This window comes from Callithrix jacchus, chromosome 1 (assembly GCF_049354715.1).
Source record: "Callithrix jacchus isolate 240 chromosome 1, calJac240_pri, whole genome shotgun sequence".
NCBI classification, from domain to species: Eukaryota; Metazoa; Chordata; class Mammalia; order Primates; family Cebidae; genus Callithrix; species Callithrix jacchus.
In genome coordinates, this window is record NC_133502.1 from 97,623,824 (window position 1) to 97,768,002 (window position 144,179).

At 40.9% G+C, this 144,179-nt stretch overlaps 1 protein-coding gene and 2 pseudogenes across 2 annotated transcripts; 1 reads left to right on the plus strand and 2 right to left on the minus strand.

Annotated features, from left to right (window-relative positions):
• Window positions 1–10,886: 10,886 nt before the first annotated feature.
• LOC144579255 (WW domain-binding protein 2 pseudogene) lies at window positions 10,887–11,752 on the minus strand (annotated as a pseudogene). The gene has a single exon (XR_013526456.1). The product of XR_013526456.1 is annotated as a WW domain-binding protein 2 pseudogene (transcript).
• Window positions 11,753–20,390: 8,638 nt separating this feature from the next.
• Window positions 20,391–21,372, plus strand: LOC100405190 (stomatin-like protein 2, mitochondrial). Its single transcript, XM_054255229.2, is given in 5 exon segments — window positions 20,391–20,573; window positions 20,576–20,700; window positions 20,702–20,809; window positions 20,811–20,857; window positions 20,859–21,372. Coding segments are annotated over 5 exon segments (975 nt in total). The 5' UTR covers window positions 20,391–20,392.
• A 7,176-nt stretch (window positions 21,373–28,548) lies between these two features.
• LOC100405548 (SNW domain-containing protein 1 pseudogene) lies at window positions 28,549–74,262 on the minus strand (annotated as a pseudogene).
• Window positions 74,263–144,179: the final 69,917 nt, after the last annotated feature.

Consider the following 144,179-nt stretch of genomic DNA (forward strand, 5'->3'; position numbering starts at 1 on the left):
AGTCGAGGCAGCAATTAAGAGCCTACCACACAAAAAAAGCCCACGTCCAGACGGGTTCACAGCCAAATTCTACCAGACACACAAGGAGGAGCTGGTACCATTCCTTCTAAAACTATTTCAAACAATCCAAAAAGAGGGAATCCTTCCCAAATCATTTTATGAGACCTACATCATTCTGATACCAAAACCCGGCAGAGACCCAACGAGAAAGGAAAACTTCAGGCCAATATCCATGATGAACATAGATGCAAAAATCTTCAATAAAATATTGGCAAGCCAATTGCAACAGCAAATCAAAAAACTTATTCATCATGATCAAGTAGGATTCATCCCAGGGATGCAAGGCTGGTTCAACATACGCAAGTCTATCAACGTAATTCACCACATAAACAGAACCAAAAACAAAAACCACATGATTATCTCAATTGATGCAGAGAAGGCATTTGACAAAATTCAACAGCCCTTTATGCTAAAAACCCTCAATAAACTCGGTATCGATGGAACGTATCTCAAAGTAATAAAAGCTATTTATGACAAACCAACAGCCAATATCATACTGAATGGGCAAAAACTGGAAGCATTCCCTTTGAAATCTGGCACTAGACAAGGATGCCCTCTTTCACCACTCCTATTCAATATAGTACTGGAAGTTCTAGCCAGAGCAATCAGGCAAGAAAAAGAAATAAAGGGTATTCAAATAGGAAAGGTGGAAGCCAAATTGTCTCTATTTGCAGACGACATGATAGTATACTTAGAAGACCCCATTGCCTCAGCCCAAAAACTCCTGAAACTGATAAGCAACTTTAGCAAAGTCTCAGGATATAAAATCAATGTGCAAAAATCACAGGCATTCGTCTACACCAATAACAGACTTAAAGAAAGCCAAATCAAGAACGAACTGCCATTTGCAATTGCTACAAAAAGAATAAAATACCTTGGAATACAACTCACAAGGAACGTAAGAGACCTCTTCAAGGAGAACTACAAACCACTGCTCAATGAAATCAGAGAGGACACAAACAGATGGAGAAACATTCCATGTTCATGGTTAGGAAGAATTAATATCGTGAAAATGGCTATACTGCCCAAAGTAATTTACAGAATCAACACTATCCCCATCAAGCTACCATTGACTTTCTTCACAGAACTGGAAAAAACCACCATGAACTTCATATGGAACCAAAAGAGAGCCCGCGTAGCCAAGTCAATTCTAAGCAAAAAGAACACAGCAGGGGGCATCACACTACCGGATTTCAAACTATACTACAAGGCTACAGTAATCAAAACAGCATGGTACTGGTACCAAAACAGAGATATAGACCAATGGAACAAAACAGAGGCACCGGAGGCAACACAACATACATACAACTATACAATCTTTGATAAACCTGGCAAAAACAACCAATGGGGAAAGGATTCCATGTTTAACAAATGGTGTTGGGAAAACTGGCTAGCCATGTGCAGAAAGCAGAAACTGGACCCCTTCCTGACACCTTACACTAAAATTAACTCCAGATGGATTAAAGACTTAAACATAAGACCTGGCACCATAAAAACCCTAGAAGGAAATCTAGGCAAAACTATCCAGGACATAGGAGTAGGCAAGGACTTCATGAACAAAACACCAAAAGCATTGGCAACAAAAGCCAAAATAGACAAATGGGACCTAATTAAACTCCACAGCTTCTGCACGGCAAAGGAAACAGTAACTAGAGTGGATCGGCAACCAACAGAATGGGAAAAAATTTTCGCAGTCTACCCATCAGACAAAGGGCTGATATCCAGAATTTACAAAGAACTCAAACAGATTTACAGGAAAAAAACAAACAAGCCCATTCTAAAGTGGGCAAAGGATATGAACAGATACTTTACGAAAGAAGACATATATGAGGCCAACAATCATATGAAAAAATGCTCATCGTCACTGGTCATCAGAGAGATGCAAATCAAAACCACATTGAGATACCATCTCACGCCAGTTAGAATGGCGATCATTAAAAAATCTGGAGACAACAGATGCTGGAGAGGATGTGGAGAAAAAGGAACACTTTTACACTGTTGGTGGGAGTGTAAATTAGTTCAACCATTGTGGAAGACGGTGTGGCGATTCCTCAAGGCCTTAGAAATAGAAATTCCATTTGACCCAGCAATCCCATTACTGGGTATATATCCAAAAGACTATAAATCGTTCTACTATAAGGACACATGTACACGAATGTTCATTGCAGCACTGTTTACAATAGCAAAGACCTGGAATCAACCCAAATGCCCATTGATAATAGACTGGATTGGAAAAATGTGGTACATATACACCATGGAATATTATGCAGCAATCAGAAATGATGAGTTTGTGTCGTTTGTAGGGACATGGATGAATCTGGAGAACATCATCCTCAGCAAACTGACACAAGAACAGAAAATGAAACACCGCATATTCTCACTCATAGGTGGGTGATGAAAAATGAGAACACATGGACACAGAAAGGGGAGTACTAAACACTGGGGTCTATTTGGGGGAAAAGGGGAGGGCCAGCGGGGGGGTGGGGGAGCTGGGGAGGGATAGCCTGGGGAGAAATACCAAATGTGGGTGAAGGGGAGAAGAAAAACAAAGCACACTGCCATGTGTGTACCTACGCAACTGTCTTGCATGCTCTGCTCATGTACCCCAAAACCTAAAATCCAATAAGAAATTCAAAAAAAAAATAATAGCAATGGTAATAGCAATAACAACCATTCCTTTCACACCTACACCCGCTGTGATAAGCATTTTACAGGTTCTATTTAGTAGCCACAGCAATCCTGCCATGAAGATATTCGTGTGCTTTTGTTACTGACGAGTAAACTTCCCCTCGGAGCAGACCATGTTCTCTGTGAGGGTCAGTGGTCATGCCTGGATGCTAAGCTGGTTTGGTTGTGCCTTTAAAAGCATGATGGGTAGTGAGGAAGGTCTCGAAAAACACTCTACAAACTGAACTTTCTCCACTCTTGGCCTCAATGAGGTTATAGTAAGTTTCAAAGCAAAGAGTTATTTGCTGATTGTTCTCTTGTTCATCACCCACAGGTAAATGGTTTAGCATAGTATTGCACCTCAACAGGCCAATAGAAAAAGTGTCTTCAGATTGGTAAGGTGAATCATCTGCTTCCAAGGTGACATTTCTTCTCCTTGGAGCTTTTTAGTATATGTGCTGCCAAAGTGAGCACCTCCTTGAGGCTTTTTGAGCCCTTGTTTTATAGTCAGTCAATTCTGTTGAGAATTTTCAGTAAAGATTTCTTCCTTTATTTATTCTAAAAACGTTGTGTCAGTCTCTTCCCTCAAGCAATTCTGAACTCACCAGGGACTGACAAAAATTAAACTTCTTGAAGGCAAAAGTTAATTAAGTTTCTCCTTTAATGCCAAAAATGTATTTGAGGATTTTAGACAGTTACTTACAGATTTCTTTTTGGTCTACCGATCTACCTACAGTGTCTATATGAATATATCTTGTTTTAATTAGATTATCACATGTCAGCCTTCACTTCTAATACTTTAATAGGAAAACTTCATAAATTAATGTAAGATTGTCCGCTATCCTGGCATTTACTGAAGGATGCATTGGCAGAATAAATGTGTAAGTCAACAGCATCCGTCAGAAGTAAGAAACAGTAATTTGTAAAAATCTAATGAAGTTTTATGGTTTGAATGTTTGTGTCCCTCTAAAATTTATCTGTTGAAACCTAACCATGTAGGTGATGGTATTAAGAGGGGAGGTCTCTGGGAAGTGATTAGTTCACCCTTATATCCCATAAGTCACTATGGGATTAGTGCCCTTGTGAAAGAGGCTTGAGGCCAGGTGCATGCCTGTAATCCCAGCACTTTGGGAGGCCAGGGTAGGCAGATCACTTGAGGTCAGGAGTTTGACTCCAGCCTGGCCAACATGGTGATACCTCGTCTTTACTAAAAATGCAAGAGTTAGCTGGGTGTGGTGGTGCATGCTTGTAATCCCAGCTACTTGGAGGCTTAATCACTTGAACCTGGGAGGTGGAGGTTGTAGTGAGTCAAGATCACGTCACTGCACTCTAGCCTGGGTGACAGTGAGACTCTTGTCTCAAAACAAAACAAAACAACACAACAACAACAAAGAGGCTTGAGAGAGCTTGTTTGTTCCTTCTGCCATGTGAGAACACATAGAAGCCACCATCTATGAAAAATGGGCTCTCACCAGACACGAAATCTGCTGGAAACTTGACCTTGGATGCCCAGCCTCCAGAACTGTGAGCAATACATTCTGTTGTTTATAAATTACCTAGGCTAAGGTATTTTGTGTGGCAGCCCTGAATGGACTAAGACATGGGGCTGTTATGCATTTGTCAGACATTGGAACAGGGACCTCAGGAAGGAGCTCTCAAAATTACTTAAAATCAGTCTTCTGTCACTAATCTAAATCAAAATGTGATAGAGAAAGTTGAGTTCAAGTATAATCCAATTCCTTATAACATTCTGAGCCCGTAAAAGGAGACACTTTTTTTTTTGCATGATAAAAAGAGGAAACTGGGGACACAGCAAAGATGAGCAATGTGACCTCAGTAAATCAATGAGGTAAGAGACCAGGAGCAGAGACAAGGCATGAATTTTCCTGAGTTAGTCAGCGAGCACTGGAATGAGCTAATGTTATGCACTGACACGCTTGTAGTGCACCCCGGGAATCTCTGTTTCTTTGGTCCATCCCTTAAGTCCCGACAAAGATGGTAATGCAAGTTATTTTGTTGGTTTAAATTTGAAGCTGTAGTCTTCCTTTGTGTCTTCTTGCCCTAGGAGGGTAAAAGTAGTTCTTATGGACAAAGAAAAGCCTATAAGTAACCCTTCAAAAGCTCAGAATTTATGTCATCCATTCTCTTTTCAGACTGAATTAGACTTCTACTGCTCTTCTTCCGTGGGTCTTTTTTGGTGTTTATGACGGCAAACAGTGCACATCGCATTCTAGACTTCCTCACTAGAACTGAGATGTATATGGCAGTACAGGCAGGAAGATAAAATACGTTTTATGGTGGCAATATGGTGCCCTTTTGGTCTGGCTTTGGGGACAAATCAGGACACATACATGTGGCTTTATCTCTGAAAGACACCTTAAATTAGTTATATGAATTGATAAATTGTTATTTAACTGACTGCATGAACCAACTACTATCAATTTTTATGGCTAAATGAGAAGCTCTGGAGTGACATATGTCTCGGATCTGAAAAACTGGAAGTCATTAGCTGGCAACCTGAAGACTGTAAACTCGAGTTCTCGGCCCCAAGAGAGCCTGAATGAAGCATAAGCTGCAACATTACTTTGCTCTCCTCGACATTCGGTGTGGCAAAGGAAAATGACACACGTAATTCAGGCTGCATTGTCAAAACTTCCGCCTTATTGTTTATGATTTTTATTTTTTTAAAAAAGCATACTTCAAGTCAGTTTTCTCAGGGACTGAAAAAAGTTGATCACCAGAGCAATTCTCCTTTATAACCTAGAAAATAGATCAAGATTTGGTCTTCCACAAGTGACACGATAGCATAATGGTTAAGAATGGATTCTGGAATCAGCCAGCTGGGGTTAAATTCCAGCTCTGCCATTTTCTAGCTCTGTGACTTCGGGCAATTTAGTTTGCTTCTCTGTGTCTCAGGTTGAATGAGTTAATATATAGATACACTTAAAACAAAATTTGGTGCATGGTGGCGTCTAGGTGTTTGCTATTTATTTCAGAAGCAGAAGTAAAATTTTGCATATTTACCCAGGCATTTAGAGACTAGCTTTCAATCACTGTAAAGAAATTTTTGAGAAATATTAATGATTATAAGTTAAACACAAATGACTACTTACTCAGAAACTAAACAATCATTGGAGATAGACTTTTATTGTCTTATTTAAGTTACTAATTCACTTGTGATCCCTTAAGAAATTTGTTTATTCAAGATACATTTATCTTTAAAAGGAGTTAGATCTTTTCTAATTGTGGATTCATTGAAATACATTATAAATTGTACACATTTTGCTATAATAAGCAAATTTACCCTCCTCTTCCAATTGCTGTTCATATTTTCCCCCACTTCAGCAAATTAGCAGATGTTAAATTTCATCTTGTCACTCTAACTTTGCAAACCAATAATCACTAAAAAATAAAACTATAAAACAAAAACGAAAAAAAGATCTTTTTTCCTAGTCACAAAACTAATTTTTTTTCTTTCTCCATTCACTGCCTTTATTATGTTGAATACCTAGTATATTGCAATGTTGACCAAAAGCCATTACAAATGTTCCTTGTGAGGCTTCTAATTTAGCTCTTGAACTATGAGATCACCTTACGAAAAGAAATATGGAATTTGATTTCCTCAAGAAGCCACCATTTCTGGAATATAGTGTGAGACACAAAATAGCCAAATGCAAAGCTTCTGGAGAGGCAAGACGCTGGCCACGAAAGAGTTCTTTGTTTCTTCTTATAACACAGCACACAACATCCAGTGCTGTTAGTGCAACAGGAACTCAGGATTGATGAAAGGTCTATGAAAACAGGCGATGGATCTATTCTAGAGAGTTTTTAGTATTACTGTCAAGCATAGGTCCAAACCGACTTACTAAGTATTGACAGTTTAGTGGGATTCCACAGGGGACTGAGGTTTGGAATCTCATCACCTGAGAAAGGGTGGTAGGAAGTATACACATTTGGAGGAGGGAGTTGTCAAAGCTCTCACCCTATATTTGGAATGATGATTTGTAAAAGAGGAAGCTGTTTGGTTACCTGAGAGAGTGTAATTATCATATAGGTGAAAGTTACAGCAAATTACATTTCAACCGAGTGTAAGAAAGAACCAAGTAATAATTGGAAGCATCCAGGAAGTGGATTAGGTTGCTTTAGGATTTGGTTGATGTTTTTGTCAAATTAGCCATTCTGACATTTCATCATCTATCAGGGATACTTTAGAAGATCACACTGAACGGAAAGTGGGTCTTGCTAATCTCTCAAGTTCCTTGAAACTGTAACATTCTGAATGGACTTTAAAAATCACACTTTAAAAATCAGCCTTCTATATCAGGAACAAATGGATTGCAGCACAAGTTCCATAAAGGAAAAAAAATGAATATGACTGTCCGAAAACAAAATAGAAAGAAATAAATGACGTACATTCTCCCAGTCTTCAATGGGATATGTAGACTTCCTCCATGAGCATTTATTAGGCACCTATTACATGCACAGTGCTATGCTAGACTATGTACACAAAACACCATGCAGTGGACAAGTGTTATATTTTTTGGGCTACTCAACCTTTGAGCTCTCTTCCTCTGTTTTTAGAAGTTCCATCACATTCAAGCCTTGAAGAGAGATAGGTTCCATCTCCTTTAATAGAAACTGTTTTTAAGTAGTCAAGGCTTATCTGCAACAAATTCATGGGAATATAATCTGGAATCTACAAATGAGAGCCATCCATTGGAGACCTGCTAAGGTTGTGAGGCTTCTTTCAAAGGGAGTGATGGTTTTCAGAAGAGTTCCAGGAACAGCAACAGCTGTGGTGCTCAGGGTGGCATTGAAGACCCAGGCTGGAGATCTCTGTGGGAGATGCTGTAGCATCAAATCTTGGTGACTTTGGCCAAAGGCATCCTCATCAACAGTTCTGCAACATGGTTTTAGGGACTGCTTCTAATTATACATCCCTAAACTTTGTTCTCCAGCCTTTTAAAAAATTCTGTGAGATATGCAGCATCTTTTAATAGTTTTCTTTTCTACCCATATCAGTTAGAGTTGACACTGTCACTGTCTTATCAGAATTCTGAGTGATACCTAAACTGACACCAGGAATGGTTGCAAGCAACTGGCTTTCAATGATATAGGGGAATCTAGAATTTTTAGATGCCCTGGTTGGGGCTGAAGATCTTGCAGCTAATGATGCATAGTTGCAAAATGGCTGCAAATCACCAAGTATCTATGAAAGGCATTGAAAGACTTTGCCAAATTATAGGTCTTCAAAGTCTGAAAATTTGTGTGGGAATGGATTCTAAGGTAGCTAGATTTTGGAAGAAATAATACAATACTAAATGAAATTAAATGTATTAATATAGGTGCTCTTAGTAAGAATTCTGGATTTAATGTGCTAGCTTAAGTGACAAGGAAGTGGTTCCAATTGGTTGCTTGCTTTAGTGTTTGAAATCTGAATTAAATGGTGCCCATATTAAGTGAAGTTAAGACACTAGGATTCCCTAGGATTCTATAGAGGAAGAAATCCAAAGTCTTTGAAGGTGAGAGTGTTGGAGTAGATTTATCATGTGTAACCTGCATATACCAACTATATCCTATTAATAAATAGATTGTTACAAGAAGCAGCAACACAGTGAAGTCTTATGTGTCTGCTCTCCATAGGCTGAGGATTTAGTGCAACATGTTGAAGTGTAAATGGGTTCTCTATTTTTAATGTAGAAAGCAGAATGTGGTTATGCAGCTACCACACTAGACAACAAATCTGGCATCAGAAACAGAATTTTCTGGTCCACAGGAATCTTCGTTGATGGTTAATTGGTCATGGGGCCTTAGGATGGAAATGAATGAACAATCCCTTAAGATATTATTTAATTTGTATTACTGTCAAAGCAGTGAACTTGGCTAACAGAGACCTGATTTGAGTTTCTAGAATAGAAGCACAGCTCTGTTTTGTGCCAAGGCCTTAATTGATATAGGTGACATTAGAGAGGCCAGTGGTATTGAAAGCAGGTTTTTTATTACTTGTATTAATACTCCTTGAGAGATGGGGGCATGCTATTCCTCTCAGGACACAAGGGAAACAGTGGGTTAGTCAAGAGGCAAAAGCAGGAGAAAGGGGAGAGCCCAGACGAAAGCCATCACTGGAGTTTCCTTGGGAAATGTAAGGTAGGAGAAACAGTTTAAATAATATCAGCAGGCTCTGGGTTGCAGGGGTGGGCCCAGTTGTCTGGAACTTGGTCCTGATTTAGGGCAGTGGGAATACTGGTCTGGTGTGTGAAAGGTGGATTGACTGGGTGACTGGGGGGCAGAGACTGCCCAGATTATTGATTTGCATATGAAAGGCATATCAAAGGACTGAGCCCTTGGCAATTTCTGAGGGTTGGCTAATCCTGAGAAGGGCAGTCTTTCCTAGCCAGTAGGATTTTTAAGACATCAAAATATTATAAAATATAGGAAATAAGAAACATGATTAATACATATCTTCCATCCTTGTGCAGACACAGAACCAGCTGAGTAAAGGGAGGTTAGCTCTTGAGGAAGATAGTTCCAAGATTCTTTCCCCTATACTTCGCCAAAGGACGGAAAGATATGTATCAGGGTAAACAGATGGTGGAAAAGAAAATACCCAAACATTCTGAGTATTTTCTGGATAAAGGCAATACTAATTATTGGAACTCAGAATGCCATTGTCAGATTGCAGCTTGCGGTGGTTGAAAATTAAGTACAGTTTTAACTACAGGCTCATTGAAACCTTAAATACATTCTGTGGTTATTTCCACAGTTTGTAAGGGCATACTTTTGATAGATACATGTATTAGTTGGCAGAATCCCTACAAAGACCTTCTATGTTGGAGTAGTGGCTGTTTATGATAGGAAGGACTAAATGGAAATCCTCAGGACTCTCTCTCTCTCTCTGTGCCAAAATGGTAAATACTCCACCACTAGGAGAAATACAGAGTGAAAGGCATCATCAAAAACTCTAAAACATGCAGGGATGCTGATCCTTCTACACACTCATCTAACTCACTAGTTTTGCTGATGCTGGAGATGGTTTGCTTGATCAGGAAGAATATCTACTTGCAGCCACTGTTTCTGACACGCTATTCTCACTGAAGGAAATCAATGCATTCTTTAGCAAAAGGTATAAAACTATTAACACAATGAAATCCCTTTTCTCCCAGGAGTCAGCAAATTTTTCTTTTCTTTTCTTTTCTTTTCCAGTTATTTCACTTTTACTATTTCACATTTTCAGCAAACAAGTCAAGGTGCAAACAGGGTTTTTTTGTCACATTAATATGTTAACTGGATTTTTTTGTCAAATAAATAGGGAATTCTCTTTAAATAACCATCTCCTCACTTCATGGCTGGCCCAGTAACAAACCTAGTGTTAGCGCGTCCAGGGGCACGAACAAAGCTTACGGGGAGACGCGGGCTGGGGGGCTGGCGGCAGGTCCCGGGTGGCTCGCAGGGTCGGGGGCCCTTGTTCCCCGCCCACCCAGCAGCCCCCAAGTGGACAGACATGCATTCTTCAGTTCCAGTCAGGAAGCGCCTTCTAGAGGGATGTGACAGGGGAGGGAATGCAGATTCCAGAAACACCAGCAGAAGGCAGAAGGGCTTCCTTCCAGCCTCAACCGCCCGGCCCCAACGCCACCCAAGCCCTGGGAGCTCATTTTACAGCTTCAAAAGTCACACAGGTGACAACAGCATGACGCAGGACAGGGAAGGGAAGGGAGGGTGGCTGAATGGAATGCAGACATGGTGGCCTTCTGAGACCAGCACAGACCAGCGGAGGGAATGTGAGCCGGGCCTGGCAGCCCGGGGAAGATGCCTGGCTGGTCTAAAGTGGCTCATGAAGCTGAGTGTAGCAGTGGCTGACAGACTGAGGGAGCTGGACTGCAGCGGAGGAGGTGGCCAGAGAGTCCCTTTGAGGGGAGAAGCTATGAGAGTGAAATAGGAACAGGGGATGCTCCGTGCTCCCAGGAGAACCCCAGATGGTGAGGGGGCACGCTGGGCAGCGTCATGGGCCCCGGGCTGGCATGGGAAGCTGGGCGGCGCCTCTCCCGAGGCCAGGGGCATTAATGTCCCACAGTAGTTCCTGGTAATTGTTTATGATCAGACCTGGAGGGAGAACAAGGCACCCCCCCCCGTCCCCCCAACCCCAGTGCGGCCCTGATAGGAGGGGTAGGATAGAGAGATGAAGGTGGGAGGCAGGGAGGCAGGAGGGCCTACTGGGTCTTCTTATCTTCTGGTGGATAGTAGGGAGGTGGCGGTGGCTGGCTCGTGGGCATGTAGACGTTATGAGGGTTGCCTGGGTTGCAATAGGTGCTGGCGGCGGCTTCGGCGTCCTTGGCTTCGGCTGTAGGAGTGGAGGGGACATCGGGGCTGCTGACCAGAGGCTCCATGGGCCCGGGGTAGGGCGGTGGTGGGGGCTGCACATATCCCATAGCCCCGTCCATCCTGGGAGGTCCTGGATAGAACTCAGGCGGGGGTGGTGGATAGGGGTAGCCAGGAGGGCAGGGGTACATTCCATTGGGGACTGGTGGGGCATAGACATAGGCCCCGCTGGGCATGTAAGTAAGAGTAGCCATAGGCTCCATTGGGGGCTTCACCTCTGGAGGCTTGAGATGCCACCTGGAGCATCCGCTGTCCGAACTCTATGGCGCCCCCTGCCATGAACGTCAGCTTGCAGGAAGCAGAGCCTCCCCAGCCACCTCCCGCTTCGGCCTTCACTGTTCCGTTGATGTAGTTTGCACCAAACACAGGCTGCTTGATCTCAGAGTCTTTCATGAGATAGAATGGCATCATGAAGGACTGCATGGCATCCTGCCCCTTGGACAGAAAGATGACCTGGTAAGGGGTAAGGTAGACGGTGCCTTTCTTGGTCCCTTTGAAGGCTTCTGGCACGTTCTTCATGTCATTGAATGTGAGTTCCACATGATCATAGGACATTAGGATGCTTTCGGTGTTGTTGACGATCACTCCACTGCCCTTCGAGTGATTCTTGTTGAGCGCCATAGTCTCTCCGACAGGGGTTCCGAGACTCCAAAATTTTCTTTAAATGACAAGATTGTAAATATTTTAGGCTTGCGGAGCCACATGATATCAACTGCACTTCTCAACTCAGACACTGTAGTGCAAAAGCAAATATAGTGAGCATGTGAATGCATGAGTAGAACTGTGCTCCCATAAAAGTTTATTTACAAAGAGGGGTGGCCACCGTCTAGAGGGCATTTTTGGAAGAATCTATAAACCGGTAAAGATGCCTTCTGAATCATCCTTCCAGGTCTGTGGAAACCCTCCTGAAAATTCTGGCACAGAGATATATGCACAAAGATAAGCCTAAGTGTGTTAGTAACTGTTAAACTTTTTAAAGTTTGGCTCTAGTATAGGAAAAACCAGTAAGATCAATGGAATAGAAACTGAATCCATAAATGGACCCAAATGTATTTGGGAATTTAGTACATAACAATAATGGTTGAAGTTCAATGGAAAATTCCCTCCCTTAAAAAAAAAAGAGAACACAGAGTTATTTATGTAATGGGAAACAAAGTCAAAAGCAATATAAATAAATAGTGAGGATAATTTTGGTAACTAATGAAAGAAGGGTGAATACATGGCACTGGAAGGAGAGGTGGATCGGAGCAAGTTTGTTTTGTTCTGTCTCTCTTGGTCAGCAAACTCTCTAGGCAAATCCAGCCTGCAACTTGTTTTTCTACTGCCTCATGAGCTAAGATTAGTTTTACATGTTTTTGATGATTGAAAAAGCAAAAGAAGAATAAAATTTCATGAATCGCAAAAATTAGATAAAATTCAAATTTTAATGCCCATAGAGTTTATTGGAACACACACAGACACGAAACAGGTGGCCAGCCCCTAGGTAGAGTTTACCAACCTCTGCTTTATCTCAATAACCAGAAAGCACAAAAATAAATTGCTTTAACCAGGATAGAAGAATCACACATTTTTACTTGTTAGGCTAGCACAAGAATCATTCTGGCAATAGATACATGCCAGGAGCAGAACAAATTTCTTCCAAGATAATTTTGGTCCTGAGATTCCGTGGCTGTCATGCACATATTTTCATGTCTTTTTCATCATATTCCAAGGATACAAAAAGAGATACTATGACACCTGATTTGCCTGTTAGGTCAAAGTCTCAAGCTTCCACAACAAACTATAAAAGTCCAGTTACACTTTTCTCTCAGAATATTGGGTGGAACTTGCATCACATCCATATAATTTAAAGGTTTCATTTTGATGTCTTTCCAAACAAAACATAATCTGATATAATGTGATTCAGCAAATTTACCTTTAGAAACAAATGTCCAGCAACATCTCCCCCTAAAAGTAGAACGATAAAATTCTGCACCACAGAGAACTCTCCCATGTCCACAATTCCGTTTCTGTGTTTTCAGTAGCATAAACTATTTGCTACTAGGGCAATGCCCAGGCTATCACCCCATTCCTAACAACTCTCGTCTTTTGCAATCTGATCTCTCCCTGGTAGAGTGGCACCACAGTTTCTAAGTTACTGTGTGGCAATCGGATCAGTCACTGCAAAGCTGCTAATGTGTCGGCTTTAAACAGGCATATTGGATTTGAGACCAGCGCAGTGATAGAAGGCAGAACTGACAGCTGCTCTGTCAATCGTTTTTCTAGGCAGTGCCCTGCAGCTGTTTCTCATGATCACTTATTTACTGTTTAAAATAGGCATTTTATAACAATAACTAAAAGCCAACTTGACCACAAAGGAGAGAAAACTGGCCCTTGGGGTCTGGGGGAACTTGGTGGTCAGATGTATATTTAAGCTCATGTTGTTTGAATACATCTCATTACTCACTTTGAGCGACCCTATATCCTGCCACATTAAAGTGATCAAGCTCACCGCAAAGTGACTAAATGGAAATACACAGCCCACTTTGTCTTTAAGCCTTCCTCAAGAAACTAAAGTGCTTAAATATCTAGGAGAGATTTCCCTGATTCTGGAACTCAATGGCTATGACTTAACTGGCTTGGCTTTCAGTCTTAGTTTCTATAGTCTAATTAAGTGTGCTGAATGTTGGAAGCTTCCATTAGAAGTGCTGTGTCAGTCCAGTAAATTTTTCTCTTACATCAATTTGTGGCAAAATACACCAAGTAAATTATAACAGAGAGAGGGAGAGGTGAAGACAGAGAAAGAGAGATAGAGTAAGAGCTGAAGATGAAGACAGTGCTGTAGGCTCTGCTTATACACAGGTTGTCTTAGAAAATGTGAGCATTTCTGTCATTGTCATGAATGCTGTAAGTCAATAGGGTTGAACAGGCTTTGGTGAGATCCAGTTTACTTATTTAAATGGCTGGATCCTGAGGTGGCAGGGGTCAAGTGGCAGCACTCAACCATCAAAGGCAAGGTGGGCATAGCTACCATAATGGACAGCAGAGGCAAAGCAGCAATCAGAATACTCTGACTTGTGTAGTGCTCTGGCATTGGCTAATTAATCATGGTATTCCTAGAAGTGAAACTGATAGGAAGCCTACTGCATTTTCACTTAATTTATATAAGCAAAAAAATTCCAGGTCAAAAAAACAAAAGACTAATTTGAATTATAAAAACAGAAAATCACGACCCCTCAATCAATTTCCAGACTTGAGCCAATTTACAGTAGAACCCCTTGAAATGAGGAGAGGCTGGGTACCCTTGAGCTTCCTCCCCACTACACTACTGACAATTTATGCTGTTAATCTTTCTTCTATCCTTCCCCAAGGAGACTGTCAGCCTTTTACCAGGACAGCTGGGCACTGGGGAAAGGGAAATGATCAGCCATTTCAGGGGCTACTGGACACTGGCTCTGAGCTGACGTTGATTCCAGGGGACCCAAAACATCATTGTGATCCTCCAGCTAAAGTAAGGGCTTAGGGAGGTCAGGTAATAAATGGACTTTTAGCTCAGGTCCGACTTACAGTGAGTCCAGTGGGTCCCCGGACTCATCTTGTGGTCGTTTCCCCAGTTGTAGAATGCATAATTGGCATAAACATACTTAGCAGCTGGCAGAATCCCCCACACTGGCTCCCTTATTGGTAAAGTGAAGGCTATGATGGTGGGAAAGGCCAAATGGAAGCCATTAGAGCTGGCCCTACCTAAAAGAAACAGTAAATCAAAAACAATATCGCATCCCTGGAGGGCTGCAGGGATTAGTGCTACCATCAAGGACTTGAAAGATGCAGGGGTGGTGATTCCCATCACATCCCCATTCAACTCTCCCATTTGGCCTGTGCAGAAGACAGATGGATCTTGGAGAATGACGGTGGATTATCACAAGCTTAACCAAGTGCTGACTCCGATTGCAGCTACTGTACCAGATGCGGTTTCACTGCTTGAGCAAATTAACACATTTCCTTGTATGTGGTATGCAGCCATTGACTTGGCAAATGTCTTTTTGCCATTCCTGTCCATAAGGCCCACAAGAAACAACTTGCCTTCAGCTGGCAAGGTCAGCCATATACCTTTACTGTCCTACCTCAGGGGTATATCAACTCTCTGGCTTTGTGTTATAATCTCATTTGGAGAGATCTTGATCACTTTTCACTTCCACAAGATGTCACACTGGTTTGTTACATTGATAACATTATGCTGATTGGATGCAGTGAGCAAGAAATAGCAAACACACTGGACTTATTAGTGAGACATTTGCGTGCCAGAGGATGGAAATAAATCTGACTAAAATGCAGGGACCCTCTACCTCAGTAAAATTTCTAAGGATACAGTGGTGTGGAGTCTGTCGAGATATTCCTTCTAAGGTAAAGGACAACTAGCTGCATTTGGCCGCTCTTACAACCGAGAAAGCAGCACAGCACCTAGTGGGCCTATTTGGATTTTGAAGGAAGCACATTATTCATTTGGGTGTGTTACTCTAGCCCATTTATTGAGTCACCCAAAAGGCAGTAAGTTTTGAGTGGGGTCCAGAACAGGAGAAGGCTTTGCAATAGGTCCAGGCTGCTGCTCAAGCTGCTCTGCCACTTGGGCCATATGACTCGGCAGATCCAATGGTGCTTGAGAGGTGAGTGGCACACAGGGATGCTGTTTAGAGTCTTTGGTAGACCCCCATTGGTGAATCATAGCAGAGGCCTCTAGGATTTTGGAGCAAGGCCCTGCCATCTTCTGCAGATATTTACTCTTCTTTTGAGAGACAGCTCTTGGCCTGTTACTGGGCTTTGGTGGAAACTGAACGTTTGACCTTGGGTCATCAAGTTACCATGTGATCTAAACAGCCTATCATGAGCTGGGTGCTTTCTGACCCATCAAGCCATAAAGTGGGTCATGCACAGCAGCATTTCATCATAAAATGGAAGTGGTATATATATGACTGGGCTTGAGCAGTTCGTGAAGGCACAAGTAAGTTACATGAGGAAGTGGCTCACATGCCCATGGTATCTGCTCCTGCCACCCTGCCTTCTCTTCCCCAGCCTGCACTGATATCTTCATGGGGAGTTCCCTGTGATCAGTTGGCAGAGAAAGAGAAGAGTAGGGTCTGGTTCACAGATGGTTCTGCATGATATGCAGGCACCATTCGAGAGTGTACAGCTGCAGCACTACAGCCCCTTTCTAGGACATCCCTGAAGGGAAGTATGAAGGAAAATCTTCCCAGGGGGCAGAATTTTGAGCAGTGCACCTGGTTGTGCACTTTGCATGGAAGGAGAAATGACCATATGTGGAATTATATACTGATTCACGGGCTGTAGCCAATGGTTTTGCTGGATGGTCAGGGATTTGGAAGAAGCATGATTGGAAAATTGGTGACAAAGGCATTTGGGGAAGAGGTATGTGAATGGACCTCTCTGAGAGGTCAAAAACTGTGAAGATATTTGTATTCCCTGTGAGTGCTCATCAACAGGTGACCTCAGCAGAGGAGGATTTTAATAATCAAGTAGATAGGATGACCTGTTTTGTGGACACCACTCAACCTCTTTCTCCAGCTACTCCTGTCATTGCCCAATGGGCTCATGAACAAATTGGCCATGGTGGCAGGGATGGAGGATGCATGGGCTCACTCACCAAGGCTGACCTAGTGACAGCTACTGCCAAGTGCCAAGTTTTCCAGCAGGAGAGACCAACAGTGAGCATTTGATATGGCACCACTCCTTGCAGTAATCAGTCAGCTACCTGGTAGCAGGTTGATTATATTGGACTTCTTCCATCATTGAAAGGGCAGAAGTTTGTCCTCACTGGAATAGACACTTCCTCCAGATATGCGTTTGCCTATCCTGTACACAGTGCCTCTGCCAAGACTATCATCCATGGACTCATGGAATGTCTTATCCACCAACATGGTGTTCCACACAGCACTGCCTCTGACCAAGGCCCTCACTTTATGGCTAAGGAAGTGCAGCCATGAGCTCATGCTCATGGAAGTCACTAGTCTTACCATGTTCCCCATCATCCTGAAGCAGCTGGATTGATAGAATGGTAGAATGGCCATTTGAAGTCACAATAACAATGCCAACTAGGTGACAATACAGGGCTGGGGCAAAGTTATCCTGAAAGTTGTGTATACTCTGAATTGGCATCCAACATATGGTACTGAATCTTTCATAGTCAGGATTCACAGGTCCAGGAATCAAGGGGTGGAAGTGGAAGTGGCACACCACTCACCATCACCCCCAGTGATGGTGGGTGGTGCCACCCATACAATAGCAAAGTTTTTGCTTCCTGTTCTCCCAACATTATGCTCTGCTGGCCTTCGGGTCTTACTTCGTTTCAGAGGAAGGAATGCTGCCACCAGGAGACACAACAGCAATTCCATTAAACTGGAAGTTAAGATTGCCACCTGAACACTTTGGGCTCCTCCTACCTTTAAATCAACAGGCTTTAATAAGGGAGTTACAGTGTTGGCTGGGGTAATTGACCTGAACTATGAAGATGAAATCAGTCTACTACCCCACAATGGAGGGAAGGAAAAGTACGCATGGAAGACAGGAGATCCATTAGGGCATCTGTTAGTATTACCATGACTGGCGATTATGATCAATGGGAAACTGGCCGGGCGCGGTGGCTCAAGCCTGTAATCCCAGCACTTTGGGAGGCCGAGGTGGGTGGATCACGAGGTCAAGAGATCGAGGCCATCCTGGTCAATATGGTGAAACCCTGTCTCTACCAAAAATACAAAAAAAATTAGCTGGGCATGGTGGCGCGTGCCTGTAATCCCAGCCACTCAGGAGGCTGAGGCAGGAGGATTGCCTGAACCCAGGAGGCGGAGGTTGTGGTGAGCCGAGATCTCGCCATTGCACTCCAGCCTGGGTAACAAGAGCAAAACTCCGTCTCAAAAAAAAAAAAAAAAAAAACAAAATCAGTGGGAAACTATAACAGCCCAATTCAGGCAGGACCACAAATAGCCCAGACCCTTCAGAACTGCTGGTTTGGGTCATTCCACCAGAAAAAAGACTATAATATGCTGAGGTGCTTGCTGAAGGCAAAGGGAATACAGAATGTGTAGTAGAAGAAGGTAGTCGTTAATACCAGCTACAACCAGGGGACCAGTTGCAGAAATGAGTACTGTAATTGTCATGAGTATTTCCTCCTTCTTTTGTTAAAAACATGTTTATGCATGTTTACATATACACTTGTACTAAGAAAACATCTTCATTTTATTTCCTTTGTCCTTTTTCATGTGCCATAAAATTCATTGACTTCATATCAGAATTTAAGTATTGTTACCTTTATATAACGGCATCTGGGTTGGGGATTGGTGTGTTTTCGGTTGTATAAAGGATAGTTGTATTATGTTAGGTGTAATTATGACCTTATTATTGTCTTTATTTGAAGATTGTGTTTGATATCAGGAGATGTGTATGGGTTCAAGTTAACAAGGGTGTGGACTTGTGATGGTTAATACTGAGTGTTATCTTGATTGAATTGAAGGATACAAAGTATTGATTCTGGGTGTGTCTGTGAGGGTGTTTCCAAAGGAGATTAACATCTGAGTCAGTGGGCTGGGGAAGGCAGACCCACCCTCAATCTGGGTGGGCACCATCTAATCAGCTGCCAGCGAATACAAAGCAGGTGGAAAAAAGTGAAAAGGCTACGCTGGCTTAGACTCCCAGCCTACCCCTTTCTCCCATGCTGAATGCTTCCTGCCCTCAAACATTGGTCTCCAAGGTCTTCAGCCTTGGGACTTGGACTGGCTTTCTTGCTCCTCAGCTTGCAGATGGCCTATTGTGGGATCTTGTGATTGTGTGAGCTAATACTACTTAATAAATTCCCTTTTAAATGTGTATCTATCCTATTAGTTCTGTCCCTCTAGAGTACTGTGACTAATACAGAGGTAAACAATGCGAACACATGGACACATAAAGGGGAACAAAGGATACTGGGGCATACTTGAGAGCTGAGAGTGGGAGGAGGGAGCAGAGCAGACAGAATACCTGTCAGGTACTTTGTTTATTACCTGGGTGATGAAATAATCTGTACACCAAAGCTCCATGACATGCAGTTTACCAATACAACAATCCTGCACATGTACCCCTGAACCTAAAATAAAAGTTAAAAAAAAATTGCTCCAGGACCAAGAGTTTCCCTGATTTCTCTCAATGTCAGCACGAGAAACTAAAGTGCACAAAAATCAAGAGAAATTCTATTGGCTTTATCAGACAGTCAACTTTGATCAATCTATGTGAACAATAAGATTAAAATAAGAATTTGGGGGTTTTATGTATAAAAATCAGCTGTTTGTTATCTGAAAAAAATTTGTTAGTGGATCAAAGATTTATGGTATCTATTGTCTGTGAAAATGTTTTAAATTGCCTTCTTGAAGGAGATAATATCTTGGTTCCCCCCCACCATACCCCAGTGGATTTAGTTGCTGTCAGATGGTTCTCCTTTTCACTTTGTGAAACTGGAACTTTAAAATAGTCAAAGTTTCTCAAGGAATTTTCCCAAGATTGAGTATGTTTTCAAATTAAATTCATGAAAATTTTCAGAAATGGAAAATAATATTTTGAAAAGCCCCAAATGAAATAGATGTGTTTAAATTATATAGGGTTTGAAAACACAATTTCACATGATGACCATCTAATATACAATTAGATAAATACTCAAGCTCTTTTGAGTGGGGACATTGGGAGACTGGAGGTGAGAGGGGGTCCTAGTAGGTGGGGATGCACCTCAGCTTTCCAAGCCTTGCCAATCTTTTCCTCTCATGCTTCCCATTGTCTCAGGAGTAGAACCATCTGTGGATGAGGAAGAGAATTCGGTTGGCATCCCTGCACTGAACACCAACCTAAAAGTGTGGGTAAGGGTGATTAGAACTCTTGAGGGTGAGGCAGGTGTTGTGTGAGAGGGAGAGAATTGCAAAATGAAAGAGTAGTGGGGTTAGGTAAACAACGGAAGTCTCTGCTCCCAAATTCAGTCCTTCCAGGGATGAAGGCCCTCACACATGAGAAGCATAGCCTTAGTGCTCCAGTTAGCACTGGAGGATCACATCACACATTCAGGATTCATGGACGTCAGAGCTGAGTCAGGTGTGGCCATGTGATCCTGTGGCCACTCTGAATACAGGGCCAAGACTGCTCCAGAGTCTGTCTGTCTGCCTCTTGATGGAGAGACTTTTTGTTAGGGCTGCAAAAACTGGGCCCAGGAACAGTTCTTTGTCCTTGTATACATTTGGAAGGTAGCAGGATTGTCCTCATTCATAGAAATAAGATTTAGAAAATGCTGGCGCCCGTGGCGCGGGGCACTGGGGCCCTTTTGCTGAGGGGCTTTCTACAGGCTTCGGGCCGCGTTCCGCGCTGCGCCTCCTCTGGGTTGCCCCGAAACATCGTGGTACTGTTTGTGCTGCAGCAGGAGGCCTGGGTGGTGGAGCGAATGGGCCGATTCCATCGGATCCTGGAGCCTACAATGTAACTCTGCAAATCGATGGAGTCCTTTACCTGAGCATCATGGACCCTTACAAGGCAAGCTATGGTGTGGAGGACCCCGAGTATGCTGTCACCCAGCTACCTCAGACAACCATGAGATCAGACAGAGCTCAGCAAACTCTCTCTGGACAAAGTCTTCCGGGAACGGGAGTCCCTGAATGCGAGCATTGTGGATGCCATCAACCAGGCTGCTGACTGCTGGGGTATCCAGCTGCCTTCGTTACGAGATCAGGGATATCCATGTGCCATCCCAGGTGAAAGTCTATGCAGATGCAGGTGGAGGCAGAACGGCGGAAAGGGGCCACAGTTCTAGAGTCTGAGGGGCCCCGAGAGTCGGCCATCAACATGGCAGAGGGGAAGAAACAGGCCCAGATCCTGGCCTCTGAAGCAGAAAAGCCTGAACAGATAAATCAAGCAGCAGGAGAAGCCAGTGCAGTTCCCGCCAAGGCCAAGGCGAGGGCTAAAGCTGAAGCTATTCGAATCCTGGCTGCAGCTCTGACACAACATAATGGAGATGCAGCAGCTTCACTGACTGTGGCGGAGCAGTATGTCAGCGCATTCTCCAAACTCGCCAAGGACTCCAACACTATCCTGCTGCCCTCCAATCCTGGTGATGTCCCCAGCATGGTGGCTCAGGCCATGGGTGTATATGGAGCCCTCACCAAAGCCCCAGCACCAGGGGCTCCACACTCGGTCTCCAGCGGGAGTAGCAGAGATGTCCAGAGTACAGATGCGAGTCTTGATGAGGAACTTGAAGGAATCAAGTTGAGTTAGTGGAGCTGGGATTGGTCAGGGAGTCTGGGGACAAGGAAGCAACATTTCCTGATTCTGGCTCCAGCTTCCCTGACAAGATTTTGGTTTTTATTTTTTTTATTTGAACTTTAGTCATGTAATAAACTCACCAGTGGCAAATGAAAAAAAGAAAAAAAAAAAAGAAATTAAGATTCAGCAAAATGCATGCAACTTGGCTTGGATTATGGAGGGGCATGGAGAAGACCATTTGGGGAGCCCAGTTCCCAACCAGAGGTGGATGGTCAGGGTGCAGGGGCACATGGGGTGGCCCAGGCTGCCTGTCACCCCTATATTGGTTTAGATCCTTTCCTTCCATGAACCTCAATTTCCCTCTCTGATGGTTGATGGCCTGGGGGCTTTTCAAGAGCTTGACCTTGCAAGAGGCCCAAAGGAAATAACCTTAGACAAAGCCCTAGGTAAGAATCGAGTCAGCCCAGACCAGGGTTCAAATTGGCTAGCATTTTACCTCCAGATCCAACCCATATCTCTCCCTCCAAGCTTCTGAAAATGACTCTGACTGCAAATGGATCTTCTGAGGTGTGAGGATGTGTGTAGTTTCCTATAGAATGTGCCTTTGGTTTTGGTACTTCCTAATATTCGTGAGGTTCAAGGCAAAAAATGTATGGTGGCACAACAACCAAATGTCTAGATGCTTACAGTGTAAACACCAAGCTCCAACCTGTTAAGGAAAATATGTTCTATCCTCAAATTTAAAGTTAAATAGGGCTGGGAGAAGATTTGGCTTGGTCTGTTGCTCACTGGTGCCGTGCTCCTGAGAAAGACAGATCACCCCTTATACCTGAAGTTTGTATGTTAGTTCTTCTCTACCCTGACTGCAAGTAAGAATTATCTTAAGGTACTTATGCAAAATATACTGTTGCCTGGCCCTCAGTCTAGAAGAATTAAATATAAATATTGTGAGTGGGGTTGATGTAAGGCGTTTAAACAAAAGATTTAGGTGATTCAATGTGCAGCCAGATGTGGTAACATTTTTTAGATGATTATTAATTTTTTTTGAGATGGGGTCTCACTCTGCTACTCAGACTGGAGTGCAGTGGTGTGAGTTCTGCTCACTGCAACCTCCACCTCCCGGATTTAAACAATTCTCCTGCCTCAGCCTCCTGAGTAGCTGGGATTACAGGCATGTGCCACCACGCCTGTCTATTTTTTGTATTCTTCTGTGGAGGCAGGGTTTCACTATGTTAGCCAGGCTGGTCTTGAACTCTGAACCTCAAATGGTCCACCAGCCTCGGCCTTCCAAAGTACTGGGATTACAGGTGGGAATCACCATGCCCAGGCAGGTGACAGCTTTTGGTCTGTAAAAGAATGGACTTATTCTCTTAGAACCCTTTGGCTCTTAGTATGTCTGAATCTAAAAAAAAATTCATTTCAGAGTTCAAAAGCTTTCTTTTTCCAATGTTTTTCCTAAATGCTAAATCATTCTATTTTTATTGGACTATATGACTTTTGGCTGAAAATAAAATATTGAGCTCTTGAGAACCAAAAGTTTCTGATTCATTTTGATATTCTCGAAGGCTGGCACCTGAGTGGCATCTCATTAAGAGCTCAATTCATTCAATATGGTCCAGGTACTGGGTGAGGCACTGAGAATATCGAGAAGCATTCCACCAATTTCATCATGAGGGGAAAAATGTGAATATTTGAAGGCAGCTGTCTTTCTCCAGAGTAACTTGACAGGATTTTCTGCATTTTCCTTGTCTTCTCTAGAATTATTTCAGTACATAAATTTCCCTCTTCTAACATGTGGGACCTGAAGGCCCTTAAAGGCAATAGAATCATTAGGACTTATTAGTTACTTCTAGATTCTAGTGTTCAGAGCATTGCTTAATTTTCATCATTGCCCTAAAATTATGACTTTAAGATTGAGAATAAATAAAACACAAATCTGGTTTTTAGAAGACACAGTTTTATTTGAAATAAAAGGGTTGCAATTCTCCCATGTCCCATTATTCTAACTTTTTGTTAAGCTCTAAGCCCTTCTTAATATATCACAGATGAGAAGAAAATCTTTCTCTTTGGAAGAAAATAGATTTATTATCTTTTATTCTATTTGGTTTTTGACTTCTTCCCTCACTTGGAGTCCTAGCAAATACTCCTAGGGGTGATCGAGGGGGACAGATGCATAAAGGCAGAGATGTATTCTTTTAAGATCTGTTTGCTTCCTCATGTGTCATATTCTATGAAAATTCCTTTTCATTGTTTCAAAGTTTGTTTTGTTTATATTCTTTCCCTTACAGCTAATTCATTTTGTGTTTCCAGGCCACCTTCATACTTGAAAGTCCTACAACTCATTTGGAAGAAATACTGCAGCCTAATGCTCTGTTAGTTTACTTTAGCAGTCTTTGTATATAATTTTCCTGTCAAAATTTACCGCATCTATTGAATGGATGTTAAGCTGCTCTTAAATCAATCAATATAAGTTTTCTTTGCAATGTTATCTCTCATTCTATCATAAAATGCATCTTTCACTCCTGTCTGGCCAGCCTCCTCACTGTTAAACTATTAGTCAATAAAATTAATACATGTTTCCGGTCATTTGTTGAATAGATATTTATATTGGGTCCCCTCTATGTTTGTGTTTGTCTCTGGGGATGGTTCAGATACTTGGTACACATGTGCATACATTTCAAACCTGTCATTGTGACAGCCAAGGATGTTAGTGTACCAACCTCTGTAAGCAGGAAAATGGCCGTTATTGTTATCCCAGAGATATAAAGGAGATGTTTTGGCAAAAGAGTGAGAGTAGAGAAATATTATTCTTCTGGACTCTTCTATGCTTTGGGTTAATGAAAGTTAACTTTACAACTTCCATTCCCCTGGCTGACAATTGGAGGAAACATTTATCACAGGGCCATACAGATTAATAAGTGTGAAGTCCAGGTGTCTTTGGAGGGGCAGTCTTCTGGATCTTCTGAAACCACAAAAACTACTCCTTCCAAAGAAAATGCTTGCAGCCATAAAGGAAAAGGGCAAGTCTCTGAACTCCCCTCTCCATCTCAGCACTCTATGCTGAGATTCTGCTTTGGCTGTGCTCTAAGGGATGGCACCTGGGCTTTTGATGTTTGTACAGCAAACGCAAGATGCAGGAGCTTCAAGAGATCCTGAATCTGCCAAAGCTGCCAGATGCTGGGATCTTACTTTTCCATTGCTTGGTATTTCTGTTGGAATAATTATTTTTATGGTTAAAGGCAATGCATCTCTTCTTGCTAAGGTGTTATTTCATTGGGATTGTTCATTTGGATTTTGGAAAATTTCTAAGAGGAAAAGCAAACCCACATGGTCTGGAGAAAAAAGACTGTGTCAGCCACTCACATTGAGACTCAGTAACCTGGAAGGAACACAGGAAATAGAAGAAAGGCTTTGAACACAACCCCCCAACCCTCAACACAAATAAATGCTAGCAAATGTGTGCAGAGATAATACAAGATGAGAAAGACAGTTTCCAGTGGGAATTAATGCTGACTGAGTTAAAAAAGAAAATGAAAGTATTACTCAATGGTTTCAGGATGTGGGATGGGATAAAATGAGGTACATGGGGTATTTAAGGTCCAAAGAGGTGGGCATGTAGCCTATTGTGAGTCTTAAAGGATTAGGTGGATAGGTGAAATGCTGGGGCTGCATCGGGGAAAAGTGCTCATTGCTACTCAGTGCTCGTTGTTGCTTCTAGAAGCTCTCAGCTGACAGAGCAAGGCAATAAATATGTGAATATGCACCCATCTACACGTATCTATAAATATTTCTATATGTAAACATCTGTATCTATATTACACTAAACTGAGTTCATGATGATGTCTTCAACTCTAATCCGTTGTTGCATGGCTCATCTAGCCTTCTCCATACTTGCAACCTCCCACTCCAACAGGGAGACCCTAGCTTCTGCCATCTGCCAACCATTTCTTTAATTGTTCAGGTCCAATATGCATGTATAGTAGTTTCAGAACTGTTAACCTATAGCTCATGGGAACATGTTACGCCTGATTTTATTTATCTTCCCAAATGGTGTTTGAGAAACTATTTGGCATGTCAGGTCCTAATGCACCAGTGATACATAAGAATTCTTTTTTACATAGCTCTATAGCTTATTCCTCTGTCCTTTTTTTTTTTTTTTTTTTGAGACAGAGTCTTGCTCTGTTGCCCAGGCTGGAGTGCAATGGCGTGATCTTGGCTCACTGCAACCTCTGCCTCCTAGGTTCAAGTTATTCTTCTCCCTCAGCTTCCCAAGTAGCTGGAACTACAGGTGTGCACCACCACACCTGGCTAATTTTTATATTTTTAATAAAGACAGGGTTTCACCATATTGGCCAGGCTGGTCTCAAACTCCCAACGTGTGATCCGCCTGCCCCGGCCTCTCAAAGTGCTGGGATTACAGAGCTTATTCCTTTTTATTGCTAACATTTAGAGTGCTGAGATGGTGAGCTGAGATGGTGCCACTGGATTCCAGCATGGTCAATGAAGCAAGAGCATGCCTCAAAAATAAAAAGGTTAAAATGTTAAGTTTTATGTATGTTTTACTACAATAAAAATTTTTAAGTTAAAAAATTAAAAATTAAATAAAACATAGTTTAAAAGTAAAAACATAATAAAAAGTCAACTAGAACATGTTGCTTGATAGTCCTATTAAGGTCATCTATGTCTTTAATGGCTTTATGCCTGGTTGATCTATCAGTTACTGAAGAGGAAGGATGGAAGTCTCCAACTGTAAGAGTGGATTTGTCTATTTCTCCAGTTTTGCTCGTGTATTTCTCTATTGTTTGGTGCATACATGTTTAAAATTATTGTATATTCTTGGAGAATTAACCTTTGTATTATTATTTAATGCTCTTTCTTTATCTCTGATAATTTTCTTTGTTCTGAAGTCTACCTTGTTTTTTGAAATTGACACAGCCACTCCAGCTTTCTTTTGATTAGCATTAGTATGGTATAGCTTTCTTATCCATTTACTTTAAACCTTTCTGAGTCTTTACATTGAAAGTGGGTTTATTGGAAATAACATATCGTTGGGTCTCAAATATAGACTGGTAATGTTATTTCCAAAGTTGCAGAACTAGCTACTTTTATGGGTTGAAATTTTAAACATGTACTTAACTATCAAATCATATAATCAGAAGTACACCATGAAATATATTCTATAAATCCTATAGTTATGTTGCAACTTTGTCAATTTGACAAATTTCATTGCAATTTTTAGGTTAATAGTGTTAATTTGCTGCATATCAACACATAAAAGGTAACACGGTTTTGTGATAAATGTTAATATATCAAAATATGACACTATATATAAAATATCAATAGTGTTATATTTTGATATATTAACATTTTTCTTAATATAATATAAACTTTAAAAAACTGGAAGCAGCTAGGATGTCTCTTGGCCACTGAGTGAAGTTGCGGTGAAACATTATGTCTCTGATGTCAAGGGATTGGCCACCTGGCTGGATTTTAATTGCTAAGAAACAAGAATTCTTTTGTATCATTGCTGCATTAGGACCTGACATGCCAAATAATTTCTCGAATGCCATTTGGGAACATAAATAAAATCCATGCTTAACACGTTCTCGGGAAAAATAGGAACTTTGTGCTTTATTATGTAATTTTATTTATTTATTTGCCATAACACACTACACTTGTTTTCTAGCAACATTGTTAGGAGAAAAATAAAGACTATTAATTTACCACAATTTGAAGTGAGAAGAGCTAAACTGTGTAGGCCAAAGAAATGGTAGCTGGAGACAATCACATTGTTGGGGACTTGGTTTCTACACTTCTTGCAAAAAAAAACCCTCAAGAGCAGATGCACTTTGGGGATGAAAACTTGTTCTCTCTGTATACACCATGGAATACTATGCAGCCATAAAAAGGAATGAGATCATGTCTTTTTCAGGGACATGGATGCAGCTGTAAGCCATTATCCTCAGCAAACTAACACAGGAACAGAAAACCAAACACTGAACACTGCTCACAGTGGTAGTTCACTTGTAAGTGAAAGTTGCACAATGAGAACACATGGTCATGGGGGGGACCATCACACACCAGGGCCTGTTGGGGGGTAGGGGGATGAGGGAAGGGAACTTACAGGATGGGTCAATAGGTGCAGTAAACCACCACGGCACACGTAAGGTATATGTAACAAACCTGCACATTCTACACGTGTCCTGGAAGTTAAAGTAAAATTTAAAAACAACAACAACAAAACAGTTAGGAAAAAGTGAAAAGAAAACTTGCACTCTCTTGGTTTACAGAGAAAGACGTAAACTTGTAGCTGGGAACTATCAAATCATTTACTCTGGATTACTCTTTCATTTTCTCCTTCATATTTTTCTGTTTTTAAATTTCTATAAAAATGTCAAAAAATATTTTAACATAGGTAAGTAAATATGGATTAGAAGTAGTTTTGCGATTTCACTCAAATCTGAATTTCTTCTGGGTTATATGACAAAAATACACAATGATTTATTATCTAACACATTTGTTACAGTCTGCTGACAACTGATTGATTTTCATTCAGTGTTGCTGAAAACAAAAAAAGGAAAAACCTTCTGATTTGTAAAATGAATTATTAGTCCAGTTATTGAAGTCAATTCACTTTCTCAACACCAATACCAATATTTTGAATTGCTTTGCTTATTGTCTCTGTGGTTTTTCTTCTTTCTTTTTGTAAAATTGAGGTTTAAAAATTTTTTTGTCAAAATGCTTTTATTTGAAACAGATAAGTTGCATCAAGCAACAGCTTACTTTACCCACTCCAAATTAAAACAGAGCACAATAAGGGCAAAATTTATTTGGCAGAACATCCTCCTACTCACTGTGGTTGGGGTATCTTTACACATAGGCAGCTGTTCTCACACAAAATATTAACCCCAAACTACTACTGTCACACAAAAGGAAGTGGTCTTGGTTTGCATGTGGGGCAGCACGTTTTATAAAGGCTGAAAGGTGGGAGAAGCACAAACACAACCCACTCTTTAAAAAAACTAAATAATTCAAAGAAGAATTTTCTATCCCTGCCAATTCTCCAGTAATAAAAAGTAGTGCTGGGACCTGGCACCCAGATTTGGTTTTTATCCTGACCATTTACAAAGTGTTCCCCCATATGACTTGCATCATTAGGGTTATGGATAATAATACTTCATTCACTTTGAAAGAGACCTGTGTCTACTTTTTCCTCCTCTTCTTGCCTTCATGCTCATGTTCCTTGGGGTGGCTGCTATCTGAGGGTCTTTTAGAGCCACCATGCTGTTTGGCTTCTTCCAAAACTTGTCCAAACCAAAAGGATCTTCCTCAAACTGAACTGGTCCTTCTCGGCGTCTCTGCCTATGGTCTGAACCAGAAAACTCCTTGTTGGGAACAAATCTGTTGGTCTTTATTCTGGCTTCTAGGTCATCACCATACATGTCCTTCTCCAGATTTTTACTGGGCTTATAAATACTCTGGGCCATATATTTACCACCTCTCCAGGCTTGATCATAAACATTATAAATGTCATCTTCTCCACCTGCAAATCCACTGTCCATACCCTTGGATTGGTTGAAGAGCCTTTGGTCGTACTGAACTTCATTGGAAGTCCGAGGATTAGGAACACTGAGAGCAATGACCTCACTGATATTCCGATTTTCGTTTCTCTGAAGTTTCGACCTCTTATCAGGAGCTGCCCTGGAAAGATTCTGGTCATGCTGTCTCTCTTTTCACCTGTCATGCCAGATTTCATCCCTTTCACGTGCCTCCCCATCCTCTTTTTCCACAGGAGTTTTGATCCCAGCTCTTCTCTCCCTGGCTTTCTGGGCCATTTCTCTAAGTTTCTCTTCATGTTTTTCCTTTTCTTTTTGAGCCATTTTTCTCTCTACTTGGGCATGCATTTCCACAGCTTCATGAGCCTTCCAATCAGCAATGTAGAGGGCTTTGGCCAGTTTGGCAAAATTTTCATTTATGTGTACTGTCTGTAGTCCTCTTCCATCAGCAGCCAGACGTTTGTCTAATGGAATTGTTTAACCCATTGCATTTTTCCAGTTAGAAATACAAAGAGGAATCTTTCGGCTAGGAGAATGCATGACAGGTGCAGGAGGAGAAGGTGGTCCCCGGGGAATTTTCTTATTAATCTTGAACCTGGGAGGCTCCATTGGATCTTTTTGCATTTCTACCATCCGAATAACCCTCTGTTTGGCTCCAGAGTTGAAAGCCACTCCTTGCTGAGATGGTGTGTATCGGATATATTGAGCAGGAGCCAGTTTGTCAGCTGCCCGAACTGGCATGGCTGCAGCAACCTTCTGTGATACAGATTTTTCTAAGGCTGCTCTTGTCTTTTCTGTTATCTCTGTAATAGCTTCTTCATCGGGCCTTTGCAGGTCTGGGTCATCTGCATTCAGAACCTCCTTTGGAACCAGGTCAGACCTTGTCTTTTGACTGTCCTTGTCGAGCGATTGCATCATATTTAATTTTTCCTTCAGAATCCACCTGAATGGCCAGTGCATTCAACATTTTGTTTTCTTTCGTCCCATATCCAGTGGATACTGAACCACATGGATCTCTGGGAAAGCACCTCCGTCTCCAAAATCCTCTAATAACCGAGGTATCCAGCCTTTCCGATATCCATACGGGGGAGGCTCTCTTCGGGAGGAGACCAATGAGGTCTGCCGTGATCTCTGGGATCTTGCCTTTTATTGAGCCTAGAGCTGGTCCTGAGATAGCCGAGTAGGTGCAGGTAAAAAGCTGGCGACTATTGGGGGGAAAATGGGAGGGCCAGCGTGGGGGGCGGGGAGCTGGGGAGGGATAGCCTGGGGAGAAATGCCAAATGTGGGTGAAGGGGAGAAAGGAAGCAAAACACACTGCCATGTGTGTACCTATGCAACTGTCTTGCATGTTCTGCACAGGTACCCCAAAACCTAAAATGCAAAAAAAAAAAAAAAAAAGCTGGTGAGCGCTGTCTTCTTTTGCTTCTTCCACCGCGAGTGATGAGGTTTAATTTATACACAGTGAAATGTACAGATTTTGAGTGCACTGCTTGATGAGTTTTGACAAGTATAAACACCTTTATAACCCGCACCATGTTAAGTTACAGAATATTTTCATCACCTCAAACTTTCGTTTCGTCCCTTCCCAGTCAATCCCCACATCCTTGATCAGGCAACCATTGTCCTGATTTTTCTGACCATATATTAGTTTTGCCTCTTTTAGAATTTCTATTAGGTTAGTGCGAAAGTAATTGTGGTTTTGCCATAACTTTTGCACCAACCTAATAATAATTGGAGACGTATAATATGTAATCTTTTGTGTCTGGGATCTCTTGCTTAATGTTTCTGAAATTCAACTGTGTTTTAGCTTACATAAATAGCTCATTCTTTTAAGAATATTTTAATTTTTTATTGATATGTAATAGTTGCACATATTTTGGAGTACATGTGATATTTTATACATGTATGAAAGCTGTAATGATCAAACCAGGGTAATTGCAATACCCATCACATCAAACATTTATCTTTTTTTTGTGCTGGAAACATAATTCTCTTCTAGCTATTTTGAAATGTAAAATAAATAGTTCATTCTTTATTGCTGAATAGAATTCCTTTGTAAGAAGAGGCTATAATTTGTTTATTCATGCTCCCATTGCTGGAGATTTGGGTTGTTTTCAGTTAAATAAATCTGCTATGGGAATTCTTGTACATATCTTTAGGGGACATGTGTACATGTTCTTCTTCAATAATAACCTAGGAGCGAAACTGCACAATTATAAAGTAGATGTATATGTAACTATTAACAATAACAAATATATTTTAAATGATTGTATGATTATAGACTCTCAACATAAATGTATGTCAGTTCACAACAAAAATGTCTGAAAGTTCTCTTACTCAACAGAGTAATGCTTTTAATTTTAATCAGTCTAATGAGTATGTAGAGGTATCTTATTATGGATTTCATTTGTATTTATCAGATGACTAATGATGTTGAACATTTTTTCATGTCTATTGACCATTCGTGAATATTCCTTTTGAAGTGTTTAAGCCTTTTGCACATAAAAAAAATCGGGTTGTTTCTGTTTTTGAGTTACAGCAGTTCTTTATACAGTATGTATACATGTTCATGTGTGTGTGTATATAAATTAATGTGTGTGTGTATAAAGATTGCTTGTTGCCTTCAACCTGTGATTTGTCTGATGATTTTATTTATTTTTTATTTTATTTTTTGAAACGGAGTTTCTCTCTGGAGTGCAGTGGTGTAGTCTTTACTCACTCCCACCTTTGCCTCCCAGGTTCAAGCAATTCTCCTGCCTTAACTTTCTGAGTAGCTGGGATTTCAGTTGCAGCCACCATGTCTGGCTAATTTGTTGTATTTTTAGTGCATATGAGGTTTCACCATTTTGGCCAGACTGTTCTCGAACTCCTGGCCTCAAGTGATCCTCCCACTTAGGCCTCCAAAAGTTCTGGGACCACAGATGTGAGCCATTGCACCCAGCAGTCATGTCTGATGATTTTCTTGATAGTGCGTTTTGAAGAGTAAAATACTTTTATTTTGGTGAATTTTAATTCATAATTTTTTTGAATAATTAATACATCATGTGTTCTGCCCAAGAATTCCTTGCCTATCCAAAGATTGAGAAAATATTCTCCATCTTTCTAGAATGATTTGGTGTAAATGTTCACATTTAAGCCAATAATCCCTCTGAAATTAATTTTGTGCACAGAAAGATGCAGGGGGGTTGAAGTTATTTTTTCCCATATGGCTATTTAGTTTTTCAGTACTGTTTTTTGAAAACACACTCCTTTTCCTATCCCATTAAATTGCTTGTGTTGATATCTTTATTGAAAACCAGTTGGCTATATAAGCATGTATTTATTTCTTCATTCTCTATCCTGTTCCATTGCTCTATAAATCTAAACTTACTTCAGTGTCAGAATGTCTTCATTACTGTAGGTTTCATAGTAAGTTTTGAAATCAGCTAGTGTATGTCTTCCAACTATTCCCCCAATAGACCCCAGTGTGTAGTACTGCCTTCCCTGTGTCCATGTGTTCTCATTTTTCCTCACCTGCCTATGAGTGAGAATATGTGGTATTTCATTTTCTGTTCATGTGTCAGTTTGCTGAGAATGATGTTCTCCAGATTCATCCATGTCCCTACAAAGGACATGAACTCATCATTTTTGATTGCTGCATAATATTCCATGGTGTATATGTGCCACATTTTCCCAGTCCAGTCTATCTTTGATGGGCATTTGGGTTGGTTCCAGGTCTTTGCTACTGTAAACAGTGCTGCAACGAACATATGTGTGCATGTGTCCTTATAGTAGAATGATTTATAGTCCTTTGGATATATACCCAGTAATGGGATTGCTGGGTCAAATGGAATTTCTATTTCTAAGGCCTTGAGGAATCGCCACACAGTCTTCCACAATGGTTGAACGAATTTACACTCCCATCAACAGTGTAAAATTGTTCCTATTTCTCCACATCCTCTCCAGCATCTCTTGTCTCCAGATTTTTTAATGATCGCCATTCTAACTGGCGTGGGATGGTATCTCAATGTGGTTTTGATTTGCATCTCTCTAATGACCGGTGATGATGAGCATTTTTTCACATGTTTGTTAGCCTCATGTACGTCTTCTTTTGAAAGTGTCTGTTCATATCCTTTGCCCATTTTTGGATGGGCTTGTTTTTTTCCTGTAAATCTGTTTGAGTTCTTTGTAAATTCTGGATATCAACCCTTTGTCAGATGGGTAAACTGCAAAAATTTTTTCCCATTCTGTTGGTTGCCGATTCACTCTAGTGACTGTTTTTTTTTTTGCCGTGCAGAAGCTGTGGAGTTTGATTAGGTCCCATTTGTCTATTTTGGCTTTTGTTGCCAATGCTTTTGGTGTTTCGTTCATGAAGCACTTGCCTACTCCTATGTCTTGAATGGTTTTGCCTAGATTTTCTTCTAGGGTTTTTATGGTGCCAGATCTTATGCTTATGTCTTTAATCCATCTGGAGTTAATTTTGGTGTAAGGTGTCAGGAAGGGGTCCAGTTTCTGCTTTCTGCACATGGCTAGCCAGTTTTCCCAACACCATTTATTAAACAGGGAATCCTTTCCCCATTGCTTGTTTTTGTCAGGTTTATCAAAGATTGTATGGTTGTAGATATTTTGTGTTGCCTCTGATGCCTCTGTTCTGTTCCATTGGTCTATATCTCTGTTTTGGTACCAGTACCATGCTGTTTTGATTACTGTAGCCTTGTAGTATAGTTTGAAGTCCAGTAGTGTGATGCCTCCCACTGTGTTCTTTTTGCTTAGAATTGACTTGGCTATGCAGGCTCTCTTTTGTTTCCATATGAAGTTCATGGTGGTTTTTTCCAGTTCTGTGAAGAAAGTCAATGGTAGCTTGATGGGGATAGCGTTGATTCTGTAAATTATTTTGGGCAGTATAGCCATTTTCATGATATTGATTCTTCCTAACCACGAACATGGAATGTTTCTCCATCTGTTTGTATCCTCTCTTATTTCGTTGAGCAGTGGTTTGTAGTTTTCCTTGAAGAGGTCCCTTACATTCCTTGTGAGTTGTATTCCTAGGTATTTTATTGTTTTTGTAGCAATTGTGAATGGCAGTTCGTTCTTGATTTGGCTCTCTTTAAGTCTGTTATTGGTGTATAGAAATGCTTGTGATTTTTGCACATTGATTTTATATCCGGAGACTTTGCTGAAGTTGCTTATCAGTTTCAGGAGTTTTTGGGCTGAGATGATGGGGTCTTCTAGGTATACTATCATGTCATCTGCAAATAGAGACAATTTGGCTTTCACCTTTCCTATTTGAATACCCTTTATTTCTTTTTCTTGCCTGATTGGTCTGGCTAGAACTTCCAGTACTATATTGAATAGGAGTGGTGAGAGAGGGCATCCTTGTCTAGTGCCAGATTTCAAAGGGAATGCTTCCAGTTTTTGCCCATTCAGTATGATATTGGCTGTTGGTTTGTCATAAATAGCTTTTATTACTTTGAGATATGTTCCATTGATACCGAGTTTATTGAGGGTTTTTAGTATAAAGGGCTGTTGAATTTTGTCAAATGCCTTCTCTGTGTCAATTGAGATAATCATGTGGTGAATTATGTTTGTAGACTTGCGTATGTTGAACCAGCCTTTTATCCCCGGGATGAATCCTACTTGATCATGATGGATAAGTTTTTTGATGTGCTGTTGCAATCGGTTTGCCAGTATTTTATTGAAGATTTTTGCATTTATGTTCATCATCGATATTGGCCTGAAGTTTTCTTTTCTTGTTGAGTCTCTGCTGGGTTTTGGTATAAGGATGATGTTGGTCTCATAAAATGATTTGGGAAGGATTCCCTCTTTTTGGATTATTTGGAATAGTTTCAGAAGGAATGGTACCAGCTCTTCTTTGTGTGTCTGGTAGAATTTGGCTGTGAACCCATCTCGACCTGGGCTCTTTTTGTGTGGTAGGCTCTTAATTGCTGCCTCGACTTCAGACCTTGTTATTGGTCTATTCATAGTTTTGGCTTTCTCCTGCTTTAGGCTTGGGAGGACGCAGGTGTCCAGAAATTTATCCATTTCTTCCAGGTTTACTAGTTTATGTGGATTACTAGTTTGTAATATTCTCTGATGATGGTTTGAATTTCTGTGGAATCTGTGGTGATTTCCCCTTTATCATTTTTATTGCATCTATTTGGTTGTTCTCTCTTTTCTTTTTTATCAGTCTGGCTAGTGGTCTGTCTATTTTGTTGATCTTTTAAAAAAACCAGCTCTTGGATTTATTGATTTTTTGAAGGGTTTTTCGTGTCTCTATCTCCTTCAGTTCTGCTTTAATCTTCGTTATTTCTTGTCTTCTGCTGGGTTTTGAGTTTTTTTTATCTTGCTCCTCTAGCTCTTTTAATTTTGATGATAGGGTGGTAATTTTGGATCTCTCCGCGCTTCTCATGTGGGCACTTATTGCTATATATTTTCCTCTGGAGACTGCTTTAAATGTGTCCCAGAGATTCTGGCACGTTGTGTCTTCGTTCTCATTGGTTTTGAAGAACTTCTTTATTTTTGCCTTCATTTCATTGTTTATCCAGTCAACATTCAAGAGCCAGTTGTTCAGTTTCCATGAAGCTGTGTGGTTCTGAGTTAGTTCCTGAATTCTGAGTTCTAACTTGATTGCACGATTGTCTGAGAGACTGTTTGTTATGATTTCAGTTGTTTTGCATTTGCTGAGGAGTGCTTTACTTCCAATTATGTGGTCAATTTTGGAGTAGGTGTGATGTGGTGCTGAGAAGAATGTATATTCAGTGGATTTGGGGTGGAGAGTTCTGTAGATGTCTATCAGGTTTGCTTGTTCCAGGTCTGAGTTCAAGCCCTGGATATCCTTGTTAATTTTCTGTCTGGTTGATCTGTCTAATATTGATAGTGGAGTGTTAAAGTCTCCCACTATTATCATGTGGGAGTCTAAGTCTCTTTGTAAGTCGTTAAGAACTTGCCTTATATATCTGGGTGCTCCTGTATTGGGTCCATATATATTTAGGATTGTTAGCTCTTCTTGTTGTATCGATCCTTTTACCATTATGTAATGGCCTTCTTTGTGTCTTTTGATCTTTGTTGCTTTAAAGTCTATTTTATTAAAGACGAGAATTGCAACTCCTGCTTTTTTTTGCTCTCCATTTGCTTGTTAAATCTTCCTCCAACCCTTCATTTTGAGCCTTTGTGTATCCTTGTATGTGAGATGGGTTTCCTGGATACAGCACACTGATGGGTTTTGTTTTTTTATCCAATTTGCCAGTCTGTGTCTTTGATTAGTGCATTTAGCCCATTTACATTTAGGGTTAATATTGTTATATGTGAATTTGATACTGCCATTTTGATGCTAGCTGGCTCTTTTGCCCATTAGTTGATGAAGATTCTTCATTTTATTGATGCTCTTTAGCATTTGGTATGTTTTTAGAATGGCTGGTACTGGTTGTTCCTTTCTGTGTATAGTGCCTCTTTCAGGAGCTCTTGTAAAGCTGGCCTGGTGGTGACAAAAATCTCTGAGTACTTGCTTGTTTGCAAAGGATTTTATTTTTCCTTCACTTATGAAGCTCAGTTTGGCTGGATATGAAATTCTGGGTTGAAAGTTCTTTGCTTTAAGGATGTTGAATTTGGCCCCCACTCTCTTCTGGCTTGTAGAGTTTCTGCTGAGAGATCCGCTGTGAGTCTGATGGGCTTCCCTTTGTGGGTGTCCCAACCTTTCTCTCTGGCTGCCCTTAGTATTTTCTCCTTCATTTCAACCTTGTTGAATCTGGTGATTATGTGCCTTGGGCTTGCTCTTCTTGCGGAATATCTTTGTGGTGTTCTCTGTGTTTCTTGGACTTGAATATTGGCCTGCCTTGCTAGGTTGGGGAAATTTTTCTGGATAATATCCTGAAGAGTATTTTTTAGCTTGGATTCATTCTCTTCGTCACATTCTGGTACACCTATCAAACGTAGATTAGGTCTCTTCACATAGTCCCACATTTCTTTGGAGACTTTGCTCATTTCTTTTTGTGCTTTTTTCTCTCATCTTGATTTCTTGTTTTATTTCATTGAGTTGGTCTTCGACTTCTGATATCCTTTCTTCTGCTTGGTCAATTCGGCTGTTGAAACTTGTGCATGTTTCGCGAAGTTCTCGTATTGTGTTTTTCAGCTCCTTCAATTCATTCATATTCCTCTCTAAGTTGTCCATTCTTGTTATCATTTCCTCAAATCTTTTTTCAAGGTTTTTAGTTTCTTTGCGTTGATTTAGAACATGTTCTTTTAGCTTATGGAAGTTTCTCATTATCCACCTTCTGGAGTCTGATTCCATCATTTTGTCACACTCATTCTCCTTCCAGCTTTGTTCCCTTGTTGGTGAGGAGTTTTGGTCCTTTGTTGGAGGCAAGGTGTTTTGGTTTCCAGTGTTTTCCTCCTTTTTGTGCTGGTTTCTTCCCATCTTTGTGGATTTATCAACTTGTCGTCTGAGTAGTTGCTGACTTTTCGATTGGGTCTCTGAGTGGATGCCCAGGTTGTTGATGATGAAATATTTCTGTTGCTTAGTTTTCCTTCTAACCGTCTAGCTCCTCTGCTGTACACCTGCTGAGGTCCACTCCAGGCCCTGCTTGTCTGGGGTAAACCTGTAGTAGCTGCGGAACAGTGAGGGATGCTACCAGTTTCTTCTTCTGCTATCTTTGTCCCAGAATGATGCCCGCCAAATGTCAGTCTGATCAGTCCTTTTTGAGGTGACTCTTTGGATATATAGGGGTCAGGGAGCTGCTTGAGGAGATGGACTGTACTTTATAGGAGCTCAAGTACTGAGCTGTGAGCTCCGTTGTTCATTCAGGGCTGTTAGGCAGGTGCATTTATGTCTGCTGCAGCAGAACTTATAAATCCCCTTTTTTTCCTCAGTTGCTGTGTCTTGGGGAGTTAGAGCTTTTTTTATGAGTATCTGTTGGGCTGTCCTGCCCAGCTAGGAGGCAGTCTAGTCCCTATTTGCCTGCCGAGGCTCCGCCCTTTTACCATGGGGTCTGCCCTGTTGCCGTGGGCTCTGCCCTGCTGCTGTGGGCTCCGCCCTGCTGTTGTGTGCTCCGCCCTACTGTCCTGTGCTCCGCCCTACTGTTGTGGGCTTTGCCCTGTTGCTGTGGGCTCTGGCCTGTTGTCCATGGGCTCCGCCCGGCTGTCTTAGGCTCCTCCCTGTTGGCGGAGTCTCTCTGTTATGGTGGGTTGCCTCAGCAATGGCAGGCTGCGTCAGCAATGGGAGTGTACCTCAGTAGGAGCGGAATGCCTCGGTAGTGGCGGATGCCCCTCCCCCACCGAGCTGCACTGTCCTGGATTCAGCTGTGCCCGCGGTGAAACTCTCAACCCCGAGTGTTTCGAAGCACCATTTTGTTTGTCCCTGTGGGGGTGGGACCCGCCGAGCCTGATCACCTGGCTCCCTGCCTCAGAGCCCTTTCTCTGTCTCTCTTTTTTTTTAAGTTGAGCGGTTGACTGTCTCCCAGGTGTCTTAGTCACCTGCTGAAAGGGCGCCGGGATGTGTGCGATTTCCCGTGCAGTGACCCACTGCACCGGCTAAAATGTCACTTCCCAGGAATCTCCTGGTCTGGCTCTCTGTCCAAGTCCCGTTTAATCAGATGGATATGCTAATCTGCCCACCCAAATCTCAGATTGTCAGTTTAACAGGGCACCCAGACCAGTGCATTTTGTGCGGGGTGCCGCTGCACTGCAGTGCCGGCCGAAACAGTGGCACAAGCTGAAAGGGCTGTGCTGGCGTCCCATGTCTCTCCTACTCCTGGGAATTTCCCCCTTCTGTGGGCAACAAAGATCCGTCTGGAAATGCGGCTAGGACTCACTCTCTGCACCTTCACTGCGAGCTGCATTCCTGAGTTGTTCCTACTGCACCATCTTGGAAATCCCCCAGTTTTTAGTTTTTAAATGACTTTGTAAGTGTAACAGTCATATACTCTGAAAAGAAACACATCTTTACTTCTTTATTTCCAATTTTTATGGTCTTTGTTATCTATTACTTGCTTTATCTTATTGGTTAAGACTTTTAGTACAAAATTGAATAGAAATGGTGAAGACAGATGCCCTTTCCTTGTTCTTGCATTTAGGAGAAAGTTTCCAGTCTTTTATCATAAATTATCATATTAACTGAAGGTTTTTGGTAGATGGTCTTATCAGAAGAAGAAAAGTCTACTTCCCTTCTTATGTGCAGAAGCTTTTGTTTGTTTTTCATTTGACTTTTTAACAATAATAAATGGGTTTTCAATTTTTGCATCTCTTTAAATGGTCATATATGTCTTCATTTTTTAGTCTTTTTATATGGAGGATTATATTAATTGATTTTTAAAAGTTGGACCACTCTTGCATTCCTGGAATAAATCCTGTCTGGACATGATCTCGTACTTTTTGAAATGCATTGCTAGACTCTAATGGCTAATTATGCTTTTTAGGTTTTGATATGAAAGTTATGTTGGCCACATGAAATGTTGGAAAGTGTCTTTTTTTATCTTCCAAAAAACTTTGTAAAATGTTAGTTGGTGTTATTTCTTCCTTAAATGCTTGTTGGGATTTGCTAATGAAGTCATCTGATTCTGAGGTTTTCTGATTGAAAAATGTTCTTTTAAATTGTAAGTTTAATTTCTTTAACAGATGTAGGGCTATCCAAATTTTATATTTTTCTTATTTTATTTTAGCAAATTGTATCTTTCAAGGAATTTTTTCATTTGAGCTAATTTGTCAAACTTATTGGCATAAAATTGTTCATAATTTTTCTTACTTTTAAAAATGTATAGAAGATTATAATAATGTCATCTCTTTCAAGGGTGAAACTGGCAATGGCTATTTTATCTCTTTTTAAATAACTTTACATAGAGGTTTATTATTTTGTTAATACTTTCAAGAGACCCATTCTCAATTTCATTGATTTTCTCTATTATTTGTTCATTTTCTATTTCACTGATTTCTACTTCACTTCGATTTTCATTGTTCTATTCATTTTCCTTTAATTTCTTCTTCTTTTATTATCTTCTTAGGTGAAAGTTTAAATCACTGCTTTTAAAACTTTCTTTTGTTCCCTTTAGGGATTTCCCTCTAATTGTTGCCTTAGCTGCATTTCACAAAATTTTGATACATTTGTTTTTCTTATCATTCAGTTTGAAATATTTTCGAATTTTCTTTATGATTTATTTTTCAGCCCATAAGTTACTTAGAACATTGTTGCTTAGTTTTCAAATACTTAGAAACTTTTATGATATCTTTTTGTTATTCATTTGTTGTGACAAAGATCATACTTTCAGTTGTTTTGTTATTATTCAATAATACACTTTGTATACATTCAGTTCTTTGAAATGTATTCAGACCTTCTCTTCTTTTTCTTTCTTTTTTTTTTTTTGAGATGGAGTTTCACTCTTGCCTAATGACTAATTAGACAAGGCTGGAGTGCAATGGCGTGATCTTGGCTCACCACAACCTCCGCCTCCTGGGTTCAGGCAATTCTCCTGCCTCAGCCTCCTGAGTAGCTGGGATTCAGACCTTTTCATGGCCGAGCATATGATTTATTCTGGTGAATGTTTCATGTACACTTGAAAATATGTATATTCCGTGGTTGTTGAGTGCAGAATTCTATAATGTTAATAAGGCTAAGTTGGTTGATAGTGCTGTTCAAATCTTCTCTATATTTATTTATTTTATTTTAAAAAAATATATATTTTATTGTGTTTTAGGTTTTGGGGTACATGTGAAAAACATGCAAGATTGTTGCATAGGTACATACATGGCAATGATTTTCTACATTTTTGTTCTACCAATTTCTGAAAAAGAAATGTTACATTCTCCAAGTTAAACTGGAGATTAATCTCTCCCTTAGCTCAGTCGGTTTTTGAATCATATCTTTTGAAGCTGTAACTTAGGTACATACACATGTAGAACTGTTATGTCTTCCTAATGAATTGTTTATTGCATCATTATGAAATATCATTACCTCCTTTTATGTCTTAGGGATCTTTGGAAGTTTGAACTTAACAGTGATGATTTAGGGTATCTGGCAGAATAAATTTCTAAGCAGTAAAGCATTCAAGGGTAACCTGGATGATTCTAACAATCATCATTATTATCAGATGTTGGAGAAAAGAAATGACTTAAAGTTGGAAGTTATATTTAAAAGAAAAGCAAAGCATAAAAGTTTGGGAAATTTGAAGCCTATCCATGTGGTAGAAAATAAATGCCCATTTTTATAAGAAGAAACCAAGTAGGCTGAGGAGGAACCACTTGCTAGAGATATTTGCATAACTAAAATGGAGCCAAGTGGTAGTAGCCAAGACAATGGGAAAAAGTCCTTGAAGGATTTTATTTTTCAAGATGGTGGATGGGGGCAGGGTTAGCATGCCTTTCCCACTTGGGAGAACATAATAGTGTAGGGAGTTTCACACTGTGAACTTTTTCAAAGAGCCTCCACAGGAAGTTACCAGGAAAACTGAAAGAATTCACAGATTATTTGAAAGAAGCAGCAGACCACAGCATACTCTTTGAGACAGGTGAAAAATTGTGAGTTTTTGTAGTGTAGGAGGGGAAGAGCCCACCTCCAAACACACATCCCCATTGGGGAATATGAAAATCTAGATCACAGGAGAAAGCTTTAACCCTACCTAGAGCTGGAATGGATTTAGGTAGTGCTGTGAAATATGAAAGTAGAAGCAACAGTGGGAAGAGCCTTGTAGGCATTCCCAGTCTCCAGAATGAGCCCAGGGAAGCCATCCCTGACTATATCTCACAGGGGCCCTAGAGGAAGTCAGACAGTAAACTCAGGGAAAAGTCACAGGGAGAAAAAAGTACCTAATTGAGTTTTGAGATATAATTTTGAGTGGGCACAAACTCCCTTGAAGAGAATCCAGGGAGCAAGTGGAAATTGTGCTGCAGATTTGAGTGCAGGAGCTGGGCACCTGGTCTTGTAGGCAGATGGAGAGGGGTGTGGCTTGAAAGCTGTGTTTCCTTTCTCAGTGGGGAAGCTAATGGCCTTGGGCAGGACTGACCTGTGTGTACAGGCTGCCTGGATCTAAACCTAGTTCTGTTAGCAGGGCATTACAGGAGTGAGATTGGCTACACCAACTGCACAAGAGCTGGGTGAGGCCTACCACTGCCAGCTATTCCCAACTCCCCTTGTGAACTCTACTACACAGTGGAGGCAGTTATATTCCTCTCTGAAACATAATCCCACTGGCCTGAGAACCACCACTCAACCCCCACAGTGGCCATGGCAGGTCCCACCCAAGGAATGTCTGAGCTCAGAACTGCCTAACCCTCTTCCACCTGATGGTATTTCTCTACCCACCATGGAAGCTTAATACAAAGGTCACAAACTCATGGGAGCTTTATGGCCCCACCCATCACTTGAGAAACACCAGAATATTTCCCCTGGCCAACTTAGGGCAAACTCAAATTCTACTGCTACTACTGTAGTTGGTGCTCAGTCTTTCTAAATTAGTTCAGATAGTGTCATATATTTGGAGTTTACATAACCTATAAAGGAAAACCTATCAGATTAACAGCAGATTTCTCTGCAGAAACCTTAGAAGTCAGAAGGGATTGGAGCCTATTTTTAGCCTCCTTAAACAAAATAATTGTCAGCCAAAAATTTTGCATCCAGCAAAACTAAGCTTCATAAACGAAGGAGAGATCATTTTTTTTCAGGCAAACAAATGCTGAAAGAATTTGCTATTACCAAACCTGCACTATGAGAAATGCTAAAAGGAGTTCTAAATTTTGAAACAAAACCTCAGTGTATACACCCAAATATTGGAGATATTACAACCAATATTATGGAAATACAGAAGATCATACAAGGCTACTATGAACAGCTTTACAAATACAGACTAGAAAATCTAGAGGAGATGGATAAATTCCTGGAAATATACAACCTTCCTAGAGTAAATCAGGAAGATTAAATTAGATTAAAATAAAACTCTAAACAGAGAAATAACAAACAGCAAGATTGAATCAGTAATAAAGAAATTGCCAACAAAAACAAAAAAGTCCAGGACTGAAGGGATTCAGAGCTGAAATATATCAAACATTCAAAGAAGAATTGGTAACAATGCTACTGAAACTATTCCAACAGATAGAGAAAGAGAGAATCCTCCCTAAATCATTCTATGAAGTCAGTATCATCACCCTAATACCAAAACCAGGGAACAAGATAAGAAAACTACAGACCAATATCCCTGGTGAATATAGACGCAAAAATCCTCAATGAAATACTAGCTAACTGAATTCAACAGCATATCAAAAAGAAATATACCATGATCAAGAGGCTTTCATACCAGAGATGCAGGGATGGTTTAACATATGCATGTCAATATATGTAGTATGTCACATAAACAAAATTAAAAACAAATATTATATGATCATCTCAATAGACACAGAAAAAGCATTTGATAAAATCCAGCGTCTCTGTATGATAAAAATCCTCAACAAAATTGGCATAAAGGAGACATACTTCAAAGTAATAAAAGCTGTTTATGAAAAAACCACAGTCAATATCATACTGAATGGGGAAAAGTTGAAAGCATGCCTTTTGTGAACTGGAACAAGATGAAGATGCTCACTTTCACTTTTATTCAACCTAGTACTGGAAGTCCTAGCCAGAGCAATCAGATGACGGAAAGAAATAAAGGGCATCCAAATCAGTAAAGAGAAAGTCAAACTGTCACTGTTCACTGATGATATGATTGTATACTTAGAAAACCCCAAGGACTTCCAGAAAGCTCCTAGATCTGATAAATGAATTCAATAAAATATCAGGATACAAAATCAGTGTACACAAATCAGTAGCACTGCTATACACCACCAACAACCAAGTTAGGAATCAAATCAAGAACTGAATCTTTTTTACAACAGCTTCAAATATTCAAAATATTTAGAAATATACTTAACCAAGGAGATGAAAGATCTCTACACAAAAAACTACAAAACACTACTAAATAAACCACAGATGACACAAACAAATGGAAACTCATCTCATGCTCGTAGGTGGGTAGAATCAATATGCCCATACTGCTCAAAGCAATGTACATATTCAATACAATTCCCATTAAAATAACATCATCATTCTTCACAGAACTAGAAAAACAATCCTGAAATTTATATGGTATCAAAAAGGAGCCCAGATAGCCAAAGCAATACAAAACAAAAAGACCAAATTTGGAGGCATCACATTACCCAACTTCAAATTATACTACAAGGCTATAGTCACCAAAACAGTATGGTACTGGTATAAAAATAGGCACACAGATCTGTGGAATAAAATAGGTATCTCAGAAATAAAGCCCAATACTTACAGCCAACTAATCTTCAAGAAAGTATACAAAAACATAAAGTGGGGGAAAAGACACCCTATTCAATAAATGTTGTGGGAAAAGCTGGCTATCCACATGTAGAAGAATGAAAATAGATTCTCATCTCTCACCTTATACAAAAACCAACTCAAGATGGATCAAAGACTTAAATCTAAGACCTGAAACTATAAAAACTCTGGAAGATAACATCAGAAAAACTCTCCTGGACATCAGCTTAAGGAAAGAATTCATGACTAAGACCCCAAAAGTGAATGCAACAAAAACAAAAAGAAATAAGTGGGACCTAATTAAACTAAAAAGTTTCTGAATAGCAAAATAAATAATTAGCAGAAGAAACAGGCAATCCACAGAGTGAGAGAAAATCTTCACAAACTATGCATCCAACAAAGAACTAATATCCAGAATTTATAAGGAATTCAAACAAATCAGCAAGAAAAGAACCAAATAATCCCATCAAAGACTGAGCTAAGGACATGAAAAGATAATTCTCAAAAGAAGATGTACCAAATGGCCAACAAACATATGAAAAAATGCCCAGCATGACTAGTTATCAGGGAAATGCAAATGAAAACCACCATGCAATACCACCTTACTCCTGCAGGAATGGCCATAATTAAAAAAAAAAAAAAGGTTTAGGCATGGATGTAGTAAAAGGGAACACTTTTACACTGCTGGTGGGAATGTAAACTGGTACAACCACTATAACAAACAGTATGAAGATTCCTTAATGAACTAAAAGCAGAACTGCCATTTGATGCAGCTATCCCACTACTGGGTATCTACGCAAAGGAAAAGAAGTCATTATATGGGGGAGACACATGCACGTACATGTTTATAGCAGGACAATTCACAGTAGCAAAAACATGGAACCAACCTAAATGCCCATCAACATACAAATGGATAAAAACATGTGATATATCTACACCATGGAATATGACTCCGCTATGAAACAAAATGAAATAATGGCCTTTACAGCAACTTGGATGGAGCTGGAGGCCATTATTCTAAGTGGAGTAACTCAGGAATGGAAAACCAAATATTGTGTGTTCTCACTTATAAGTAAGAGCTAAGCTATGAGGATGCAAAGGTATAAGAATGATATAATGGACTTTGAGGACTCAGTGGGGAGAGTGTTGTAGGGAGGAATGAAAGACCACACATTGGGTACAGTGTACACTGCTCGGGTGATGGGTGCACAAAAATCTCAGAAATCACCACTAAAAACTTATCCATGTAACCGAAAACAACCTGTACCTCAAAAACTATTGAAATAATAAAATAAAATTAAAATGTAAAAAAAAGTCCTTGACGGCATTTCAGAGACCTTCACGGCAGCCCCTCCTATCAAAAGCCCAGAGGCCCAGAAGGATTGAATGGCTTGTGGGGCCAATCCCAGAATGCCACTGTCCTGTGCCACCCCAGGAAGCTGCTCCTATGTTCTGGCCACTATAGCTCCAGGCTCAGCTCAAAGGGCCCCAGATATTGGTTGGGCTTCCACTGGGGAGGGTGCAAGCCATAAGCCTTGACAGCTTCCATGTGGTGTTAAGCCAGTAGGTGTGCAGACTGCAAGAATGAAGGAGGCTTAGCAGCCTCTGCCTAGATTTCAGAGGATGTATGGGGAAGCCCGAGCGCCCAGGCAGAAGCCTGCCACAGGGGCAGGTCCTTCACAGAGAATCTCTACTAGGGTAGTGCAGAGGGAGAATGTGGGGCTGGAGCCCCTACACAGATTCCACGCTGGGGTACTGTCTCATGGAGCTACAGGAAAGGGCCGCTGTTCCCCAGACTCTAGAATGGTAGCACTACAGGCAGCTTGCATCCTGTGCCTGGAAAGCTGCACGCGCTCAACTCCAACTTCTGAGAGCAGTCACTGGGGCGGTACCATGCAAGGCCACAGCTTGGAGCTGCCCAAGGTCCTGAGAGCTCACCCCTTGCACCAGAGTGCCCTTAATGTAGGACATGGAGTGGAAGGAATTTATTTTGGAGCTTTAAGATTTAGTCTGTCCTGCTGAATTTCAGACCTGTGTGGGGCCTGTAACCCCTTTCTTTTGGCTAATTTCTTCATTTGGGAACAGAAATGTTTACCCAATGCCTGTACCTTCATGTATCTTGAAAATATATAACTTCTTTTGATCTCACAGGGTCATAGGTGGAAGGAACTCATCTCCAGATGAGGCTTTGAACTTGACTTTGGACTTGGGACTTTGAGTAAAGCTGGAATAACTTAAGACTCTGGGGGACTATTGGGAAGGCATCATTGTATTTTGCAGTGTGAGAAGGACAAGAAATTTGGGTGGCCAGAGGTGGAATGATATAGTTTGGATACATGCCACTATCAAATCTCCTGTTGGAGAGTAATCCCCAGCTTTGGAGATGGGGCCTGATGGGAGATGCTTGGGTCATGGGGAAGATCCCTCACAGCTTGCTGCTATCCTCATGATGGTGAGTGGGTACTCACAACATGTAGTTGTTTAAAAGTGTGTGGCACCTCCTCACCTCCCTGACTTTACCATGCGATGGCCTACTCCTGCTTCACCTTCTCCCATGAGTAAAAGCTCTCTGAGGCCTCCCCAGAAGCTGAGCAGATGCCAATGCTATGCTCATACTGCCTGAAGAACTGTGAGCCTATTAGACCTCTTTTCTTTATTGACTATCCAGTCTCAGACATTCCTTTTTAGCAAAGCAAGAATGGCTTACCATGAACTGATTCTCTGATTTACTGCCCCAGGAGGTGACAGTTCTGTGTCTCCCAAGATCCACCCCTTGGTCAAATCTGCCTGGACTTAAAAAATTTGTGAATGACCTACAGCAAGTCATGCAGCAATAACCATTAGAGTTAAAGTGCAGCATGATTTTATCTTTATATATTTATTGAGTTGTTTTCTCCTTGGTAATTCCTTTTTACTTTCTGGCCTTTTCCTCTTCAAACTAGACCCTGGGGCATCTTACCTTGGTCACAGGTTATTATAAGCAGAAGGGGGAGACAAAGTAGCCAATTTCTTGGCTTTTCAAGTTCAAACACTTGTTTTGATTTTTAAGAACACAGACTTTTGAGCTATAAAGTCTGAGCCCAGATGGACTCTTGGAAGAATTTTTTTCCAATAAAAGTCAATTATTTTTTAGATCTTGAACTCCCCAAGAAAAGATAAAGATTCCCAAGGATGTGTGGTGGAGAAGAATGTCAGAGAGGATAATGAGAGCTAGATGCTTATGGGATTCTGCCAGAAGGGGCCATGTGCCGTGCCACGTGCTGGCTGAGTCCTGATGAGGGGACAGGGGATTTGAAAGCAGAGAGGACTTAAGCTATCTTCTCCATCAGTAGGTTCCAGTTCCTCAAAATGGCAAATGTCAAAGTATAACTTTTCTTAAGTTAAAAAACATGACTTCCATAGAACTATACAGTGAGCATGTAACAGTGATGGATTTAAATCATTAATGAGGGAACCAGCTGAATGGTAAAGCTAATCTGAAGGGAAATATAAGAACGTGGTGCATAACAGACTGATGTACTCTGACAGGCAATACAACCGTACATCATGGGATTATCTATCCTACTGGTTATAAATAAATTGCAAGTGTACTGACCAAAAATAATTTGCAACTTATTGATTTTTTTAAATAAGAAGAGTTTGGGCCTTAATTAACATTAAGCACAGAGTTGAACAAAGTTGCTTCCCTTAGACTATGATTGCTCAATTAAAGAATGATATTGCCCCTGGGATTAAAAAAAATTGGTTTTCGGTGGGTAAGAAAAACTTCTTACACATTACAATGGTTTGTGGCCCTCCAAAGTTTGAACTACCAGAAAAATCTTATTCCTATCTACTTTGTCTTACTAGGGATAAATTAAACCAATTAATTTGCCAGTTGATTTTTTTTAACTTTAAAGGGCATTTTCTCCCACATTTTTACTACAGTAAATACACATAACAAAAAAATTACCATCTTAAACATTTTTAAGTGTATTGTTCAGTGGTAACAAATACACTCATAATATTGTGCAATCATTATCATTATCTGTCTGCATAACTTTTTTCATCACATAAAACTCAAACCCAGTACCCATTAAATGATAACTCCCCATTTTCTCCTATCTGCAGCCTCTGGCAACCACCATGCTATCATCTGTCCCTATGATTTTGCTACTCTAAGGACCTCATATAAGTGGAATAATACAGTCTTTGTCTTTTGGTGCCTTATTTCACTTAGCACAATGTTCTTAAGGTTTACAGATGTTGTAGTGTGTGTCAAAATTCCCTTCCTTTTTAAGGCTGCAAGATATTCCATTGTATGTATGCACCACATGTTGCTTATCAATTCATCCACTGATGGTCACTTGAGTTGCTTCCATGTTTGACTACTGTGAATGATACTACTAAAAACATGGGTGTGCAATCAACCAGTTGACTGTTAATTACATGAAGTGGCTTAAATAAATTAATATTAGATTGGAATGCAATAAAATTTTTCTCCTGGCGGGGCACGGTGGCTCACGCCTATAATCCAGCACTCTGGGAGGCCAAGGCTGGGGGATCACGAGGTCAGGAGTTCGAGACCAGCTTGGCCAATATGCTGAAACACTGTCTCTACTAAAAATACAAAAACTAGCCAGGCATGGTAGCAGGCGCCTGTAATCCCAGTTACTCGGGAGGCTGAGGCAGCAGAATCGCTTGAACCCGGGAGGCGGAGGTTGCAGTTAGCCAAGATTGTGCCACTGCACTCCAGCCTGGGTGAAAGAGCGAAACTCTGTCTCAAAAAAAAAAAAAATTTCTTCTGGTCAGGTTAATAACGAAGACAACAGTTGGGGAACTGCTCTAGGACTCCAGTGACCCCTTGTTACATGATGCTCCACAATTAACTTTAAAGAACAACCAGACATATTTTTTCTTATTTCTAAATTTTGGATAATTCTCCTTAAACTAAGGAAGACATAGAGTACAAGTGGTTGTATGGGGCACCTAGGCAGATTGGGTCAAAGACATCTAACTTTACGGAGTTCCCCCCAAAGGCATGAGAACAGAAAAATATCTGCCTGGGATCCAAAGTCCTCAAGATTCAGCTGAGTGAGAACAGACCTGGCATGGACCAGAGCTGGAAGAGTTGCTTGGTAGATGCCACAGCAGACGGATGATGTCAGGCAGCAGCTACACACGCTGCCCTGGCCCCCTCGTATCCTTCTGGATTGTACCTGATCCCAGGGGAGTGAGGGTAAAGCTGGCCTTGAATCGAATTACCTTTCCAACAGCCATCACAATGGGGACTTAAAATGGAAACTAAGCTCATGCAAAGAAAAATATACTACATCATATTTCTTATGCCTCCCATATCTGTGGCATGGATTTTGCTTCCTTACATGTTTGGAAGGAAAAAGAGGAGAGAGAACTCGGTAATGCAGTGGACAGAATGCTGAATTCCCGAATACTTGAGAATCCAGACTAGCCACTGAGCAGAGCCACTGAAGGGCCTGCCCTGGGCCTCAGTGAAAGGTCAGACATCCTGGGCTGAATTAATTAGAAGAGATGGCAGTCTTTCTCCAGAAAATTTGGCTGCCAACTCTTCCCCTTTGCCCACTGGGCTATGAAATGTTTCCAGGTGGTAAAATCATGTCTGAAATAAAGTGCTAAGCACTTATTTTCCTGAGCTGCTTGAAGCCCAAGGAAAAAACCCCCAGCACTGCGAAGTGAAGCCCCCATGAATAATTCTGGTGAGATTTTTGTTGCCAAATAAAACATTCAGTTCCGTGGGCTAAGGTAACCAGCTCTACATCAGTGAGGAGGATGGCCCAGGCCTGTGTCAGCCTCAGCTGCATTCAGCTTCTAGCCCAGAGGAAGCTCCATTGGAGCCCCTGTACTGTAAAGGATACTTCTGAGAAAGTTGAAACCCTCATTCTAATAGACATAAAGAATGAACTTTTGTTGGAGATTTATTCAACTCATTAATCAGGGAATCAGTAAGATGGTAAAGCTGGTTTAAGGAGGATTTGAGGAACTGAGAATTGATAAGCATTTAAAAATACATATTGAAATTATTTGCCAAGTTAGATGCAAAACTTATTAATGCCTACAGAGCACATAAAGCCAAAAATTTGGAATTATTTTGTGTTAGAGAGAAGCATTTGTCTTTCGCATGGACAGAAATCTATGTTATGAGACATCACAGAATCTAATCACCAGACAGCAAAGTCTAACACAGGTACCTTTTCCCAGTTTAATACTCTCTGGGCAGGCCTATGAAGCCACACCCATTGAAAGAAACTCATTCCTCCCCTTTGCCTTATCTTCAAGTCTTAGAAAATATATCTTAATAGTAACTCGTTGAAAAACTGCTGACAGTGTCTAGAGCTTATCAAACAGCTATAAACTCTGTTAAATAGGTGCTTTGGGGCCTGAATATATATGCACCATAATTGAGGGAAACACACAGCTCATTGCAGAAGAGCTCTGGCTGGAGGAAGGGACGGGCTGGGAGGTGCCTGGAACTAATGACATTTTGTGTCATTGAGCATCACGTGATTATTACTTTGGATTTAAATAGGGATTTTGGCTCAGTTTAGGTAAAAAAAGAAAATGGAGCAAAGAGAACAGGCTGTTTGATTTCTGGTTCAGCCACTGACTCAATGGGTGACCTGGGAAGCTCATAAAAGATCTCTGCAGGTAGTGGCTTGTCTCCAAAGAGGGCCCCCCACAAAGAACTCTGCCTCTAATTTTAACAACGTCGTGCAGATCCCCCATCGTGATGTGGGCTGCCCCTGTGCCTCGGACTTTCTGGTGGAATGTTGGGAATTGATGCTACCTATGTTTCACAAAGGGTTACAGCCCCTGAGTTTTGGTTTTGGAAGCAGTTAGGCATGTAACTGTGACTGTCCTGCTGGAGAGGGAGACCACAAGCAGGGGCTGGAGGATGAGGGGCCACCTGGAGAGTGAGGCCTCAGAGAGGGGTGGGAAGGTTCTGGACATGTGGGTGAAGGTGCCACCTTGAGCGTTCCAGCCCCGTGGAGGCTCCAAGGACACCAGACCCCTCCATTGTGTGGTAACAGCCAACAAGAGCCCCCAGGTGAGTGCAGCGGGACTGCCCTGCCAAGCCCCTCAGCCCACAGAATTGTGAGAAAGATTAAACTGCTGCACTCCACTAAGTTTTGGGTTGTGATGGACAACTGAGATGCTGCTCCCAGCAACCACTTCTAGGATTCCCTTCCAGAATGACTATGCCTTGATTCTCAGTCTGATGGTCAAGCTTGCACGTGCCTCACCCCTGTGAAATTAGAACTATTCTGTAATGACAGGCACGCATGCTCATTTGAGAAAGGAAGTCTTTTGTTGTATTTCAGAGGGGTGGATATGCTACTATACTGAAGCACCTGGACAACAAAAAGGGATTTTAGGAAGTTTCTCTTGACTCAAAAGGAAGATTGTAGCCCAGCTGTGAAGGGACCCAGGTCTGCTAAGTGTCCTATTGTACATATTTCTTGCCTTGATGCTTTTGGTCTACTCAGGTCTTTGTTCAGACCTCATCCCCTCACAGGGACCTCCCTTGGGGCCCTCTTTACATTGGCCCCTCTGACACTCCAGGTCCTCTCCTGTGCTTCATCCTCCTCTCCACCTGATGTCATGTAACTCCTTTTATTTATATATTTGTTTATTTTTGTGATGGAGTCTCACTCTGTTGCCCAGGTTGGAGTGCAATGGTGTGATCTCGGCTCACTACAACCTCCGCCTCCGAGGTTCAAGCAATTCTCCTGCCTCAGCCTCCCAAGTAGCTGAGACTACAGTTGTGTGCCACCACACCTAGCTATTTCTCTGTATTTTTAGTAGGGACAGGGTTTTGCCATCTTGGCCATGCTGGTCTTGAACTCCTGACCTCAAATGATCCACCTACCAAAACTAGGATTACAGGCGTGAGCCACAGCACCCTGACATGATGTCATATAACTCTGTATGTGCTGTTGTCTCTCCCTAGACTGTTAGCTTCCTGAGGGTGGGCACTTTGTCTTTGTATCTCCAGCCCCCAAACACATTTGCCAGTCAAGGAATATTTGTTGAGTGAATGACTAGTATTTTTCAACTTGGAAAAGAATGACTAGAAATTTTAAAGACCTTGCAAATCCCAAAAGGAAAATTTGATGATGCCCCAAGGGAAGAGTTGTGTGCCTGTATTTGGCAGCACTAACTGAGGCACCAGGAGAAAAAAATATTTTTTTTCTTCTCTATTAGTTCAGTACAATAAAGAAGAAATGCCAGGATGCTCTGGGAATGCAGAATTTGGGGTGAACCTATACCATAGTGAAAATGCTGAAGCGAAATGCCTCAAAAACAAGCCAACAAAAGCCATTTAAAAGAACTAAAGATGTCATTTCCAAGCAAAGCCAGACTGTGTGAGAGACTCCCTAGGGTACAGTTGAGCCTGATGAGAAAACAGGGAATTTTAGGGGGAAAATTAAGCTTTGTTGTAATGATGAGAAGTTGCAGCGATTTCTAGAAAGAAGCCAGGGCGCACCATTTCTTGCTCTTGCAAAGTTGTACAAATCACTGGAGAAGAGGCCTTAGGGAAGAATCCTGGAGCAACTGTGGGTGAGAGAAAGAGAAGCCTTCGATGACCAAATAGGTTATTTCATCTCTGCGTGGATCATTTTATTGCTGCATAGCTGGGAGCTCAGAGCAAACCTGAAAATGGAAGAATTACTTGAGGATGAGATTTACTATAGCAACAAAATATTTGTCTTCTAAGGAAACCTGGTTGAAAAACACGGTTTACAAGATTTTAGACAGAAACATACTTTATTTGGAAAATGAAATAGTACCATGGTTGTTTTAAACCATTTGAGCCTACCCTAAAATAAACCTTACCCTTCATAAATCTTGTCTGTGGAATAATTTTTGAATTCAGAGTAACTAACATTTGAAATTGCATAATTCAATGTAAAATAAAACTAAGCTCCCTTTTCTTTGAACTATTATGGTGAATTTTAGTATTTACTGAAGTTGTAAATATTGAAGGTTTTCAAACTCCCCAATATGAGACCAATAAGGAAACATAATATCAGATGAGCCTTAGATGTGGTTCTTGTTTTTTCTTAAAAAATTCTAAAACATCCAACCTCAAGCTGTTCCTTTTTGTCCACTGCTTGTTCTGTGGTAGTGACTCAGTTTATGTTGTCTGAGTCACCTGCAGATCTCTAGTGCTGTGTCATGTCTCTCCTTAGGGTCTTTTCTTGAGACCCAGGGGTGAATTGCACCATGTCTTGACGTAGGGACTATTTTTGGGTCAGAAGGATCTCGGAGATGGGAAAGGAAGGTCAAGGAACTGCACACATGCGGTAGCTGTGTACAGAACAGGTGTTGCAAAGACACGCAAACACAAAACTTGATTCTGAGTTGAGTTGTACTCAACTCTCAGCATTTTTCACTTGAAAGGGGCTTCAGGAATCATTCAGTCACCATTTTGATGGTCAGTTACTAAAATGGAAATAATGTCAAACTTTAGAAGACACCTTTTAAAGGTCTAATTTTATAGATGAAGAAACTAAGTCTATAGAAGCTCAGAAACTTGTCTAATGGCCCAGAAGGAATGAAAGGTAGAATTTGGAGAAGGGTGTGACTAATATTTGGTTAACACTTAGAAAATTATATTAGGGCAGGAAAATTACAGGCAATCTTTATATGTCATGGCCTATGTATCTGCATGTTTGCCTAACTGCAAAATGTTTTGTACAAAGAAACATTTAAGAACTCCTGAACTATTAGGATTTTTTGTGACTCTGAGTCCAGATACTAAAGAAACTTGTATGTTAATGAAAACTAGTGTATGGATATTTTGCTTATAGTTAATCTTGTTAATGTGATATATGCACATAGTTTAAAAGGCATAATAAAAACTGTCCTCTGTCTTACTTGATTATCATCACGCTGTTTTTCTTCCTATAGGGACCACTTTTCTTCTATTTATTCTGGTATTTACACCCCTATTTCTGTATAATATGCTATTTTATAGAAATAGTAATATAGGCAAATTCTCAATAATTTGCATTTAATTTTGCAAGTTGAGAACTTAACTCAGTCCAAATGTTACTTACAGTAGAAGCTGAGGTCAGCTTTCTCAACCCCTGGCAAGTGGGAACTTGGGATGAGATTTATAGATTTTGAAAAAGAAAACAACATGACATTTTCTGCAATGAGGTGTTGTAAGGGAAGTTCATACCTGTTCTGCTACCTGTGCACAGGTCTAATGCAAAGTCACTTAAGACACATCTTTTGAGGTGTGTATTATTATCACCCATGTTTTACCATGTTCTATGATGAGGTTCAATGGGCTTCTGTCCAAGGTTATAGAATGTGTAATTGGTGTAGCCAGGATTTACAGTCAGATCTCTTTGACAGAACTAGATGTTACAGCTGCTGCTACCTTCTTCTTTCATGAAGGAAGACCTTTGAAAAGAGTTCTGTGGGTCTTGTGATGAAATATAGTGTCATCTCTAGAACTGATTGCATGAAGTGGGATGAGTGGTATTAAAGAAGACACCTGGCAGCTGGTGGTGGGAGGAAGAAGGCCAGGCTCCCAAGTTAATTTTGTGAGAGGAAGAAGACAAAGCTGAGTCCAGCAGGCAGCAGAACTGAAACGTCTGCTCCTGAGGTAGGTGCCCTCACAAAGATCCTTTGAACTCAGGCATACAGATGGTAGAGGAAACTCAGGCTCTGGAGGTGTTTCTCCAAAACAGGAGTGAGACTTCTTCCCATGCTGTCTTTACCTTGGGTAGGCGAGGTGTCTCCTTTCATGAGAGTGTAGTATGATCTGCTAAGGTGCAGCTGAATGTAACAGGAAGAGCGAAAATGACTTCTACTCTTTTCTCCTGGCCTGGGGAGGAAGATGGTTCTTGCCTAAGAACACATTTAGATTCTTAAAAGGAGTTATTACAATATTTTGGTAGCATCTTTAATCAGCTAAGGAAATGACCACTGTGAGGTATCTCTCTCTGCTGACGGCTGTCTCCTGCACTAGCGGGTCTGGAAGTGTGTGTGTGGAATGGTGATGGTGGAGGGCTGAGGAATTTAAATTCCTTAGCGTAGTAAAGCAAACGGGAAACTCCACTGTGACACAGGTGGCCTTGGAAACCACAATGTGGCATGACAACGTTCCTGTTCTTTCTGTTGTTTTTAAATTCAACTGTCTCTGAGAATTAATATTTATCCTTGGAAGTGGTCTGTGTGTGTGTGTTTGTGGGTATGCGTTTTGGTCTGTTTGATTGACTTAAGAGTTACTTCTTGAGCAATGAAAAGAATAGAGCAGCAAAGCCATAGCTTATTCTTATGGAAAGACCTCAGAAGAATGGGGTGTGGGCACCTCTGCTGCCGCAAAGAGGCTTGATCTCTGTTTTGCTGAAACCCAAAGAGCTATGCTAACATAACTATTTGCACATTGAGGAAATGTAGCACCATGAAGACACTGGAGAGACTAATCTCTGTTGGTAGAGCATGAGATTTTCTAGAAAGGTGGTGGAAATTCATGTGGGGATGAGAATTAGAAAAAAGTACTTTTGCAAAAAAGGTACATAGCAGCAAAGTTAGGAGCTAGGAGCATCCATGAAAGCTCTCTTTGTGAAATTATAACTTCTTAGTTGTTACTTTCTTTTGGATCAATGGAAAATCCTTAACTAGGATAAGAAAAATACCAATGTTTCTCCTCCTGTAATTCCTTTGTTAGTTTAAATCTTCAGTTAGGTTTTGTGTGTGATGTGGTGAGGACAAGAGGATCAGACAGTGAAGGTGGGTGTGTTTTACCCTTCATCTACCCCTTTGGTGGAATCTGTGCAAAGGAAGATGTCCTGGGAACTGACCAGCCATGAGGTTGGAGGAAGCATGGTAAGAAACAATGAAGACTGCCTGGGCGCCGTGGCTCACACTTGTAATCTCAGCACTTTGAGAGGTCTAGGCTGGCGGATCACGAGGTAAGGACTTTGAGAGCAGGCTGGCCAACATGGTGAAATCTCATCTCTACTACAAATACAAAAATTAGCCAGGTGTGGTGGTGCATTCCTGTAATTCCAGTTACTTAGGATAATTGCTGGAACCCAGGAGGCAGAGCTTGCAGTGAGCTGAGATCGCACCACTGCACTCCAGCCTGGGTGACAGAGCAAGACTCCATCTCAGAGAAAAAAAAATAGAGAAAGACAATGAGGACCAATTGCCAAGTGAATAGTTCAGGAGAGAGTCACATGAATCTCCTGCCTCTCCTTTCTTACACTGTGTTAAAGGAAGGTGAATGGTGAAAGTAGGAGGCCAGTGTAACTTAGGTTACATGAGCTGATTTGAGGAGCAGCCTAATTCTACAACAAAGACTGTCTGGGCTGTGAAAATCAGAGCTTTTTTGTCTTGAAAATGTCACTAGCTGCCTCACATTTTCATTTTACTTGTGTTTTTAGGGTATCAAAAGAGCAACTGATGTGAGCACAGGCAAACATCAGAACATGCAAACGTGTGAAAACATCTGTGACCGAAAACTGTAAATTAAAATACACACTCTATGTGTCCTTATAGTAGAATGATTGATAATCCTTTGGATATATATCCAGTAATGGTATTGCTGGGTCAAATGGAATTTCTATTTCTAGGTCCTTGAGGAATCTCCACACTGTCTTCCACAATGGTTGAACTAATTGACACTCCCACCAACAGTGTAAAAGTGTTCCTATTTCTCCACATCCTCTCCAGTATCTGTTGTCTCCAGATTTTTTAATGATCACCATTCTAACTGAGATGGTATCTCAATGTGGTTTTGATTTGCATTTTTCTAATGACCAGTGATGATGAGCATTTTTTCATATGTTTGTTGGCCTCATGTATGTCATTGCAGCACAGTTTACAATAGCAAAGACCTGGAACCAACCCAAATGCCCATTGATGATGGACTGGACAGGGAAAATGTAGCACGTATACACCATGGAATACTATGCAGCCATCAAAAATGATGAGTTTGTGTCATTTGTAGGGACATGGATGAACCTGGAAACCATCATTCTCAGCAAACTGACACAAGAGCAGAAAATCAAAAACCGCATGTTCTCACTCATAGGCGGGTGTTGAACAATGAGAACACATGGACACAGGGAGGGAGGCACTATACACTGGGGTCTATTGGCGGGAAATACGGGAGGGACAGCAGGGGGTGGGGAGTTGGGGAGAGATAGCATGGGGAGAAATGCCAGATATAGGTGATGGGGAGGAAGGCAGCAAATCACACTGCCACGTGTGTACCTATACAACAATCTTGCATGTTCTTCACATGTACCCCAAAACCTAAAATGCAATAAAAAAATTAAAAACAATACACACTCTAGGAAAATATATACAATTCTATAAAAACGGTGGTTGTAGTAATAGTATAGTTTTTGAAACTTCTCAAATTGTGCACAACAAGAGGTAGGGCAAATAGATAGCAAAACCAAACCCATGGAGCACATTAACAAAATTAGGAAACAAAATATCCCCAGGAATTTCAAAATACAAGTGGGTAGGGGAAGCCACCAACAGTCACAAGAGCTATGAGTTATTGGCTTCTGCATGGGAGAAGTGAGAGGGGACATTGATGTATGTGATAGATCTGAGAACAGAGAACCCCCACATGGCCAAACAGGCATGCATGGGGGAGCAAAGCAAGTGAGAGCAGTGTCCGAAGCAGAGAACGTTTTTCCCACTCCTATCACAGCTATGTGAGAGGGATGGCAGCAAGGTCTGAAGACCCAATTCCTATGAACTCTCAAAGCAGAGCAGCATGGCTTCCTTCCAGGCCAGGGCCCACACTGGGGAGGGCCTGCTGGATGGGAGTGAGATTAGCAGGACAGGGATAAGACAGATGAAGAAAAGAAAGGACCCAGACACAAATGGGAAGGGGAAAAATGGAGGGCCTGTGAGACACTTGACACCATATGTCTTTTTTTTTTTTTGAGACGGAGTCTTGCTCTGTCGCCAGGCTGGAATGCAGTGGCGCGATCTCGGCTCACTGCAGCCTCTGCCTCCTGGGTTCAAGCAATTCTCCTGTCTCAGCCTCCCAAGTAGCTGGGATTACAGGCACGCGCCACCATGCCCAGCTAATTTTTGTATTTTTAGTAGAGACGGGGTTTCACCATGTTGGCCAGGATGGTCTCAATCTCTTGACCTTGTGAGCCATCTGCCTCGGCCTCCCAAAGTGCTGGGATTACAGGCGTGAGCCACCGGACACCATGTCTTAACTCCTTATGGGAATAGCAGAAGAGGGAACTCTGTGAAGTTAGACAAGCTGCCAAAACCCAGACTTGTTCTCAAGGTTGAGAAAAATGACATTCACATCAGAATGAGCAGCAGAACAATAATTAGGAAAAATTCCATGCATAATTACTAAGGAATAAAAGACAATGGAGAACATAATCATATCCCTGCAGATAATGAAAAACTGACAGAAAGAGGCACCACCTTGCGTTGTTTAACCTCTTCATTTTAAAGATAAGGACAGAGAGAACTGAGAAGTTTGGTAAATGGCCATGCTGTCATAAAATCAAATGGTGACAGAGCTAGGACTTCTGCGCCATAAACATTTAGACAACCTTATGAACTTTAAATCTGCTCCTCTGATGTATCATAGCTTTTAATCCTTTTAAGCAATTATTCCTCATCATTCTGTGATATGTTAAGTGTGACTGGGGTGTAAATTCCCTTTGGAAGTGTTACATGGCACCAACAACTGGCAAAGGAAATTGAAATACAATCCGTGTCTTCCATGCTCACTTTATCTGTTGACGATTTTTATAAAATTACATTTAGAGAAACGAATCTTTTATAAAGGGAACTCATAATCTTTTAGTGACAATTTAATGAATATGTATTAAGTACACATATTGATATTTAATCCTGATCCCCTTAAAGATACATGGATTTTGAGATGTTAAATGGGACTGAAGAAAACTGGCTTAAGAATAATAGAAGATTATTTGCTGTCAAAAATTTGTGTGAGTTTGAAGGTGTCTGGAGTGTGGGGTGGAGAGAGGGAAGGAGAGGGGAGAAGGGAAAAGGGAGGGGAGAAGAGGGGAGGAGCTAATAATGAGCTATGGCTTTCCCCAAAGAGCTGGAATTAGGCAAGTCTCCTTGTTCACAGTTTGCTAATGTTGAAAGAAAGTGTGTTTTCTCTTGGTCTCAGCTCATTGGGGATCTTCGAACTGCTTCCTGATCATGCTGACTAGGGGCAGTGGCTGGTCTTCCCACATGTCATTATCATCATCACCATGATCTGCATTCCCATAGTTGTCCTCATCAGATGGAGGAGGGAGCCCCCTGGGCAGGGTTTCTTAAAGCCCAGACATGCTTCATGCCTACTGGCCCCTCAGGGGGAAAGGGGGCTGGGCCTGGATGGACAGCTAGGGCTGGCTCCCTGCTGTGCTGCAGAAAAGTGTTTTCCTTAAGGATCCAAGTTTCATCATTTCAGTTTTCCCTGTTACTGGGGATCTGCCCACTTCTTCTCTCTCCTTTACTAGTCTTTACAGGCTCTGTGAGTGAAACAGCAGTTCTGGACTCTTGTTGTCTCTCATATTATCCCTGACCATTATTTATGTCTTCCCAATGGGTGACTCACCTTCCTTTAGTTACAGGGAGGAGTGAATTTCTCAGTGTAGAATTGAGAAAACTTGATGGGTATAAAATGAGGCAGAAAACAGATTAGCATTTAGAAGTATGACCTCACCACCCTGACATACAGACATCAAGGATATGGCTCTTTGCTCCATCATTTCTTTAAAGTGGGCACCATATACAATTCCCAATGGGCATCTCTCTAAGAGAAGTTGATGGCATTACCATGATAGAACTCAAAATGCATGTAAAACACAAAGGAAGTCACAAAACATAAAATGAGAAAGCACATCTGGGCAAATAAGTTTGCTATATGTACATGCAAGAGGGATCTGAATTTCTGATGTTGACACAACCCACATCTTGACCTCTGAGGCTCACTTGTTTGAGTAACTACAGAGTTTGCAAATCTAAGTCATTCTGAGTTGGTACCCTCTGGCTGTTGGCATAAGGTCTGAAGTCCAGACCTCCCAGTGACTGAGTACGAAAAAATGTTAATGCTTTGGGGGTGTTTCAAATCTTTCAAGCCATTAGGGGACCATTTTGTGTTCTAAGAAAGATAATTTACTAAAACAAATTGTAATCATATGAAATGCTAATGCAGCATCTTCGAGTCAGTTGTTTATTTCTCATTTCCTAGCAGGCTAACGACACCCCAGTTGACATTCATCTCTTCCCACCAATTCTCACATTGCCCCTTGAGTGTTACCTTATTACATTGCCACTTGGGCCAGTCTTCCTTGTGTTAAAGTTGTTTAGTACTAAAGTAAAACAAAACTGTGTCATAAGAGTATCCTATGGAGACAGACTGACTTGGAGGAACAGGTGGGCCCAAGTCCTATAGAGAACCTAGGGGACTGAGAAGGGACTCCCTGGTCAAGGCAGGAAGAACAAATTAGATAGTCATGGCTGACTGAAATATTTTACCTCTTATTTTTCTAGCAACACCTGACAAAGTTTTACACCATGTATACACTGGGTAGCAAATAACATAGACAAGCAAGAGATGCCACCTGACACTGGGATTTCAGGAAGGAGGGCAACGAAGAAACTTCAGCCTTGGTGAGAAGGGAAAGGGGCATAGAGGAGAGATAATATGTTGGCTGGAGTTGACTTAAGAAAGAATTCTCAAAGGTTCAAGACTCATTACACATAGTGGAGTCCCAAGACTACCGAGTTTTCTAACTGAAAACACATCCCGGGGTCTCCCATGTCCGTTCTAGGAAACTATAAAGAGGCTTCCTTAGCAGAGACATTTACCTCTGGCACTGTAGGAAAGTTACTCCCCACAAATGTTTCTGGATTGATGTATGGTAAGTTCCCCAATTCACTGCTATTTACATTTTGAGTTAAAACTCTTTGTTGTTGTGGGGCTGATCTGAGCACTATAGGATGCTTAGCAGCATCCCTAGCCTCTACTTGTTAGACGCACCTCCTCATTGAACTGGGTGACAGCTGTCTCTCCTCTTGGGAGCCCTTGAGATATCCCTGTGATGTTGAGACTCTGGGACACTACATGTGGAAGCCGCACTTTTTTCCAGGCAGAGTAGAGAGGTTCCTCTTTCTTTTTTATACCTTATAATCTGGGAAATAAAACAGGTTGTGGTTTTCCTATACTCTCCTGAAATGTTCAAGGAACACTGCATAAAGTCAAATAACCTATCTTTCCTTTTCGGTAGGGGCTATCTTACAGAACTACTCAAAGACAGACATCATCTTGTTCTTTGAGTCCCTGTGCCCTTTGGCAATGCTCTTTTTGCTATTTCTCCCTTTCTCCATCTCAAGAAGCCAGACCCTGAGATTCCCAGATCTTGGAGGCTGCAGGGCAGAAAGATAAGTTTTCCTAGAAAAATTCTCTGCCTGGTTTTTATTTTCAAAAATTTCAACTCATGGTAGAGACTATGCTGTGTCCCCTTGAGGGAAAGGAGAAATATTTCATAAGTCAGAAGGGTAGTAACATACCTGTGGGTTCCAGGGAGGTTCTTTTCCTTGGCAATGTCCCCAGTGGGGGTTGGAGAATCTCAGAAAGGAGACATACCTGGTATACCTAAGGGTTTTTATGTTCTTCCCACCAGAATTTCCTATACCTATGCTTAACTCAGAAATATGGAATTCCTGCCTCTTCATCTTTGAGGGCGAACCCTAAAAAATCACTTCTGTGCTGCAAGACCATGTGCTCCTCAGGGGCAGATTCCAAAGATGGCCATGGTCTCTTGCATCTTGAAAGCTGTTTTGCAATGCAACCTTGTCTCTTCCCTCAAAATATGGGGTCTATTTTCCCTGCCCTTGACTCCTGAATTTGGCCATATAACTCTTGAAATCAACAAAATGTGGCAGAAGAAGTTGCATGACATTTAGGGTTAGGGCTGTGCAACTTCTGTCTGGTTCTCTTGAGACACACACTCAGCGGGAAGCCACCTGTAGGAAGTCCAGTCATCCTGAGACTGCTGTCCTGGAAAAGACACGGGTAGTTGTTCAGGGTCAAGAGCCCCAGCTGAGCTCCAGCGGGCATCTAGCCTCATCTACCTGCCATGTGCTGAGGCATCTTGGGCATCACACCCAATGGAGTCTTTGGCTGCCTGAAGCCCAAGTCAACATCTGACTGCAGCCACATCAGAGACTGAAGCAAGTATGGTCCAACTTAGCCATTCCAAAATGCCTGAATCACAAAACCATGAGCAAAAGAAAAGCGTTTTACGCCATTACGTTTTTGGGATAATTTGTTACACTGCAATAATAGCGGGAATAACCTCTCTGAATTTTCTGTTCTCTTCAAAGACCCTAGGACTTCCACATGACCTGGGATGGACAGAACCACATTACAATTTAGGGGATTTTCTCAGCAGCCCTGCAAGATAGAGGTCCTGAGTCAGATTGATAGGATTTTACTTTTGATCTATCTAATAATATGACTTTTCCTGTAAACATAAACTTGTGAAGGATAATTCATTCTTGACATAGTTATCTACCTGACTGTCTTTTCTTTTAAAATGAATTCTTTTCTAGCAACTCTTCAATCCTTTCTGTGAATAGGTTCCTGAGAGGCCCGCCCAGAGCCTCATCAGAAATAGCAGACATTCCTGAAATTTATGGTCAACACTGAGACTCAAGCTAGAACTTCAGCTTCTCTTTCCACGGATGGTTATGAATGAGCGAACAGGCACAGTTAGTCTGGCTTGTGATGCCATCAGAACCTGAGGGTCCTTTGGGTCACTGACCCAGGCCACAAAATGAGCCCTGGCCACCACTGCTGTGTCCACTGCTGCATCCCTGGCTCCTGGCCTGCTGTATAGCACAAAGTAGCTACTCAGTAAATACTAGTTGCATGCATAAACTAAGGTTGAGAAAGAGGGCAGAAATGATGGAATAAGGGATTTAGGTTGGATTTAGGATTTACAAGCGGAGGCAGGAGAGTTAACAAATGCTATTTTTTCCCCTCTCAATTGCCTTAGCATGAGAAACCTTTCTATCCTTGTGTTTTCAATTTAGAAGAAAGTCAGTCTTTATCTGAAAGGGAAAAATGAATTCAGTCTCTAGGATTAGTTCCTCAGTTGAATGATGCTGAGGTAATATTCAGATTTCTATTTCTGTTCCTCCCTCTGTAAAGCTGATTGCTTTCAAAGTTCCTTTCAACTGAGAGATCATATTTCCCTCTAGATGTTACTCTAGGTCTCTATATTACCAAGCTAAATTAAAAAGTCATACCCCAGCCTTCTGGAGAGTTCTAGTTCTTATGTGTATGAAGTTTAAATAAAATATTTGATTTCTCTCTCTCTAATTTTCCTGTGCAACTAATAAGTCCAGTGTTGGTCATAACACTGCACAAATCAGATCCCTTCCAAGTGTTCATTCTAGCTCTGGAAACAAAAGGCAATATTTCTACAGTGACATATTGTCAACCACGTTGTCTAGAGCTTTCTAAGTAATGCTGCACAAACTTTTTACAACATGACATTCAACACTTCTGATATTGTCAAGAATAGGAGTTGTTTGAATTACTATTACTCTTTATTTTCCCTTTTAAAGTAAATTAAGTAAAAGACAGTTTTTAAAATAATCTCTATAGGAACTGCCCTCTGTATTAATAGAATTTACATGATAGTATTTACAATATTGATATTCTGGGTATATTCTACATATCAAGAATGGGGATGAAGGGTGATGATATTTGTGTACAGAATTTCTTGGTGTTCTCTGGCCAGTGTGCCAGACAAATCATGTTGGTTTTTTGAGGTCTCTACATTTTGCTGTCCTCACTGGCTTTATTCTATGCATTTACCACAGCATCACATAATTCTGCACTAAATTAAGTACGATTTTGTATTGTGTATTTTCATTTTAACTTTATTAGACTTGTTTAGAACTCAGAATGGCTAGAACTATGGTGAATCAATGTTAGGCCCCAAGAAATACTTGCTGCTTTGTTCTACTTTTTTGTTTTCAAATCTATGGACTTGAAATCAAAAGACATCTTTGGATTAACAAATGAATGATTAATTCTGACCTTCTTCATTCTGATAAGCCTGGGTTAGGGTGTGCCTTGTCTCATGTCTCTTAGATAGATATTAAATAGAGGACATTTTCCAGTGGAACTGTTTTGCTGCACAAAACAAACAGAATTTTTACTTTGGAGGGTGTTTATTAAATGAACATGTCCCCATGTTTTGAAGAAAGCTGGGGAGGACTGTGAGCTAATTTTTCTCATTATTAATGGGAACTCTGATTCCTGAAAGGAGACCCAGAGTCACCAGCCTGCCAAGAAGCACCGAGCATCTGCTCTGGAGCAGGGAGTTAGGTAGGAAATGTGTGAACCATGCAGCCAGACCTGTCTCCAGATGGCGAGACCTCTGAGGAAGTCATCTGTGGTGAATGTGAGCACATCCTCCAGTAATTGCTTTCAAGAGATGGAACTCTCACTTTCTATCTGATGGCAGGCACCATCTTAGGAGGAATGGTCTTTGGTACAGGGTGGCGAATGGTGCATGCTGACATCAGTGTCATTTCGCATCTTAGCATGGGCTCTTGTCTTGGAAACCCTAGTGGTGGCTGCAATACAGCAGGGTGGTCACATCATGTGTTTAGAGTCATACCAACTTGGGCTAGAAATTCTGTTCATCTATTAGTTGTAGTTGATAATACCTGCTTCAGAGAATTGTTGGAATGATTAAATATAGTCATGTTTAGAAAACCTACCTGGTGCTCCATGACAATAAATGGTAGCTAATGGAATTCTTATGTCTGCTTAGAGGAGCTGGGAAGGAAGACCTGCTGAGACCAAAGAAAACAAGCTGTTTCTCTGGAGAACAGAAAGATTTTCTTTCTGTGTAATAAAAAGTGGCTTCAATGGACCTCCCAAAATAAACCATGGTATAAAAGGGCGTCAGACTGCAAGATGTCATTAAGTGACTGTCCTGCCTGCTTTTTCATAGGGGATGGCTCTTTTATGGAAAGAGTTGAAAAGCCTTCAATTTAAAATGATAAATCAGCTTACAGATATGTTTTTATCTTAATTTCTCTTTCCGCCTTTATTACTCAGAGCACGTGCATAGAAATAAGCATTTGGGTTTTAAAAGATGAGAGTGTTTAGTCATTGAAACAGTTGGCCAGTCTCACTCAGACTCTGTGGAACCACAGCTATGACTCCTTGGAGGGAAATCCTGTCTCTTCTTCTTTATAAGGTAGTTTAAGCAAGGCAAGATGGTCCCATCCTTTGCTCTGAGTTTCAAAGAAAAAGTCATTTATTCATCCTTTAAGCTGATTCCTGAGCACATGAGCACACGGTGCAGGACACACTTTGCTGGGGAGACAGCATTGGTCTGGGTGGCAGGCAGACCCAGGCATTTTTCATGGATTTATGCAGGACACTGGGAAGAAAGAAAAATAGAACCTTTGCATTTATGCAGACTCCCTGTCTCTGGTGGATATCCCCTATGGAGTTTTAGGCAGGGCAGAAGCCACTGGGATATTCCAGACATTAGCATCCTTAGAAAATGAGAATTCCATTAAAGCAGGGTGACTCCAGGGTGAGAGCTGCAGAAGGCAATAGGCCTTCTGTGTGTGCTCCGGAGGCCTGCTCAAAGCATTTCTGGACAATGCTTCATCATGCTTTGTGAAAGCATCACCAGTTATTGATTGCTGCTTTCTCTTGGGTGGAGAAACCCCCCGGCTCTGCTTACATTATTCTGTTTTCAGCCTTCGCTCAAGTGCAAAGTGCCCCAGATGTCTCATTGCTCTTCCATCTCCTTATTGACTCCACAAGCCTGGGAGGCTCCTTGGACTCCTGTGATCCATCCAAGCATTAGGGTGTCAGGTGAGAGGCATTGACTGGGTGCGTGGTCACCAAGGAAACCTTGGAAAGAACTAATGAAGAAGCAGAATCTCCCCAGGACAAGGCAGGAGGAACCTGGGCTACCATGCCTGGTACATGGAGGGCTTCACCTGACCCACCCGAAGCTTCTATTCCAAACATAGTCACAGACCTATTGATTGCTGAGATGTGCTTTAAAAAGCATCTGGAATCAGGCAATTAGTTTCTGTTTAATGCAGAATGTCAAAACAGAGCCAATATTCTCTAATTGATCAATTGGTTCCCTTGCATGGTAAGATATGGACTTAGCCAATGGGAGTAATAAAGTAGAATAAAAAGTGGAGAAAATGGAGCCAAAGATTTATTAGTCTTCCAAAGAAATACATTGTTTATCCTTTCATTTCCCAGTAATTGCTTGTTTATTAAGGTAGCCACTCAAAGAGAAAGCCAATAGCAGAGACTGTCAATAATAAAGAGGGGGTTATGTGTTTACTGTAAATAGATGGTTTCAGCTATTAGAGTTTCAGACCATAAAGTAGCACAGAGAAAGTGCCTCGGCTGTACAAGTAAATATGGGGCATTGTCCATTGCAAATGGAAATTTTGCTAGTAGAACCAATGGGCTTTAAGAGAAAGCTGCTTCTGAGTAAAGGGAGCTACTAGATGTGATGAAGTTACTTTTTAGAGCTGTGTACTTGGGAGATAGCAGGTTGCCTGAGAGAGTTCAGGCATTTGGCTCTGTTAATCATGGCTTCAAACACAAGTGTGTCATGTATGAACTGCATTAATAGCTGTGTGACTTAAGATCTATTACTTAGCACGTTTGATCATCTTTATCTGAGAGGTTAGTTACAATGTGGAGTAAGGATATTGAATAGAAATCCCAGCTCTGCCACTTTTAAGCTATGGGATTTTGAGCAAGTTACTTCAACTCTCTATGCCTCTGTTCTCTGGTCAAATGAAGGGTATAATGTAGCAGAATTGATGGGGACCTAGATGGGTCTGGCCTATCTGAATCTACTTGCAGGTGAGCTGCTGGTGTTCACAGCTTCCCATCCCACACGGCTAAACTGTCTTCTATAGAAGCCTGAGGGCTTTTTCCTGGAACCAGGAAGCTTACTTCACCGCTTCAAGGCCTGGATGCTGGAGCTGGTGCCCCTGGGTGCAACCCTGAAGCAATGAGGATTGGAGTTCTAGGTAAATATTCCAGCTTTCCCACCCTCTGGTGGAACAGCTCTAAACAGCATCTTACCAGATTCCTCTGAGGGTCCGCAGAAGGATTGAGCCCATTTGCCCACAGCAGCGCTGTTACCATCACCATGCCTTCTCCCTTTACTATCTCACTTACATTGCATCCTCATTCATTAGTCCATACTCACTACTGTATATCAACTCCCTGTGTGCAAAATCCTTGCCTCAGGAGCTGACTTGAAAAGAACCCAAGTTAAGATTTGCTAATATCTACTCTCAACAAGTTAAGGCACTTACAGCAGTGTGTTGCACATAGTAAAATTATCTGTTAGCTCTACTTTGAAGATTTGGAAGAGTAAATCAATGGATAATACTTGCTACAGTGTCTGACACATTATAGGTAATAAATAAACGTCAATTTTCCTCCCTGTTACATCTCTTACCCTCAGTTCCCACCTTGCACCTAGTTCCCTGTGCAGTGGTAGGGGGACAATACTGAAGAACTATAGGTTTGAACATTGTTCTAGTAGCTGTATGTTTGAGAAAAAGAATAACACAATCAAAGCTAACAATGGTAAAATACAAAATGTACTAGCAAGGACAGAAAGGATGCGTAGGTATTGAACTTTAATTGCCCTGAGTGCAAACAACACAGAATCAGTTGCAGAAAAAGAAAAAGATCTGTGGTTATACTTTGACTACTAATGCCCTTCATGAGCTCACTAGAATTCACCCTCGATGCTTTGCTCTCAGGCACTGGCCTCTAAACTTCTCTTTCTGACAGTGTCCATCTCTCCCTTTCTTCCCCAAAACTTACCGGTACTCTTGCTTATCTCTACAGAGAAATCACCCATGAAGCCAAGATGGAAGGCTGAGGAAGAAAGGAAACAGGGAGAGGGAATTAACTCCTGAGTTCAGTAAGTGCTTCGATCACATGACTTTTAAAACTGTTTTTTGCGGCCGGGCGCGGTGGCTCACTCCTGTAATCCCAGCACTTTGGGAGGCTGAGGCTGGTGGATCACAAGGTCAAAAGATCGAGACCATCCTGGTCAACATGGTGAAACCCCGTCTCTACTAAAAATACAAAAAATTAGCTGGGCATGGTGGCGCGTGCCTGTAATCCCAGCTACTCAGGAGGCTGAGGCAGGAGAATTGCCTGAACCCAGGAGGCTGAGGTTGCGGTGAGCCGAGATCGCACCATTGCATTCCAGCCTGAATAACAAGAGTGAAACTCCGTCTCAAACCGCCCCCCCCCCAAAAAAACTGTTTTTTTGCATTACGGCACTCCATTGTGGTGTTATTTCTAATTCTCACCGGGACCCTAAACAATAGACATTTTCTACTCCATTTCACAGATGAACAATTCAGGGCTTAGTGAAGTGAAGTGACTTGCTTAGGTCATCCAGCAAGAATGACAGGAGCTGGAATTTGAGCTCAGCAATGTCAGTCAATGCTCATTTTACTCATTCTACTCTAGCCAATGAAATCTCGGTGTATTGCTCATTTTACTTTTGGCAAAGAATGGATTGTGTCTGAGGGTTTACTGCTCATAACCATTCTCTGAGTATTTTTGGTTATTCCCTTTTTATATGTCAGGACATTGAGTCTGAATAAGATTGGATGGTATATCTGAAGCCACAATGCTGGCAGTGGGAGATGTAGGATTAGTTGACCTGTTTGACTGACTCCCATTCTTTCCACTCTATTATGTTATCATAGTGGTTAAAACTAGACCCCAAGAAGTAGAGTCTAATTCTCCTCCCCTATGAATCTGGCTGTGGTTTAGTGACTTGCTTGACTAATAGTATATGGTGGAAGTAGTGAAGTCCAGAGATTCCTGAAGCTGGGCCGTGAGAAGGCTTGTGTCTTCTGCATGGGCACTTTGGAACACTGCCTCTGGAACTCTGAGTTACCATGAAAGAACTCGAACAACCCTGAGACCACCATGTTTGAAAGGATGCGTGTGGTCATTCTGGTCAATAGTCCCAACTGATCCCAGCTTCCTAGCTGCCCTGAAAATTCAGCCAATATGTGAGCAGAGCTGTCTTGGAGCTTCCAGCAAGCCCAAATGCTAATGCATAGGGTGTCTGACCTCTGTCAATGCTGCTGGAATAGAAACATCACTCAGCTGAGCTTTGCCTGAATTCCTGAACCAAAAAATCATTAGCGGTAATAAAATAAGTGTTGTTTCAAGCCATTGAATTTTTAAGGACTTATTGAGGTACACTTAATATGATAACTGCACATACTTAAAGTATATGATTTGACAAGATTTGGCATCTGTACATAGCTATGAAACCATCACTTCGATCAGGAGGGCAAGCATATTTATCAGCCCCAAATTTCCTCACACTTCTTTGAAATTCCACCTCCTGCCCCTCTTCTCCCACCAAGGCAATCAAAATACTTTGTCACTAGAAATTAGTTTGCATTTTCTAAAGTTTTATGTAAATAGACACAAAGAACAAATGTACTCTTTTTATGTCTGGCTTTTTTTGCCTCAGCATATTTATTTGAGATTCATTCATGTGGTAAGGTGTATCAGTAGTTTATTACTTTTATTACTGAGTTGTTTTTCATTATGCAGGTATATCACAGTTTGTTTATCCATTTGCCTGTGGATGGACATTTAGGTTGTTTCCAATTTTTGGCTACTGTAAATAAGGGTGCTATGATCACTTCTGTTCCAGTTTTTGTGTGGAGGTGTGTTTTCCTGTCTCTTGGGTAAATACCTACAGTGGAATAGCTGGATCAGATGATAGGTATGTGTTTAATATTTTGGAGAAACTATTAAACTATTTTATTTTATTTTTATTCGAATGTTTTTTGGGGCACAGGTGATGTCTGGTTACATGGATACATTCTTTAGGTGTGATTTCTGAGATTTTGGTGCAACCATCACCTGAGCAGTGTACACCATACCTAATGTGTAATCTTTTACCCCTCACCCCCTCTCACTATTCCCCCCAAGTCCCCAGAGTCCATTATATCATTTTTATCCTTTTGTGTCCTCACAGCTTAGCTTCCATTTATAAGTGAGAACATACAATATTTGGTTTTCAATTCCTGAGTTATTTCACTTAGAATAATGGTCTCCAACTCCATCCAGGTTGCTGCAAATGCCATTATTTTGTTCCTTTTTATGGGTGAGTAGTATTCCACAGTACATATATGCCACATTTTTTAAATACACTCATTGGTTGATGGGCATTTAGACTGGTTCCATATTTTTGCAATTGTGAATTGTGCTGCTGTAAACATGCATGTGCAAGCTTCTTTTTCATATAATGACTTCATCTCCTCTGGGCAGATACCCAGTAGTGGGATTGCTGGATCAAATGGTAGTTCTACTTTTAGTTATTTAAGGAATCTCCCTGCTGTTTTCCATAGTGGTTGTACTAGTTTATATTCCCACCAGCAGTGTAGAAGTGTTCCCTTCTCACCACATCCATGCCAGGCATATTGTTTTTTGATTTTTAAATTCTGGCCATTCTTGTCAGAGGAAGGTGGTATCGCATTTCCCTGATAATTAGTGCTGTTCAGTGTTTTTTTTTCTTTCATGTGTTTGTTGGCCATTTGTGTATCTTCTTTTGGGAGTTGTCTTTTCATGTCCTTAGCCCACTTTTTGAAGGGATTATTTGTTTTTTTCTTGCTGATTTGTTTGAGTTCCATGTACATTCCGAATATTAGTCCTTATCAGATGCATAGTTTGTGAAGATTTTCTCCCACTCTGTGTTGTCTGTTTGCTGATTATTTCTTTTGCTGTGCAGAAGCTTTGTAGTTTAATTAAGTCTCATCAATTAATATTTCTTTTTCGTGCATTTAGTTTTGGGTTCTTGGTCCTAAACTCTTTGCCTAGGCCATATGTTCTCACTTATAAGTGGAAGCTAATTAAAAGAGTTTTTCCAATGTTATCCTCTAAAGTTTTTATGGGTTGAGGTCTTGGATCCATCTTGAGTTGATTTTTGTATGAGGTGAGAGGTGAGGATCCAATTTAATTCTTCTACATGTGGCTTGACAATTCCAGCACCATTTGTTGAGCAGGGTGTCCTTTCCCTACTTCATGTTTTTGTTTGCTTTGTCAAAGATCAGTTGCTTGCAAGTCTATGGCTTTATTTCTGGGCTCTCTATTTTACTCCACTGGTCTGTGCACCTATTTTTGTGCCAATTCCATGCTGTTTGGGTGACTACAGCACTGAAGTATAATTTGAAGTCAGGTAATGTGATGTCTCCAGATTTGTTCTTTTTGCTTTGTATTGCTTTGGCTATGTGGGCTCTTTTTTGGTTATATTTAATTTTACAATTTTTTTTCTAGTTTTGTGAAGAATGATAATGGTATTTTAATTGGGAATTGCATGGATGTATAGATTGCTTTTGGCAGTATGGTCAATTTCACAATATTGATTCTATCCAACCATGAGCATGGCATGTTTCCATTTGTTTATGTCATCTATGATTCTTTTAGCAGTGTTTTGTAGTTTTCCTTGTAGAGATCTTTCACCTATTTGGTTAGGTGTATTCCTAAGTATTTTACTTTTATTTTTTGCAGCTATTGTAAAGGGGGGGTTGAGTTTTTTATTTGATTGTCAGCTTGGGTGCTGTTGGTGTATAGCAGTGCTACTGATTTATGTATTTATTAATACATTGATTTTGTATCCTGAGACTTTATTGAATTCTTTTATGAGATCTAGGTTTTGGATGAATCTTTAGGGTTTTCTAGGTACATGGTCATACCAGCAAACCGTGACAGTTTAACTTCCTCCTTACTGACTTGCATGCTCTTTCCCTCTTTCTGTTGTCTGATTGCTCTGGCTAGGACTTCCAGTCCTATGTTGAATAGAAATGGCATAAGTTGGTATATTTCTCTTGTTCCAGTTTTCAGTGAAAGTGCTTTCAACTTTTACCTGTTCAGTATATCATTTTCTTTTTTTCTCTCTTTTTTTAAGATGGAGTCTTGCTCTGTCACCCAGGATGGAGTGCAGTGGCATAATCTCGGCTCACTGCAACCTCCACCTCCCAGGTTCAAGTAGTTCTTCTGTCTCAGCCTCCCTGGTAGCTGAGACTAGAGGCTCACACTACCGTGACCGGCTAATTTTTGTATTTTAGTAGAGATAGGGTTTCACCATATTGGTCAGGCTGGTCTCAAACTTCTGACCTCAGGTGATCTGTTTGCCTTGGCCTCCCAAAGTAGTGAGATTACAGGAGTGAGCCACTGTATCATTTTCTAATAACAGCTCATAGGTTAGAAATAGACTTTGTTTTAAACCTTCCCATCCACATAAGACACAGTGTTGTTGAGGTAAGAGGGGTTCTTTTGCTAAATGAAAATATAATATATTACTTACATAATTCTGAATGGCCCAGAGATGTGGAAACAATGTATTTGTAAGAATTATGTTAAACAATCTTTATTTGAAAAACACTACCTTGCAATCCTAATTCTATCTAACTTCAATGAGGGCAACTTCAGCATCAACTAATGAGTAGCTAAATTAATGTTCTGTGAGTCTCTGGGCATTCAGGACACAGCTACAAGGAAAACAGAATCAAACCAGTAGGTGCTCTGGACCCAAGCCCTCCCATCGTGACCTGCTTCCCTCCTAGGGGCACTGGGGGCCCATGGTACCCCTGGTACTTCTGAGCCCCTGTGGGCAGAGCCCCAGAAGTGCAAAACCTCCTTGGGAAAGGCAGGACCTCAACCCCGCAGTCAGCAAGCTTCTGCCTATTTTCTTTCCAGAGTGTTACTGGTGGAAGTTATCTGAGTTACCGGTGGTAAATCTGTATGGGTCTGCAGCAACCTCAGTTCTTGCCTCCTCAGAAGAAAGAATTTGACTGAGGGGCACAAGGCAGAAAAAGAGATTGAGGCAAGTTTCAGAGCAGGAGTGAGAATTTATTTAAAAAGTCTTTAGAATAGGAAAGAAAGAAAAGTACACTTAGAAGAGACCCAAGTGGGTGACTTGAACAAGGTCAACATTTAACAGTAATCCTAGGACTTTATAGACTGGCCCTTTTCTCATGATACTTCCCTTAGGTTGGGCTGCCCACTTGCACAGTGCCCCTCTTACCCTTGGGAAGTGAGCATGTGCGGTGTGTTTATGAAGTCATACACATGTCCATCTGAGGCTTTCTTCCCTTTTCCAGTGGAAGAGGGTTTTCCAGAAGGTCTTACTCTGCCATTTTATCTCCTAATGGGCATGCCCAGGAAGCTGCTTTTCCCTGGTGCCTGTGTTCAATTAACATTTTAGTGCAACAGGTGTGGATCATTGGGAAATGGCCTCTCCATGGTGCCAGCTGCCAATTTATCACTTTTAGAGAGGCAATGTCATAATTGCTGAACCATAACCTGACATTCCTAGTGGGTGGGAGAGCCTTCTTCTGCCCAACTCATACCTGTCTACCTGTAACAAGAGCTCCTGGAGTGCTCTTTCAATAGACGTGGCAGCCATCCAGCCTTTATGGCCATTTTCTCATGGAAGAGGATCTCCCTCTGAAAATTGAAAGTGTCTTTCTTCAGTTTTTGGGCCAGGTCTTGGACCATCTTTTTGTAGTGGTCACTGGTGTAATGCACAGTTAAAGTATTTGTGCACCTTGTGAAGTCTCTGGTCAAGGTCCCGGTAGCGGGTGTCCTCTCCATGGACTCCTGATGAGGTCCCACCATGCATTCTTGGTGCAGTTGAGGCAGGGCAGGAAGCCTCAGCTGCAGCTTCGTAAACTCCTTCCCCAGCAGTGCCCTAGCACCCTGCAGTGAGGCTGCTTGCTGATTAGATTTTGAACTTGTGCTGTGCGTTCTATACGCCTTTGGAATTCTTCCCACAATTGCATATCTGCTGCTCCAGTATCCCCCTCAGGACATTTGAAGGATGCACCTAAGTCACCATCATCATCCACACTCTTCAGAGGAACTTGTGGCCAGGACGCTGGGGAACCACCATATCCTGCTCTCCTGTTTCCCTCTACTGCTAAGTCCTCATCCTCCATGTGGTCTCTACTTCCCTGGAGCAGATGCAGGATGCTCAGTGGGGTGTGGGCCAGGGAAGTCAGTCACCTCACGCCAACATTCATCGCCTGTTTGATTCCTGTTTTGACCTGCTCCGGTCTTTCCGTCTTTTCTTTCTTTGTCTTCAAGCATGGCTTCAGTCTCACAATTTCTTAGTTGGGCACCTCTGCAGGTGGCTGCCAGTCAGTGCAGTCATCAGAGCATTCATGCTTCACCCCTGAATATCTTCTCCACCCTGCAGTGAAGGGTGCAGGATGTGCCTTACATTAGTCACTTGAGGAAGTTCAGGAGGCCTGCCTTTCCCTGCTCTGTTCATCTCACCCGTCCTCACAGGAAGAACTGCTCATTTCCTTTAGAACCCTTAAACAGAGGGCTTGAGGTGATCAAGGATGGTCTCTAGACTGGATGACATAAGGCCAGTACTGGCCTGGGGTGTGCTGGCTGCATTTTGGCTCTGACATTTCCATGGACCTCACCCTGGGCTGAATCCCTTTGTGCTGGCTCCTCCTTTCTTCTCACTGCATGTCATCTCCTGACCATAAAGGCCACCACAGCAGTGCACAACCAGGGTATCCATAGAGTCACTGGCACTAGTCCCAGGATTCTGTACATCACTAGCACTGCCACCCACAGAGGGGCCAGCAGCACCTGAACAGGCATTATATGGTGGTGGGCAGCAGGTCCTCTGTGGCTCCTGAGGGGTCCACAGCTCTGCCTCTACTTGCCAGTGGCCTGTGGGCCACAACTGACCACTCAGAACTTTGTGAAGTGTCCTGACTCTAATACAAACAAGGTCTCACCAATGAGCATAGACCATCTCTTGAGCCAGGAGGAGAGGAAGCATCTTGTGTTCTAGAAAACTGTGTGTCTGATTTTGCTGTGCAAATAGAAAGTGACATTACTTATGCAGGGCCTTGGAGAAGTGGACAAATATCCTGGCAGCCACTTCCTTAGGCCACTCCAGGCCCCCTCCCCTCAGCCCTTCAGCACAGCTAGAGGGTCAAGGCAAGGCCATGCCACAGCCCCGTGTCCACACATGATCCTTTTAGGGAAGCATGGTGGCCCATCCATGGTGGGGCTCATTACTTCGATTGCAAGTTTCCTTCTGTGGCAGGGAAGCCTGCTCCTGCCTACAAAATATTTGTTCACCCGCAGCTAGATTGAGCTCCTTGAGGAAGGGACAGTGTTTTCATCACCTCCATAGCCCCTGAAGCTCGCCAATGCCCACAATACATTAGGGGCTCAGTCATTGTTTGTTTTCTTCTTGTCTCTGACTTGGGACATGTCATGTCCCCCTCTTGACCTCTATATTTAGGTCTGTGAATAGGAGTAAGTGGGTAAAAGCCCCTCTAGCATTAAAACTCCTGCAATACAGAGAGAACTCTGAAACCAGAACCAGAAGCTGAGGATTGATGTTATTTTCTGTTAAAGGGTAGAAGCGGATGAGTGGGAAAACTCCTGCTACAACTATTGTGCCGTAGCGAATGGGGCATTTTCCCAGGCATGACGGATGGGACCTAAAGGTCTGGCTGTGAGGGTGGTATCTTGTCCCTGGAATGCCTTTGCAGACTTGTACCCTAGCTTGCAAATCAGACTCAGGAATAATCTTTAGTGTTGATAATTGTGTGTGTGTGTGTGTGTGTGTGTTTTGTTTGTTTGTTTGTTTGTGAGACTTTGTTATTGACACAATGTGGCAGGCCAGGTCTCACTAATGCAGGCCTCCATAATAACTGTTTCAGTACTGACTGAATGGTTAAGTAAAACATTAAAAGCCAGTGCCCTTGTACAAAGGCAAGAATGTAACAAAAGCCCACCAAGAATTTTGCCCAGGTCTTTCCTGAGCCCTAAAGCAAGATAGAATCATGAAGGAATTCTTAACAGGACCCATTTAGGATTAAACAAGTTTTACTGTGGGTCTGAAGAAACTCCTCAGGCTCCACAAAGAAGTTTATTGGGGTGTGAACAAACTCTCCAGACCTTCGTGATATAGCAGGAGGCAAGATAAGGATAATCACCCCAGCCCGGGATCCATTTAGATTGAGTAAATTTACTGAGGCTCCAGAGGAAGATCGTCAAGACTCAGACCCTCAGACCTTAGTTATAGATGTAAAGAAGTTATTCTCTTATGTCTTTAGATGAATGTACACTTACACGTAGACATATAACTTAGAAGGTATATAAGCTCTAGAAAACTTTGTGATTTTGAGTTAGTCTGGTGATAATTTCTAGGCCTTCTCCCTGTAAACAGTTACAGACATAAAAACTCTCTTCCTCCCCAGTTCATCTGCATCTCGTTATTGGGCCACAAGAAATAGCAGCCCAACCCTCAGCTTGGTCTGGGAATAACAACAGCTTCTGGAAGTGTTTTTCATGGAGACTATGGGGACTCTGGAGACTTCTTAGGCCAAATTGAATTGGGGGAGCAAGCTCCATCTGCTATGCAGTGACTGTCTGGGCCACCGCCGGTCTGCAGTGTCCTTTTCCTCTGTAGAGGTTTCTTCAGACATTATCGTGTGCCTGGCCATGCTGTTTGTTGCAGCAGGTGTGAAACTGATGAGGATGAGAGCCTGAAGCTGCTGGGATGAGCACGTGCTGGGGAATCACACGCTTGCACTCATCCTTGCTCTTTCCAAGACAGGTGTGAAGATGGCCCGGGTCCTGCTCCCTCAGACCAGCAGTCTGTGTGGGCAGCAGGCCTGGAGTGGTGCCAGCCGCCATGACAGTGAGGGCCAGTGCAAATGGATGGTCACATTAGGAAGGCAGCCTCCTAGCCTCCAGAGGTGAGCAGAGTGACATGGCCTCCATCTGCCCTTGGAGCCGCCATCTTGAGACTGCTTCTGCAGCAGCACCCCCAGTTCTTCCTCAGGATGTGCTGGACTTGCATGGGGGTGATGGTGGCTTCTTATGCCCTGCAGGGGACTGGGCACAAGTTGGAGAAGGACAGCTGATGGGTCTGCCCTGGTCCAGCTCTGGGCCTAATAGTATCTTCTGAAGTGCAGAAGTTTTAATATTGATGGAGTTAATGCCATCTTTTTTTTTTTAATGCATCATGTGTTTGGTGTCATATCCAATACATTTTTTTCTAATTCAAGGTCACACAGATTTTTTTCTATGCTTTTCTCATAGAAGGTCTCAGATTTTACATTTAAGCCTGTGAACTATTTGAGATAGTTTCTGAAGATGATAAATGGTATGGATAGAAGCTCTTGGGGTTTTTGGTATATAGATATCTAATTATTCAAGCATAATTTGTTCTCTGCTGAATTACCTGGACAAATTGCTGAGAACCATTAGTCAATATATGTGTGAGTCTCTGGGCTCTCTATTCTGTTCCATTGATGTCTTTATTGATTTTTACATCAATACCACAATATCCCAATTATTATAGCTTTATAATAAGTTTTAAAATCAGATAGTATGAGTACACTATATTTGCTCCTTTCTGTCAAAGTTGTTTTGGTTATTCTAGGTCCTTTATATTTCCATATGAATTTTAGAATAGGTCGTGAGCTACAAAAATGCGAGCTGAGATTTTGATTGTATTGTATTTAATCTATAGATCAGTTTGGGGATCATTGACAGTAATAGTCTTGTCAGTAATCTTAAAAGCCAAAAATTGATAAAAGCTCCTATACTCTCCATGGAAAACATTTCCAGAAGCTGTTGTATCAATAATAAAGTCTCAAAAAAAAGCTGGACTTCTGACAAATGAAAACTCTGCATTTATTTGTGTCTTCTTAATTTCTCTCGGCAATGTTTTATACGTCTGTGTATAGGTCTTTTATGTATCTTGTCAGATTCAGATTTATCCTAATGCATTTTACATTTTCTAATATCAATGTAAGTGGTATTTATTGTTAATTTTAATTTTTAATTGCTGATTGCTGGTTACAACCCTTGGTACAATGTTGAATAGAGAGATTGAGAACAGTCTTTGCCACTCAGAAACATGTTAGTTTTAAACTTTTCATAGATGTCTTTTTATAAGTTTGAGTAAGTTCCCCTCTATTTCCATTTCAGTGAAAGTTTTAATGAAGAATAGATATTGGATTTTGCTAAACGATTTTTCTGCATCTGTTGAGATGATCATGTAATTTTTCTTTTTAAGTTTGTTAATATGGTGAATTATACTGATTACTTTTTGTAGAATGAACTAACCTTGAGTTCCTGGATAAAGTTCATTTGGTTATGATTTGCTATCCATTTTAAATATTGTTGGCTGGCATTTTCTAAATTATTGTTTTAAAGTTCTGTATTCCCAAGAAACTCTGTCCAGGCAATAACCTGGGACAGCCCTCAGAATCATCTCCTCTGTTTCTCATCTCTCAGTGATTACTGGATTTTGTTGCCTGATATTCAGGGTCATGAGAACTGTGTACCACGTATTTTTTTCATTTTTAAAGTAAATTTAGGCAGGCAAGTACATGCAGTCTTTGTTTCTCTATCCTAACAAGAATTACAAGTAGAAAACAGCACTTTTTTTTTTTTGAGACAGAGTCTCGCTCTGTTGCTCAGGCTGGAGTGCAGTGGGACAATCACAGCTCACTGCAACCTCTGCTTCCTGGTTTCAAGTGACTCTTGTGCCTCAGCCCCTGAGTAGCTGAGATTACAGGTGTGGGTCATCATGCCTGGCTAGTTTTTTTTACATTTTTAGTAGAGATGGGGCTTCAGCATGTTGGCCAAGCTGGTCTCAAACTCCTGGCCTCAAGTGATCTATCCACCTCAGCCTCCCAAAGTGCTGGGATTACAGGAGTGAGCCACCGTGCTTGGCCAGAAAAAACAGTAATCTTAAAAGCCAAAAATTGATAAATTGAGCAATGTCAAAATGAGAATCTGTGTTCAACAGATGATGCCATTAAGAATATTGCTAGATTAGCCAGAGATTAGAAAATTCTTTGTAATAGATCTATATTTCAAAGAATTGTATCTAAAATATATAAAGAGGCTGGGTACAGTGGCTTATGCCTGTACTTTGGGAGACAGGTGGATTGCTTGAGTTTAGGAGTTGGACACCAGCCTGGGCAACATAGCAAGATCCCATCTCTACCAACAATAAAAAAAAATCCTGGTGTGGCGGCATGGTCCTGTGTTCCCAGGTACTCAGGAGGCTAAGGTGGGAGGGTAGCTTGAGCCCAGGAAGTCGAGGCTGTGGTGAGCTGTGACAGCACTACTGCACAGCCTGGGTGACAGAGCAAGACCCTGTCTCAAAAACAAACAAAAATAAAATATATACAGAACTTTTGTACTTAAGAATAAAAAGTTAAATACCCCAAGTTTAACAAATGGGCAAAGGACTTGAACAAACCTTTCACAAAAAATTTATATAAATGACCAATAAGTGAGTGAAAATGTGGTCAACATACTTAGTCACCAGGAAAACTGTAGTGAAACACCACTTCACATCTAGAGTGGCTAACAGAACAAAACAAAGCAAAGCAAAAACAAAACACAAACAAACAAACACAACCTAATAGCAGCAACTTTCAGTGAAAGTGTAGAGAAATTAGAATTCTCATACATTGCTGATCAGAGCATTAAAATGTACATTTATGTAGGAAAGCTGGCATTTACTTATACAATTAAACATTTACCCTATTACATAACAATTTTAGATTTTTTTATGTGAGACATGAAAATATAGATTCACAAATGTCCACAGTAGCTTTACTTTTTTTTTTTTTTTTTTTTTTTTTTTTGAGACGGAGTTTCGCTCTTGTTACCCAGGCTGGAGTGCAATGGCGCAATCTCGGCTCACCGCAACCTCCGCCTCCTGGGTTCAGGCAATTCTCCTGCCTCAGCCTCCCGAGTAGCTGGGATCACAGGCACGCGCCACCATGCCCAGCTAATTTTTTGTATTTTTAGTAGAGACGGGGTTTCACCATGTTGACCAGGATGGTCTCGATCTCTTGACCTCGTGATCCACCAGCCTCGGCCTCCCAAAGTGCTGGGATTACAGGCGTGAGCCACTGCGCTTTACTTATAATGGCTAGAAACTGTGAACAACTCAAGTGTCCTTCTTTGGTAGAATAGATAAACCATGTGTGTATCTATACACTGGGATACTACAGTTATGAAAATTAGAGAAACTACTGTTACATGCAACCGTATGAATGACTCATAAAGATGATATGCTTAGCAAAATAATATAAGCACAGATTGTTCTCTATGAATCTATTTATATCAAGTTAATGAATGGGCAAAACAAACTTGTATTGATAGCAGAATAGTGATTTCTTCTGGAAATGGGGATTGAATAGAAAAGGGCACAGGATAATTTTCTATAATTATGGAAAATTATTTACAAATTTTCTATTTCCTCCTTAGGCAGCAGACTATTGTATTAGTCCATCTTATACTGCTAATAAAGACATACCAGAAACTGGGCCATTTATAGAGGGAAGAGGTTTAATTGACTCACAGTTTGGCATGGCTAGGGTGGCCTCAGGAAAATTACAATCATGGCAGAAGGGGAAGCAAACATGTCCTTCTTCATATGGTGGCAGCAAGGAGAGGTGTAGAGCAAAAGGGGGAAAAATCCCTTTATAACACCATTAGGTTTTGGGAGAACTCACTAGCATGAGAACAGCATGAGGGTAACCACCTCCATGTTAAATTACTTCAACCCAGTCTCTCCCACAACACATAGGGATTATGGGAACTACAATTCAAGATGAGATTTGGGTGGGGACACAGCCAAACCATATTATTATAATGGTGTATATATTTGCAAATATCAGGGTAATTGACCCTTATTTCTATGAAGAGGTAGGCTTGTGCTACACGAGGGTGGCAGGAAAGAGTATACCCAGAACCCAGAGGAGTCACAGAAGCTTTCACGCTTAGTGAAAGTGGTGAATGTGCAGTTGCACCAAAGTCAGCCCAACAGGAACAAGTCAACTCATGGCTCATAGGCTTCAAGCCGAAGGTCTGGCTCATCTATTAGGCGTGCAATGTAGACCAGGTGAAAGGCTGCAGAGGGAAATCTAATATGCATAGTGGAGGAAGGTGACAATGAATATCAGCTCTATCCTTGAGATCAGCTGCAGCACTGGAATCAACAGTTCTAGTCTTACTACATTTGAAGGCTGCTTGCATCATGTCTTTTCAGATATTGCGTTTGCCAGTAGTATCTTGATGGCTACTCTGACTGTTTTAAGCTTCCTCCTTCCTCTCATAAAAGAAACAAGGTCCTCTTCTTCCATAAAAATGGAAAACAATATTGTAATCTTGGAGGATATGCATGGATTTGTGGTGCAAGGGATAGAGTGTGTCAGGCTGGTTGTCTGCACCATTTAGATACTCTTGGCATCCTCTATCTCTAGTTTCAGCCACAGATGTGGTGATCACTTCTACATAGACTCCTATCATCTTCATACAGATGTAGCCTGAAGTTGTCTGCCTTGCCCACAAGCTCTCTCTTTCCTTCTCTGCTAGGGCTTCTCTGACATTTTTCTTTTATCTACTTTGAAATCATTTCCAACTGAAGTTTTGTTTTCAGAAATGTTGCTAATGTATGTGTTTATGTGTGGTTGTGTATCAAATACCCTTCAGTATATGATTATTTGCAAACAATTCAAATCATTCAGAAAAGTTCTAAGAAGTAAATAACATCTAATCTTGTGGCTCAGAGATGCGGTTTACATTTTCTTGAACATTCTTTCAGATATCATCTTTCTTTCTCTATCTGGGTGTGTGTGTGTGTGTGTGTGTCTGTGTGTGTGTGTGTGTGTATGTGTATGGAATTTTATGTAAATGAGGTCATATTGCATGCTGCTTTCCCAATTGATTGTTTTAAACATGAAACATTCTCAAGTCAATAAATTGGTCTATATCCAACATCATAATTTTACTGATTACTTATTTCATTGTATGTGTATGCAACAATTTATATCAATTGTTTCCAGTCAGTGACTATGTAAGATATTTCCATTTTTTAAATTATTATAAACAATGCTCGACAAATATCCTTGTGCTTTATTCTCTTCAGAGCAAATTCTTAGCAGTGAATACGAATTTGCTGGGTCAAATAATGTACACGTTTAACAATTTTATAATTTTATATAATTGGCCAACCTTTCCAAAGAATCGTGGTGTTCTCCCTTTCCACTTGTCAATGTACCTTCAATATCATATCTTTATAAGCACTGGATTTTATACCTCTTTTAAAACTTTGCCAATTTAGTTGGTGAGAAATTCCTTATCAGTTTTTAATTTGCATTTCTCTGATTGCTAGTGACACTGGAGTTATATTATTTTCATTTCCATTGGCCATTTATTATTTTGGGGGGGTGAATTTCTTGTTAATATCACGTAGTTTTTAGGTATTTTTCTTTATTTTTACATTTTTTAAATAAAAGAAATATTAAACCTTTGACACATGAGTTAAAATTATTTTTCTGTTTTTTTATCCTTGTTTCTAAGTGAGTTGTTATTGATTTTTGTTTTGTTTATACCATACAGAAGTTTAGAGTCTGTACAGACTTTATAATTTATGTAATTTTTATAAGAAATTAGAGAGACCCAAGGCTACACAGAACATATTTATTAATATTTTCTTCTACTAATTTTATGGTGCCTTTTTAATGTTGAAAATTTTAAAATTAATTTGGAGTCTATTTTGCAGGAGGAATATGGTAAGGAGGCAGCTTTTCTTCAAAAGGTGAATCAGTTTTCTATTGCTGCCTTTCCTTCGCCACATCCATCATACACTAAAGTTCTGTACATATGCTTGAGTCTATTTCTGTACTTCTCTCATTGAGACCCCGTATTGTGTAATCGCTTCCCTCACCATTTCTCCCTAACTGTTAAATGCGCAATTCAGAAAAGGTAAGCTTGATCAAGTCTCAGGAATTTTTGGTCGGTTACTTCTCAAACCTGTTACGGTCAGATTAATAGAAACCTCAGATGCCCATAGGCTCTTTAAGGATCAGAGGTTTTTGGTAAAGTTCCTGTGATAATGCTGTTACTGCTAGACTTTAATGAATCTCTCCTGTGTTTCAAGCTCCCTTTGAAGTCTTGGGAACATAGCTCAGATATTGAGGTTTGCAAGGCTTATTAGTATTAACTAAAAAGAGGATAGAGAGATTTTCCAGAAAAATGTTAGGTAGAAACTGGAGTACAAGAAATATTTGTAGACTAATGATGAACAGGGCAAAATAAATTTGTTGGTACTTCAGAATGTTGACAAGTCTCAAGAGTTTCTTATTTGCTTTCTTATAAAAATTTCCAAATCTGTAGGTTAATGCTTCCCATCCTCCAGTCCACTCCCCAGCCCTCCCTACAGCAGAGGTGAGGCCTGGAAGAAAGTCTGAGGCTGCCAGATGTGAGAACCCTGACTACACACTTGCCTTCATCTGCATTCATGTTGCCCCAATCCCATCCAGAGGGAGTGCCTTTCCACTCAATGTCTCCTCTCTACTGCATCCTTTCCTGCAGGAAATACTGTCTCTTGTATTAAAATAGTGACACAACCTTCCTCCATCCTCTCTTCTCCAGCTACACCGTGTCTTCTTTTTGCCTTTGCAACCGCCTCTTCCTGCTTGCTCTCAGTCCATTGCAGTTTGACTTCCAACCCCCATGCTCCCAAACCATTCGTTCTGAGGTCACCAATGGCCACAGTAAGTGGCCACTTCTCAGAGTCCAAGCTGACCTATCAGGAACTTGACTCTACTCATTACTTTCTCTTTTCAAACCAGCATACTTGCTGGATTCCACAAGAGCAGCCTTTCCAGTTCTCTGGATGCCCCATGAGTATTGCATCTCCAGCACCATCACTATCTTCTTTTCCACTGTCTCCAGAAGTCTTTAAAAAAATAGATGCTCCTTCTCTTTTCTGTTCCCCTTCCCTCTCTCTCTAGCAAGATTCTGTTCTTGGTTCTCATGTTTTTCTTCATGCTTGATACGTTGATCAAAGTATCAAAGGCTCACTCCTTCTTAAATTACGTATGGGGGTTGGAATTGTTAAAATCATAATATTTTGGGTGTACTGTTAAATATATTATTACTATTAATTTTAACTATTTTTTCTTACTTTTTTGATGTGGCTATTAAAAAAATTAAAATTATATATGTGACTAGCAGTACCTGTGGCCTGTATTATATTTCTATTGAATTATGCATAAACCAGAATTGCTTATCTGGGAAAGTCGTAAGCTTTTGACATGACCGAACCCCAGGATATGCTAAGGGGACAGAGTGTAATATGAGATGTGCCTGGAAATGTGCAATCAAGAAGGGACCTGTCTCAGAAAGTGGACAGGACTGGAGCTTTTGCTGGGATGAAAGGCCACTGGAGCTTTTAGCAGAACACCACCACCCACAGACTTTTGTTTTAAAATCAACCTTGTGGACAATAAACTACATGTGGACTGCATGCTGAGGCTGCATGCAAGGACACAACTGAGGAGACTGTTCTGCGGGTCTTACAAGATAGCCAGGGCCACACTTTGCGGTAGTAAAGCTGGGAGAAACAGATGGGTAGTGGAGATGGGGTGAGATAGAATTCACAAGATTTAATAACAGCATGGCACTGGGAAGTGAGGGAGGGGAAGTAACCAACAATGACAAGTGTAGAGTATTTGAACTATCAACTGAGACAGGGACACAACTGTGGGGAAAATAATCAGCTTAACTGTACCTGTGTTGAGTATGTATTCCTGCATTAATCACCTAGAGATCCTCATTAGCAATAGAAAACACATTTATGGACTGCAGAAGCAAGATTCAGGCTGATAACACAGGTTTTGGAAGTCAAATAGACTGTTTTGAGAATGGTGGTTTTAAAAAAGGATTGATCAAAGGATTACAGCCATGGGATTAGAAGTTATTTACTTCTTAGAACTTTTCTGAATGATTTGAATTTTTTTGCAAATAATCATATGCCAAGGGGTATTTCATACACAGTTACACATACACACATACATTAGGGACATTTCTGAGAACAAAACTTCAATTGGAAATGATTTCTAAGTAGAGAAAAGAAAAATGCCAGAGAAGGTCTAGCAGAGAAGGAAAGAGAGAGCTTGTGGACAAGGCAGACAACTTCAGGCTTCGTCTGTATGAAGATGATAGGAGCCTATGTGGAAGTGATCACCACATGCTGAAGTTAGCGATAGAGAATGTGAGGATGCCAACAGTATCTAAGCATTATTTTCAGTGGTTAATAGTGAGAAAGAGTTCCTGCCCTTCCAAGAATAAACTTGAAAAGTGAAAAAGACCATTTCCAGTTAATTATTGCAGATCTGTTTGTTCTTAGGCTAAGGAATTGCTTGGTAACTCACATTTATTGCTGTGTTAAGCACATTGCAATAGGAGCAGCTTGTTCCTGACTGGAGACCAACTGGCCATGCGGTTGCTAACAGGTGACTCTCAAAGGACAAATATCCAGAGTGTGAATAGGGAATGGGAGATGGAGGACAAGAGGAACTGGCCGAAGCTAACTGCAGAGTAAACACTTCGTCTTGCTAAGTCACATCTGCCCTTGGTGGTTTGTAAGTAAGCCGTGGCTGCATTTGGCTTTGATTGACACTTCTGCCTTAGTTCCCCTGAGAGCACAGCCCATGTGAATACGAGGAAGAGACTGAGAGCGAGGATGGCACATAATCATGAAAATAGTTCTGCAGCCTGAAGCCCACGCGTGCTATATTTCAATGCTTTTCTCACTCATCTTGCAACACAGGCATGGTTTCCTGGCTGTTGCCGGAGGTGACTAATGTGGTTTAAGTAGCCCTCCCCTGGTCATTTATGTCATGTTCCTTAAAAGGGCGCTATTTACCATATGGAAACACTTCCCCCTTGGATGCCCTGTGGGGTTACTGAGTTCAGTTATTTTGAAGGCAAATAATTCCAACGGTGGGGTAAAAATAAGCTCTCATCAATAAATAGCTTGTGAGATACTTAATTCTTAAATGATGTGGCTTTTTTTTTGCAGTATGCATACTTGCAAAATAATCCTCAATTTTTTGACTTAATTGTAGACGATTATGGAAATACTATTCTTAAAGTCAAGAGTTAGTTCTGAAGATAACAGATTACAGTCATTAAAGAGAGAAAAGATATTTTTATTCTGTGTAGCTGGTTATAATTTATTGCATTTAGGATGACCTAATCAACTGTTGAGACTTAGTTTACATCTTCACAATGGATTCCATGAAATTATAGCCATTTAAATATTTATAAGAAAATGACATGATCCAGGGTAGTGCGCCTCAGGTATGTCTATGTTAGGCTATGGAAGTCTGCTGATGAACCATAAAATGAATCAAAATATTGTGTATCTCAGGCAATCTCATTGATATTTCTTCTTTTAGTAAAAATTGGGAAGGGTTAGGTAAAGTAAGCCAATGAGGTCTTTGTAGTGTCTTTATTATTTTGGCTCTGTTGACATGTGTTACCATCAAAATTGTCTAAGGATCACTAGTCCAGGGTAGCAATTCCAAGCCAAAAGCACATATAAGTTTAGAAAGGCTGAATCTTGTTTCCTTACTTGGAGATGCAAAACGCACTAGAGCATAATGAAGACTCCAAGTGGCTGAGGCAAGTATTTAACATTGTTTAACCCTTTCCCCCAATTACTTTGAACCAAAGCCACTTTTGTTTCTGCTCATAAATATATAATAATATCTTGGAGATTATCAGGATTCCAAGGAAAACATTTTGGGAACTGGTGGCTTCGGGGCAATGAAGCAAACATCATATAAGTCTGTGTATAATCATAGCCAACCAGCCACAGACCCTCAAACTTGGCTACATTAACTATAAAGTGTCACCACACCCTTTTCAATTTGTTCTTTAGCTATTTCAAACTATGATTATTTCAACTGTGATTATTAAAGAATGCGGATTGACAAAACCACAACAAGATACCATCTCACCCCAGGAAGAATGGCTATTATCAACAAGTCAAAAAAATAATAGGTGCTGATAGTGTTGTGGAGAAAGGGGAATGCTTATACACTGTTGGTGGGAATGTAAATTAGTTCAATCATTGTGGAAATCAGTGTGGCAATTCATCTAAGCTAAAAACAGAACTACCATTTGACCCAGGAGTCCCATTCTGGGTATGTACCCAAAGGAATATAAATCATTAGGTCAAAAAGACACATGTACACATATGTTCATTGCAGCCCTTTTGACTATGGCAAAGACATAGAAACAACTTAAATGCCCATCAATGATAGACTGGATAAGAAAATGTGGTACATATGCACCATAGAATACTATGTAGCCATAAAAAAGAATGAGATCACGTCTTTTGAAGGAACATGGATGTAGCGGGAGGCCATTATCCTAAGCAAACTAACACAGGAACAGAAAAGGAAACACTGCATGTTCCACTTATAAGTGGGAGCTAAATGATGAGAACACATGGACACTAAAAAGGAAACAACACACAGTGGGGCCTACTTGAGGGTGGAGGGTTGGAGGAGGGAGACAAACAGAAAAAATAACTATTGAGTACTAAGTTTAGTACCTAAGTGATAAAATAATCTGTACATCAAGCCCCCATGACATGAGTTAACCTATATAACATAGGTTATATAGGTTATATACACCTGTATCCCTGAATCTAAAATGAAAGTTAAAAAAAGAATGTAGATTGAGACTTCAGAATTATTGGTGAAAGACCTGCAAATGACTAAGTTACATGTGACAATTTATACATGCACACACACAGAATACAAACACATACATAATTTCACAGGGGAACAATTCACATCACATTGTATGTGTACGGCACTCCCTGGAATAAGTCATATGTGTGGGTCTGCACAAGTATATTTACATACATTTACACACCCAGAATTAGGAAATCAAAGTAAATTCACTGAGCTTTTTTTTTTTAGACAGAGTCTCATTTTGTTGCCCAGGCTGGAGTGCAATGGCTCAATCTTGGCTCACCACAAACCCTGCCTCCTGGGTTCAAGTGATTATCCTGCCTCAGGCTTCCGAGTAGCTGGGATTACAGGCACCTGCCATTACGCCTGGCTAATTTTTTTTTGTATTTTTAGTAGAGATGGGGTTTTGCCATGTTGACCAGGCTCGCTGAGCATTTTTGACCATTGAAATAGAAGGACAACTTCAACTTAACCTAACAAGTGAGAGTTTAAAAAAAGTGATTTATTTCTGCCTCCAACGATTTCAAAGCTATTTTCCATATTAATGACTGTCTTCTTGCATGTAGTGCTGCTTAAAATAATTTAATAGATGTTTTCGCTTCTTTTGGGAAATATGCCTTTAAGGTCCACTCCATTCTCAAGGAAAGGAGAAATTTCTGATAGTAATAATTATAATTTAAGAGAGACTTGGTCAATGATAACTTTAAAGACAGGGTTTTTGAACTTCAAGTGATCTAAATATTCTTTATACCTAGAGGTAATCAATGTCCTTACTTTTTTGTAATTACTTTCATGTTTTACTTTTATCTCTTGATTATGCATCCCTGAAAAACAGAGTTTTTGCCTGATTTAGAGCTTCATGTGAGTGAAATGATTCTGTATAATTTCTTTATTTTTTTCTTATTGCATGGCATTGTCAGATTCACCTATGCTATTGCATGTAGTTCTAATATGTTCATTTTCTTTGCTATATATCATTCCAAGGTATAAATATAGATGAATCTATTACTCCATTTTACTATTATTTTGGTTTTTCCACTGTTTGGAAGAAATCTGCATCACTGAGTGGCAGCTTCAAGGATAGCCACAAGAAGATCATCCAACCTCCATCCAAGTGTGACATGAGCGGGAAATAAGCCATTTATTACAGAATAGCCTATCTTATCCTGAGTAGTACAACTAGCAATAAACAAAAATCCTCTAAAACATTTCAAGGCTCTTGTAGCTTTACTGGTAAGTTTGACCAAATATTCAATGAAGTAAAAAAAATTCCAATTTAACACAAACTATTTCGGAGTCTAGAAAACCTTTGTAAACACCCTGGTTTACTGATTGTAGTAGGCAGATGACGGCTCCCCAAGGATGTCCATGGCCTAGTTCCTGGAACCTGTGAATACGTTACCTTCCATGGAAAAAGGGACTTTGTGGATGTGTTAAAGTTGTCCTTGAGATGGGGAGATTACCCTATTATCCAAGTGAGCCCAATCTAATCACATGACTTCAGAAAAGCAAATAAACTTTCTGGCTGCCATCAGAGCAAGGTGTGACTGTGGAAGGAGGATGAGAGAGATGTGACAGGAGAGGGACTCAGATGCTGTTGCTGGCTTTGAAAATGGAGGATGGGGTTTTCAAGCAAAAGATATGGAAGCGTCTCGAAGCTGGTGACGTTCCTCAGTTTACAGCCAGCAAGGAATTAGGAATCAGGGTACTACAATCTCAAGGAGCTGAATTCTGCCAACAATCTAAATGAGTAGGAAACAGATTCTCTCCTAGAGCCTTGAGATCGGAATGCAGCCCTGCGGCCATCTTGATTTGATTTTAGCCCAGTGAGACCCGGGTCAGATTTCTGACCTCTAGAACTGTGAGATAATAAATTTGTGTCATTTAAGTCACCGAGTTTGTGGTAATTTATTACAGCAACAGTAGAAAACTAGCGTGCTAGTATAACCATACCAAACTCTGGCAAGGACAGTAAATGAAAGAAAAATATCAGACCAAGTTTATCTATAAACTTCGATGTTATCCTATACAACATGTAAGTGAACTAAATCCAACAATATACGAAAAGGAAAATGCATTATAACCAAACGTGTTTATATCAAGAATGTGAGGTTGCCAGAAAATCAATAATATAATTTACCATGTTGAGAGATTTAAAACGGCACCTGACAAAATTCAACATCTCTTTGTGATTATTTATTTATTTATTATTTGTAATTATCACATCCATTTATATTTTTATCAATATACACAGACTCTAAGAAAATGAGAAATGGAAAGAAACTTCCTAAGCTTTGTAAAAATTATCTATAAAACCATATAGCAAATATTCTACTTAATTGGATCACACTGAAAGTTTTCTTTGAAATTGGGAATAAAACAAAGATCACCTCTTATATTGCACATTGTAGTGGAATCCCCAGCCAGTATAGGATTGTAATTTTTAATTATTGAAAAGGAAGAAACAAGTCATTATTATTTGCAGATGACATATTGAGTGCTTGGAAAATCCAAAAGAATGGCTATATCAACTATTAGAATGTTAAGTAAAATTCAGCAAGTTTGTTGAATAAAAAACATAAAAATAAATTGTATTTTTATGTGTCAAGACCATACAAGTGTCTAGCAACATCATAAAAGACACAGGGAAAATTACAAAACTTTATTAAGAAGCATGAAAGGCACACTATATTTATCAATTGGAAAATTCCTTTTAAAGATGTTAATTTCCTCCAACTTGATTTATAGGTTCAAGATCTTCCTAGTCAAAATCTCAACTGAGGATATTTCTGATGAAACTTGAAAAACTGATTCCAAAATACAAAAGGCCAGCCGGGTGTTGCGGCTCACGCCTGTAATCCTAGCACTTTGGGAGGCCGAGGTGGGCAGATTGCCTGAGCTCAGGAGTTTGAGACCAGCCTGGGCAACATGGTGAAACCCTGTCTCTACTAAAATAAAAAAAATTAGGTGGACATAGTGGCACGTTCCTGTAGCCTCAGCTACTAGGGGGCTGAAGAAGGAGAATTGCTTGAACCTGGGAGGTGGAGGTTGCAGTGAGCTGAGATGGCACTACTGCATTCCAGCCTGGGCAACAGAGTGAGACTTTGTCTCCAAAAAGAAAAGAAAAGAAAAGAAAAGAAATACAAAAGGCCAATAACTGAAAAATCCCCATGCAAAAAAGTGGGAGGACCTGCTTTACCAGAAAAAAAGGGCACAATAACATAAAAAACTAATATTAGCATAGGAATACAAAAATAGACTACTGGAACAGAGTAGAGAGTGCAGAAACAAACCACCCATTACAGTTAACTTGTGACAAAGTTAGCATAACAGAGCAGGGGGGAGCAATAGTATTTTCAGTACATAGTGCTGAGGTAATCAACATTTTATAAAGAGAAATTGCAATTTCATCCCTACCTCACACTATATATGAATATCAATTCCAGGTGTTTTGTTCACTTAAATGTGAAACTTTATGTCCAGCTTGTAGGAGATAACATAGAAGAATGGGGCCGGGTGCGATGGGTCACGCCTGTAATCCCAGCACTTTGGGAGGCCGAGGCACGTGGATCACAAGGTCAAGAGATTGAGACCATCCTGGTCAGCATGGTGAAACCCCGTCTCTACTAAAAATACAAAAAATTAGCTGGGCACGGTGGCACGTGCCTGTAATCACAGCTACTCAGGAGGCTGAGGCAGGAGAATTGCCTGAACCCAGGAGGTGGAGGTTGCGGTGAGCCGAGATCGCGCCATTGCACTCCAGCCTGGGTAACAAGAGCAAAACTCCATCTCAAAAAAAAAAGAAGAATATATTCATGCTGTCAGAATAGAAAGGCGTTTTAAAGAAGGAAGACTCAACAAGTGCTGATCATCCAGGATGTGTTATCTGGAAGTTTGCTCTCTAGTCCATTTCCTGTCCTCTGCTCTGCTCTGTACAGGAGAGGCTGACCCCTGGAATCTGTGGAGTCCATGCTCCCTTGCAGCTGGCATTTGGTTGGGTTGGTTTAATAGGATTCATTGGGTGGAGCTTGGTGGTAGGAGGAAGAAAGAAGCTCATGAGGTGACTCCTCTGGCAGTGACTTCATCTCCTCCCAGACAACCCCAGGTCCTTCCCAGGTCCCAGCTCCCACTAGGCAGCCCACCTCATGGGTTGAACTCTCATGGGTAGTACCACCTCCATTCTGGTCAACTGACTTCCTCCCTTTGGCCCTGCAGCCCTTGGGAGTGACCGTCACTTCTTGCTGTAGCCACTCTCTGATTGCCTCAGCGTCCCCTGTGTGGTTTCTCAGCAATTCCAACACTTTTGTGACAAGTTCTCCATATTGGGCTTTCAAGTATGAATAACTTTTCAAACTTAAAATAATAAGAACTTCCTTCTTCATCAGAAATCTATAGCCAAAGAGTAAAAGGGGGTTTTCTTTTTCTAGACACTTTGAAACTAATCTTTCAAGAGAATAGATATTTGACTTCTTATAATGTTTTTAAATGTTTCTCATCCTCAGATCTATCTATCTATCTATCTATCTATCTATCTATCTATCTATCTATCATCTATCTATCATCTATTTAATCTCTCTCTTTCTCTGTGTGTAGAGAGAAAATGAGAATAATTATTTTTTAAATGGTGAACAGATTTTACTTAAGTTTTTCTTTGAAAACACTCCCCTCTTAAATGGGCTGCCAATATTCTATTAAATGTAATTTAGCCATTTATTCACTATTGATAATTAAGATTACGCAACAATTGTTTAACACGACAAATGGTAAAGTCTGTGCAACCCCGCAGTGACTGCGTTTGTGCCTACTTTGACAGGTCCCCAGGGATGCTGATGCTGGTGGTTCAGGACCGCTCTCTGAGAAGCGGGGCTTCAGCAGCTCTAGAAGTGGAAAGGGCTCCTCTCCAGGGAGGCTGCGCCACCCCTCTCATGCTCCCTTCACTCTGCCTACCCCTTTGTATAATAAATGTATCATAATTATGCTGTGATCAGTTACCCTGTTTGGTTGGGCCCCAGTTCCTGCTGTGCCCTGCCTCATCCTGTGCTTTTAACTCATTACATGTAAGACCTTATACAAATTGCCTTTAAAACCAGAAAAACACACAGAGAAAATAAAAGCAAAAAAGCTGGCCCTCCTGACTCCTAGTGACCAAGGTCAAGAAGGATTCAGACAACAGCATGATACTGCTTTCTTCTTGAGAGAAACCAGAGAAAAAGAAACTCCCACACTTGGGTCTGGCACTGCTGCTGACTCTATAGTCTGGTCTATTTTTCGACTCTATGACACTTGGACAAAATTAGACCATGAAGGCATTCTCCACACCATTTCAACCCAGGCCTTGTCAAGGAGTGGTTTTAGGAGACAGGCAGGCCTAGCCTCCCTCAGAGACTTGCAGAGTGGAGCTCCCTGGCCCTCTAACCTCCTTCCCCCATCTAATCCTTCCTGTGAACAATAAAGTTCAAGTCACTTCTTGAGAAAAAATTCTGACACAAAATGAGCCTGAGGATGCTACAAAAGCGGGGAAAGTCCACAGAAAGAAAGCCCGTGGGTGGGCGGGGAGTGGTCGGATGTCAGACCCCGTTTTACCCCTCAGCTCGTCCAGGGAACATTCAGCATTTAGACACTCCCTTGCCTCACACAGGACATGGAAGACTCCTCTCATTGAGTGACTGGCAGCCAGATGACACATGGTACCTCCCAGGGACAGAAAGTTGAAAGCATGAAAATAAAACTTGCCTGTTATTTCCATAGGCATTTAGTATTTGGTGTTTGACAATGGGAAAAAAAGTCCCCAAGTGATGAGTGAATACAAACATCCTCAATTCACTCTATGACAATCATTTCCCTTTTGCAGGTACATACTATACTGTTAAAGAAAAAATGGTGTCATTAAAAACATGTGAAAAATTCTTCGCAGAGAGCTCAGCTTTCAGACACAGATAAAAGATGCCTACAGAATGGATGCATGTCTTTCTGCAGAATGGGGTTCCCCCCAGATATTTGATTGTCTGAATATGAATAGGAATGTGCCAAACTGAGACGTGGCTTCCCACACAAACGACACAACAAACACACCCACTATTCATTTCATGCACCAGACAAAGGCGTTATTTGTCATAAAAATACAGCCTTCCAACCAGGCTCTTGGACAGGTAAGCTGTCAGTGATTCAAACCACACATGCTTGCAGCGATAGAAGTCATGCTAGAGTCTGGAATTCATGCCTGGCTTTTCTTTCTTAAGGCTTGAAGCACGACCTGTTCATCTCCCGATGGATGATTTTATTTAAAAGAAATTTAGGGGAGTAGAGCAGCGTCATGGGGCCGTCCTGGCCATAGGGCTGACTGGAGACAACATGAATCGTCTTCTCCCTGTGTGCAGGGTTTTTCTCTTTGTGCCAATTTCCCTCCTCAGGGATCCTGTCTCTCCTTTCAGTCCGTCCTCAGAGAAATGATCTGGAACTTCTAAGATATAATTGATGCGATCTCCTCCTAGAATTGCCTCCCTGCTGAAACGATGAAGCTCTACAAATGGAATTTCATGCGGAAGAATGGGGTTATCTGCGGGGCAGGGGATTAGGAATTCTTACTGTGGTTACTGACCCAGACCTTTTATGACCACAAAATGTAAGAATCAGGTTCAGTGCACAGCTCTCTGTTCTCCACGGTTCCAACACCATTGTGTACCCTGGAACAGACAAGACCTTTTATCAGGGCAGTCTGTTGCTGACACACCCAGCAGTGCAGATTGTACACATCTTGTGGTTTTTATCTTCCCAAAAGCATGTGACATCCATTTCCAACATTGAGTTTCTGATTTAGTCATTGTTGAGCCAATGCAGTTATCACAATTAGGAACAGTGTTAGAACACACCTCTCTCAAACTTCCATGCCGTCTTCCTTGCTTGCCTTACTTAAAACAAAACAAGATGAATAGAACCTTGCCAATGTTCATCCTGTCCAGAGCCTCCTTCTGACCTGTTTGCATGAGATGATGTGGTGCCTATCTTCCCTCTTTAACAAGCATCACTATTTCTTTCAGGATGAATAAGCAAGCAGTTGGCCGAGTGTTTAAAAATCATACTCCATAGGGACTACATGTCATTTCTGATGTTTATGAAGGCTGTCAGTAGGCTCACAATAACATTTTTTTATTTTTTACTTTCAATGGGATTGAAAGTTTCCAATGCCTAATTCTTTTCTTTCCTCCTTGTTTACAAAATAATTGATACATAAGTTTATTCCTTGTCAAAATCCTAATAAACAAGTTTTAGTGGAATTCAGGAGTAATTTCACCTATTTTTGGAAACACTATGAGGTATCCTAAAGGTTTTTCTTTGTCTCCTAGGTATTTCCAATTTTTCTTGCCTAAAATTCCTCCTTTTCTCCCTCTCCTTCCTTCCTTCCTCCCTCCCTCCTTCCCTCCCTCCCTTCCTCCATATCTCTCTCTCTCTCTCTTTCTCTCTGGGTCTTGCTGGAGTGCAGTGGCATGACCATAGCTCACTGAAATCTCAAACTCTTGGGCTAAAGTAATTTCCCACCTCAGCCTCCCAAGTAGCTGGGACTACAGGCATGTGCCATCATGCCGAACTAATTTTTAAATTTTTTTTTTCAGAGATGGGGTCTCACTATGTCACCCAGGCTGGTCTCAAACTGCTAACTTCAAGCCATCCTTCCATCTCACCCTCCCAAAGCTTTGGGATCACAGGTGTGAGCCACCTTGCTTGGCCTGGCCTAAAATTCTAAAGTTATTTGTTTCTTACATCCTTCCACTGTTAATAAAAATATATGGTGCTGGGGAGAGGCGCGGTGGCTCATGCCTGTAATCCCAGCACTTTGAGAGACTGAGGTGGGTGGATCACCTAAGGTCAGGAATTTGAGATCATCCTGGCCAAGGTGATAAAACCTTGCCTCTGCTAAAAATACAAAAATTAGGTGGGTGTGGTGGAGGGCGCCTGTAGTCCCAGCTACTCAGAAGGCTAAGGCAAGAGAATCTCTTGAACCTGGGAGGCAGAGGTTGCAGTGAGTCAAGATTGCACCATTGTATCGAGCCTGGGTGACAAAAGTAAACCTCCTCTCAAAAAATATATATCTATCTATATCTATATCTATATCTATGTCTATGTCTATGTCTATGTCTATGTCTATGTCTATATCTCTATCTCTATCTCTATATCTATATCTATATCTATATCTATATCTATATCTATATCTATATCTATATCTTGAGGGAATCTGTGGGGATCGCTCCTGTGTGAGGCCCCTAGGAAATGGGCCTCACCATACGGTGAGCTTGAGCCCGGACACAGATCCCTGGTTGGGGGAGTCGAGCTGAGGGAAAGCAGGAACCGAGAGAGGGACTATGCTATTCAAAATAATTAACAGACATTACTTTATGGATATGAGAATTTGCAAGGCAATGTGACCACTTTTGGCTCCTTATGGTTTGTTGCTTGATTGTGTTCATTTTGGACCCTTGTTACCTTCGTTGTAAAATATTAACTCAAGTATTTACACTTGGTAACTTACTTACGGTAACTTACTGGGTGTAACTGTAACTTACTTACCATAACTTACTGGGCGTAACTGTAACTTACTTACCATAGCTTACAGGGTGTGACTGTAACTTACTTACCTTGACCTATTGGGCGTAACCTACTTACTGGAAGTAACCTACTTACTGGGCGTAACCTACTTACTGGACTTAACTTACTTACTGGGCAAAACTTAGTGGGCGTAACTTGCTTACTGTAACTTAAGTACGTTGATCTGGCGTAAACAACTTTGACTTCAGAAAAGTATATAATGAAACGTATTGCAAAAATAAAATTGCTGCTTGGACATAGCCTAAGCCAGCCCTCCAGACTCCGCTTTTCTATTTTCTTTCACTTCTGCGCACTCTCCCTCAGGTTGAACGAGACATCTACGTTGGCGGTCTTGGGGACTCCCACAGGTCGGTAGCCCCCCAGCAGACATGCCAGACCCCAACAATATCTATATCTGTATATCTATCTATATCTATATCTATATCTATATCTATATCTATATCTATCTATATCTATATCTATCTATATCATCTATATCTGTATCTATATCTATGGTTCTGGCAAGAGAGGGAGAGGGAGAGGGAAGATCCTGGGAGGGAATGGCTAGATGCCTAACTTTATCCCTTTGGTCATTAGAACTTTAATGACTTCCTCATGTCTGGGGCGGCAGTGTGACCATATCCATAGTTCTGGTTTTGGAGTGCAGGGCCAGTCTGAATTCAATCCCAGATCTTCAGCTTCCTACCTTGGTCACCTTGGGCAGGTACCTTGACTCTGTGATTCCCCGTTTGTACCACTTTTCAAATGGAGAAAATCTAACTACCTCAGAGGATTGGTGCAAGGAGAATCTGCGCCGTGCCCTGGGTCCAGCGCCTCCCTAAGTCTGGTCTCTGTAAATACTTCCTTTAGTGACTATCCTTGGGCCAGAAGTGAGGTCACCCGAATTTCCACCCTGGTGAACTGCCTATCCACCTGGTTATAGTGGATCACTTTATTTCTTCCTGGGGTACATGGAGGGAGGGTTGTGCTCTCAGGAAGCCCTCTTCAGCCTTCCAGGGCTCCAGGCCATGCTTCCTTCCTTCCCTGCCTGGCTGTGTCTCTGACATGTGAGTCTTTTCCCTACACCTGCCTGTATACCTGCTGTTCTCCTGTGTAACTTGCCTCCTGCCCTCAGCCTACACTCCTGCTTCTGATGTTCACACCATCCCACTGCCTCTTCAACGTCATCTCACTTCTTAAAGTTTTCTCACTCTCTTTTGATTTCTCTATTTGGTTGACCTGCATATATCAGGCAGAGTTTATAGGACTGGAAAATCTAATTTTCCCCACTGAAAAGCATCATATAGGCAGCTGAGACCAACGCAGCACATATTTCACTGGACGGAACTGACTAGAACTAGCCTCCCTTCTTGCTGCCTCCCCCTCCCAAGTGCTGGAGGTCCCCATAGGCTTTGGCTCTCCCCGTTCCTGGCAGCTGTCATCAGCTACCAGCTGTCACCTCCCATATTATAGGATATAGCAATTTGACAATCTTCTTCCTTAGATTCCCTCTTAAAATCTGGTAAAACTTTTTTTTTACTTTGGCTTCTGTCTCTGGATTTTAAGATAAAATCTTGCAGTACCTTACCCTATACATTGCATGTTCTGACATTTTCCCTTATCTATTACACGATCAAAAGTCCCTTCCCTTCTCTTGACTATGCCTCCTGTCTTTCACCAGCCATCTTTCCTTTTCTTGTCTTTTTTCCTTGTTTAGATTTATAGTAATTACCTGTATTTGTGCACTTCATTTTTTAAAGTTGCAACTTTTCAGCTACATCAAAGACAGATGGGTAGGAGTGTGTCAAGTCAACAAAGGGAATGGGCATTCCAGTCCCAGACAAAGGGATCCCAGTCAGGATTGGGGGTGCATCCCTGCTATTAATTATGTATGGTTGCATCCTGGACAAGTGATTTGAATTTGGAGTTTTCATTTCCTATAAAATCTTTTTTATGTTATCTTGGGAAGAATAAATAAGATAATATAAAAATACAAGTCAGTAAGCTCAAATATGAATTTGAATGCAGACTATGATAATTATCACAAAGGAAATTGAAGATAGGGTGTTAGGTGCTACAGCAAAGGCTGGGGAGACCCTGAGGAATTCACTTCTAAACACCAAAGTCTAGTTACAACAGAAAACCTCCTTGTCCAAGTCTTGATTCTGGCTGCTGGGCTCAACTGATGAGTGAGGAATGCTGGTCAAAGAGCTCATGCCCCGCAGCTGAGATGTTGGACTCAGCCAGTGATTGCCCAGCTTTCTCACCCTGAGGCATTTTCTTTATTCTCCTCCTGAGTTCTCCAGGGGGTCTGAGCTAAGCTGCACACCACAGTGGCTGATTTGATCATAAACTTTTCTTGGCCTCCTTCCTTTCCCTCTCTCATTTCCCCACTCCTCTGCTGTTGTTTCCTGGGATCACCTCACAAATAAATCCCAACCAAATCCTTGCCTCCATGACTGCCAAGTCAGGGCTCTGGGTCTCCCTAAAGACATTCATTTCTGAAAAGAAAATAATCCCATGATGACCAGACTGTGAAGTGGGCAAAAGGTTCTTGGCTGCTACTGTTTCTCTAAAGAGTGTGAACCTGTGAATGTTACCTTATATGGTGGGGTCCCCAACCCCTGGGCCATAGACCAGTGATGGTCCATGACCTGTTAGGAACTGGGCTACACAGCAGGATGTAAGTGGCAGGCAGGTGAGCATGCATTTCCATCTGAGCTCCACCTCCTGTCAGATCAGTGACAGTATTAGATTCTCATAGCAGCCAGAGCCCTGTTGTGAACTGCACATGCCGGGGATCTAGGTTGTATGCTCTTTATGAGACTATTAATGTCTGATGATCTGAGGTGGAACAGTCCCCATCATCCGGGGAGACTTCTTTGAAAGACAATTTTTTGCATTGTCTACTGTGAAACCAGTCCCTGGTGCCAAAAGGGTAGGGGATCACTGATATGTAGGACAGAGGGACTTCATAGATGTGATTAATTTAAGGATTTTGATATGAGGAGATTATCTTGGATTATTCAGGTGGACTCTAAATGCAATCACCTAGATCTTTATCAGAGGAAAGCAGAGGAGAAGACAACATATCTATGGAGGCAAAGACTTGGTGGTGGGACCACAAGCCAAAGAACGCAGGCAGCCCCCAGAAGCAGGAAGAGGTAGGGATAGATTTCTCCCTGTGGCCTCTGGAGGGAGTGCAGCCCTATCAACACCTGCATTTCAGCCACATCGGACTGATTTCAGACTTTTGAGCTCTATAAATGTGAGAAAATAAATTTCTGTTGTTTAAAGCCACCAAGTTTTTGGGAATTTGTGATAATAGCCACAGGAAACTAATGCAAAGGGTAAGGGAGGACAGAAAGGGAAAGGAGGGTGGGCTGCAGCCTGGCCTAGATGGAGCCTATTTCTTATCTCTGAGCCATCTCAAAGCCAAGCCTCATCCCACAGCTGCCATGCTTGTCTGTGGAAGCCCTTGTGGGATATCAAGGACTTAGGAAACTGCAGCCTACCCCACCGGGGTTCCCAACTCCTATTCTTTGCCATGATCTATCTCCTTTCGTGTGCACACACTCAGAGCCTTCCTTACCCTTCCTTCACCTCCAAGAACTTCATTCTTGCTTAACCTAACTACTCACTTGGAATAATAGAGAATTCAGCAATGTTCGGTTTTCTTCTTATGAGGTGAGCCCTCATAGCCTTTGCATCAATACTCATTTGATTAGTGATACATGTGTGGTCAATTACTTGCAAATCGGCTACCAATCCTGACCTTGCATTCATGCCCCTCTGCAATGTAACCTTTCTGCTCTTCCAGTGAAGAGGTTGAGTCTATTCATCTCCCTTTAAATTGAGGCTGGCCTTATGACCAATAGAAGGTGGTAGTTCTGATCTAAGGCTCCGGTGATCTCACAAGCTTCTGCTAGCTCTCATGGAACCCTGCCTGCTGCCATGTGAACAAATCTAGGTAGACTGCAGAAGGTGAGACATACCTAAAGCAGAGACAAGCTCTCCGAGGCCAAGTCAGCCAAGACCAGTCAACCTTCAGCTGACTGCAGGGGGATGAATAAACCTCGGTAAAGTTAGCCAAGACCAGTGCAGATCAGTGGAACCACTATGTCAGCCCACAGACTCATGAACTAAATAAAATGTTGCTGTTTTAAGCCATTCAAATATGGGATGTTTTATTATGCAGCAACAGATAATCGATGCATCATGTCTTAGGGTTTCTTGCTATTCCAAGCATGCCACGATACCAGGGACTATCATAGCCCCAGGTCTGCGTTTTTTTTTCGTTTTTTTTTTTTCTGAAAGCCCCCAGAGCAATTCCTAGTTGCGTACTTACAGCATCAGAAAAGGAGATGATTATAAATAAAGTGTCAATAGAGGCTACTTTTCCTTTTGGAATAAACTAAAACAGAGAATTATAAAGCACTCGAAGCATCTGAGGAATAATAGAAATATTAAAACCTACCAGACTTGCTATAAATTTGGTTTCCATCACTCTGAAGTGTTTAAGTAGCAAAATTTGGAAATTAAGTGAATTGTAGAGCCAAACAATTTTAATGGATCTGATGGAAATTTTACTTTCTGGTCCAATTAGAAACAGGTAAATTAATATTTATATTTGGGAATAGCTGCACATAACCAGAATGTATGTGGTTCAGTGTAAATAGAATTCAGCTTTTGGAAGTCTTCATCATTTCTAAAACCATTGAACTAAGCAAATGCTTCAGCTGCTTATCTCTTTCCCTTATGATGAGGGATGGGGACAGCAAGACTTAAATGACCTCCAGGACAATGTGAGAACCAGAGAGAGAGGAAGTGTTTATCAAAGCAGGCCTTCCCACAGCAAAGACCATGTCATCTTCCCTCCTATAAGGGAATAAATCAATCTAGTGTTTATGGCAAGAAATTAAATTTTCTCCATACAAATCTGTTGCCCAGCATTCAATTTCATTGCCACAATGGGGTGAAGAGAACGTATATCCAACTTCTCTGCTTTATTAAGTTACTTCATAGCTTCTAAATCTACAACAGAATTAATGTTTTGTCTAGTTGCTTCTTCTTTGTTCATGGGCATGTCAAAAGCTCTCTCAGAGGAAAGGAAACATCTTCCTCCATTGTACCTAATCGAGTACATATTTCAGTTAGAGGTTAGTTCTTGCATAAACCTTATGATTCTTTTTTTTTCTGGTGTGATTTAATCCAGAGGTATTCTCATTCCTGAACTAAAGAGTGCCTTTAGTACTTCCAAGAACTGTGAGCCTCTTAAAGCTGTAGAAAAAAATCAGTTGGGGTCAGATATTTTGAAAATTTATAGGGAAAAGCTGGAATAGCTCTTGTCAGATGAGCAACAAACAACTTCTATTTCTCAGATTCTCTGATTACCCTTTGCCAATCCTTTGTAGTTCCAAAATATTCAGAAAGAAAGGAAAATGTTAAAAACTGTTTTAAAAAATACTTTTCTACATTAGCTTTGAGTTTTTATTTGCAGTAAATGCTCATGATAATTACAGAATCACTAATGCTCAGCACTGGAAGAGATCTCGAAGATTTTATAAACCGAGCACCTAATATTTAAATTCCTTCCACTACATCTAACTAAATGATCATTCAATTTTTGCTTGCATGCCCACAAAAATGGTAGCACACAACCTGATATGAAGCTCATTATTTCTTTGGCTATTTCTGACCATCCCTAACCTTCTCTACATTGAGGTGAAATAGATTTCCTAGAAACTACTGACCATCAGTTATTGTCCCCAGAATTGACAGAAGTCAGAACTGAAAATGACTTTCTAGACGTCATCTTCTGATGTTTTCCAAATAACAGAACCATTAGTGGAATATAAAAATCCATTTATTAGGGTACAACCAACATTTTACCAAAATGAGATAAAAAAGAGTATTGGAGTGCATAACCTGTCATAAGGAAGCATTTTGTTTTGTAAAATTTTGTTTCATATTTATATGAAACAAAATGTGTGTGTGTGTGTGTGTGTGTGTGTGTGTGTGTGTGGTTTCAAGGTAAATTTTATTTCTTGCTATGAGTAATTTTAGAAACTTAGAAAACACTGATGTTGTTTATTTCCTCATTTTGCAGATGAGATGAATTAGACCCTGGAAAGTAAAATGACTTGCCTAAGGTTCCCCAGCTGGCCAAAAGAAGAGTCCAGCTGGAATTTTCCTGACCTACATCTAGTGCTTTTTGAGGTACAACATCAGCCTTCCTGAAAAAAGCTTAACTCTTCTTCTGTATTCAGACAGCGAATAGTACTCTTGCATTTCCACTGAGTTTTCTCTTCTTCTTGAGTAATATTCCTATTTTTTTAAGATAATGCCTCAAATAAGATGCTTTCAAAGCCCTTAAACATCCTCATTTATCCTGTTCTCTCTATGCTTGTAGTTGCTTGTACACATTTATAAATGTTGTATTCAGAGCTATTTTTTGTTCAATGTATCAGTGGGGTCATCATCTCTGTTATTTCTGACTTTCTGTCTCTATAAAGATAATCTAAGTTTGCATTACTGTTTTGGAAAGCCATAATATATTATTGAGTCTAGTTGTGTTTATTTTCAATTCAACCACCTAATTTTTTTCTTGTGGTGGGAAAGAAGGAAGGAAGAGAGTCAGGACCACAAGGAAGGAGGAAAAGCACCTGGCACATGTGAAGGACCCAATAGCCCAGGCACTTTGACAAGTGTTAACTGCCTGCTCAGCATAATTTAGTGAACTATTTATTAACATCATTGGATATTAATAAATCTACAATGTTTGAACTCCAAACTCCTGTATGGAGTTCAGGAATGTCAAGAAACTTGTCAAGATCAACTTAAATGGCGGAACCAGAGATTGAGAAGGCATTAACCATGAGTTTCCTCCACTGAGAATGTAAAAGGTTGGTATACAGGAACAAACACGCTACCTTAATTTTCTCACTATACAAAGGTGGATGGGTGGACACTCCTGTGCCTACATTCTGGTTAACTTTGGCAGAGCTCTAATTCCATAGCTGGTGACCTTCCAGACTCACTTACCTGTGAGTGCTCTGCTTTCTTAGGACTGCTTTTCTTCCACTCCTATGTTCTTACAACACCTTTCCTGGGACTTCCAGAAAAAGAAACCAGACTCTTCATTGGTTTCTACAAGGAATCCACTCACATGGTGTATTTTACCACTGTGGGGACGTTAATGAACATTTCTGGTTAACAATGAGGAGGGTATACATGGTCTCCATTTCACTGACTTTATTGCACCTTTCTCTTTAATTGTGCTTCTAGCACAGTTAAAATAAATTATTCCTCTTTGCCACACAGAGAGGTTTTATCTACAATCAGTTCATTGGCGGCAGTGGGAAGCTCAACTTCTCTCATGGAATTTTTTCCAAGCAAATACAGTGAGCCCTCCATATTTGAGTTCCTTATCTGTGGACCCAACTAACTGAGTATTGAAAATATTTCTAAACAAAGGAGATGACTGCCTCTGTACCCAACATGTACAGACATTTTTTCTTATAATTATTACCTAAACAATATAGTATAACAACTATCTACATAGCATTTACATTGTGGTAGGCATTATAACTAATCTAGACATGATTTAAAGCATGTGGGAGGATGTGCATAGGTTACATGAAAATACTGCTCCACTTTATATCAGGGACCTTAACATCTGTTTGTTATGTCTGAATCTGAAAATATTGGTATCCTTCAGGGGTGGGTGGTGATGCAGGAATCATTCCCCCACAGATAACTGAGGGACAACTCTACAGCATCCTTCTTTCAAAGGTTTCTAGTAAATACAATTTTCTCCCTCCCATTATACTATTATTACATTTCACACTATTGTACAATATTATTTATTTACTTATTGATTTATTTTTGAGATGGAGTCTTTCTCTGTTGTCCAGGCTGGAGTGCAATGGTACAGGCTCAGCTCACTGCAACCTCCTCCTCCTAGGTTCAAGCTATTCTTCTGCCACAGACTCCCAAGTAGCTGGGACTACAGACGTGTACCACCACTGCTGGCTACTTTTTGCATTTTGAGTAGAGATGGGGTTTCACCATGTTGGCCAGGCTGGTCTCAAATTCCTGACCTCAGGTTATCCACCTACCTTGGCCTCCCAAAGTCTTGGGATTACAGGCATGAGCCACTGTGCCTGGCCTATTGTACATTATTCAAAAGGAGACCCTTTCTTCCTCAGTTTCAGCTGAATCTACAAAAGCTGTGAGTAATAAAGGAGGCACCAAAGGCCCAAACATCCTAGACAGAAGGATTAGAGTGCACATGCAGAATACTGACTACATCAGGTTATAAAACTGTGGCCGGGGAGTGCCTGCTAGTGTGTGTGCCTCTACAGAAGCCCGCCTGGCCTGGCCAGAGGGAAGTCAGCGGCGGTGGCCCCGGCCCAGCCCAGCTGGAGGGAAGTTGGCGTAGGCAGCGGTGGCGGCCCTGGCCCAGCCTGGCCAGAGAGAAGTCAGCAGAGGCAGCGGCCTCAGCCCAAGCTGGCTGGAGGGAAGTCAGTGGTGGCAACAGTAGCTCCAGCCCGGCCAGAGGGAAGTCAGCGAAGGTGACGGCGGCCCTGGTCTGGCCCGGCCTGGCTGGAGGGAAGTCAGCATAGGCGGCGGCAACCCCGGCCCATCTGGAGGGAAGCCAGCAGTGGTGATGGCAGCCCTGGCCCAGCTGGAGGGAAGTCAGCAGCAGAGACTGTGGCGACGGTGGCCCCAGCCTGGCCTGGCCTGGCCCGGCTGGAGGGAAGTCAGGGTAGGCGGTGGTGGCCTCAGCCCACTCTGGCCAGAGACAAGTCAGCGGCAGTGACAGTGGCCCCAGACTGGCTGGAGGGAAGTCAGTGTAGGTGGCGGCAGCAGCGCAGTCAGAGTGAGTTTCTTTGGAGAAGCCGTGGTGGCCTCCACGTGATGGTAGAGGACGAGATAGGTGTCTGCTGCTTTTCTGGCTTTGCCTGCCCTGCTGCTTCATGCCATGAGAAGGAAGAGTTATCTGCTGCATACTGGAGGCTGGAGCCTGTGGCACCACGGCTCACCTTGCTGCAGTGGGTGGCAGCGACAGAGACTGCAGAGTGCCGGAGAGCATTATTTCCATTTGTTACTCCCACAAACTGGAGTTTATCTGACTGCGTGGTGCATGGAAACTTCAGGACAAAATTCAATGGCCGAAGGCAGAGTGTAATTTACCCTGATTTTAGTTATGAAAAGGGTTTTGGGGTATGTGTGAAGAACATGCAAGATAGTTGCATAGGTAAACATGTGGCAGTGTGATTTGCTGCCTTCCTCCCCTTCAGCTATATCTGGCATTCTCCCCATGCTATCTCTCCCCAACTCACCACTTCCTGCTGTCCCTCCCCTATTCCCTCCAACAGACCCCAGTGTGTAGTGCTCCCTTCCCTGTGTCCATGTGTTCTCATTGTTCAACACCCGCCTATGAGTGAGTGAGAACATGCGGTATTTCATTTTCTGTTCTTGTGTCAGTTTGCTGAGAATGATGGTCTCCAGGTTCATCCATGTCCCTACAGAGGACACGAACTCATTGTTTTTGATGGCTGCATAATATTCCATGGTGTATATGTGCCACATTTTCCCTGTCCAGTCTATCATCGATGGGCATTTGGATTGGTTCCAGGTCTTTGCTATTGTAAACAGTGCTGCAAGGAACATTTGTGTGCATGTGTCCTTATAGTAGAACGATTTATAGTACTTTGGATATATACCCAGTAATGGGATGGCTGGGTCAAATGGAATTTCTATTTCTAGGTCCTTGAGGAATTGCCACACTGTCTTCCACAATGTTTGAACTAATTTACACTCCCACCAGCAGTGTAAAAGTGTTCCTATTTCTCCACATCCTCTCCAGCATCTGTTGTCTTCAGATTTTTTAATGATCACCATTCTGACTAGTGTGAGATAGTATCTCAATGTAGTTTTGATTTGCATTTCTCTAATGATCAGTGATGATGAGCATTTTTTCATATGTTTATTGGCCTCATGTATGTCTTTTTTTATAAAGTGTCTGTTCTTATCCTTCGCCCACTTTTGAATGGGCTTGTTTTTTTCTTGTAAATCTGTTTTAGTTCTTTGTAAATTCTGATAACAGCCCTTTGTCAGATGGGTAAACTGCAAAATTTTTTCTCATTCTGTTGGTTGCTGATTCACTCTGATGACTGTTTCTTCTGCTCTGCAGAAGCTGTGGAGTTTGATTTGGTCCCATTTTCTATTTTGGCTTTTGTTGCCAATGCTTTTGGTGTTTTGGTCATGAAGTCCTTGCCTACTCCTATGTCCTGAATGGTTTTGCCTAGATTTTCTTCTAGGGATTTTATGGTGTTAGGTCTTACGTTTAAGTCTTTGGTCCATCTGGAGTTAATTTTAGTGTAAGGTGTCAGGAAGGGGTCCAGTTTCTGCTTTCTGCACATAGCTAGCCAGTTTTCCCAACACCATTTATTAAACAGGGAATCCTTTCCCCATTGCTTGTTTTTGTCAGGTTTGTCAAAGTCCAGTGATCCTTTAGCCTCAACCTCCCTAAGTGTTGGGATTACAGGCATGAGCCACCATACCCAGACAGAACCATTTTCAAAGCTTCTACTCCCTCTTCTCTTTAGGTTACTTCTTCTTTCCCACTTTTTGCAGGACGTTCTCTCCTTTTCCTTTTTCTTTCTTTTTTTTTTTTTTTTTTTTTTTTTGAGGCAGTCTTGCTCGTCACCCAGCTGGAGTGCAGTGGCATGATCTCGTCTCACTGCAACCTCCCCTCTTGGACTCAAGTGATTCTCCTATCTCAGCCTCTCAAGTAGCTGGGATTACAGGCACCTGCCACCATGCCTGGCTAATTTTTCTATTTTTAGTAGAGACGAGGTTTCACCACGTTGGCCGATCTAGTCTCGAAATCCTTACCTCAGATGATTCACCGACCTCAGCCTCCCAAAGTGCTGGGATTACAGGTGTGAGTCACCACACCTGGCCCACTCCCTCCCTTTTCTAGCTAATTTTTGTTCAAAGGGAAATAAAAATATTATGGTGACTGTGTTTACTTAAGATTTTCTGCCTAGGCTTCTTACTTGGACTTTGATTTCCATCTTTAGGAACTCATACATCTAACATCCCAGATTTCTACTTATCTTTTTTGTTTGTTTGAGAAGGAGTTTCTCTCTTGTTGCCCAGGCTGAAGTGTAATTGCATGATCTTGGCTCACTGCAACCTCCGCCTCCCAGATTCAAGTGATTCTCCTGTCTCAGCCTCCCAAGTAGTTGGGATTACAGTTATGTGGCACCACACCTGGCTAATTTTGTATTTTTAGTAGAGACAGGGTTTCTCCAAGTTGGTCAGGCTGGTCTCGAACTCCCGACCTTGGGTGATCCACCTGCCTTGGCCTCCAAAAGTGTTGTGATTACAGGCATAAGCCACCTTACCTAGCTAGTTTCTACTTATCTTTTTCTGTGCATGACATCTTTCCAATATCATGGCCAACTGTGAAGAATACAGACTGTCTTGTGACCCTGTCTTTCCCTGATGCCTAGCACATGGCCTCATACACAGCAGGAGTATGTGTTTTTATTTTTTATTTTTTTGCTGGGGATATTCTTTTTTGTAAACTTTTGTGCCATTCTTAATGATGGTATACTGCTATAGTCCTTCCTTCTAGACCATGTATTGTATCCAATAGACACTGAATATATGTTTGTTGAATGAATGGTTGATGCTTGACTCTGGCACATAATCTCTGTATATATGAGTGGTTAGATTTAGTTCTGAAGGAGATGGAATGAGGTTGTATTGACTTGGGATTTTTTGGATTGCCAATAACAGAACACTTGATTAAATCTGGCAGAAGCAGAAACAGAAGAGAATTTATTGGCTTAAATAGCAGTTTAGTGGTGCACCTGGCTTAAGAAATAGCAAAACACTGGCTCAAAATGATCTTTCTCTTTGTCTGTCTGTCATTCCATTCTCAGACAAGCTTTTTCCTTGAGGTTGTAAAATAGCTGCCAGAAACTCCAGAAGCCATATTTGTTGTTTCCAATCCAGTAGAAAAAAATGAATGTCTTTGTTCAGAAGTCCTAGGAAAGAAAATCATGATGCTCTCTCAGAGTTAATAAACTCTAATCAACACTAATTATGGCCAGAGAAATCAATGTACTGGTTTTATGAGCTTCTAGGATCCAAGCTTCAAGCTTTATCACTGGATGAAAGGTGGGAGAGAGGTGGATCTCCAAATAAAAATCAAGGCAGTTGCCATAAATTGCCATGTCAGGAATGGATATCTAGAAGTTAAGTAATAAATGTCGATGACATTTAACAATAAATCAGTGACATTAAACAATAAATGTAAAACATGAAAAAAAAAGTGTGTCCAGAATTAGCCTTTTGCCCAGCATAAGGTTCTGGAAGAGCCAAGGAGGGGCAGGTTGTTAAAGTTTTCTTGCATTTGCCTCCTGCCTCCAAGGGGAGAGGATCATTTGTCTCTCTCGTTTCCAACTATGTGAGAAGAGTGTTAAGGTGACAATTTAGAGAGTTGTTTTGTGCCCAACGGAGTTTGGGAAGCATAGGGACTGGTGTTGGAGTTTTGCCAGGAAAAGTCTAAGGCAGGAGGGTGTGTGCAGATGAGTCAGAGGCCACAAAGCCGGGTCTAGAGAGAGCTGCAGATTCACTGAGTGAGGGCAAAAGTCCATGCTTTCCACTGCCCAGGTGTGGACCCTGCAAAATGAAAGCGGCCTGGGTTGTCTTAAAAAGTGTTTCATGCAAGAACAATTCTGGAGAGTGGGCTGAGGGACTGATGCCAGAATCCCGCAGGAGTAGGGGAGGAGTCGTTAAGTCATTAGCTGTGGAAAAGGCATTTTCCAGTTGAGGGACCTGTAGATAGAAGCACCAGCAGAGGATCCCACAAAGGCACCCCACAAAAGAGAATTCATTGTAAACATCTGGTGTACTCAGGGAGTACCAATGCCAAGTGACCAAATGCCAGTCAGGACAGAACTCTTCACATCCCATCTCCCTTCTCATTCTACTTGCTGTATTCCCGGAGAGCAGAGAAACTCCAGGGACCACAGCTATTGAGTGGGAGTTGAGATAGGAAATGGTCATGAAGCCAACCTACTCCACTGCTCTTATTATTTCCATCTGAGTCTGGTTATAGCTGCACTGGGTTGGGGAAGGCAGAAGCTTTGATTGGATATCAAAGTTTTGATGATCAATCTGGAGTGGACTGGGAGTTGTGAGATCATTAGAGTGCCTTGGACATTTTAATTCTGTAGTGAAGGAACTACTTGATTCTGTTCTAAGAGTGACCCCTGAAATACTATAAGACAGGTCCCAGATGGCATACAGTGGCAGTAAAGAATGGGTCAATGGCTACCCTGGGCATGGTAGCTTATATAATCCTGGTACTTTGAGAGGTCAAGGCAGGAGGATTGCTTGAGGCCAGAAGTTGAAGACTAGCCTGGGCAACATAGTGAGACCTTGTCTTGAGAATATATAAAACATCTGGGCATTGTAGCATGAGCCTGTATTCTTAGCTATTCAGGAGGTTGAGGCAGGAGGGTTGCTTGAGCCCAGGAATTCGAGGCTGCAGTGAGCTATGTTGGTGCCATGGCATTCCAGCCTGGGATATAGAGTGAGACTCTGTCTCTTTAAAAAAAAAAAAAAAAAAAGAAAGAAAAGAAAGAAGAAAAGAAAAAGAATGGGTAGATGGAGTAAGTTTAGAAGGAAGTAGTAAAAAAACACATTTAAATTAAGTTTGCTTTGTTACACATTATCAATGCCAATTGTTCAGTTAGTAATGAACAAAATAGGACAATTGCAATAGCCAAGAAAGCTCTTTCCCTCTTTCCATATATTTGCTCTCTCATCCAGTGAATAAATTCCAGGGGACAGATATTATATTTGTGTGACATATTGATCACACACAGGGGTTGCGTGTTAGAGAAGGTACATGTTGAATTATGAGATGCTATAACGAATGTTAGTACCAGCTTGACTTTTCTTCTCATCGTTGCCACCATCTGAATATAGTTTGAAATTAAGTATATAATGATTACAAATCATGACATACTTTTACAAACTCTCCATACCTTTTTGTAAAGTAATATAATAAAGTGACTAAAGTATACAATCTTGACTATTGTTTTGGCTGAAAGTATTGCTATGGGAAGTACATAGCTATTTTAAATCCATTTCAGTATGAGTGTTTGATTATTATATTTCTATCTCTTAGACTATAACATCCATTGCGGGAAGGATCACAGGTTTTATTTAATTACATGGGCCAAGTGTTCTGGGCATTACCTGAAGATGTGAACAGGTGTTCTGCGTTTAAATGGAGACCCTGGGCTTGCAGCCCTATTCTGGCTTACTCAGCAAGTCACTTGTGCTTGTGTTCCCGTTGTCTTTCAGTCATGTCAATAGTCCTTTCTAGACAAACACAATATTTAATATTATTTGAAGCCCCATTAAGAAGGGGGAACATTCTTCTCTAAGAGAACATTATTACCGAATTTCAGAAGTGTGCCATTCAATTTCAAAGACCATTCTTACATAAATATGGTATCAGAAAACACAATCTGAACAAATTGCATTATTTATTTGGAAATATTTATGTACTTTGTTATTTTTTCTAGTGTTTTGTCTTAGTACAAGTTTCTCTCAACAGCAGATACCAAGACAAGGACTCAGTTGCAAGCAGATTATTTGAAAGTTAATCCCAGGAAATGTCAGAAGGGGAGTCAGAGCACCAATAAAGGACAGTAACCAAATAAGGCTGAGTTAGGGAGCCAGTTACCCTGTGAGCCGCTGGGGAGCTTAGGAAGTCAGTAGAGCATACCTCAGGGTGATCTCAACCAGGGGTGAGGAAGCAGGGTATCCATCCACCAGTCATGTTAGGGGCTGCTTCCTGGGGCACTAACTGTCTGTGCAGTTCTGTCCTGCCTTATGTCCCAGGCTCAGCTGGCTCTCAGTCGGAGCAAAAGAGACTTGAGTCAGTTGCAGGTGTTTTGCTTTAAACTTTAAGATCATGGAGGGTATGGCCAGGGAAAATGGGCCAGACACTGACAGCATCTACTACACTTGCGCTAATAAAAAAAATGGTGAAATGGGTAGTGCTGCCTGCTAGAAATCACAAGACCATGCTAGTTTCAAGTCAGTGTATCTTTTATTGAGATAGTAGAATGAGCAAACGTTACTTTCAATGATAAAAATCACTGAGTAGGTAGATCAGAGAGATGCTTTGTGAAGACCATTAAACCTGCCCAGTGAAACATCACACAACCTCAAATAAGGGAAGAAAAGTGGCTAAGCCAGAACTCAGGACTCAGCCAGAGGCAGGGAGGAGTCACACGAATTCCTGAGTGGGTATGTAAGTCTGTGCATTAATTAGCTTTACACTCAAAAGAGCTTGAATAGTAGGAGAGGTTTTAAGCCTCATTTTAAAGAACTTAGTGAAAATATGTGTCTCCTAATTTTAAATATATACTCAAGAAGAGGACAAATTAGAAACACTTTGGAAGTTTTTCCCCCTCTATGATGACCTGTGAATTTGAATCTTGGCCACCTTCATAACCTAACAACGTCCACAAGCAATTGCTTTAATTCATTGCCAAGGTAACATCTGGAAATCTCTGTTCTGTCCTCTGAACAACAGGAGCAACCCAAGAATCTAATTTGGTGCCTCATAAATGATTGTGTTCCATCTCTTGACATCTATTTTTAAGTTCTACAAAAACACCAGCTCACAGGATGTTGCTTTTTTTCTCCAGTATTTCTGCTGTTCCCCAGCTGTTTGAAACACTTCATGGCTTTGACTTCCTCAAACTACCTCCTGTGATGAAGATTACCTTAATTGCTTGTTTGTAGAACATTCAGATGGAGACCGAATACACGATAACAATTATTAATAGGTAAAGGCTGACATTTTACATTCCTCGTTATTCTGTTAGCAGTTTCTTATAGCTACTTTTTGTTTTTTTTTTTGCCTCAAAGACAGAATGTCCCTTGAAGTTTTGTAATCATAAGGCTATCATGGTTAGAGAAAGGCTTTTTTTTCCCTTTCAAACAATATTCAACAACCTTTCACTGAGCACGTAGTATGTGCCAGACACTTGTCTGAGGTGTAGGGAGTATCTATGTAAACATATCAGATTAGACTTTGCCCCCTTCTTGCGTACATTCTAATGGAGGAAGCAGAAAACAAGCACACAAATGTATCAGCCTGTGAGATAATTTAATATAATGACAATGCTCTGAAGAAAATGAAGCGGAAACCGTAAGCAACCAAGGGTTTTTCTGTGTGTTTGTTTTTTCTCCCCCGAGCCATTATATGAACATATAAAAAGTGCAGATATATATTGTTTTCCCCTTTCTTATGCAAAAATTTTGGCATACGGTACTATACATCCATTTTTACTGCCATCTCTTTTCTGCTTAGCCATGTATCTTAGAAATCATTCCTTTTCAGTTCTTAATGAACTTCTTCATTCTTATACGGCTGTAACATATTTTACTGTGCAGGGGTACATAGTTTATTTCACCACTTATCTGACAGATATTTACGTCATTTCTAGTCTTTTGCTCTCTCAATCAATGCTGTAATGAATATCCTTTTGCATACATCATTTTGCACATGCAAAGGTGTAACTGCCAGATAGCTTCTTAGAAGTAAAATTGTTGCATCAAAAGTATGTAAATTTGTAATTTTTAAGTGGATGCATTTTATGTTATAACTTTCATGAACAGGTAATATAGGCACATAGTAAATCTCATAAAATTGGGTCCTCCTCACTTCTCTTTTCTGTCAGCATGAAATTCTTTTCTCCAAAGAAAACAAATGTCACTTATTTCTTGCTTTTTTTTCTTGTATATCATTCCAGACTCTGTCTCTCACTACACACACACACACACACACACACACGCACACACACACACACACACACACACACACACTGCATGCATAGACCTTATTGTCTTGTCATTACATTTCAGTCGTATAACATCATTGCTCTGGATATCATTAATAAAATTGCTGGTTCTGTTGGCTTCCCCATGCCTTTCACGTTAGGAAGGGCAGCTCTGGGTATGAAGTTCTTTACTGTCTTTGCCACAGTTTTTTGAACCTGTTCCATAGGTCCTTGCTTCCTTTTGTCCTTGGTGCTTGTCAATCATTCTGACATTTTCCTTAATCATCATGCTGGAAACCCTGTGTGTGTGTGTGTGTGTGTATGTGTGTATACAGTTGGATTTTCTGTTGCCTGTGTCCTCGAATTCTTCTTCAGCAAGTAGCTTACTCTCAACTTTAGGTGCGGTACATTTTTCAGTAATCCCCTGGAAAAAAGGTTTATGGAAGGCAAACTTTTTGAGACCCTGAGTGTCTGAAAATGTTTTTGTTCCATCTTCTCACATAATAGACTTCCTGACTGGGTATAGAATTTTAAGATAGAAAATAAATGTCTTCCGCATTTTGAAGATATTCTTCAATTATCTTTGAGCTCCCAGTGTTGCTCTTGAATAACCTGAACAATTCTGATTACAAATTCTTTGTAAGGGACCTTCTCTTTCTTCTCTGGGACTCTTAAGATCTTGGTGATCCTGATGTTTCATATTTTACAATGATACAGTTTACTGTTGATTTATTTTTATACTTTGTGCTGACCACTAAGGGCACTCTATTAACCTGAAAACATATGTTTCTCAGGTCCTGGTAATTTTCTCGAATTATTTCATTGACTATTTCCTCCCTCTACTTCAATTCTGTCTTCCTAGACTTCCTATCATTTAGATTTGCAGCTTTTGGGATATTGGTCCTCCAATTTCGTTAATTCATTACTCGTATTTTCCATCTTTAACTTTTTACTTAAGTTCTGCGAGGTTTTCTCAGTTTTATCTTCAAAGCTTTCCAGTGATGTTTTTCTCCTCTGCTCTGTGTTTGATTTCAGAAGCTTTTATTAAAATGTCTGAATGTTTCTTTTTTATAGCATTCTGTTCTTGCTTCATAGAAGCAATATATTGCTTTATCTCATGATGTGTATATACATCCAAGTTTCTTTCTCTTTCATTATATGAAGACTGGGGATTAAAAGATGTGCTGCCACATCAAGGCTGCTGTGAAATTCCAGGGTCAGAAGCCTAATAGAAGTGATCACCCATAGGCCAAGCCAGCCACAGAATGACCCCAAATCAGCTTGTCAACTCCCTGTCTCCACTGTATGCTGTTGCCTGCAAGAGGACACTGCCACTCTCTCTTTGCCCTCCCTCCCGATGGCGGTATAAAGTATGAGGCAACACAGTACTATTCATAGGAAAAGAAAGCTGAACTGGGGGATTGTGATGGGAGGCCAAAGACTAGAAGGCTTGGAAATGTGATTGATGACTAAGATTTTAATAACTAGATTAAAAAAATACTAGTGTTGATTAAGTTCACTGAACTAGAATAGAGCAAACTGTCTTCTCTAGATGGGTTAGGAGTTCAAAGATGAGAAAATATGGGCAATCATGAAAACAAAAAAAAAAGCAGCCTCAGGTTTGTATGTGTATGAAGAGTGATCCTTTGGTTACACCTGTTTTTTTTATATTATCTATGTATTTTTACAGATGCTTGAGTGGTGTCAAATCTCCATATACCTATCATGGAGCAGAGGTGCTGTGAGAGATTCCTAACTCCTGAACAACTGCAAAGAAAGATAGGCATCTGACTACCAAATGTTTCTGTTTTCCCCACAAGTGGCAGCTCTGCCAGAGAATGAATACATATTTCATCTAGATAGCGTTATGTGATTAATTCCCCTTAAAGATATGTAAGCAGCAGCAACACATGCCATTTCTCACCTGAGGTTGTTGGTATGGGGTGCGTGATCTTCTGTGTATTCATTCCCTCCGCCACGGCATCTTAGAGTAGGGAGTCACGGGAAAGAAGCCATCTGGATTTCTGAGTCATTATTTAAAGGAAACTTCATCTTGAACTGAGATGTGAGCCAAAGACCAACTTCTGAAGTTATACTAAGCCATTGAGATGTGAGGTTCTTTTGTGTAATGGTCTACCCTTGTGAACACACGCGGACACATTTTGTTGGCTTATTTGAGTAGCTATAGTTACTAGGGATGCACTTTGTGTTACTGAGCTTGCTGATAGTGACAAGGTTGCAAATATTCTTACATTTGGTGCACCTTACAATTTGGGGATGTTTATAACACAGCAACTATGGTAGGGCTATATCCCATTGTTAAAAACAAAAACTCACAACGTATGAAGGTGTCCAGACTCACACCAACAGATAAAACAGTAACTATCCCTACAGAGCAAGAGGATTATTCACTTCACTGAATCATTCATCTGAGCATGAAAAAAAAAGCATCAGGCTTCTTAGGAAATATGACTTAATAAGATGGGCATTACATTCATGCAAAGGTCCCTCAGCTCCTGCTTTTCAGAGACTGTTCAGTTTACTTGGAATGTGGTGCACCTGGGAAAAGTCATTCCAGGGACCCAGGCAGGGCCCTTCTTGCTCTCTTGTGCATTCCTTCTGAGCACTTGTTTGATTGGCAGGCAGTACTCCTGAATACACCTTGCATGAGTGTAAACTGGGCAGGAATAGCGAGCATTCCCAGCCATCTGCAACTCAGAATCTTCGTTTACCTCATGTGGGACTTTCAGCTCTCCATCCCTACTTCGGATTGTTGTTGGAAGCCCTTGGTGCATATTAGTTCCTGATCTCCTAGGCCTTCCAGAACATCACAGAATGTCCTCACTTCAGTTCCCTTCAGGAGTCACCCAGAACACACTCTGTTAGCATTCCCATAGGCTTACCCTACAAACAGGGCATGACCGCTTAGCTTGGAGATCAGCAAGAAACATCTCTTAGAACCATCCCACCTCTTCTTTCCACTGGTGGACATGCCTAACTTGGGAAAGGCTGATGATGTAAAAGGGATTTCTGAATTCCCATGGGTCAGTGGACATTCCAACTTTCCCAAACCTTAGCAAAAAACCTAAGCATTTGTGGTAATGTTTGCATTTCATGATATTTCTAGAAATCTACCTATTTAAAAAATGTACAATGGTAAGAGATGATATTTTTGAGCATATACAGTGTGCTAAGTATTCTTCTAATGCTTTACAAGTATTAACTCATTGCCAACAAATGTTGACTATTTCCATCCGTCCTTCTTATCCAGATGTAGATAAGCAGAATGAGATTCTACTCACCTGTCATTGCAATTCTTCTGTCCTGGTAGATGCATCTTATTTCTGGTTTCCTGGCTTATAGGCCTTGCTCATCTGACCTCTGACTAAACCAGGTTTCGATAATTAATTGTACTTGTTTTTATTCCCTGTCTGTAGTCTCCTCCGTATTTTCTCCACAATACTCTTCCACATACTTTTTCCTTCAGTTGTCATGAAAGTATATACTACACACAAAACTTGATATTTGCAGAAGGATTTTTAGTATCATGGACTTATATGCTTTCAAAAGTAGAAAAAGTGGAACCTCACAAAACTTTTTGCTTTTTGAAGACATGAACATGGACCCAGGGAGATGAGGTTACTTCCCTAAGATTGCATAGTTGGTCTGTTTAGCTGGTGCTAGACTTCAGAGAGGCTTCTTCCAGGTGCCCCCTTATCACTCCGTGTTCCATAAAAGAGAAGAGGGCTTTCATCTTAAAGCTCATTTTAAGTCATAAAGTGGGTAAAAAGAAAGTCTTTGTGTGTGTGTCTTTCTCTCTTTTTCTCTCCATTCATTCATCCTTCCATCATCTAAATTGCTTGGGCAAATTTTCTCAAAGTGCACTTAGTAAATTTTCTTGGATCATACCAGTCATATTGCCAATTTATGTGGAGGTATCCAATGATCATGTGACTACCATGTTTGTTTACTTATAAATAAATGTTATAAGTGATGAAAATGCAGTAACAGGAAGAATTGCACATGCTGCTGTGTGTTTTATTATTCAATCACAGATTTTTCTACATTTTTTTGCATTAATTTACCTTTAGAAGCATTAGAAGTTTTAAGATGTGTGAAATGGTTGAACCATCTATAAGAACTCTAAAAATCCAAAGAATAAAAGTTGATGAAGAAAATCAAATGGACTATTACACTAAAATAAGACTCACTATTGATGATTATAAAGATGGATTAAAAATAGAATAATGAGAACAATAACTGGAAACATTAAGGAGAGTAAAATGTACTGGATGATTGAGCAGTATACAAGTTTGGGAGCAGGATGTTAGAAATTTGTTAAAACTGAGAGCTTGAGAATGGACGATTGGGGACCATCTCCAAATATATTAAATAATTTCCCTCAAAGTTGACAAGATGGAAAGGTTCCTCTGGGATCACTGTCTGTGACAGACACTGAATAACAAAATAATTGTGCATACACATGAAGAAAATAACCTACAGAGTGAACATTAAACAGCACAGCTTAGCAATGACTTTCACATCACAGGATACCAAAATAAAGTCACCATCTGGAAATGGTCCAAGCTATTTTCAAATATTTGGCTGGAAAAATGAATGCATCAATATTTTATTAATAACTACTGAGCTTTGCTTAATGCATGTGTTATGCAGCATATGGCTAAGTTATTATTAATTCCCATATAAACAAATGAAAACTCTAATAGGTGTTTGGCAGAGCCACTAACCTTCTAGGATCCCACATCTGGGATCCTGACCCAGTGGTAGTAGCCTCAGAGTAAGAAAAGCAGGTAGAGGAATAGCTGGATTTGCAGCACAAGTCATACATAATTAAAAATTTTTTTCCTAGGGTTTTTTTCCTCCCTCATTTGGCCTCAGAATCAAGGCTGAGTTTGAGCATCCAGTTTTAGGTGGAACACTGAAAAACTTGCAGATGTATGAGGCAGTGGAGGAAACAACAAGGATTGTGGACAATCTAGTGACTAAGTCATAGGAGGGAAGGTTGAAGAAGTTGGATTCAATACTCTATAGAGTAATGGTATTTCTCCAATATGCCAGGGACTGATCCATGCTCTGGGGAGATGGTGGTAAGCAAAGAAGTAGAATCCCCTTCTTCACAGAGCTACATTTTAGTGGTAGAGACAGACAAGTGAATAAGTGATTTTAATGTAGTGCATTAATATTTATAAAATAGATTAAGAGCAGAATGCCAGTAGAGGGGCACCTGATTCTGCTTTGTGAGGGGGATGGTGGGGGGGTTCTGAAAGGATGAATGGGAGGGATGCATTTGATGGGAAAAGAGGGTATTATAGGCAGAGGCTGTATATTAAGGTGCATGTGGGAGAGGAAAATGGGTTTCTGAACTCAAAGTAGTTCAGAGTTTGATAGATTTTGTGCGAAAGATGAGTGATGGGCCTGGAGAAAGAAGCCAAGAAACACATAACAAAGGGCTACCTGGGATGAAAAATTGAGCTTTCTTTTTGAAGGCAGTAAGAAGCTATCTTGTGTTTTTTTTTAACATATTGATATTGGAAATGTTTTTGGGGCTAATGTATTACCAGTGTATTGAAGATTAGAAGAGGCAAGACTCAAGGTAGGAAGGTCTCACAGGGCACCAGGAATCATTCAAGGGAGAGGATGTAATGGGTGTGAGAATGCGGAAGATCAGGAAGTTACTAGATTTATAAAGGATGTATCAAGGAAGTGACTAGATGTAGGTTTGACACACTTAAGGTTTTATGGCACATAAATGTTTTTGAATATTTGAAAGACTGTCATTTGGTGGTTCTTAGGGGCCAAGGAAGAAGTGGGACCATGGAGGGGAATCAAGAATTATAAGCAGGCAGAGCTTCCAAACAATGAACATGGTTTAACAGTGGGATGGGAGACCATGAGTCCTGATAATTGCTGGGAGATTTCAAGTAGGGACAAGTTCCTGTCATGGATGCTGTACAGCACATGAATGCATGGCACCTGGTGACTTTGAATGTCTGCTTAAATCCTGAGATCCTGTTATGGTTGACATGATTCATCTGGCTTCACCCAAAATCTGTCTCCAGGCCAGCAATATTGTACTGGTATTCACCTGGAACTCTTGGCTTGTTGGATCTGCCCTTCTTGTTCTGAAATGGAGGTATTTAAAAAAACATAGAGGAACAGAGAGGGAATTAAGGCATTAAAATGTACTTTTCTCTACCCAAACCATATCAAGTGTTACGTTCTATGTCTTCTCACCATGGTGACGCTATCATGCAGCAATGAGGTCAGGTGCTGAACCCACGTTTCTTAGCTTCGGATTTAGTGTGCTGTGCTCACAGTGGTTCATTCCCTCCACGTGATAAGATCTGCAGGTATTAACAGCATATAACCCATGAAATTTCTTAACTCTGGTTTTCTCCAGATGTTGCTGAAACAAGATAACATAAGACAGATGAAATACCGAAGGAAATTCTGTAACAATCAAACCATGGTATAGATATGTCAGTTTAGGCAATGAGATTCTCAAGTCTCCAACTCACCAACTTACGTTGGGGTTTCTTCCATGTTAGAAAAATTGGGTTGTATGTTTCTCCTTTTCCTTGTTCTAATTCATAACAGTTGCCCTTCCCGGGTCAAGCTATTTGAAGATTTCTATGATATTTATTTTAACTAGGGTATAAATGCACATAGATTTTTGATATGTCAACAATCTCAATAAAATGGGAATATTTCATGGCCAAAATCTAAACTTAGGAGAATGTTACAAGCTCTAACAAGTTTTAGGAAACAATCACTATTTTTACTTTATGTGTCTTCCTAGGAGGAAGAGTTTGCCTTCCTTGACAGGCACTAAGTGCTTTTCTTAATCTCCTTGGGTGCTACTGTATAGGCACAGCATCAAGTTCAACCAATGGAAGGTGCCATAAACTCTAACATGAGAACTAGTAGAAACCAAGAAATACCCTACTTTGGTGGCAGTAGCAAGGCAGCAAGACTGAATTTCCAGGGAAGTGGTGGCAGTAAGGTCATGGTGAACACTCCTGTGAGCAGGCTGGTGGGACAAGCTGTGGAAGGTAGCTCAAAAACACTGGCAATGGAGACCTCACCACTTCTTTGACCTGATCTAAGGTGCTGTTTTGTCTGCATAGTTGGTGAGTCTTGTTGTCATCCTCTTTCGGTGATTATGTGAACTACCCAGTATTCTTATAATAAATTCATATTTTGTTTCAAATCAACCAGAGTTTATTTATGTCTATAGGTTGCAACTAATCATCCTAATCAAAAGAGGACAATGCAAAGAAATATTACACTCTAATGACCTAATTCTAGAATGGTAAACATGAAAAGCATTTCATTGATAAACACTTTCTTTGTTTTCTGTTAAACTCTGTCTAATAAAATAATTGCTCATATGATATATGGGAAACAGGTTAAAGAGACGAGCATAACTGAGTTGCTTACAGTTTTGTTATTCTAAGTAGGCAAAGGATTCTGGAAAAAAATTGCCTTGTATGGAAACTAATTCATATTAATGTATAAATTACTATATGACTAATTTGCATTTGAAAATAGAAACTTGTATTTTAACTAAATCTTTAAGGCAGAGTGGAAAGGTTCTTAGGATAAGTTAATTGGGCAAGTTGTCTCATTCCATTTCAAATTTCCTTAGCTACCCAGAAAAGTATTCCACATAGGAACAGACATGAAGAAAGAGATGGTGACATGGGGAGGGTTCCTTTCATTTCCCCCAAAGTTTCCTTCACTAGAGCCTCCTCCTGAGAATAGAGTCCTTTGGTCTACTTTGGACTATGAAATCAGAGTCCAGTAATTAAATATCTAAATATCCTGGGGCAAAACCCTGAAATCTTTCTAGCCACAAGTGAACACCAGAAACTTTGACCTTTGTTATAGTTGTTCTGTTGACACATTGACCACTGAGACAGAATTGGGGAGCTAAAGGAAATCGTGTAACCAATGTTCTTTTTCAGAAGAAGGTGCTACTTTTTCACTGGTTTAATTAAAACTGTCAGCATTTACTGAAAGAAAATATAAGAATCATTGTCATATGTTCCTAGTTAGTCTTCTAATCACAGGTTAGAAACATTATCTGTTTCATAGGGGATTCTGCCTTTACTGGGCTGGCAGAATGCGATTCCTGGAATGAGACAAACACATTTTCAGTTTAAAGATTTGAGTCAAGGCAGAAACCCTTAAACAAAGAGTTAGTCCCGAATAGAACATATTTAATAATTACATTTCTCTTATAGGAGTCATTAACCAAAATTTGGTCTTTAGTCTCTTCTAGTGAAATAACTGAAAAGAAAATTTTGATTTCACTCATTCATTCATTCCTTCATTCAAAATGCATGCACTGACGGCTGTCAATATGCTAGACCTTAAGGATTAAAATATAAGATAAACTGTACCTCACATTTCCAGGAGCTCGCAGCCTAATTCTGAAAAGATGTTTAAGCTCAAGTATGCTACAGGGTAGTTGGTAATTTTTAGCTGCATGCATTAAAATAGTTTAAATTCTTGCTACCACTTTAGAATGGCACTGAAAGGACTTCAGGGTTTGTGTTCACTGTGGGGGAATTACTCATCTAATTCTCATTTGTGCAAATGGGAAAGAGGTGTAAATCAACAGTGATCTAGCTGAGAAAACAAATACTCCTTATTTGACTTCTGTTGTTTGTTTATATTTGTTCTGGGTTGACTCAGGGAAATAGTCAGGAAAATTACCCATGTTCAATTGCCCGGTTGCTCCAGAATCCTTAGAGTGTCTAATCACAGTTAATAATTAAAACAAAGCAAGAAGACTCAAATGCTGGATTTAAGTATTGTCAAGAGGGAAAGAAACCATTTGAGGGGGAAAATTTGAGGAGTGTTTTGTGGTAGATAGACTTTTATGAACAGAAGCATGGGCTCTAAAGGGAGAGTGATTTTTTTTTAAATTTTTTTTTTTTTGAGATGGAGTTTCGCGCTTGTTACCCAGGCTGGAGTGCAGTGGTGTGATCTCGGTTCACTGCAACCTCTGCCTCCTGTGTTGAAGCAATTCTCCTGCCTCAGCCTCCTGAGTAGGGAAGAATGACCTTTTTAAATGGATGTGGATTATGGTAGATGGATAATGTAATATTTATGAAGTTCCTATGGTGTCTCTAGCTTTGTGTTAGACCACAGGATATAACTCGCAAATTATATTTGGCTGAAACAAAAACTGGGATCTGCAGTTTAAAATGGGATGGAATATTTGAAATAGGGACATTGACAGAAATTTAAGACGTGGTCATAGTTTTAAGTGATATGAGTTAGGATGGGCTGAGTTATGCTGCAGCAACAAATAACCCCCAAGTCTTAGCGGTTTATACCAACAAGTCCTTTTCTAGGTCTTCTTGCTCTAGGACCCAGACTGATGGAGCAGCCACCACAGGTTAGGCCTCTCTTATCCTAAGTGCTTGGAACCAGAAGTGTTTATGGATTTTGGAATATTTGCATATACATAATGAGCTGTCTTGGGGATGGGACTCAACTCTAAACATGAAGTTTATTTTTGTTTTGTATATACCTTATACACATTGTTTGAAGGTGGTTTTATTTTTCCCTTGGGAACACTGAATAAACTGTTGTATGCCTGTGTTTTGACTGAGACTCGTCACATGAGGTCAACTATGACATTTTTCACTTGAGGCAATGAGTCAGTGCTCAAGAAATTTTGGATTTTGGCGCATTTTGGATTTCAGACTTTTTAGGTTGGGAATGCTCAGCCTATATCTTGAACCTTAGTATAAAACTCTGTGAAGTCATGTGCTGACAGTCAAATACTTCCTTTTATGATTTGTTGGCAAGAACCAGTCTTGTGGTCCCATTTAACCACAAAGGAGTTACAAATATTATCCGACTTTATGCCTAGAGAGCAGATAGCTGAAAATACTATGTGAACACTACTAATGACTCTAATAGACCTCACTCATGTAGTCTGCTCGAATTTGGTCACATTAAATTTAAATTCAACTTGATACCCCTCACCTGTGTGAGATTTTACCATCAGCCTAGTTGCCCTCAAATTGAGTGTGCATTGGAATCACCTGAAAGGCTTGTTAAACTATAGATTCCTGTGCCCCACCTCCAGAGTTCTGGGTCCAGTAAGTGGGGGTGGGAGACCCCAAAAATTGTATTCCTAACAAGTTCCCAGGGGATTCTGATGCTGCTAATCTGGGAACTGCACTCTGAAAACCACTTGACTTGGAAAATCCAATGGAAGTTTCCTGTCTTTGTCCATTTAAGCCTTCACTAAAATCATAGTAAGTGCTAGAGCCTGACTTGTTCTGGGGGAATGGATAGAAGGACTACACACGCTAGCCAGGGGGATGGTTGCTTTCAGAAGCCACAGGGTAAGGCCCAGCCTCACTATATAACTTCAGGGCCTCTCTTCTTCACCTTTTGGTTGCTTCGTTACGTTGGAGGCCATCTTCCTTTTATTGGCTGAAAGATTCTTGAAACTTGTTTGTAGATTTCATGATAAAGATAGTAAGGCCCAAAGAGAATTTGTTCTTCTTCCTTCTAAGGTCAGTTTTCTAAGTCTTCATTTCCTCCCTTGAATCCGCTTCTTTCTAGATCATTGAAAATTAAATAATATCCATTTCCTTGTTGGGACATGCTGACCCAAACCCACAAATGTGTGGTCCTGCAACACAGTCACAGCAGAAAGTACTAATGTCACATCCTTAACAAACAAACAAACAAACAAAAGAAAGAAAGGTGGGAATGGGCGGGATGCCATCCCCTCTGCATCTCTCCCTCTGTGTTACAAAGAAGTGTGCTCCTTTCGTTTTAAATATTCTCTGGGATCTGGGTTGTTTGGACTTAAGTAGAACCACATGTGGGTCATTAGCCCTTCACTCCAGGTTGATTTCTACTAAGCCCACCCAAGTTTCTTTTTGTGGTCTTCCCTCCAGATCAGCTTCCCTATCTTTCCTGCAGGCTTCTGATTCTCAAGCTTCTAATTTTCTGGTGAGCATCTATTTAAATGAAGCACATGTCATGCTCAGGATCAAGTGAGGTGCAGGCATGGCACCACCTAAAAGACATCAGATGGCCTGTAGAGATGTAACTGCTTACAACACTCACAATCACACAGGGCACTCAACTCTGTGGAGCCTCTGCTTGACATGTGCATGGAAACATGGCCCATTTGCTTTGACGTTCAGAAAAAGAAATAGCCTGCAATGGAAATACATTTAAAGCTCTACCTCTTGCAATTAAGAAGGCTGGAGCTTTGACATAGCCATATCCCCAGCTTCTACCGTGCTAAGTTTTCAAAATTTTCAGCCTCTTTTAAGCCAGAGCTCACACTCTCCATTTCTCAATAGTCTTTCCAAGTAAAATAAAATGAAAACAAAAACAGCTTTTCTTCTAAAAAGAAGTTAAAAATACAAGGTCATTCCTGTGGTGTCAGCAGGAAACAGACCACTTTTATTTTCTATCACATGACCTATGATTTCCTCCAGGATATTTGTGTTTTTAGAGAAACTTCTCTATAGGAAAGTCTTCAAGGCAAGTCTTTAAGAGAGCCTCGTGTTTGTTGCTATTCTAATTTTTTAAATTAGACATTCTAATTGTTTGTTGTTGATATATAGAAATGCAATTTTCTTTCATAGTTGAACTTACCTCCAAACTTTGCTCAATTCTCTAGCTAATTCTAATATATTTCTCTGTAGGCTTTTTTTGAGTTTTGTATGTAGACAATTATATGTAAATAATGAGAGTTTTGTTTGTTCCTTTCCAATTAGTATATGTTTATATTTTTCTCTTTTCCTGCTGTGATGGCTAGGGCCTCCAAGCCAATATTGAAGAGAAAAAAGCAGCCATCTTTGTCTTGTTTCTGATAGAAAACAGAAAGATTTTAATATTTTACCATCACATATGATATTTATGGTAGATATACTTTATCAGATTAAGGATGTTTCCATCTCTTCCCACTTTACCATTTCTTTCAGGAGTGAATGTTAATTTTTGAATGCTTTTTTTGGCATTTGTTGAGATCATACTTAAAAAATGTTAGTGTGGAGCATTACAATAATGACATGTATGATGTATTATTTTATAAATCGTGGGATTTAGCTTGTTAATACTTTTGTTTAGAATTTTGTGTCTTTGTTCTTAAGTGGGATTGACTTATATTGCCCTTTCTTATATTATCCATGTTTTGTTTTGATATATACTATAACATGTGTGTGTGTGTTTATGAAAAATATACACTGACTACTAACAGTGATTATAACTGATTGACTAAATTAAAGGTGATTTTGCTTTCTGTATAATTTTCCGCATTTTCTACTTCTCCACAAAAATATGGTATTATACACAATCATAAATCATTCATTCAAGTATCAACGTAATCATGAATACATGCATATAGCCTAACATAGGGTCTGACTGTGGATTCCAAGACACTGGATCATTTGCTTTTGTTCTGGATTTTAGGGTGCTCTCTGGGATGAGAGATAAAGAATGCCAAGCAAAATCATTAGAAAAGTCTCAAAAGGAACCTGAAGCACCACAATGTAATACAGCAAAAACCAGGGGATTTGGGGGCCCAGGTTTGAATATGTAGTATCCGGCTGTGTAAACTTGGGCCAGTTCACCTAACTCGGCTGAGCTTTAATTTTTCTCATTTGTAAAATGAGGAAAATAATTCAAACTGGTGCTTACCTCATAGGACTGCTGGTTTTTGAAAAGTAGAGTGTGAAAGTGTTTTATAACTTAATTTGTCATAACACACACATCATATGTATATGTGTATATATATCTTACTATACTTCATATATCTATATAGTGTGTCTGCATACAAGCAGAATGAAAAGAAAATGATTTAAGGGACTCAAATAGAGATTAATAAAGTCTCTACTCGGCTGATTTTTTTTTTTTTTTTTTTGTTCTGGGAGCATCTCAGGATCTGGTGACTCCCAGTTGAATCAGGGTTGGAGATTTTGGAGGAGAGGGACAGTTGAGGACACCTCTCTTTGCAGTTTGGGCTTAGGCAGCAGTTTGCCACTGTTACTGAAACTCATGGTTGGGAGTCATTCCTGTTTTGTGCTCCTTGCTCAGTAACCATCAGAACAGTATTTTCCAAGAAGGTTTTATGCAAGGCTTGTAGTTTATTGGCTAGTTGGTGTTCATGAGGTGGAAGAGGTAGATGGCAGACGGAAAGAAAAGGGGCCAAAGGTAAAAAGCAATGGGAAACTGGGGTTTCTCTATAATGTTTGGTTTAGTTCTTTTCCAATAGATAGAATGATATAGGTAGATACCGACTGAGGGATAGATATAATAATAAAACAAAAACAAAATTATTAACATAAGCATTGGTATTCACAAGCTTCCTCTCTTCATATACCCCAGCATGCACACATCTCATTATGGCTCCTAGAGAGTAGTAGATGCTTCTTTGTAGCACTTGAAGAGATGATGTGCAATGGAAAAATGAAGATAATAAAGTATCTTAGTTGATTCATTTTTACTTTAAAGCAAGAGAGACAGGGAGACAGAAAAGCTGTGAGAATTACAGTTGGAGGGTTTTGTTGTAGGGAAAGTAAAGAGTGGGAAAGTTTAGGAGAACAACTATCATTTCTGTGAATAAGAATGAGAAGGCAGAAATGGGGAGAGAAAATTATAAAAATGGTTTTCTGTGCATAAAGCCTTAATAGACTGAGTAAAGATTTGAATTACTTTTTGTTGATTGGAACCAACCATGTTTCTTTTAATATGACACTATCCTGAAGCTGGACGAAAAGACTCCCAGTTACAGTTACGTTATTCATAAAAATTTGCTCTGCAAATAGAAGACTTCAACTGTTTTGTTTTATGAACTTACTGATTTTTTTAACCTGGGACAGTAGGCAGATATTGGTTTGTGATATAAGGAGACAAGGAAAGACAAGTCTTACTGAATTAGTCCCATCAGTTGTTATTATTAATAAAAGCAAAGCTATTTCATAAAAACACAAGACAAGAATTTCCCCCTAAAACTCCATTAGTTCTGCAAGAACTCTCCCCTGTGGGCCAAATTTCCTCAAAATAATTCTTACTTATTTTTAAAAAATCACCACATACTTAAGGGCTCCCCTTGTACTCAACTTTTCCCCAAATTCTTCCCCTTGTAGAGGAAAAGGCCTCTAACTTTAAAATGCTGAGGGAAGGAGAGAAGCATGTGGAAAGAAAGGGCTTGGAAAATGCTGAATAAATAAAAGATAAGATGGTGTAGCAGTCACTGTTGATGTCCTGCCCATATAACATTGGCAAACTCCATTATAGTGCATACCTATGTCCTCCTACTCCAGGTACCTCCAACTCTCCATGTGAAGGTTTTCTCTTGGCCTTGTATGGGGAGGGTCAGAAGCATTGGGTAGTTCATGCCTCTGGGAACAGCTCAAAATCAATGATGGATGAGGACTGGTGGATGAATACCATAGCTTTCTCATTTCTTGCTGGGGATGACAAAGAAGGTTCTGTACTGTTGTGGTCCAACCCACAGACCCTGACCCAGTGATGGATGAACAAATGAACTCAAACACCGAGATTCAGTGAAAGAGCAGGGTAGGGGTCCATGCCACAGACATTGCAGAGAGAGTTAGCAGCCACCAGGCCTGACTTGCTGGCCTTGCTGGCCTTTCTGGCCTTTATTCAGCACACATTAAATGACAAAGGCTTTGAGTCAACACCGCTAGAGGGTAATGATTAAAGGCCAGGTTTCGAGACCTAAAGCAAACACTGTTTGTGGGTAATAAACCTGGTTGCCCTCCCCCTGAGAGAGCCATCCAACCCATGAATGATTAAAGGTCAGTTTTAGGGACCACATGAGTAAACAACTTATTTAGATAAACTCCCTTATATTCTTTTGTATCTACCCTATGTTATTTGCACAAGGAAAGGGGATTAGGCTGCCTTCAGATGTAACCTCCATCCCAAGCCTTTTGCAAAAATGTTCTGGCCTTCCAAGAAAGTTTGTGACTATTAAAATTTTATAATTTCTCCCACCATACTGACTGAACCCCCCACAATGTTCTCTCTATTAGAGTCCTCATTGGAGTTGAACCCCAATTGTCCCAGTGGTAATTTACTTGATAATACATCCTTTATTGGTTTCCTTCCTTTCTCCTTTTTATTGCCTTATTCCCTTATCAGAGCTTCCTGAGATCTTTTTTTTAAAATTGAAAATTACTTGCACTGATAGTCTTATCTTAGGATATGTTTGTTGGGGCAGCCATCTTGAGACAGATGGGTATGGAAGGCGTTTGAAAGGGGAGTAAGATCATCAGAAACAAACTTTCCCTACTTCATTGTGCCTCAGTTCATATCTTCCCCTTCTCCTATATCCTTTTCCTGTGGTAAGGCTTTGCAGTAACAGCATTGTTCTATCTAAGCCAGTTAAAATAAAAAGACAAATTAACTGCATGGAAAGCATCTAATGGATGGAATATCACATTTATAAAGACAAAGACTTAAGGGGAAGTTCATGCTTTGTATGGCACTCTGAGAACAAAAATCTATTTCTGATCGATTTCTTCCTTAACATTCTACTCACCCCCCAAACCTCTCACTTCATAAATCCAGGCAACTATACCTTAGGTTTCAGATAACATGTCTTTGACCTGGGTTGTCTTCAAGACAACCTTGACAAGAGATGAATTCTTAAAGATTTTCTTTAGTGTTTATATTTATACTTAATGTTCTGATCATCTGTCAAAAATTCTTCTAGGGCAATGAAGGTAGTAGGTAGTCAGAAAACAAATAGTGAAGGGACTTCCCATGACAGTTAATGGTCAATACTTGTTGAGACCTCAAAGAAAGTAAAAAATGATTCTGAAAGATTGCTGGAAATTGTGGCAATAATGGAATGAATTTATATGCATAGTGAAAAATGGTATCCTTTTGAACTTCACTGATTTTTGGAAGTGTGATGTTTTAGAAATACAATAGGCTTAAATTTACCTTCCTTATATCTTCTAAAAATGTGGGAACAGCGTGTAACCATGTTTCAAAGCACATGAACGGCTATTAATTCTTCTGTCAGGTGAAATCTGAAAGTGGCACCATAATCATCATTTTCCACCGTGAAATTGAGAATATCCACAGGTGCCGTTTGAGTACTCCTCTCTCTCTACCAGCTCCATAATCATTACCTTGTATCTTCATTTACATCTCTATCTCCTGCTTTGGATAGTGGGCTCTTCTAAGGATATAGCTACATCCTAGCCATCTTTAGATTCCCAACAACAATGAACACACATATTGAGTGGTTGAATTGAATTTTTAAGAATTTTATGCATACATATAAATGGAAATAATTGATACACAAATTAAAAATGACCTTCACCTTTCATGAAAGGAATTGGTCATAGATCTTGACTTTTCCAAACTTTAGTTATTAGTTTGTGCAGTTGGTTTTAAAAAAAGAGAAAAAATTTCTTCAGTTTTTAGTAATTATTCTGTAATGGTGGACTTGTCACCATTTTATATTGTCCTTCCCCTATCTCTTTTTATGTTTAATGATATTTGCTGAATTTCCGAAGGAATAAAAGGGTTTGGAAGGCCAAAAAGGATTAAAATGTAGGAGAAAGTGGTATTGAAAGTTTCAGAAAATGAAGAAGAAAATTTCAAAGGCAAGATAATGTATTCTTGTGAAAGTGTGCGTGAAGTCAGTCTCATTCAGCCAAAATCAACTTAGCACTTACTATTAGACGAGAACTGTGACAAGTAATCTGAGGGGTGTAAAGGTTAACAACAGTTCTCAAGAAGCAACCAAAAACTTTAAAAAGTGATTATATTTGCTTAGTGCAAGGATTGATGGAAGTAGGTAAGGCTGACTTTGAAAATTCCATATTTTAAAAATTACATATATATATTTGGAAAAATATAGTACACATGTATTGATGTGATATAAAAATGAAATGGGAAAAATAATCTGAAGTCCTCAGAAATGGGAATGGGAGATGGGACTGGGTAGAAATTTTACCTTTTTTTTTTTTGAGACTGTCTTGCTCTGTCACCCAGTCTGGAGTGCAGTGGCATGTTCTAGGCTCACTGCAACCTCCACCTCCTGGGTTCCATTGATTCTCTTGCTTCAACCTCATGTAGCTGTGATTACAGGCACCCACCACCACACCCAGGTAATTTTTGTATTTTTGGTAGAGATGGGTTTCACCATGTTGGCCAGGCTGGTCTCAAACTCCCGAATGATTCACATACTTCGGCCTCCTAAAGTGCTGGAATTACAGGCCTGAGCCACCATGCTTAGCCAGAATTTTACTTTTTAATAAATAATTTTATTACTGCCCCATACAAATACAGTTTGTAATTTTTTCTGAGTATATGCATTATTTTTATAATAAAAATGATTTTAAAAGTAAAATAAATAATCCTCAGTCCCCAGAGAACTTAATGTACCCTCTTGGAACATTACGGCATGTTACCTACTGTGGTGGATCATGTGCAGAGATGGTGGCTATGCCTTTCTCCTCTTCCTGTGAGTACATGCTGCTCCACCCGCCAAGACTGGAGCTCACTTCCCCTACCCTTGTGAGTTGCAATCCATATGATACTGTGCCACTTCTGAACCCAGCATTTAGAAAGCCTGGCAGCTTTTGCTTTAGCTCTAGTGGAGACAAAAACCATGCAACACATATAACTAATCTTGCTGAGGGAAAGCCCTAGCTAGTCACATGCACCTACCAACTGGAAAATGTATTTGTTTTTTGTGACTTCTGTAACAAATTACCATATCCTTTGTGACTGAAAATGACAGAAATTTATACTGTCCGGGATCTGGAGGCCAGAAGTCTGAAGTCAAGCTGTTGGTAGGCCAGCCTTCCCCTCCGTCCTCCTCAGGGGAGAAATTGTTTCTTACCTCTTCCAGCTGCTGCCAGCATTCCTTGACTTGTGGTCACATCACTCCAATCTCTGCCTCTGTCTTCACATCTCCTTCTCCTCTGTCTGTATCTGTGTGAAAACTCTTTCTGACCTTTTCTTATAGGGGTCCATGTGATTGCATTACAGACCCACCAGAATAATTCAGGATAAACTCCTTTCTCAGGATCCTTAATTATATCTTTTGCCATATAGGGTAATAGCAACAAATTCTGGGGATTAAAAAGTAAATATATTTTGGAGGGAGCCATTTTGTAGTTTTTTTCAGCCTACCATAAAAGAGCACAGAGATATCAACCGGTGGGTAAAATTGTCCTGAGGTTTTTCAGTTCAGCTAAACTTTTAGCCCAGCGGAACCCAATTAACACAGAATGTCAGGACAAAGCATAACTCATTATTTTCAGTCCCAAATTCTGTGGTAGTTTGTTATGCAGGAATAGAGAAATAAGACATATAATCAGATTTCTAGACATATTAAAGAAAACTGGTTTTTCCTCTTTATTAATGTATTTCAACTCTTGTTTCTGTTTTTTTAATTTTTATCTCACATTTAGGTTTAATAGTAAAGTCGAAGAATAAAGATTTCTTTTTTTTTTTGTCCCTGTTTTTGCTTGTTTGTTCCCACATCTGTCTACTCTTCTAGCTCCTTCTTTCCCTCTTTGGCCACAAAGTGGTCAAAGAATTCCAAGAGTCTTATTTCAGCCCACTGTTCCACCTGTAAGTTTCTCAGGTTCTGTTTAAACAACATCAGCCATAGAGTGAATCATTCTGGATGGAATAAGACTGGCCTTGTGTTGATCATTTTTACAGGTAGGTTATGGATACATGGGAGTCTTAGGTTATTGTCTCCACTTCTGTGTATGCTTGAATTTTTTTCATAATAACAATTAGAGAGAGAAAGAAAAATATGACCCGGTCTAAAAAAAGAAAAGGACTCTGTCTCTACTAAAACTACAAAAATTAGCCGGGCAGGGTGGCAGTCACCTGTAATCCCAGCTACTCGGGAGGCTGAGGCAGGAGAATCATCACTTGAACCCGGGAGGCAGAGGTTACAGTGAGCTATGATTGTGTCACTGCACTCCAGCCTGGGTGACAGAGTGAGACTCTGTCTCAGAAAAAAAAAAAAAAAAAAAAAAAAAAAAAGAAGAAGAAGAAGAAACAAAAGAAACGGAAAAAAAAAAAAAAACATTCTGGGCTGAATTAGAATTCTCAGTCGGACGCCTCCTGGCTGTGTGATCTTGGGCAATTTTCTCTTCTAAGCCTCCATGAAACTGGGACAATAATAACCAATTCATGCAAACTGGCAGAGGTTGAATGCACGTAGGCAACGCTTAGCACATAGTAGGGTCTTAGTAAATATTAATTCTCACTACTCCCCCACCCACGCCTTGTATTAATAGGAACAGAATAGCCTTCCTATTCATGCCAGGAAATGGTATGAGTAGAAGGAAGGAGAAATGGCTGGAAAGAGAGGAGACCCAGAGGTCTGTTTCTGAAAATCTCACACCAGAGAACAAAGTGAAGACGTGTATGTGTATAGATCCTGGAAATACTGGTCTAGGGCACTCCTAGACCCGGCTTAGATTTTGTGCCTCTTCCCTAACACTTCTGGCCAGGCTCATATTTTTCTTAGGCGGCGAGTACTTAATATTCTCCTCGCCATTCCCTCCTACATCTCTCCTTCTTGGATTTGTTTCTTGTCTGTTCCCAGACACCCCGGATGTGGATGTGTGAGAAGCCAGCCCGCTTTGGGTAAGCGTAGGTGTCTGCCTTCCAGAGTCCGGGGCTGCAGGCCCAAATGCCCGAACTGCTTCCAGAAGACACAATCCTGTTTGTGAATGACGGCTTCTGCATAATTTAGTTTTGTTGGGGGTGAGGGAGATCCTAGTATAAGATCTGTTGACGTTCTCAGAGTATAGCTGAAGACAAAGACCTGTGAATTTCCAAACACTTGCCGTCAATGTGAGGAACCTTCTGCAGTATCTCCAGTGAGACACTGCCCAGGTAGTTATGCACAAGTGGGCAATCTCTTATTTTGACCAGAAATGAGGTACATAACTATACCTTCATAGGTACTGCTCAGGAACCCAGGCAAAAATTATAATCCCCATTGTCATGTCAGACACTATAAAAGCTGGGTTAGAGTTCTGGAACTGCCCTTTTGAAGCTGTACAACCCCACTCAAAGTATTTGATTTTTGAACCTTGATTTCCTTATCTGCAGAATGGAGATAATATCTACCTCACAGCACTATTGTGAGTGTTAAATGAAAAAGCGTATGGAAATATTTGCCACTGGTAAAAAAAGAACGTGGGGACACGTGACGACTGCAAAGTTAAAGTATGTGCAGTACCTGGAAAGTATGGAAAGTACCTGGCACAAAGTTGGTGCTCTGCAAACATTTGTAAGGTGATGAAATGACATGTGGGTGATACTCTATAAATACTGTCCCCCCACTCATGTGTCCAGAAAACAGAGAACAGGCAGGAGAGGGAAAGGGGAAATCCATTTCTGCTAATATTCATTCAGGCCCTAGAAACCCACATACAAAAGTTAATAGGAATTGGCTGGGTGTGCTGGCTCACACCTGTAATCCCAACACTTTGGGAGGCCAAGGCAGGCAAATCACAAGGTCAAGAGTTCGAGACCAGCCTGGCCAACATGGTAAAACCCGTCTCTACTAAAAATACAAAAAATTAGCTGGAGGTAGTGTTGGGTGCCTATAATCCCATCTACTCAAGGAGGCTGAGGCAGGAGAATCACTCAAGCCCGGGAGATGTAGGTAGCAGTGAGCAGAGATCATGCCTCTGTACCCTAGCCCTGGTGACAGAGACTCCATCTAAAAAAAAAAAAAATTATAGGAATTAAGCAGGTCAAGTAAGTGAGACTCAAATTATTTGACACATCTCACATGGAGAGGTGGTGCCTATATCCCTTCCACTTGAACCTGGGTGGCTCATAAATGCTTCAGCCAACAGAGTTTAACTTTTGACACTAGATTATAAAAGACCACTCAGTTCTTCCTGGTTTTCTTAGGATGCCCCCTATAAAGGAAGTCAGCCACCATATAAAAAGTGTGTCTGAGATAAGACCCTCTCAGGTGTCCTACTACAGAGATCACAAACACATGCTCCAATATGTAGCCTTAGCTAATCCCCCAGCCATCAGTGACCTCCGCCATAGCTGTGCAGGTGTGCGTTCCCCAGCTCAAATGAAACGTTAGATGATTGAAGGCCAGTCAACATTTGATTGTAACTACAAAATCATGAGCAAAGTAAGAGAGTTGTTTTAAACTGTTGATTTTTGGCGTGATTTGTTACGCAGCAATAGATGCCACCAGAACAGCCAGGTCCCTGGGACCTTGTGGAATTAGAGAGTGTGTTTTATCTAAAGTGGGCAGCCCCTACTCATGAAAGTGTTGCCTTGGAGACATTCAGGTCTTGTTGCCAGATGTACAACTACAACTTGCCAGTTCCAGAATTTTGTGAAGTCTCCAAATCTTTTAGATATCGGTTACTAATTAAAAGCTTTGAAAACACAGTATGCGTCACACCAAAGCTGCCAATAAGGTCTGTGAGCTGCCAATTTGCCACATTTGTTGTCCATAGAAGTGAGGGAGCGTCTGCTTACCCCCACCCTATCCAACCTATCTAGTGCCTTCTTCCAAACTGGGACTATCAGCCCTAACTGGCCTCCAGCCCTGCAGAAATGCTTCCTGTATAACGTATTAGCATCTGAAAACCGGCCTTTAAGCAAGCATTTGTACAATCCCACATCCAAGCCAAACAAACTGCTTCTTGTTTTACTAGTGGCTGGAGCTTTGACCCATTTAAGCCTGACAGCAAAATAGTGATTAGGGGAGAGTCGTTCCTGGTGTTTTGATTGGAAGGAAATGAAAGGAGTTGAAGAGGGTAGGATGGGAGGAGGGGTGATACAGAGAAACTTCCTGGAGGCCAAAAGTTCAGCAGTTTTCCCTTGAAGTCAGTTTAAGAACAACAGAATGACATCAACCACATATTTCAGTGGTTAAAAAAAATTTTTTTTAAATGGCCCCTCATTATTTTCGGCTTTTGTTGAGGATGTTTTGCTCTTAACGAATTAACTTTGAAACTATAGAGAAAAAAGTTGCATATCATTCTGTATCATGTTCTTGTGTACTTTCTTCAGGGTGTGAATGAGGCAGAAAACAGAGCTGCTGATCCCACCACCGAGGACCAAGGAGCCATTGCAGCCTCTGAGCGTGGGAGGCAGAAGGACAAAGTGTTACAGTGGGTAGCTAGTCAGGCATGAGCAGGGCAGGAGAGGGATCCCTGAACCACACCAGGAATGTAAGGCAACCATCAGGCAGTTGTCACACTACCTCTCTAAAATAATAATTGATCACAGCCCACACCAAGGAAAGGCAATTTCCCGGTAGATAGAAACACCTGAAACTGGTGATTAGCAGCTTCCCAATAAGATCTCAGGAGTTGGGCCGACGGGCTCAGCAGGAGCATTAGGAGGCAAAATGGCAGAGTTTAACTGGCATATGACCTTTCAGAGACAGTTGAGTAGTAAGGGAAGAATCCCTCAGTTGCGCATGTAAGCTTGCGCACAACTCCAGTAAACACACTGCATGCTCACCACCCAAGAGCTAGCAGGCCACTGAGCATGCAGGCAGTCCATCCTAAGGGAAGAATCAGAGAAGGGATTCTTCCCTTAGGAAGGATGCCAACATATAAAACCCCAAGTCAAAGGCCACGTGAGGCACTTGTCTTTCGAGTCATTTGCTTATCCTTTTTCCAAGTATATTTTCCTGCTCTACAGCTTTCTAAAAAGCTTTCACACCTGCTCTAAAACTTGCCTTGGTCTCTCACTTTGCCTATGCCTCCTCAGTGGAATTCTTTTTTCTTAGGAGGCAAGAACTGAGGTTGCTGCAGACCCATGTGGATTTGCCACCAATAACAAAAGAACAAAGGGACAGGTGACTATTGCAAAGTTAAAATATGTGCAGTCATAGAGGTGTCCGACCTACCCTCTGCGGGAAGACTGAGCTCATTTGGAAAAAACCGGACCGCAGGCTAGAGGAAATTCCTTAAGTTCAGGCTTTATTGAGAGGAAAGAGCCTCCGGGCGGACCAGCCGGGAGGAAGAGGAGAATGGCCGCGCCGCTCAGACGGGCAGGGTTGTTTTATAGGGGGCTGAAGGGCTGGGGGGTGGGGAAGCCAAAAGCCGAGGTGGTGGGCAACTGTTGGTCAGTTTGAACTGCTGGGCGGGAAGCTGGGCGGCGGGAGGGCTAGGGCCGGTATGTAAAGTGAGAGATAAGGGAGCCTCTTTGTGGGGGAGGGAAAGAGAGAGAGAGAGCTTTTGCGGTAGGGGCAGAGTTTTCCAAACAAGAGGGAGAAGGGGACAGCTTTGCAAAGAGTGGCAGAAGTGTCCTTGACCCCAAGTCAGGTGTTAGGAGAGTCTGTGAACTCAGTCTTTTGGCTACATCAACAGAATGAATAAATATGTGAATATTCACTGAGGTACTCCTCAGAAAAGTTTTCTGTAAAAGTGTGTTTAAAGATTGTTAATGTTTTCATCTTTTATATTGAAATCATGTTTGAAATGATACAAAGAGAAAATTATGAAATGTCTCCTCCTATCCCAGTCCTCTCACATGACCTTATTCCTACATGTAACCAATATAATCCAGCTCTCGTGGATTATTTTCTAGAGATATGTATGCATGTACACGATATATGAATTCTTGTTTTCTTACTCAAGTGGAGGCATGCTACACATAATGCCTCATGTTTATCCATTTTCATGTGACTATATAACCTAAAGAGTGTTCCACATTTCCATAGCTATTCATATGTGTGCTCTCATTCTTTCCTAAAGCTATATAGTATTTTGTTTTATTGGTTCATCATAATTTATTTAACTAGTCTCCTATTGATGGACAAATGTATTGCCTCCATGGTAATTTTCTTTTGAAATAATTTCGAGTACATTCTGTGATATGTATATGAGTGAAATTTGATCTGGGCCTTGGGAGTGATTAAACAGCACTTGGAGTAGTCTGATCAACAGTCAACACTTTAAGGATGATTACTTAGACTTCAAGTATGCTCATTGAAATCTACATCAGAAGTTTGTTAATTAGCATAAGGATGAAATGAGTAGAGGTCAAAAAAGGTGGTTGGTTAAGAAGATTATATATACCTCATGGTCTTCGAATGAATAGAGTAAAGAAATCTCTTAAGCAAGCTGTCCATTCCCAGTGGTGTAGCTCTCGAGATACAGAGGTAGCCCACTAATTCTACCTCACAGAGTACCTTGTTGCCTAACCTAATCAGCACACCAGCCAGGCCTCTCTCGAAATATCTTGGCTTCTGTTTTTGGAAGTACATAGAGCAGAAAATGGACATCACCCACTATATAACATGTCAGGTGTATGTATTTTGACTCTGCTTACTAGTAAATGTCTGTATACTTGGCAAAATTTGGTCTGATAGTTGCTTTCACAGCACCTGGAATTTGGTCTGGAGTTGCAACAAAGCACCTGAAAGAGAACTTGTGCGGTAGAGGACATGTAAGCCCCATCTACCTCTAATAGCCAGAGAGTATCAACGTTATCAAAAGAAACTGGTATTTCCTGAAGACCCAAACTGGCCTAGGATAATTTGAAACAGGGACATTGAGATTGTTTCTAATCTTATACTATTACAAGTAATGCTGTAATGAATAACCATGTACATAGATCACTGTGCATGTGTGAATAATTTAAATTGATGATACTAATTTGTGAAGCCTCCTTTTTGTTGGACACAGGGAGTCTCAAATTGAATCATCACATATGCTCTCATACGTATGCCATATAATTTGAAGGAAAAAAAAGTGAACCATTTTATCATTTTAACTGATCCCAACTGTATTATTTGTGCTTATTGTACACAGTCCTCAAACTTGTTTTTTTTTTTGTGTGTGATGGAGTTTCTCTCTTGTTACTCAGGCTGGAATGCAATGGCGCGATCTCGGCTCACCGCTACCTCCGCCTCCTGGGTTCAGGTAATTCTCCTGCCTCAGCCTCCTGAGTAGCTGGGACTACAGGCACGTGCCACCATGCCCAGCTAATTTTTTGTATTTTTAGTAGAGACGGGGTTTCACCATGTTGACCAGGATGGTCTCGATCTCTTGACCTCGTGATCCACCTGCCTCGGCCTCCCAAAGTGCTGGGATTACAGGATTGTTTTTTAACCATTCTAGGTGAAAATTCATCTGAGAAAAGGCCATGTTGGATGCTCTCACCTTGTAAGTCCTTTTACTTTTCAGACCAATTAACTACTCTGAAAAAGAAAATAAAGCAAATAAAATACCCTGTCTTAATCTGCTCTCATGGCTATAACAAAACACAATAAACTGGCTGGCTTATGAACAACAGAAATTAATTTCTCACAGTTCTGGAGGTTGGGAAGGAGAAAACAGATGTAAACTATGGTAACATCTTGATTTACATTATAAGCATAATCTTAAATGTTCAACTGACTGACTACTGACAGGCTGATTGATTGGCTGGCTGACTGGCTGACTGGCTGGCTATCTTACTGACTGATTGACTGACTGACTGACTGACTTGCTGGCTTACTGGCTGTCTGACTATCTTACTGACTGATTGATTGATTGACTGACTGACTATCTTACTGACTGGCTGGCTGACCTGCTGACTAACTGGGTGACTGACTGGCTGACTGACTGACTGACTGACTGATTACCTGACTGACTGACTACCTGACTGATTAGCTGACTGACTATGTGACTGACTGACTGACTGGCTGGCTGGCTCGCTGACCAGCTGACTAACTGGGTGACTGACTGACAAGTGACTATCTGACTATCTGACTGACTGACTATCTGGCTATCTGACTGACTGGCTGATTGAGTGAGTGAGTGACTGACTGACTATCCGAGTGACTATCTGGCTGACTGACTATCTTACTGACTGGCTGACTGACTATCTGAGTGACTGGCTGACTGGCTGGCTATCTTACTGACTGATTGATTGACTGACTGACTGACTTGCTGGCTTACTGGCTGTCTGACTGTCTGGCTGACTATCTTACTGACTGGCTGATTGATTGACTGACTGACTATCTTACTGATTGGCTGGCTGACCTGCTGACTAACTGGGTGACTGACTGGCTGGCTGACTGACTGACTGACTGACTGACTAACTGATTACCTGACTGACTGACTACCTGACTGATTAGCTGACTGACTATGTGACTGACTGACTGGCTGGCTGGCTCACTGACCAGCTGACTAACTGGGTGACTGACTGACAAGTGACTATCTGACTATCTGACTGACTGACTATCTGTCTATCTGACTGACTGGCTGATTGAGTGAGTGAGTGACTGACTGACTATCTGAGTGACTATCTGGCTGACTGACTATCTTACTGACTGTCTGACTGACTGACTGCCCGACCAAATGTCTGACTGTCTGACTGACTGATGGACTGGCTGATGGGCCTGGGTCACCCTGGAAGGAATATATTAAAGTGGGAGTTTTGGCATCTAATGCAGGTTGGACTCTCCCTTTCAGCACTCATGTTATCAATTTATCAGGAGGTCTTTTTTTTTTCACTAAGAAGTCAACCATCCCCATGAAAAATAAACAATACCAAAGGAAATGCAGCTTATAAATTATTGATAACAGATTTACAGTATTTACAGAGGCCTGATTAAACAAAATTAAAGGAAAACAAAAGATTAAAAAAACCTTCAAAACTTTCCCAAACCAAATCTCTGAGTTTAGGCAGCTTCTATTGCATCTTCCCAGCTGCAAACAGGACCTACCTGAGGTGAACCTGTGACATAAACAAAGTTTTTTCTATAAATTTTCTCTCTGGTGGTTACCCTTTCTCTCCTTTCAGGTGTCTGGGATCTTGCCCTCTTCACCTCTTTCCTCTATCAAAACAGAGAGAAAGATCTGATAACCAGTCACTGACATTTGTTGACTGATGTTGACTGATTACATTTTGACCAGAACTTAAATTCATCAGCACCCTGTCTTAAACAGACTTCTGAAGTTTAAGCCTTTTAGCTATAATTATGGGATGAAAGGTGTTCATTTTAGTTAAAAGAATTTCAGGCATGAGCAAATGAGAAGGTAGAGGTGAAGGTCCACTCAGCCACCTCTGAATGTGATCCTGATTTTTTTTGTGGGGAGTATTTTTTCCTACAATAAATCCCTGGCTCTGCTATGGAGAATAATGCAGGGGCCTGCAGAGATAAGCCAGCCCAAGGGTTGTTTAGATTAGAACAGGCAGTGACTTCTAGAACCTTCTAGATCTTTCTCCCATCTTCCCTGCTTGACCATAGTCAAATCTTGTTCCTCGTTATCTCAATGAAATCCCTGACGTGAACTCATTTGTTTGAAGTTTTCATGACACATAGTTTACCCATTCTGATGGCATTTTGGTAGTTCAGTTATTACTTAATATTTTTTTTCCTACCTTAAGCTCCCATTTCGGTCATACTGAAAGCAAATTTGGCCATTATCTCGACCTTCGCTGAAGTAAAAAGAACAAAAAATATGTCACTAATACATAGCTCATTAATTAGAGTTAAAAACATGGTTACAAGAAAGCTTGGGAATGAAGAAACTGGATTTCAGTGTCCTTTTGGGATATATATATATGTTTGAAAGAAGTGTTTTCTTTTCAGTCCTAATATCCAAAGTGAGTATTATCCTTGTCTCACCTATGAGGAAGTTCATACTTGGCTGTCTAGTCATTTGCCTAAGAACACCCCTCGCTGGTAAGTTGAGGGAAGATTTGAGCTCAGTTATGCCTCCCTTCCAGCTCATGCTCTTCCCACTATGGCATAACAGCAAAAGATAGTTTTATTCTCCAGGGCTTCTGTATTTTTAGTTGTACCAAGAAAGACACAGTCATCATTTCTAACACTGGGCTGAAATCTGCGGGACTTATTTAAAGGTAGCCAATGAGTTTCACTATTTTTAATATCTAATTATTGTCTTCCAAATTTTTGGTCCAAAATTTTCTGAGAGAAGGAGTTTCATTAATTTCCTGATTATAACGATCCTGATTCTTGCCAGGAGCTGGCAAAAATAAATGCAAAGCAGACAGAGTAGGCTGTGTTACTTTTAAAGCAATAATTATTAATATAAAAACAAATGAGTGAGAGGTCTTTTATGAGGCAAAAAGCATGAACTCTTGTCTCTGTCTCGGTGGATGTATGTCTTCGTGAGTAGGTTAAAAGTTTACCCAAATACATTTTGGTTATCTGTACAGTTTCAAACCCCAAATCGATAAGTTTTATCGGAACATTTTTATGACTTCAGGGAGGTTATCACCATCTTAATATAGTGATGAAGACAAAAGCCAGACCTCATGAGAGGTCAGAACTGAATAATCAAATTAACATCTGTTAGGACTGACTTAGTCCAATCTTCAAGGTCAACATAGTCACAGATGTCAAAGTGTCTGAATGAAGAGATGGTAATCACTGACCCTGAAACCTTCTGGGGCTTGGCAGGAAGCTGTGAGGGAGATAAATAGCTTTTTGTTGAGATAGCAAATGCATATTTGGATACATACTTCCTTATTTGTCTTCTTTGAAATAAGAAGAAATGCCAAAACCAAGTCTCGGTTAACCACGGTCCTACTGCATGGTGATAAACAGATCCTTGAGGTCCTGCTTTCCTACAACCATCTTCTCCGGAATTACAACTCAGAGCTCTTAAAAGATATTAGTTGCCTGTTCCTTCTTTTACTTGTTAACCCTGAAGAGAAATGGGAAAGAGGTGGGCATTCCGAAAAGAAAAGAGGAGAGAGGCGTGACTACTCAATAGAGGGATGCAGGTCCAATTTTACACAGAAAAGCTTTAAATTTCATACAGTTTTGCTGTACCATCATTAACCTGTTAATCTCTTACCAAGGTCTATAAACTGAAAGCTCTTTCCACTGTAGAGCAGAAATTGAATTTCTATTTGTAATAGAAATCTGGACTTGGATTTTTATTTTTTAACCCAAAACCTTAGTAGAACTGTCAAATGTAGTCTTTACAGTCTATAATTTGGGGGCCTAAACAAATATTTAGGTAGTGTAGATTCCTGAGGGTGGAAGCTTTATCTGCTTTTCCAGAATGTGTTGCTAATGCCCAGAGAAGAGCGATATGTCATCTTCGTTGCCAGCTTCAAGTCTCCATCATTTTCTCTCAAAAAGTGAAGCAAACCAGTCCATTGGAATGTGATAAACATCCTTGATGGTAAACTTACTATGATAAGGGAGATAAACTGGGCTGGAGGTTTAAGTTCTCATGTTGAATCTTTTAAAGAAGCTCTGATTTATTGGGGGTAAAAGTTAGGGCCTATGAAACTTTACAAGTACATTACTCATTTGTGAAATGTTGGTGCTAATCATGGCTGACTGGCAACTTGTTTTCGTGCCCATTGAGACTGACTTGACTTTCACTGGGATGTATGGGCAAAGATCATGTGGTGATGGCCACATCTCTGTACTAGCCACAAAACAATGACAATTATGGAATATAGTTAGACAGGACATTATAGCTCAGTTACACGGCTGATAAAAGAGTTTCGCTGCTGCCTACAGATTAAAATGACCCATAGAAAAGCACAACGATTAAACGTAATCAGTGAATAGTAATTGGCTCTGGCCATGAGACTTGGCCGTAGTCCAGCTGGTGTACCTGGGTATGTAACATGCAGTGGTGAAAAAAGCACTAGGTCTGGAATGAGAAACATGACTTCAAGTGCTGACTCTGTCACTTACTAGCTGGGTTTATCTTGAGGAACTTACTTGACCTGTCTAATTCCTGGTTATTTACCTCCTTAACAACATTATTAGGGGTCCTATAGGATTTTTTCTAAAAGAAAATGTTGCTCTTCAAAATAAGACCCTTAAAGAAAAGATTCATCTCTCAGATTTCATCCTATAAATTATCCATAAGGTAGATTTCCTACTACACTTTTCAATCCTAAATTGGCTTCTGCTGCTATTGGGACACTTCCAAGCAAACTCCCCCTGCCAAACAGCCAGTATGTTTATAGGAATAAATAGCTGAATTCTCATACTCTCACTCTTCAAGGAGAAAAAGCACACCTTCCAAGCTGTATGGGGAGCAAAACCTCCAGTGGCCTCTCATCTTATCCTGATGTTAAACATTCCTGGTACTACATAAATCCATTAAAGGTCTCTTATTGCCAATGTATACCATCACAGCCTCCAACAATATTGAGGATAATGATAACAGTGTTAATAAAAACAAGTGGTAAGTGTGACATGGCCTTTGACACTCCAGCAACCTCAGATTCTTGATTTTATATGGAGATGCTGGATTCCCTCAGCCCCATTTCTCAAGATTATATGCATGGCATTAGCTGCTGGATTAATGAGATGGGTGCCTGTTTCACAATGGCGTTAAGAGCTAACCTAAATTTTGATAAAAGTGAGCAATGTTGTTAGCAAACATGCTTATAAGAAGTCTCAGCTGGGCATGGTGGTTCACACCTGTTAGCCCCAGCACTTTGGGAGGCTGAGGTGGGTGGATCACTTGAGCTCTGCCGTTTGAGACCAGCCTGGGCAATATGGTGAAACCCCATTTAAAGAATTTTTTTAAATATGTAAAAAATTAACCAGGCACAGTGGTATATGCCTGCGGTCCTAGCTACTCTGGTGGCTGAGGTGGGAGGATTGCATTGAGCCCAGCAAACCTAGGCTGCAGCTAACCATGATTGTTCCACTGTACTCCAGCTGGGGTGACAGAGCAAAATCCTGTCTCAAAAAAAGAAAGAAAGAAAGAAAGAAAGAACTTTGTAAATTTTCACTTACAGAAAAGGTGACAATTCTTGGTATAGATGCTTTTGTTT